At 42.4% G+C, this 144179-nt stretch overlaps 1 protein-coding gene and 1 long non-coding RNA gene across 2 annotated transcripts; one reads left to right on the top strand and one right to left on the bottom strand.

The window, feature by feature from the left end:
• Positions 1 to 23094: 23094 nt before the first annotated feature.
• Positions 23095 to 135502, bottom strand: LOC148535159 (hematopoietic prostaglandin D synthase-like). Its single transcript, XM_088464428.1, has 5 exons — positions 135361 to 135502; positions 93381 to 93473; positions 84983 to 85083; positions 34938 to 35030; positions 23095 to 23841 (listed from the first exon to the last, which is right to left on the bottom strand). The coding sequence occupies exons 1-5, from the start codon at positions 135491 to 135493 to the stop codon at positions 23677 to 23679; spliced, it is 585 nt and encodes a 194-aa protein (XP_088320554.1). The 5' UTR covers positions 135494 to 135502; the 3' UTR covers positions 23095 to 23676.
• LOC148535160 (uncharacterized) lies at positions 69070 to 71716 on the top strand. Its single transcript, XR_015876015.1, has 3 exons — positions 69070 to 69157; positions 69347 to 69406; positions 71656 to 71716. It is a non-coding gene; the product is annotated as an uncharacterized LOC148535160 (long non-coding RNA).
• Positions 135503 to 144179: the final 8677 nt, after the last annotated feature.

Below are 144179 nucleotides of genomic sequence, written 5' to 3'. Positions count from 1 at the left end.
GAGGATGAGGATGTACACAACACTGAAGAGGGTGAGGAATCGGTGGATGAGGAGGATGAGGACGACATCTTGCCTCCGTAGAGCCAGTATGTGCAGGGACAGATTAATTGCCAGCTTGTTTTGTGGGGGCCCAAACGAACCAATCATTTCAGCCACAGTTGTGTGGCAGACCCTGGCGCTGAAATGATTGGTTTGTTAAAGTGTGCATGTCCTGTTTATACAACATAAGGGTGGGTGGGAGGGCCCAAGGACAATTCCATTTTGCATCTCTTTTTCTTCTTTGCATTATGTACAGTTTGGGGCCTAGTTTTTCAAACTGCCATCCTGTCTGCCACTGCAGTATCACTCCTAGATGGGTCACGTGTTTGTGCCGCCCACTCGTGTCGCTTAGCATAGTCATCCAGCTACCTCGGTGCAACCTTTTGGACATAAAAACACTATTGTGAGGTGTGAGGTGTTCAGAATAGACTGGAAATTATTGGAAATTAAGGTTATTGAGGTTAATAATAGCATAGGAGCAGAAAAACCAATACATTCTATGATTTTAGCTGTTTTTATGCTTTTTAAAAAAAAAATACAGATCCAAAACACAAAACCCAGAACCCAAAACACGGAAGGGTGGTTTTGGCAAAACCAATCCAGATCCAAAACACGAAGAAAGATCCAGATCCAAAACCAAAACACAAAACACGAAAAGTGGCCGGTGCACACCCCTAATATATATATATATATATATATATATATATACTGTATATATATATATATATATATATATATATATATATTCCCTTTGTTATTTTTTATTTAATTATTTAAATTATCTATGACCCAGATGTCTCTTTGGTGTCCTTCTGTGCATGCCGTGGGGGGTGATGGGAGGGATCCCTTTCACATAACTCCCCGAATAGAAGCCCATAGGCTTCTATAGGGTAACATCATCTGCAGATGGCACTACCCACTGCATCCAAGCATTCCGGGGCTTGGGGCATATGAGAAATGCGGCATCCCACCCAAAGTATGTACCAAATCCATCCAGGAATGTATAAATGAGTGCAGGTGGTGTGTGACAGGTGGGAGCACACACCTGTGTCTGTACATACAGTGGTGGCAGTGAAGTATGTACGCTGGCTCTGGCTCTATACAGTGGAACTGCTGTATCTGTGGTCACTGGCCTCTGTAATGCTGTCTCTATTTGAGTATCGCTGAAGACAAGGTCACATTCCCGGCAAACAGAGGTCCTAGTGCCAGACAAAAGTACAGTGCAGGACGCTATCTCCTAGCATTATTCCTCCCCACAGCTGTCCTGTATTTTCCAGTTTGGCTATAATACACATATTACACAGCTATCTTCACTTGTCCCAATTATAATTAAACATGCAAAATTTTATTAATCCGGAATAGATAGGATTTTACCTTGCGCCTTTATTTCTTCTTAAACACCTAAATAATGCATTGCTGGACTATTGCCTCAGTGAATGGGTTAATTATGCCAGTACAAAAATGCATCTGTTCTATTTCTGTAATATTCACCTGTATATACAATGGTGTTTCCATGGCTTTACACTGCTTTCACATAATAAAGCAGATTTATATAAATATAAGTCTGTATTACAGAGATGTGTGGGTCCGGATTCCTGTAATCTGATCACACCTTGATCAGATCTCAAAACAAGGCAAAACATCTTCCTGGCGTTGGATCGTGCGTGTTTTGGATTGCATATTAAAGTCCCTCCCTCGTGATCGGGCACCATTTCACAATGGAGATCAGAGGGAGAGGGTGTGGGTAGTATCGGGGCACTTAGGGCCTGATTCAGACCCGCTCACAAGCACACAGCACTCGCAAGTCCGGTATGTGCATGCGCAAGCCTCTGCGAGCGGCTGAAGTTCAGTCGCTCCGAGGCTTGCTACAAGACGGGGCGGCTATCAATGTTGATTGACAGCTCGCCCCGTTTGTAGGTGGGTAGGGGGGGTGGTTGAGCAAACGCAGGCATTCCCAAAGGAACGCCTTGCATTTGTGGGCAGCCCTACTGACATCACTAGTGATGTCAGTAGTGGACTTCCTGCTCTATTAGAGCAGGAAGTCCACTCGGGCTTGCGGGAGGGTCTCGTCGCAAGCCCGATGGTCGCAATAATCGCAACCATCTCCAGGCTGCTCGCACAAGCTGTGGGTGGTCACCCACAGCTTTGCAAGTGGGCTGGAGGAAAAAAATAAATAATAATTCCCCGCCCTGATTCAGAGCGAGTGCTTGCCAGCAGCGAGCGGCTCTGAATCAGGCCCCTAGTTTGTACTAAGAAAAAAAAATGATTAGGAGCACTGAAAGCAGGGGCACTGTGTACAATGGGCTGGTTGTAGCACTCTGTAAGGCATAAAAAAAATTGAGAGGAGGTGACTGCAGCACTGTGTTGTTGTTTGTTACTAAATAACTACTGGGGCACTTTTTTTTTCCAAAAAAAAAAAAAAAAAGGTTAGGAGCACTGTGTGTAATAGACACTGTAGAGACAATGGGGTAGATGTATGAAGCAGTGAAAAGAGTGGAGAAGTGTGCCAGTGGAGAAGTTTTGAAGTAGCATTTATCAAGTACATTCTATAAAATGATAGGTAGAAGCTAATTGGTTGCCATGCGTAACTTCTACACTGGCACACTTCTCCACTCTTTTCACTGATTCATAAATCTACCCAAGTGTGTGCTACTGCAGCACTGTGAGACACAAAAAATGCCATAGGAGTGAACTGTAGCACTGTGTTACTTAAAAAGCCACTGGGACACTTTTTTATAAAACAAAATAAAAATGATCACATCATCATTACTATTAGAGTGCCACCCAGCTTATACTAGGGCCGCTGTGACACAGTTTGTTGTTTGTTCAGGCACAGTTAAAAAAAAATTAATATAAAGCTTGTACAGTATGTTAAAAAAATTTACCTCATTATTAGGGTGCAACCCGGCTTATAGTACGGGTGCTGTGAGGCAGTTTGTTGTGTGATCTGATAGTGATGATAGAACAGGTGTATTCTGTGTTCCCACAGCTTGAAAAGTCTGCTATGCCCTGGCTCTCTGTATGTTGTCTCCACTGGTGTAATATACCTTGGGGCTAGCCACGTAGTCCGGCCAGTACAACTGTGTCCTGGGAGATGTGTAGACCTCTGCCACAGTGTGCCAGCATTTTAGATGGAAGTTCCGCTATTGTAGCTACCTGAGATTTATGTCCACAGAACCCAGCTAATGAGGCACTGATATCAGATACTTCAGTTTAAATTATCTGCAGTGTTCAGGGTAATATTTATCTTTCATAATCTCCCACCTCTCTAGGGGGTATATTTACTAAAGTGAGAGTTTTTAGAAGTAGATTTATTGCCCATAGCAACCAATCAAATTCTAGCTATACTCTTCTAGAAGGTGCTGGTTAAATGTTAAGCAGAATCTGATTGGTTGCTAGGGGCAACATCTCCACTTCTAAAATCCCTCACTTTAGTAAATACTGTATACCCCTAAGGTTCATAAACAGCCCCTCTATCTACAGTATATTGGTTCATAATGCACAGTTCAATTTCTTATCAACATATTGGTATGGCAGCAAGAAAAAGTTTTCTGAAGGCCTTGAGAGTGATGAGGGATTATAAAAGAGAAATATTACCCTTCTACACTGTAGATCATTTATACTGAGGCATCTGATATCAGTGTTGCTGCAGCCACTGATTATCAGAATGAATGGAGTGGAGCAAATAGGAGTTAAATACCAAAGTGCATAACTTGTATAACCTACTCTCCATACTAAGCTATAATAAATGCCTACCTTTCCAGCAGACTTATTTTGCAGGAACACTTGAATATTGCAATGAGTTAATCATTGTGTTGCGAAATAATTACAGACTGTGAGATGTATGTTTCTCTCCAGTTGTTACATCCTGCAGGAACAACTGTAAACTAAACTAAACTAAAACAAACTAACCATTTTTAGTTACTATTATCTTGTGTGCCTCACAAATTGAAACACATGAAATATATGTAATACAACTAATAGTGACAAGTGCTTGGAATACTATCAAGTAGTCATTTATGTCCTCCGTACAGGTGAGGATCCTGTTTTAACATGATTTACCGGAATCAATATTAAATCTATTTACAATCTGAAAAGCACTACAGCCTTGCGGCTGTGGACTGAGCGCTAGACTAAAGCCACCAAAAAAAAAATGTTTTAAAAAAGTTTTTTAAAAAAAGTTATTTTTAAAAACAGGGGTGGGGGAAGAGAAATCAAGTAAAAAGAATTGAAGTAACAAAAGGTAGAAATAAGGATGAGGAAGGGTTAAGGCTGGGGATGAGAATAGAAAAAGTGAAAAGCCAGACAAGTAAAAACAATGGGTCATATGACCACAATGGTTATCGCCTCTTAGGGTGCCCACACACGTACCGATGTGCTCACGATCCGATTTCTTGTCCAATTTCCTCATGAACTTTCACGGGAGCTCCCTTGCTGTCGTGATCACGATTTTGGAAAAAAGACACCCAATCTACTTTACGATCTCACGATCTATTGGATCGTACGCATCGTGAGATTGGCCATAACAAATCGTGAGTTTAAAAAAAAAAAAAACAGGCTCTTGACTATTGGTGGGAAATTTAAATAGCCATAACAATGGGAGGGGCTATCTAGGGAGTATAAAAAGCAGGCACCCTTTAAACTCTGTGTACATTCTGCTCTGCTACTAGATGAGGCTAGGTGTATTCCTGCTGAATCCTGTACATTGCTACTGTGCTCTTTGTATTTGGCTTGCCTTTTACAAAGTTTATTCAACCTGCAAGTGTGTGCTACCTACCTGCATTCTATCCTGTTCCTGAATTCTGTACTGATGCATCCCTATCGGTATAGAGTGTTGGTCGCTGAAGCCGGGGTCTGGGAGATTAGGAAGAGGGCCCAGCGAAGAAGGACGAGCGCATGCTGGACCAAGGAGTGGCTTCTACAAAGGGATACCCGCTCTCACATGTCCCTGCTGATGGAGATCAAGGAGAACAACCCGGATGACTATCGGAACTACCTGCGCATGGATGACGGCACCTTCCAAGAATTGCTGCATCTGGTGACCCCCCACATCCAGAGACAGGACACAAGGTGGCGGAGGGCAATCCCTTCTGAAGACAGACTGGTGGCTACCCTGAGGTACCTGGCTACAGGAAGGTCATTTGAAGACCTGAAGTTTGGGACACTCATCTCACCTCAGTCCTTGGGCGTCATCATTCTGGAGACCCGCAAAGCCATCGTAAAAGTGCTACAGTACCATTATTGCAAGGTAAGTAAACAAAACACCACACATTGATTTCTTGTTTAAAGAATTTTTTTATTTTTTTTCACTCAAAATAAAGGAAAAAATAGCCTTCATTTAGTACAATGTGCACTGACCTGCAGGCAACTGAAAGTGTGCACTAAACTGTGTGCAATATACTTTTTTTGTAACAATTTCACAAAAGAACATTATCACCAAAAATCCCAATAGGTAGCCTGCTGTATGTGATAGGGTGGGTCAGACGCCAATTTGAACAGGCCAATACACACATGGCACAAGTACACATTGTAGCCCCAGATTCCAGCTATGTGTACTTGTGCCATGTGCATAGTGACCTTGTCCAAATGGCGTCATCACCACCCTATCCCATGCAGCAAGCATCTATTAGAATTCATAAAATTTGGTGACATTAAAAGCAAGACAAAAAAACAACCAAATTAAATATCACTAAATTTTAGTGATATTAAAAGCAAGACACAATTTACATCTCTGTATATTGGGGCGACTCTTCTGCTGCATCCAGCAGAGCATTATACAAGGTCATGCTGGTGCTTGGGGTGCTTGGTGGGGGAGTAATATCTAACCGGGCACGGGGGGACGGACATACCTATTTGGAGCAGGGGAAAATAGAATTGGATCTGCAATGTAGGTAGAATTTGAGATATTTTTGCTCATACAGAGACTCAACAGGTCGTAATTTAACCTTAGAAAATTTCTTTGGATATCTGTATCCATATTTCTCAATGTGCTGTTCACATGAGCTGTGAAATCATCTATTGCATCAGGGGGTTTCTGCAGCAGCCGTTCTGCATTTTGGAAAAAATTGTCCTCACGTTCAGTAAGATTCTCCTTTCTCCCTTGTTTTTTTTCTTTTTTTGGGGTTGTTGAGAAGAAGAAGGTCCAGGTGGAAGTGGAGTTTCCACTTGTGTGGTATTCTCCGGCTCACTGTCACCACCGAGCAGACTGAGGTCCAGTGTGGATGCTAAATCAGGGTCTTGGGTGGGAGATTATATAGGGAAAAAAGGATATTATAGTCATGCTTTAACCCCTTTTTTACTATTTTTATAGTTTCCTAACACCGTGGAGGAGTGGACCAGCATCGCGGAAGATTTTGAACAACGTTGGAATTTCCCTAACTGTTGAGGAGCCATCGATGGGAAACATTTTTCTTCAGCATCATTCTCATGGCAGTGGTGAATGCCAACTACGAATTTCTGTTTGTGGATGTCGGCAAGAATGGCCATGCTTCGGATGGTGGGTCCTTCAAAAAGACGGCTTTCTACCAGAGACTCGCCAACAAAACCCTCAACTTGCCCTCACTGGACCAGACAAAGCACGGCCTAAATTACGTTTTAGTTGCAGACGAGGCTTTTGATGTGATGAAGCCATTTGCACAGAGGGGCCTGACCAGAGAGAAAAGGATCTACAACTACCATCTATCCTGGGCACGGCGCATTGTGGAAAATGCATTTGGAATAATGAGCAACCGCTTCCGCATTTTCCACACCACCATCAATCTATGTGTGGAGAAGATAGATTAGGTCGTGATGGTGTGCTGTGTGCTGCACAACTTTCTGCAAAGAAAATCTACTCAACAAGGACCAGTCCCAGCTAGATCAGAAGATGTAGGACCCCTGGAGGACATTGAACAGTTGACATCTGTGTCTGCACCACCAACTACAACAACATACACCGCACGTGCCAAAGAAGTGAGGGAGGAGTACATGACCTATTTTAATGGATCAGGTGCTGTACCATGGCAGGAGGACTGTCTTTGAACTACTGACAAAATTGGACATTTGGGATTTAACAACAAAAACATTTAATGATTTTGGTTTAAACTGTGTCACTACTTACCAAGACTTCTGCAACCTCCTCTTCTCCCTCAAGCCATCAAGATGATAGATTCCATTTGAGGCTCTTGTTCACTGATGAATGACATCATATGGTAGTACCACAGCGCAGGACTATATATTTCATCTGTGCCCGCTCTTGATTTTTTGGAGTCATCCACCTTCTTTTTTTCTTTGAAGTACACTGTCCTGAGATTTTGAGTCTTTTGCCATACAGTTTTCAGGTCTGCATCAGATATGCATTTTTTCGTATACTCCAAAAGTTCCTCTAGTGCGGCCAACTTGTGAGACTTGTTGTGGTACTTCCGAGAACTGATCTTCCACAGACACTCTTTTGAATGAAGGATTTCAATGAATCCTGTAACGAATTCACGTTCAGAATCCATGGACATTATCTATGAAGAAGAAAAAAAAGGACATTTAAATATTTGTGTATATAGTTTTGTTAAATGTAATGTTGTTATAGTTCACATTTTTAATGTTTTAATATTTTCTTTTTTACAGGTTTTTAAAGGTTTGTTATGGTATTCTAATTGTGTTTTCTTTTACAGGAATGTCAAGTTGCTTGGTAATATAATGTTTTTCTTTGTTTGACAGTGTGGGTTTTCCACCTTTGGGCCTGTCGTTGTTGTAGAACTACAGATCCCAGGATGCCCTAAAAACAGTTTCAAAGGTGGGTGGCAGGTCATCCTGGGATCTGTAGTTCCACAATAGCTGGAAACCGAAAGGTAGAACACCCCCAGCTTTAAATAATGTTTGTTTTTAAATGTAATGTATGGTGATTATTTTGTAAATACGTGTTTATTTATTTTTTGTTATATTACTTAAAATGTATTTTTATTTTATCTGTATTGAATTGATTTTTAAACATGTTTATTATTAATATAATCTGTTATTTCAATATTAATAATCTTCCTGGAATGTATTTGTTTATCTTGATTAAATATTTTTGTCTATTAATTTACAAAAAAATTGATTGCTTTTCTAATTAACTATTAGGTGGCCCCATGATGTGGTTAGGTAAGGGGGCGCACATTGGTGGGTAGTGGGAGCTTAATGCATGACCCAGCCACCGCCCGCCTCATTATGGTGGGCGGTGGCTGGGCCATGCATTTATTACCTGGGGGCACACATTGGTGGGCAGTGGGAGCTTAATGCATGACCCAGGTACCACCTGCCTCAATACTGTGGGTGGTGGCTGGGTCATGCATTTATCAGCTGGGGCATACATTGGTGGGCAGTGGGAGCTTAATGCATGACCAAGCCACTGCCCGCCTCATTATGGTGGGTGGTGGCTGGGTCATGCATTTATTACCTGGGGGCACACATTGGTGGGCAGTGGGAGCTTAATGCATGACCCAGCCACCGCCAAGCCTCAATACGGCGGGCAGTGGCTGGGTCATGCATTTATTACCTGGGGGCATACATTGGTGGGCAGTGGGAGCTTAATGCATGACCCAGCCACCGCCTGCCTCATTCCAGCGGGCAGTGGCTGGGTCCTGCATTTATTACCTGGGGGCACACATTGGTGGGCAGTGGGAGCTTAATGCATGACCCAGCCACCGCCCGCCTCAATACGGTGGGCGGTGGCTGGGTCATGCATTTATTACCTGGGGGCACACATTGGAGGGCAGTGGGAGCTTAATGCATGAACCAGCCACTGCCCACCTCATTACGGCGGGCGGTGGCCGGGTCATGCATTTATTACCTGGGGGCACACATTGGTGGGCAGTGGGGAGCACATATTGGTGGTCAGTGTGGTTGTATTTAAACTGTACCAATACTCACCAAAAATTGTCCAAAACACAAATCCAGTGTGCAGGCGACTGTCTTGCTCCATACACGATGCTGCACAAGATGGCGATGGGGCATGTCCAGGCTCCTGTCAGTCAAATTCCACATTGTGCGATTAATCGTACAATTCATCGTGAGGGAAAAAACCCTCACGATCGGCTTCCATCGTGTTCATGGTTGGTTAATCTACACTACAGCACGGCAGATCAGGGGATGCGATGTAAGACGAGCGGGGACGCGCATTGGCATCGTGCTCGTGAGTATAAACTCACGGTTTGGACTTTTTTTTTACCCGATTCATTGTCACGATTCATCGAAATCGGCCTAATTGGATGAAAAGTCTGTATGTGTGTGGGCACATTTAGGGACAGGTTGAGGGGCCAATTGCCGGTATGGTCCAGAGTTGTGGAAGTGCTGTCTCTAACTTATCCTATACTGGGCCAGGTCAGCTTTTTTCTTCTGCAGGACGATGTCTTGCAAGGAAGCAGTAATGCTTTCGCCGTGGTGACATCAGATGCCGGGAGTGTTGTCATGTCTGGGTCCAGTTACCTTGCCTTCTGCCCTTGTGTTGCCCCTTCTTCTGCATCCAATGCATTGCAAATCAATAAATTTTTTTCTCAAGGAGACTTTGAGAAAGAATCTCTGCTCCACGGGAGGTTTCTGTCCTCCCTGAGCTCGCCTTACGACACCTGCATTACGGTTTGGCAGGTGTACCGCCCCAGTCAAACTCCCCACCTGCTACTGTCCCCGGAGCATTGGATGCAGAAGAAGGGGCCACACAAGAGCAGAAGGCATGTCAACTGGACCCAGACACCACAACACTCTCGGCATCTGATGTCATCAGTACCCGCCGCGGTGAAAGCAATCCCGACAGTGGAATGCCGGCTAGGGAGTTATGATAGGCGTTGAAATACCGATGCCTATCATAATCCCGGTGCAGGAACGCCGAGGATGACATCCTGAATGAAGGTAAGTCTGGGGCACCCTTACCGTTAACCATGGGGGGAGGCGGAGGGTTAGGATTAAGGAGTCTAGCAGGGTTAGGGTTAGGTTTGGTGGGGAGATTAGGGTTAGGCACTCCTAGGGGGAGGGTTAGGGTTAGGCATCCCCAGGGAGAGGTTAGGTTTAGGGAGCGGTAAGGGACGGGTTAGGCTACCCTGGGAGTAGGATAGGGTTAGGCACTAGGGGGGAAGGTTAGGCACCACTAATGGAGGGTTAGGTTTAGAGGGGGGGGAACATGGGAGGTTAGGGTACTTACCTGCCTCTGTAAGGATCTTGATCCTGTTGGGCAGCCACTGTCAGGATTTGAACCGGTGGCTAAACAGCCACTGGCATTTCAATCCCATTCCAATATTACCCAAGCATGTGTATTAATAATTCACACATTGCTATGAATATCATAAACTACTAAAAAAAAATCTATATACACACTGTGCGTGGGGTGCCACTAGCATTACTATTTATCTCTAGTTCTAAAGCCTCTTATTTGTTTGCAAATACTAGCAGCCATACAAATGATTCTGCAGAATACACTGCTAATAATGAATTGCTGATATCAGTTTCAGTATACATTGCTCAACATATCTAATATAGAAGGACTGGTGAGCCCACCACAGCAAGCCACAAGATTCCTATAAGGATATTTGAGTATAAATGAGTTATTGCAGTTGATACTGCTAATATTTAGATAATACACATAAATAATATTTTGGGCTGGTGTTGTGTAACCAATTTTGATTAGTATTACTAATACACATTGTATCCTAAAGTTTACATGTAATATATATAAAACACGACTAATATTATGGATTGCTAAAACTAAACTCAGTACACACTGTCTAGTATAATTAATAGGGGAGGAAGAGTGAATCTATCACAGCAAACCACAATGTTTTTATAAGGATATTCTAATTAAGATATTGTACTGTAGACATAAATTATACACATAAAGAATTTTTTGGGACAGTGGGCCTGATTCAGAGCCGGACGCTATTTGCGCTCGCTCGTCCAGAAAAAGGGGTGGCTATTTAAATTAACCATTCATTCTTTGCCGTCTGTTCACGCCTCTATGTCTGAACGAGCGAACAAAACATCCAAACGTAATTTTGAAAAAAAACGCCCCCCCTGGCCGCTCGCATCATACGTCATGTCCGCTATATATTAGATTAATCGAGTACATCGGACGGCGTATGAACTGCTCGCTATTCTTGTGGTTGGTTTTTCCTACCACAATCATGCGAGCAGTTCAGACTAAAAGACAACCAAGTGACGTGGTCGATGACGCTGCTTTGTTAATTATGCACACCCTTAAAACGCCCGTTTTGACCTTTAGGCATGCCTGCGTTCGGATCTCCACTCCCCGTTTTCAAGCACCTTCCCCTGTTACCACCCACAAACGCCTCAATCTGTCACTCAAAATAGCAGGCATTCGCTATTTAGCGAACACACGATTTTCGGCTGCACTGACTGGATCGCGCATGCGTATTAAAATCCGTATGCATGCTCAGTTGTGCGAACATCGGTCGGAACGAACGAGCGGCCGCTTACGAGCAGCTCTGAATCAGGCCCAGTGTTGTATAAGTAATTCTCACTGGGATGTAGTTAGAAGACCGGCGGACGTAATGCCACCAGTCTAAATCCTGACGCTGGAAGTCCGACACGGGACTTAAGATAGGTGTTGAAATACCCACACCTATATTAATCCCAACACCGGAACACAGGCAGATGCCAGCTCGAACCAGGTAAGTACAGGGTGCCCTTAGCTGTTAGGTTAATCGCGATGGGGGGTGGTTAGGTTTAGGTAGCATAACGGGGTTAGTGTTAGGTTTTGGGGGGGTGGTTAGGGTTAGACACCCCTAGGTAGAGGTTAGGGTTAGGCACCGCTGTGGGGAGGGGGGGTTAGGTTTAGGCACGAAGGGGGGAGATTTAGGTTTAGGCACTAATGGGAAGGGTTAGAGTGCGGGGTATACTTACCTGACCCCTGTTGGGATACCAACCATTGGGATGCTGCTGTGGGTATTTTGACAGGAGGCATACCGACAGCTGACATTACATACCGATTCCTTCTCACTAACGTTAAGAAAATACACTGTATCCTAATGTGTATATGTAATTTGTGAATAACATAGCTAATGGTATAAATGTACCAGAAGAAATTTGAGTAACATCTATATCTGAGGATATTTTGGTTCAGGATAACAGGATCTCTCAACAAAAATATGGGATATGTCAAAATATAATTGACATTATATAGATTGACTGACAAATCCAACCACATGGTCACATTTTTGTCATGATCCGGAGTGTGGAAACACACTATTTACCTATGCTGTGTCTATCCTGGTTGGCACAGAGGAGATCCTGGCTCGCACGCTGCATCTGGACGACTGCTGGGCATAGGCATGGTACTCCACGTCCCTGTACTCCAGGTCTCGTGTCAGCATGCAGACCACACGCCAGCCTTCCCTCCAGAGCCGGGTCATGGGCTCGGCCATCTTGGACTCTGTCACATGAGTTCAGTCATCCACTCAGAGCATGGTCTGCAGGTCAGCTGACTGCACCGACCTATCATCCAGAGTCATAAATTCCTTCCTCAGACTGAACTCTTCTGCCAGTACAACGTTGCTTCCACTGAAGTAACAGCTCCTGTGCTGTGCTCCCTCCATTGCTATTCTGAATGGTGCAGTCTGTCCTAATCGATTATCTTCATATTCAATCAACCCCACCATCGATTGTTGCAGTCCATATTTGCCATTGGTAATTATTCTAATTTCTTCAGCTGCAGTTTGGATTTGCCATTGAGAATTATCTGTCCGAGTTCGACCATTGGAGTTTGGTTATCATCATTGGGAATTATCTCTCAATTATCATCGATTCAAATCAACATCGGTTCCTACTGAGCATCTTTAATAAAGTCTTCATCAATTCCTATCAACATCAGTTCCAACTGATCATCTCTAATAAAGTTATCATTGATTGTTACCAACATCAGTTCCTACCAACCATCTCTAATAAACTTATAATCAATTCCTTTCAAGTTCCAACATAGGTTCGTACCGATCTTCATTTATAACATTATCTTCAATTCCTATCAAGCATTCACCTCGCTTCTCATCAACCATCAATATCAAGTTCTATCACTGGGCCTGATTCAGCAAGGAACACATGCTAGTAGATGCACGCACCCAGCCGCTGTGAGAATATGCTAATCAATGCATACGCAGCACAAGATGCAGATGCCCAGCCCCATATTAAACCGCCCATCTACCTTTACTCAAAGCCTGCTTAGTATGCAAAATAGCGTAAACATCAAGAACAATCAACCACATTTGCATAATAGTGGTTGACCAGACCTCGCGCAGGATCTTGGCAACTTCCTGTGTGCACGGAGTATCATCACTGCGTCCGTCGCCGCACTGGCTTAATTATGCATGCCCCTAAAATGGCATCCCAATGCACAGGCACGTCTGCATTCACCCGACCACCCCCCGTCACCACCCACAAATGGTACTTCCTGTCAGTCAATATTAGAAGGGGTCTGCATACACGCTGCCTGTAGTCTGCGTACGCCTACTAGATTGCAGCAGGTAGTTTGCGCACGCGCAGTGCGATGCATATGCATGCGCAGTATAGAAACATCGGCAAAGTGCGTGCATTCTCTCCTGTGTGTTCCTAGCAGAATCAGGCCCCCTATCCAGTGCCAACATCGGTTCTTACTGATTGTTGATGCTGATCCCCTATATTCTTCTATGGGTTTTACTATTAATATCAAGTCATCTACTCTTGTGGACTATTATTGTCTAGTGGTTCCTTCATCAGTTTCTCCTGACATCACTGTCATCACATCTACCTCCTGATCCTCTATGAGAAAGACCTGGGTCCAGCCACCCAGGTTTGTGCATTCCTCTTCAATTACCCACGCCTGCTCCCAGTCAGATCTAAGGGCCTGATTCAGACCCACTCGCGAGCGGCTGTCCGCTCGCAAGTGGGTCGATGTTATGGACTGAGCATGCGCACGATGGAGGGAGCTCCGTCGTGCGCATGCGCCAGACGCGACGAGCGAAGGAAAGTCCTTCGCTCGTTGTGTCCGATCAAAGGGGGCGTGCTGTCAATGTTGATTGACAGCACGCCCCCTTTGGTGGGCGTGCCTCTCTGACGGGGGCGTTCCCACGGGAACGCCTCCCGTCAAAAGCCGGCCCACTGACATCACTAGTGATGTCAGTGGGAGTGATTTTGGCTCTGTTAGAGCCAAAATCACTCCGGAGCTTGCGGTTGAAAACCTCAACCGCAGGCTCCGGCTCGCAATTTCGATGGTCGCGATGGTCACGACCATCGCGGCCATCACAATGCACGCTCGTATAGCCTGTGGGTGGTGACCCACAGCTATACGAGCGTCCAGGAGGACGCTCCATTCTCATGGAGCCCGGCCCTCATTCAGAGCGTGTGCTCTGCTCAGAGCGTACGGCTCTGAATGAGGGCCTAAATTTTGTTGTGTTGGTATTTTGGTAAAATTATGTGTAATTACTACTTGGGTAATCAAAGTAGTCTTAACAAGAGAGACAAGAGTGGTAAATGACCAAGTCACATTGTTATATGGAAAAAAAACTTTTTTTTATATCCCCCTCTACCTTGCAACAGCACACTCAATAATAGGGAATTACTTTATCCTATAATACATTAGAATATCTAATTTAATACACTATTAAAGCACATAAAGAATGGACAGTGAGACAAATAATTTTTAAACACTTTTTAAAATGTTATTTTTATTTTGTCACACATTTATTGTATATGGTGTTTCTATTATATCACTTGTGAGCAATATGTTTTTTTAAATTACTAAACAAAAGTTATATGTTATGACGCTTTCTATTGTGTGCCAGCCTAAAAGACAACTCTTTTTCTCCTCTTGTGCCAAAAGAAAGTTTAAGAAAGGGCAACTAAAATCGAAACAATATTTCGCAATGTCAAAGAAAACATCACCACTAATAAGAAAGAGAAAAATTACTGGCAAAAAATTTAAAATTGCCAACATGCCATACACCACACGCAGTGGCAAGGAAAGACTCAGGCCATGGCCTTCCTTTGCGAGTGGTGGTCCTGCTCAGAGCCGTAACTAGACTTTTTGGTGCCCTGTGCCAGAAAGAGCATTGGCGCCCCCCTCATTTTTCAAAGGGACATAATGCACTCAAAAAAGGGCCATGGCTTCATGGGGAAGGGCCAGGGAAAGTATAGGAGAGGCCAGGAGATGCTGGGGATGAAATAAGAGGAAGCTACAAACAAGAATGATAATAAATAGAAATTTGGTAGGCCCAACCAGCGCCCCCTGACCTGTGGTGCCCTGTGCAATGGCAACGGCCGCACTACCCTAGCTACGGCCCTGGTCCTGCTACTGATGTTTCATGCACTAGAATGCCTATTGTGGAAGCATGGGCCAAACATAGTCAGGCATCTTCTGAAACCTCACATGCAACACCTTCTCACTGTAAGGGGTAAACTTACTAAGAATCGAGATGGTCCCAATTTGCAAAGAGATTAATCTCGCTGTACCTCGTCTGCTCAGGTGATTTTTCCACTTTTAAATTTGCAAATTTACCAACAGGCGATTTGAGGAAAATCGAGTTGGCCGATGGTGAAGCAGAACGAGATATCTCCCCCGAGTAGCTCGTTTAGCAGGAGATTACTCAACCAAGATAACTCTCCTGAGCAAGCAGCCTGCACATATCAGTGAGATATGTGTAAGCTGCTTGTGTCTTATACCTGTAAAAAATGGATTAAATTATGTTAAAAAACGACGTAGGGTCCCCCCCAAAAGCCTAACCAGCCCCAGACTTGTCAGCCAGTCCTGGTTCCTAAAATTATGGGGAACAACATGAGTAGGGTTCCACCGTAATTTAGGAACCAGCACCAGGCTGCAGGGCCAGTCCTGGTTGTAAATATAGTGGAAAAAAAATTGCGTAGGGGTCCCCCTATATTTAAAACCAGCAACGGACCCAAAATGACCGGGGTGTAATGCCACAGCCAGGAGACCCTATTACTGGGTCTCCAGGGCCAAAGCATTCTCACCCCAAGTCATTCAGGCCAAGCCGGAGATCTCAGGGGAGGCGGGGACCCCCCAAGAAGGGGTCCCACCTCTCCTGAGCACCCAGACTTGGTCTGAGGTCCAGGGCTCTTCCCCGCACACGTGTAGCGGTGGGTACGGGGGTAATAAATTGTAAAATAGAACAAAACTATATGAACAAACTGTATGTTCACAAACTTCTCAAATCCCTGAGAAATTTTAGATTCACACATAGCACTTGTGGACACACTTAGGGGTAAATTTACTAAGATTCGTGTTGATTCGTGATTTGCTTATCGGGAATTTACTATAATTAAACTCGGCTGATTTTTTAATATTTTGGGGGTGAAATCGGGTGCATTAATGACGCAAATTTGCCATTTTTTTCACTAGAAATTAATTCCTCATCAGCTCAAAGTACTTTTCATTAATTTCAGCCTAAATTGGGAATTTCCCATTACTTGTTTTGCTATATTCAGACATTTTTACATCCAAATCGGGGAGTCAATGGAAGTTTCAAATGCATCCCCTCCTGAGCTTTGAGACTCCATCAAACATACACAAATCAGTGTGATTTGTGTATGTTTATTAATGAAAAGTGTGTTTTTAGAGTTATTTTTTTGGGAAAAATTGATGTGGGGCCAGTGCTGGTTTTCAATATAGGGGGAAAAAATTGCATAGGGGTCCCGCTGTGGCACTTGTGGAACTACAAGTGCCAGCAGGCGGCCGGCACCCGTACTCCCACTGTAAAATAAATAGTTAAAAAAAGACAGAACACACACACAGTATATAGTATAACTGTCATTCGCGAAGTATTGCTTTGTGTGACTTCACATAGCAATACTTGTATGTATGGAATAATTTTTTGGGGTTTGTAATTTTGCCAAGACCCCTGAATGCTAGGGAGAGCAGCACGAGGATGGAGGTGAGTATCACATCTTTATTCCAGGTATTCCCATTGGATTCTACATGGGACAAGGGGATGTGAACATTTGGCAGCAGGTAAGTATGTGTGAGTGAAGTAGGTGTGTAATAAAGTTATACTATATACGGTGTGTGTGTTCTGTCTTTTTTTAACTATTTGTTTTACAGTGGGGGTAAGGGTGCTGGCCATCTGCTGGCACTTGTAGTTCCACAAGTGCCAAAGGGCAGGCATGCTGGCACCTGTAGTTCCACTGCAAAATACAATAGTTTAATACTATTTAACACTTTATTACCCCATACCCACCGCTCCAGGGGTGTAGGGAAGAGCTCCGGGTTTCAGATCAAGCCTGGGGTTTTGGGACAGGGGGACCCCTTTTTTCCCTTCCCCTGAGATCCCCGGCTTGGTCTGACCTGCTTCGATTGAGAATGCCTTGGCCATGGAGACCCTGTAATAGAGTCTCCTGGCTGTGCCATCACTACCCAGTTGGTGATGGTTGGGTAGGACTGCGCTCTGCTGTGTGGGCAGATGTGATATGTTAGTGGGCTGAAAGGTGTGCTATATGAGTGAGTGGGGTGCTGCACTTCCTGATCGCAGGCATACGTAAAATTGGATAGAGATGGTGGGGTACGGAAGGTGCGCTCGTCCTGTGGGTGCAATGATGATGGGGGAGGCGGACACAAGGTGGGTGTAAATGGTTTTATTGGAGTTGTCACAGTGCTTCTACTATATAGTCCCGGGCAACAAGATGGGTGTGGTGGTGGGTGAGAGAAGTGGGGGGGAGAGACTGGGAAGTGGGTTGACCTTTTCAGGGGGCTCCTTTCCATGCGGTTCAATAGACTGGCACGTTACCCCTGCTGGACACTATGGTCGACAGTCTTGGGAGTCTCAGTGGGTGAGGGGGGAGAGCGAGAGGGGTATGGTGTGGTGGGTGGGTGTAGTACACCTGGCGGCGTCCCGCGTAAGAATGAAAAGTCTCGAAGTCTTGTACCTACTGATAGGTAAGGCCTGCGGTCGGTAGGCTGTAGGGGTGTTGCGTTGCTGCAGTTCCTTGTTGACTGATTGAAGCTGCTGCGGTGGTAAAGATGAGTAGCTGTTGTTCAAGAGGATCTTCTATTTTGCAGCAGTCAGCGACTGGGTGGTGCTGGTTGTTGTGAATGCAGCAGTGGGGCTGAGTTGCTTGTGGGAGCTGCCACTGGTGCCGGGTCACTGGGGTGGGTCCCCCTGTGAGAGCCGGGGGTGCGGTGTGGGTCACCCTTCTGGCAAGTAGATGGACTGCCCAGAACGGGCTTGATGTGTGATGGTCTGTATGGTTAGGGTGGAGGTGCTTGCAGCAGCAAGTGCGGGGGCAATGCAAATGGGACAGCTGCGGCCAACCGGAGGTCCCCGTGGGGATGAGGAGCTTCGGTGGGAGTAGGCTGTGGGTCTGGAATGTGGGCATATGGGGTCACCAACACGTTTCGGCAGGGGTTCTGCCTTCTTCAAGGAGGTAAGCTTCAATCAGTCAACAAGGAACTGCAGCAACGCAACACCCCCTACGGCCTACCGACCTCAGGCCTTAACTACCAGTAGGTACAAGACTTCGAGACTTTTCATACATATGCGGGACGCCGCCAGGTTACTACACCCACCCACCCACCACACCATACCCCTCTCACTTTCCCCCCCTCACCCACCAAGACTCCCAAGACTGTCGACCAAAGTGTCCAGCAGGGGTAACCTGCCGGTCTATTGAACCACACAGAAAGGAGCCCCCTGAAAGGGTCAACCCACCTCCCCAGTCTCCCCCCACCACACCCACCTTGTTGCCCGGGACTATATAAGAGAAGCACTGTGACTACTCCAATAAAACCATTTTCTCCCACCTTGTGTCCGCCTCTGTCATTCCATTGGTCCACCCCTCCCCACTCATTCACACCACACACACTAGCAACCACATACACAGTCCAACACTCCCCCATCATCATTGCACCCACAGGGCGAGCGCACCTTCCGTACCCCACCATCTCAGTACCCGGTTGGTGTGGCTCTGGTGCTGGTTTGAAATATAAGGGGACCCCTATGCATTTTTTCCACCTTTATTTAAAACCAGCACTGGCCCTGCAGCCATGCACTGGTTCCTAAATTATTAAGAATTATTGAGTGCTAGGCCTGCTGCTGCTACTGGGTGTGGATATTCATCCCAGATGGGGACCAAGAAGTCTACTAGTAGTTTAAAAAAATGATTGACTGTGAAACAATCCTTTGCAAGAAGAAGCAAGTATGCAGCTATCACCCAGTTGCACAGCAGATCACTGATGATGGCTATGTTAATGTTAGATCTGCATCTAATAATAGCCAATAATGCATCTGGTTTTAGACAGTTAATTGAGAACTTGTGTCCCTGCTACAATATTCCATTTTGATTCCATTTTACAAGAAAAGCAATTTCTCGCTGCAGCAGGAACAGTAGCAGCATCTAACACATTATGCCAGCTCATTCACAGGCAGGCTACTCTCTGTATCACTGGCTTCACGAAAAAGCATAGTGGTGTCAACTTGTTAGGAAAAGTAAGAGATGTCATAGCAAAATGGATTACTTCACTAGGTCTCTCTTCAGGATTAGTAATTTCTGATAACATAGCAAATATTGTGAGAGCTGGGTGAATTTGAGCACATCCTATGTTTTGCACAGACAATCAACTTGGTGGTACATATTTTTCTTTAAAATGACAGGGGCATGCAGGGGATGCGGTCTGTAGCCCAAAAAATTTCAGCACATTTTTGCCATTCAGTAACTGCATGTAGAAGATTGCAACACCTGCAAGAACAGTTCAATTTGCCATGACACCAACTGAAGCAATAGGTAATAACAAGGTGGAATTCAACCCTTTATATGTTTCAGCAAATGGAGGAACAGCAACAAGCCATCCAAACCTAGGCAACAAGCCATAAAATAGCGAGAGGAGGGGAATGTACCTTATTCCAACACAGTGGAGCATACTTTCCATGCTATGCAAGGTCCTGAATTCATTCAAAGTATAACCTATGAAGTGAGTTCAGACACTGACCTGATTAAGAGATGGATGAATTTACACAGCCGACACACAAGCGGCTGTGCAAATCCTTCCATCTTAGATACAAATGCAGAAGGATGTATGAGACACCGCCTTGCTGCATTTGCTATCCCAGCACTCTGACTGACGTCACAGGATGGGACATGCTACTTCGGTCAGGCTGCAGGAGCTAAAGCTTTCTGCAGCCTGGCTGGTGCCTGGTCATGCAAGAGGCCAGGAATCTGTGTCCACTAATGCAGACCCTGGCCTCGTCTCTCCCAGAAAGCAGAGGCAATGCACCTACATTTCCAGAATGGTGACCAGGTACGCCCCCCAAATGCTGCAGCATGTCAATCTGCAGCTTGGAGGGTTTGTGAATGAGATTGCAGGACTGGTTCTGCATATGCGCAGGCCCTAACCATCAGCTGAACGTACATCTCTGAATTCGGCACACTGCCAGTTTGAATCAGGTTATTCCCTTAATTAGACTACAGGAAAAGCAGCTCAAGAAACTGAAGGAGGTGATACAATGAAGCAATTCTAAAGTTCTTTATTTGCTTTGCCATGATCAAAGGGTTGTCAACATTTTGAAATTGGATCACTACATTTTGGTGACCATGCTTAATCCTAGGTTTAAGTCATATGCCATGTCTTTCTTTCCAACTGTTAAGAGCCATGGTGGCCACAACCTCTTCAGGTCTCTCTAGTGGTTATGATGTCTGAATGCCAGCAAAAGTACAGTTGCTGCTTTGCATGCTGGTTCCGGACATTTCTAGGAGACTGGGATACACATTAGTTGTTCTCCTTTGTGCACCATCTCACCTGTAACTTATTTCACTTGTAGGAAGTTGGTCCTAATTGATGTTTTCTTATTGCCCTGTATGGGCATTAAAAGGCAGCCAGACCTTCACCTCTTTGTCAGTTATAGCTTCATTCTTTGGTGTAAACCTGCTGATCTGTAGTGCCTGGTGAATACTCTGTACTGCTAGTATCCTGAATCCTGTGTACTAATCCAGTTTGATGTATGATCTCCTGCTCACTACATAACCTATTGTTAATTATCACCTTACTTAAATAACCATCTTCCAATATTATTTGCAGTTACCATTATCAAGCTACCTGTTGTTGTACAACTCCTGCTGTTATCAAAAACAATGAGTTTAATTATGCAGTATCTTTGTACTCACATATTGTATAATACTACTCCAGCAGTAACCCTATGATCACCTGATTATTATATAAACCACTGCTATCCTGAGTTTAAGACCTGGCAGCATCTCAGTACCGGTGAGAGCATCTCTCTTTCTATGGGAAAAGAACAACTGTTATAGGCCAGAGGCCCCCTAACACAGCCCCCAACAGTTCAGGTTTTAGAGATATCCATGGTTGGTGGAGGATTATTTTAATGACTGTGTACAAATAAGGATGTCGGATAGTCCCTTTGACTACTAGGAGAAAGAAAAGACAATTTGGAGGCCCATGTACAAACTTGTTTTGGTGTACTTAAGCTGCCCACTCTCTAGTGTATACTCGGAAAGAGTTTTTAGCACAGCCGGGAATCTTGTGAGCAATTGGCCTAGTAGGCTACTTCCTCAAAATGTGGAAAAGATGATGTTAATAAATATGAACTTCAAATTCCATGATGAAGACCTTTTCCACCAATTACGTCAAATATAGAGACTTCTGTAATGTGGATTCCAGTGGGGATTAGTTAATATTGTGTGATGTTAAAACTGATGAGGGTGAGGATTAGTATGATAATGATGTCATCTTGTCACTATAGTGATCATTAACAATACTGTTAGTTGCCTGAAGCCAATCATTAACAACAGTGTTAGCTGCCTTAAGCCCATTGGTAGCTTGTTTTGGGGGCCCAAACAAGCCAACCATTTCAGCCACAAAAGTGGCAGCCCTGTCACTGAAGTGACTGATTTGTTCAACTGTGCTTGTCCTTTTTTTAATATAGGACATAAGGGTGAATTGGAGCCCAAGGACAATTCCATGTTGCACCTCTTTCCTTTGCATTATGCGCTGTTTGGGGCATTGTGACTGTCTTTTTGCATAGATGACAAACATTTTTATTGGTTATTTTATTTTTGCCATATTACTAATTTGCAATACATTATTAACCAGAAATAATGTGGTGATAAATGTGGTGCACCTCATATATGTACTACAGGGGTTTGTAGGAGAATGGGTGAGGGTGGGGGGTTATGGCCAGCTTCTCTTGCAACATTTATCAGCAATCCTTGGCTATTAGAATTGTTTTATGGCCTTGTCTCAGTTGCTGCAAAACAGCTCTCAATAAAGACTACATCTCAATTTTTTTTAAATTAATGAATTAATCATGTCTTGTTTTGTGGCCTTTTCTCTTCTCAATTGTTGAAAAATGGAACGATTATTTTATCTATAGTCCATATCTCAATTTTTTTTTAATGAATCAATCTTGGTTTTTTTATGGTTTTTTTCTCAATTGCTGCAAAATTTTAATGTTGATTTTGATAAAGTTCATTTGTTTTTTAAATTTAATTAACCAATAAATATTTTATTGTTTATTCTTTATATTTATACTTTATATTGTTTATACTGTACAATGTATAATACTATTTTTTTGGGGTGCATTTGTGACTGTCTCTTGCAAGGTAATTTGAATATTTTGTATTGTCCTTACTCCTGAGGACTGTGATTTGCTGCATGGATCAATTTGCAATTCCATTAAACTCACATTTGGATGCTTGGTTTTTAAAAGTTTGCTCCACATCTCAAATTTTATTTTCTTAATCAAATCAGTCCTTTTCCTGCCTTCCACTACATATGCCACCTACATTTGTTTGTACTGTCCTCAGGCCTTTGATCTAGATTTTTATTAATGAAAACAGTCTTGGTTTCTATGGGGTCATATAGTTTATTAAACTGCCCTCCTGTCTGCTACTGCTGTGTGTGGAAATATTTCATAGATGTCCTATATTCTTTTAAACTGCTGTGCATTTGTGCCACTGCTCTGTTGCTTAGTTTAGCCAGCCAGCTTGCTGCAACCTTTGCCCAATATTGGTAAGAACAATAATTTGAGCTGTGAGGTGGTCAAAATTGACTGTAAATTAATGTTATTGAAGTTACTAATGCAGTAGAAACAAAACAGGCCCAAATGATATGATTTTAGCAGTTTTTATAAATTTTGAGGGTGGTTTTGGCAAAACCAAAACACCACAATGAATTAGAACCAAAACACTGGGTCATCGTACATCTCTACAATATAGAACACATTACAGATTAAACAAGTGGGTGGGAGAGCACAGTACAGATGGGGAGCACAATATGGAACATACAAATGAGGTGGAACAAAATGGTGTATTACAAATAGGGAGGTCTTTGGTGCCTTATATTGGGACCTGGGGAAACTATTTTTCCATTTTTGCTCACCCTTATGTCAAAAGATGACTACACCAATGGTAAAATGGTGTTACAGTTGACAGAAAAGCAAAATCAAAATTGGACAAATGTATTACCAAACCTTTTGCACTTCTGTAAAATGACCTGTTCTGGTACAATGCTCAATGTGTGGAAAATGTTGTCAGAACTTCTCTCCTCTTTACTCCACATACAAAAGTTTACAATATGGAGATAACTTACATAATTAATTTACAACAAAAAGTTTAAACTGTTTAGTTTTTATTAACAGCAGGAGAAATATAACTTTTTGCTGTTAGATACCACAAAGATGAAATGTTATGTTAGAAAAGTGTATGTGGTCTTCTCTTTATCCATGCTGCAATCTCTGGAATTTCCTGCACTCTCTTCTTTAGAGCCATCAGTTTCGGGTAACCTTTTGCAAAACCAGGGTGATAGTATTCAATCTCTTCACTGCAGGTATCCCAGTAAAAGTCAGCCCATGTGACCTGGAGAAAAAGATAAATGCTGGGATTTAACTTAAGAGCAAACATGAATAAATATGGATGTTATAGGTCAAATTTATTAATACGATCAAAGATGACAAACAAACGAGTTTTATAATAGAATGTAGGCACAACTCAAATATCCAAAATTATATGAACGTTTTAAAAATATTTTCAGGCACTTGTAACTTTCCATTAGCAGATTTCTAAACATAACTCCAGCTGTATAGTAGAGTGGAGCGACACATTATTTAGGAAAAGTGTGACATAGTAATGGAGCCTTATGCAATTGTGAGGTATCACTTTTTTTGTCTGGGAGCAACACAGATACAGACCCCACAATCCTCAGGGGTGCAAAAAACTGACAGTTGGACAGAGAGAGAAAACAAAAAGGTATAGGGAGAATAGCACAGGAAAAAGAGAAATGATATGTATGGAATAGTGATCTCTGGAAAAACTGGCATAATAGGAGGAGAACTCTGAATTAGTCACAGTACACCCAGGGGAGTAGCGAGGGTGGTTCCAGTGGAGCATGAGCTCCGGGTGCCAAAATGGACAGAGGGCACCATCCAGGGTTCTGGAATTCATGGGCGCTACTCAGTATGACGACCGGCTCCCTCAAGCTGCCAAGATTGCCTCCTATCCGGCCCTCCCTCCTCTGTAAACATCTTCTGTCACCTACCCTTTCCTGTCAGATTGATTACATTCACTTCTCACCTCTTTAATTCCCTCCCCTCTCTATCCTGTGTTTGGCTCTTTGCCCCTGTCCACTCCTTTCTTATTGGCTTCTGTCACCACCCCTCTCCTTTTCTTACTGGCTTATGTCCCCTTCCCACTCTGATTGGCACTGTCCTGTCCCCTCTCCTCTTTGATTCCCTCCCTCCTTCTCTCCACATTCATTCATTGTGCTTCAATGGACTTAAAAGTGACACTACTGATGTAAAATCCTAAACTTAAATTATAAGGTATGAGATTAAACAAAGTCACTGCTTTGCTATTTAAAGTAATGAAGTGTTCCCAGGCATGACCACATAGTGTTATTTGAAAGGTCTTTTAAAAAATATTAGGAGACCTGAAATAATAATAATGGTGGTAGACTGAACATGACCTGGTTAGTAGTACTCACATTAATATACTCTAGGTGCAATGTATATTTGTGAAGTAGGAGTATAGCTAAGAAGAGCTTTCCATAGGTGTTCCAACTCCAGTGAAAGCTGCTTGGGGCAGTAATCACAGTCATAAGCTGTGTACCCTGTGGCATTTCACTCTTGCAGATATATTTTGTCAATTTAAGTTAAATGATCAGAATATATAATACAATCTTCTCCATTGACTAAAAACAATGATTCAAAGGAGATAAAAGTCAGATCCTAGGTGCTATACATAAATAAAGCAGTGACAAAGGAGCTACCCCTTAGCATTCCATTCCCACAATGGTACCTCAATAACCCAGCATGATACTGCCACTGTTTGCGGTTTTTCTCTTCACTTCAATATTCCTCCTCAGGCTGGCCATACTCCACTGGCACAGTTCAGTAGAGGGCGGGGGGGGGGGCGGTATGACATGCTCTTTCTCTGGGCATCATGGTTCCATGCTACTCCTCTGAGTACACCAGTGAGATACCTCTCAATATGATGTGACCTAATGTGACTGTCAGTGGTGCTCCCCTGAGTCATTTTATATATGGTTATAAAAAGAGGGAAAGAAGATGAAAAAGAGACTCTGGTAGGGGCAGTCTAATTTGACAGAAATACAACTGTAAAATGCAACATGCTGTATAAAACATATTATATATTAGATATACACTAAAAACAAAGGGATCCCATATAGTACATAGTATGTTGTATATTAAAATCAAGTTAGTGCTGCAAAATTATTCACCAGATTTCTGAATTCCATAAGCATAAATTGCTATAATATAACAGAAGACAGATAAACCATATAGTAGGTCAGCAAAAATACTGGTTGAGTCTGATAATAACTATAATCTATACAGATTGGGGTACAGGTGTACATCCAGGGACGGCGCTTCCACTAGGCAAGCTTAAGCAGCTTCCTAGGGGCACCGGCCACTAGAGGGCCCTCGGCCCTCCGATCACCCCCCCATTTGCAGTGTTCCCACTGAGATTGTGTTACCAGCGGGCATTCAGCTCCTTCTCCCCCCATGGCGGCACCCGGCTCCTGAACCAACCCTTCCCCCTGGCGGCTGCGGAGGACGGACATCACTCCTGAGCTCCGTCTTCCGGGTCCCGCAGTGCACTATGGGAGTGACGTCATGACATCACTCCCATAGTTCCGAAGAGCGGGTGCCGGGGACGGAGCTCACTCCTGAACTCCATCTTCCGGGTCCCGCAGTGCACTATGGGAGTGACGTCATGACGGCACTCCCATAGTTCCGAGGAGCGGGCACCGGGGACGGATGGCAGCAGGCACAGGAGCGGGGTTTAAGGTAAGTGTTGTTTTTTTATGTGTGTGTATGTGTGTGTGTGCGAGGGGCGGGGCTTACTACTGGGGGCACTACAGGGGCAGCACCACTGGGGGCACTACAGGGGATGCAATACTGGGGGCACTACAGGGGCCTTACTATTGGGGCCATTACAGGGATAGCACTACTGGGGGCATTACAGGGGCCTTACTACTGGGGACACTATAGGGGCCTTACTACTGGGGGCACTACAGGGGTCTTACTACTGGGGTCACTATTGGGAGCACTACAACTGGGGGCACTTCAAGGGGCATTACTACTGGGGGCACTACAAGGGCATTACAACTATGGGCACTACAGGGGCCTTTACTACTGGGGCACTGCAGGGGGCATTACTTTTAGGGGCATTACCGCTGGGGGCACTGTGTAAGGGGCACCATTACAAGTGGGCATTTAGTGTTTTAAGGAACTACTACTGTGGGCATTGTGAAAGACCTAAGTTAGGGGGGGCCCCTTGAAAATGTTGCTATGGGGCCCTAAAAGTTCTAGTTACGCCCCTGATACTATGTGTGTATATATATATATATATATATATATATATATATATATTATATTATATTATATATATATATATATATATACACACACACACACACATCATACCTCTGCCTGCGCAGAACACAAAACGTATCCGCCACTCCACCTGTGCAAAGTAATTTTCACCTGAGGGGCTAAATGAGTATGGGGGTGGGGGGCGAGGGCACATGCAGAAGTTTTGCCTAGGGTGCTTAGAAGTCTAGCACCGGCGATGTGTACATCACATGTAGAAGCTGTAGTATTAAGCTTCTTGACCCTTTGTAGTCCTACTGTATATCAGGCTGTCTCACCTTAATTTCCTGTTTGAATAATAAAATTGACCCTCATCACTCCTACATGTGATCCACATATGCAGGATTTAAGTCATGGGTCATAAACCAGATGAACTGTTCATTGTTTATATTTCAACAAAACATATAATGAACATATAACACAACAAGTTCGGCTCTGCTTCAGGGTGTATCTTATCCTGAGAGTGTGGTGTAGCCGTGGTGCAGCCATGTGGAATCAGCTGCGTTGCTGACCGGAGCCAGCTCCGACTCAGTCAGTCATGTATGTGCACCAGGTGACTTGCATTTGGCTGTACTCCACCCTATTCTGCCCAGCACCTTCCCTGTCTACTGCTCTGTCCTGCTGAGCCCCTTTGCTCTGTTCCATCCCCTAACCTCTTTACATTAGAGACAGATATGAAGTACCAACCAAACAGCTCCTAACTGTCATTCTTCAAACACAGCATGTAAAGTGACAGTTAGAAGCTGAATGGTTGGTACTTTCTCTCTCATCACTTTCTCTCTTTTCAAGGCTTAGTACATAGACCCCCTAGTGTCTTTCCCATCATTCTATCAATGGGAGCCATTGGAGGGTGGCATGCACCAGCGTCATTCACTCTGGCACCCCAAGGCGCCTGCATGATGGAGACAGGACAGATTTTAGGAGATAATTATATAGATATCATTTATCTAGCACATTTTAGAAAATGATAGCAGAATCTGATTGGTTGCTATGGGCAACATCTACATATTTTCTTTTTAGAAAGTTTGATAAATCTACAACTAAATGTTGGCCTACTCTCCTGGATGGGTTTTTTAAAAGTCGTCATGTATACCCCAACTAACAGCCTTGCTTTCACTTGAACATGGAGTTGGCATTGATGCAAAACTAAAATTGTTGGTCTGTGACACTATGGAGATCATTAGTTCCTGGCAGTGCCTTGTCTAAGGCTGTGCGATTGATGTCGCCACACAGAGCATATGGTCCTTTGGGCGGGAACATTGCCAGCTCATGGCCCTTACTTCTGGCTAGCAGGGTATCTGGAACGACAACCTGCAGCCAGGATTTCTGCTGCTTCGCAGCCAGAGTGTCCATTAGACAATCCATACAGACACTTTACAGTGTGTGCAGCCAATCTGGAGCATCCTCAGGACTCTCTAAGTCATCTCTGCACTTACCGATGCTGACGGCCCCGCTACCTCCGTATGACGAAATTATGTCATAACTCTCTCTTCGTCATTACAGTGGGCGCTAAGGAGACAGGGCGCATTTAAACCCTGTTACAGCCGTGGTTCCTGGGACACTAATAAATTACCTTTACACTGTACAGTATATTCCAGTAGTAAAGAGGTCTTATCACAGCAGATCATTACCAGTTCTTGAAGCCCTGTCCCCTATTAGTTTGTGTGATACACAATGGTAAGGAAGTTCCATATATGAACTAAAGGCATTAGATAGTCGGGCACACTTTTCATACACATCTCCTGATTCACAGTGACCATACTGTATATATACACACACAAACCGATTTTCCAACAAAAGAAAAAAGTAAGTGCCACTCAGAGTCTTAATTATCACAGACAATGGGGTAGATATACGAAGCCTAGAAGCGGTATCAGCGCACGTTATGTGCGCTGATACCGCTTCTCCATGATGTATGATCGGGGGTCTGGGCAGTAAATCACTGGGGCGCATAGCAAGATAATATACAAGATAGCAGCGCCGAGCGGCAGGGCCATGTACGAACGGCCATACCGCATGACCGTTCGGCCGGCTGTAGCTGTCGTTATCGACAGCTACAGCCTGGCGCTAGCCTATCCCCACAGCAGGGACAGAGCTGTACCTGCTGGGGCTGCTGCCGGCTCCAGGGCTGCACACGGGGATCTTGCGATACTTGCGAGATCCCGTGCATGCTCAGTGGAGCCGGCCGGGACTGACACACAGCGCATCAGCACTAGGCTGATGCGCGGTGGTCTCTAGCGGGTAGCGCCGGAGGGGGAGTTTTACTACATTGTTTGTTATAATAAAGTCCTCGAGTGCACGTATTTATTTTCTATGCAAAAAAAAATTGCATTTGTTAATAAACAGTATACAGTACATTCAGGTTGTTTAGACACATGGATACACAAGTACCCACAATAAGTTCTGTACATCTGTTAACGGAATGCATTAAACTGTACTCCCTTATATTTATGTAGATAGATAATTGTTGTGTTTGGTTAGATGTTTTATTTATAATTGTATCTTATTCTGTACTGAATTGTTTCTCATCAAGGTTCTGGAGAACGTTTATTATTTATCTGTTGGAATGTTATGTGGGAGACTTCCACAAGTATAAAGGAATGACTTTCAATCAGTAAAGAATAGATCTTCTTTGTTAGACACAACTGAGAGCTATTTTGTTTGTTACAATTAAGTCTCTAAATTTACATCTTACATTCGGAGGTAAAAATAAACAAACCAAAAAAAAGTGCCCCATTACCATGATGATCAAATCTGATGTTGGAGCCTAGGTTTACCCCGATAGTTTTTACATTTTCAGTCCCAATTTTATTGATCTACCCTTGTTGGAAGCAATTTAAGAGGTAAATGTAATTACAGTAATTGCAACATGTATTTATATTTTTTTAAAGATAAAGGGCCAAATGTAATAGGATGAAAGTTTAGAAAATGTAAGAGTTTAGCAGTAAACTCACACTTTTTAAACTCGGCCAATGTAATAGAGTCCGAGAACATGAAAACGCATGTTTTTAGACTATCAGGGGTATTCAATTTGGAGCGAAAATTTTGGAATCGGCGATAGATTATCAGCAATGACCTCATTTTCACCGATTTCAATTATTCCCCGTATTCAATTTCAAAGACTTTTCGCAGGTTTGGAAAGTCTTTGAAAAAAAAACCGGGGATAACGTTTCACCACTGAATAGGTGGCGAAAAAAAGTGCAGAATTGGGGTTTAGGGGTGCAGGCTTAAAAGAAATAGCCTGCAACCCTAGGAATGTCATTTAAACATAAACTGTGTCAAAAAAAGTAAAAAAAAAAAAATTATTTAAATATTGGGGTGAAAATTAAAAAAAAAAAAAATTGTTTAAAAATAGGGAAATAGGTTCAGGGCTATTCTGCAAGTATGCGGCAGGTGTTTTCTAGAATAGATTATTAGCGGCAGGTGCATTTTTGCTGAATTTAAAAAAAATTACTTTAGGGACATAAAAATATGCTAGTACCCATTTGCATGTACCCCAAATTTGATGGGACCACTTAAAAAAAGAAAAAAATAACCAAAGTGCTCTTCTGCATCACTTCTTCAATGTTGGGAAAAAAAAACATCTGCCGCGGCTATTTAAAACCCCGACTTTCACTTGCAGGCTAAAACGGGGGTACCCATAGTGATCCCCCATGTTTTGACAGTTTTAGGGGGGTCCTACAATTTATTCCAGGTAAATCCCATTTTTTTTCGCCAATCCTAATTCGCCAGCTCCCGTTTTCATAGCTTTTTAATTGAATACGGGGATAAAGCGGGCGTGCGCCCGATACTTTATCCCAGGAAAATCAGCGTTGTGGAGCGAAAAGTCCAGCACGGACTTTTCGCTCCAAATTGAATACCCCTGTAAAAATCTCTCATGATTTTAACTCTCAATCAGATGTTTTCTTATTTTGAAGATAAAACTCGACCAATGTGAGAGTTTACTGCTAAACTCACATTTTCTAAACTCTCACCCTATATATTTTCTAATTCAAAACAATGTGTGTTTTGTCTTTTAAAATTCCTTGCTGTGAGAGAGTTCCCTGTGCTCCTAAGCCTTGTTCCTGCTCCGGTGCTACCTTTGCCTTCTGTCAGCTAAGTCGGATACCACAGATCTCCCAGCACCGCTCTGACCAGTGCCACAGTCTCCAGTCTGGTGGTGACTGCTCTGTCTCCCACAGGTTACCCACTCCTGTGTCCTGAACATGTTGTTTACCCCTCGTTCAGCCATTCAACAGGATATCAGGATATCTCATTCAAGTCATTCTACAGCATATCAGGATATCTCATTCAAGACATTCTACAGCATATCAGGATATCTCATTCAAGACATTCTACAGGAAATCAGGATATCTCATTTAGCCATATTTACATCATTTCTGGATTTCACTTCAAACATCTCTGCCACTTTTCTGGACATTGACTTTGCTCTCTCCCACTACAGTGACCTAGTATCCACATAGCCCGGTTCTAAGTTTATTTACATCGGGACTCTAGTTACTATCTGTATACTTTCATGTCTACTAATATCCATATAAAACAACCAACTTTCCAATTTAAATCTGTTCGTGCTTCCACTTCTGTTTCCACCCCGGGTCCACAAAAATCCCAGTCCGTAACACATGCGGTTTCTAACTGAAAGTTCAAAACCGAATAAATATACACCTGCCAAATCTAAAAACATTGAAATTGATTTCCAAATCGGATGCTAGGAAATGAACAATTTGGACAGTGAAATAGAAAGTTGATTTCAGATAGATTCAATCAATTTTAAACCACTTTGAAATTGAATACAGTGTCTGCTTCAGACCCGGACGCTAAGGAGCAATCGCTCGCTGCCAAAAGGGGCGGTTTGCAAATTCTGCGATCACACTGTGTGGCGTAAGGACGCCCTCTTTGTCTTAGAGAGTGACAGCAGTGAGCAAACGCAGGTGTATAAAGATGCCCACTTTCCTTTCTTAACACACGTCATCTCCAGGAAGTGTATGATTGATCAGTAACATTGAGAGCCAAGAATATCAGTAGTGACCGATGATGAATATCACTGGAGAATATCACAGAGACTGTTGAAGCGCACTGAGGATATAACAGTGTAGAGCCTGGAACAGTGATCCGAAGCTAGCAGCTACTGGAGAAGAGAAGTTGTTCAGATGACTTCCTGTTTCCTGGAGTCTTGCTTTATACCTTTAGGTAGCTGTCCATTGGAGGAAAGAGTCAGCTGAGAGGTGACCATGCTACCATTGGTGTAGGGTCCAGGCAGGTGAAACAGACAATATGGCAATATGGAGGATTGCGTGGAAGTCAGCAGGGCCCGGAGATAATACTCAGCGTGTCACACGCCACCGCACCTGGCATCTAACTGTGCAGCTAGTCAGGGGAAGCCGGTACTGCAGTGAGTAACAGCCGATCCCAGGCTGAATCCTGACATCAGCCAATCACAAGACCACTTTACACGTTTTCAGTGTTCACATTATCCCAATACAAAGCAAACACTGCAATTCTTCCACTGTGTATATGTTGACAAATCAGTTTCAAAACAGCATTGGCCATGTATCTGATATCACTACGAGCACCTCGCCACCTTGTGGGAGTGATTTGTTTAGTTTCAGGGATTAGACATTATCCAGCTGTTAGCATATCTCCCAACTTCTTTACCTCAGGAAGAGGGACCTTTGTGCATGGCGCAGGCTCGCACCCAAAATTAGGGGTTTGGCCTCATGGTTAGGGGTGTGGTCTTGCAGTTAGGGTGTGTGGCTTCATGGGGAAAGCCGCGCCCACAGGTCACAGCAGGTGGCCTCATTTCTGTGCAAAACCATGTATCAAGTTCACCCTGTACAGAGAAATCAACAAAGCTGTGGTGTATTGAAATTAATGAGCTGTAGTGTATAAGGTGCGGTGTATTGAAATTAATGAGCTGTAGTGTATAAGGGGAATTGGGGACATCTTATGGGCATATAAAAGGCATGTGGTGGACATCTGATTGCATATTAGTTTTTAATGGGCTTTATTATGAGGGTTGAGGGGTTAATACTTTTAATAGAGTTAATTAAATTGAAGAGGTTAATGGTTTTATTTAGTTTTATTAAGGGGAATGGTTCTATTGGTTATACTGAGGAGGTTAATGAGTGTTTAATGAATATGAATCAATTTAATTGATAATGCAGAGTTTTATTAATAAAGTGCATAAGGGATTTAATAATTAGAATGAGGTTAATTAATGATGAGGAAATGATACTATGTGGGAGTCACAAATATACTCTGTGTTGTATGGCGGTTTAAAAAAATTTCTTTGTGGATTATGGCATTTTACACTTGGACCAGGTAGTCATGAGAGTTGGCAGGATAGGGGAGAAGAATTAATACAGTTAGGTCCATACACTCAATCCACACCAAAACAACCCCATGACACTCATGTCAACAGATCCTGAAAAATAATAGATAATTCATGGAGCAGAAGAGGGGATTGGGGCTAGGCGATTTTATGTTGTTCAGACCCTTCCTAATCAGCAAGTCATGTTTGGAAGTTGTTTACAGTGCCCGAGAACAAGAGTTTTATTAGTGAGTGGACATGTCCAGTGGCAGATTCTACCTAGGGCCTGCATGGCTGCAGTGCCCCAGTAAAATCTGCCACTTCAGTGATCAGTTACAGTCCTTCACTGGAAGCACTACCTGCCAATCACAGACAGGACAGGCAGTCCCAGGCAGAGGTGTTTTCTCCCCCTGGGACTGCTAGTCTGAGCTGCGATTAACAGAGATTATAGCTTAGTGGAAAGCCGCTGCTCTGTCTTTTGGACAGCTGATGCAGTCCCTAGAAGGAGGTGTTTTGCTCATGTGCGGTTCCCCCGCCAAATTCATACAGCAGGTGCTGAGACCCAGCTGGCCCATGTCCATCTACACCTCTTATCCTCTAAAACTGGTAAAGCATGTTATGTTCTGGGTTGTTTGTGGACCCGGGGTGGTAGCAGGAGCAATCACAGAAGCGGGTTTGAATGTAAAACTATGTTTTTTAATACGTGCTTGAGTAGACATAAAATATGGCAGTAAATAAAAGTCCAGGTATATATAAACGTGCACTAGAGTTCTGTGGTGGGAGTAATGGGTTAATGTCCAAGTAGAAACAATTAGAACTGTCCAGGTGTGCATTTAGTGAGACTGGAATAATCAACCAGGTATAAAGGTAGTGATGCAGGAAATAATAAGCCAAGTATGCAGGTAGTGAACTAAAGCAACTGAGCAGGATGTCAGCAGGCTCAGGCACTCAGGTATGTGCAAGGGTGGTGGTGGAAGCGGGGTAGTCCAGCGGAAGCTAGGAGCTGACAGGCAGACTGGCAGACAGCGAATTTCACAGGAACAGGATAAGCACAGAGAACTCCCTCTCAGCTAGGCTGAGATACACGTTGCACTGGCAAAGAAGGAAGGAACCTTCCTAAATACCCCATGCCGTGCTGTTACTGGCCGGAGGGAACATGTGACTCACCAGGATTGGCCAGCCGCATCACATGGCCAGAAGGCAAAATGGCGGCACCCATGCCAAACGGAACAGAGACGCCACCAGGCCTTACCAGCGCAGAGTGACAACAGGCCCGCAAAACAACGCGCGCAGCCAAAGCCCCCCGCCAGACACAAGCTCTGCCACCAGACAGCCCGCGCCACAACGACCTCACAGGTAACACCTGCCTAGCGCCATGCTGAAATACCCTGGCCGTGACACAGCATGAGTAGTGGCAGTCTCACTCACCCAGGACAGTAGGAGCAAACGCTGGCCATGTCACTTCATACTGAAACCATATCCCTTGAATCCTATTTTTTAAATATTCATTTGTATCAGTGCCTCCCCTTATTTGCAAATGTTGTTATTTAAATATATAATGGGTAGAGCAAATAAGCTTTTTAACTTTTTAAAAGTTTTCTAAATATTGCAACTTTTGTGATATTTCCACCCAAAACACAAAATTTAAATACGCTAATAAAATTATTAAAAGATCTTATAACACAATGTAAAGAGCTAGAGAAAGAAATATATATTTTTTTATAGCCAACACATACAATTAACAGTAAACTTACATAGTCACCTGTAAACCACGTATTATCTCCCAATTCTCTCTCCATGCCAGACAGGACGGGTTGGCCAGTTTTATCCATGTACTCCTTTATTACCTAGTAAAAGAGAAGATATTATATATATCAGCAAAATAATAATTGTTTAAAAAAATCTATGCTTACAGTCCCCATATAGCTCACAATTTGCTATATATACAGTAAGAGCATTTCATGGTTTTTTAAAAGCAAAAAATAAAAGTGAGTTGAGTATTTATGTATTGCTCATATAGCCACTAAACCTATGAGTTTTAATAAAATTGAAAAGCCACTTAGTAGATAGTCTAATTGTTACAGCGGTCTACCTGCTCTGATAAGGACACTGCACTAACCCTCTGCACGGTATACAATCGCTTCCCGACTGCTTTATCCCACGGTGGGATAAATGACTGGCGTCTATATCTAGACGCAGCTCATTTCCCCGACGCCGGGAGAACGGCATCCCGATCGAAGGGATGCCGGGCGCCGTGAGCAGACAGCCGCGGGGTGGGGAGGGTTAGGGCACACGGGGGGACTTAGGGTTAGGCACGCCCCAGGAGCGTTAGGCACCCCCCAGGGGACTTAGGTTTAGGCAGCGGGGAAGGAGGGTTAGGCACTTAGAGGGGGGATTAGGGTTAGGCACAAGGGGGGAGGTTAGGGTTAGGCACCCCTAAGGAGGCTTAGGGGGATTAGGTTAGATTAGTTGATAATTACCACAATCGGGATTTCCAGCGCAGTCGGGCTTCCACTGCCGGGCTCTGCTGTTTTGTCAGACTGCCGCTGCCGGGATTCGAACTCCCGGCCATGCGGCAGCCGGAATATCATACCGATTCCCTCTGCACACACTATGACTATAACAACCAACATAACAAGGGGTTCTAACCCTTTCAAGACTCGAAGTGGAGAGCAGAAAAAATTATTCTGATGCATACTTTAATAGAGCACATTCATTTATTTTGAATGTGGGATTTGGTATGATGTTTGCATTTTAATATTGTGAAATAAAAGTTGCTTTGTCCGGGAATGATGATGTTTGTCCATGCAAGATGACGTTTTGCCTCGTTCTGAGTTCCGTTTTTTTGGAGGGAAAAATCCGAACTCGGCGTGCAAACTCGAACCTATCCGAGCCTGCACATCCCTAATTTTAATACGCATGCGCGAACCAGTCAGTGCGGCCGAAAATCGTGTGCTCGCTAAATAGCGAATGCCTGCTATTTTGAGTGACAGATTGAGGCGTTTGTGGATGGTAACAGGGGAAGGTGCTTGAAAACGGGGAGTGGAGATCTGAACGCAGGCATGCCAAACGGTCAAAATGGGCGTTTTAAGGGTGTGCATAATTACTAAAGCAGCGTCATCGACCACGTCACTTGATTGTTTTAAAGTCAGAACTGCTCGCATGATTGTGGTAGGAAAAACCAACCACAAGAATAGCGAGCAGTTCATACGCCGTCCGATGTACTCAATTAATCTAATAAATAGCGGACATGACGTTTGATGCGAGCGGCCAGGGGGCGTTTTTTTCAAAATTACGTTTGCATGTTTCGTTCGCTCATTCAGACATAGAGGCGTGGACAGACCGCAAAGAGCGAACGGTTAATTTAAATAGCCAGCACCTTTTTCTGGACAAGCGAGCGCAAATAGCGTCCGGCTCTGAATCAGGCCCAGTGTGCGCAGTAGCCGCATGTGCATCAACAAAGTAGTGCCAAGCGTGCGCCTGTGTCCCATAAATAAAGGGCCGGCTGGCTTGTCCGTTAAAGGGTGCTGTAACCCCCAAAGGGCACTCCAAACAAAATAAAAAAATATTTTCTGTGTTTGTGAATTGTGCGCACTGTGGCTGCACATGCATCAACAAAGGAGCAGCGCCAAGCGTGCGCCTGTCATAAGTAAAGGGCCGGCTGGCTTGACTGTTAAAAGGTGCTGTAACCCCCAAAGTACACTCCAAACAAAATAACGAAATATTTTCTGTGTTTGTGAATTGTGTGCACTGTGGCTGCACGTGCATCAACAAAGGAGCAGCGCCAAGTGTGCGCCTGTGTCCCATAAGTAAAGGTCCGGCTGGCTCATTTCTTAAAGGGTGGTGTAACCCACAAAGTGCACTAGTCTCCAACAAAAATAAAAAATTATTTTCTGTGTTTGTGTGCGCCTTAGCTGCACGTATATATCAATATATACCAAACTTTCTCCGATAAAAATAAAATAGGCAAAGATCAAGAACCACTTCCTCCTAGTGTTGTTGCTGCTGCTGGGAGTTGTTCATCATCCCAGAGAGGAAGTAAGAATAGCACTACTTTTACTAAACAATTGACCCTCCAACAGTCCTTAGCGAGGAGGATGAAGTACGACAGCAGTCATCCTGAAGCAAAACGTATAACTGAGGCCTTGACTGCTATGTTGGTGTTAGACGTGCGTCCGGTATCCGCCATTAGTGCAGTGGGATTTAGACAATTGATGGAGGTAGTGTGTCCCCGGTTCCAAATCCCGTCTAGATTCCACTTCACTAGGCAGGCGATACCGAGACTGTACAGAAACGTCAGAAAAAGTGTCCTCAGTGTCCTGAAAAATGCGGTTGTACCCAATGTCCACTTAACCACGGACATGTGGACAAGTGGAACAGGGCAGACTAAGGACTATATGACTGTGACAGCCCACTGGGTAAATGTATCACCTTACGTAGCAACAACAGCAGCGTCACCAGTAGCAGCATCTCAGAAACGCCAGCTCGTTCCAAGGCAAGCTACGCTGTGTATCACCGGTTTCAGTAAGAGGCACACCGCCGACAACCTCTTAGAGAAACTGAGGGAAATCATCGCCCAGTGGCTTACCCCACTTAGACTCTCCCGGGGATTTGTGATATCTGACAACGCCACCAATATTGTGCGGGCATTACATCTGGGCAAATTCCAGCACGTCCCATGTTTTGCTCACACAATAAACTTGGTGGTACAGAATTTTCTGTAAAGCGACAGGGGCGTGCAGGAGACGCTTTGGGTGGCCACTTTTGCCATTCAGCGACTGCGTGCGCCTGTGTCATAAGTAAAGGGCCAGCTGGCTTGTCCGTTAAAGGGTGCTGTAACCCCCAAAGTGCACTCCAAACAAAATAAAAAATTCTTCTTTTTTTTTCTGTCTTTGTGAAATGTGTAGGCTGTAGCCGCACCTGCATCCTCAAAGCAGCAGCGACAAGCATGCGTCTGTCTGTTAAAGGATTACATCGGTGACAGCATCCAAGTAGGCATGTCAGACAGTATGTACCTGTACTGGCAGGAAAAAGAGGCCATTTGGAGGCCCCTGTACAAACTGGCTCTATTTTACCTGAGTTGCCCCCCTCCAGTGTGTACTCCGAAAGAGTGTTTAGTGCAGCCGGGAACCTTGTCAGCGAAAGGCGTAGGAGGTTGCTTCCACAAAATGTGGAGAAGATGATGTTCATAAAAATGAATTATCAACTCTTCCAGGGAGACCAGCCTCCAGAACGTACAGAGGGACCTGTGGTGGTGGATTCCAGCGGGGACGAATTAATACTCTGTGAGGATGAGGATGTCAACAACACTGAAGAGGGTGAGGAATCGGTGGATGAGGAGGATGAGGACGACATCTTGCCTCCATAGAGCCAGTTTGTGCAGGGAGAGATTAATTGCCAGCTTGTTTTGTGGGGGCCCAAACGAACCAATCATTTCAGCCACAGTCGTGTGGCAGACCCTGGCGCTGAAATGATTGGTTTGTTAAAGTGTGCATGTCCTGTTTATACAACATAAGGGTGAGTGGGAGGGCCCAATTACAATTCCATTCTTGCACCTCTTTTTTTCTTTGCATTATGTACTGTTTGGGGCCTAGTTTTTCAAACTGCCATCCTGTCTGCCACTGCAGTGTCACTCCTAGATGGGCCACGTGTTTGTGCCGGCCACTCGTGTCGCTTAGCATAGTCATCCAGCTACCTCGGTGCAACCTTTTGGACATAAAAACACTATTGTGAGGTGTTCGGAATAGGCTGGAAATTAAGGTTATTGAGGTTAATAATAGCATAGGAGCAGAAAAACCCACAAATTGTGATTTTAGCTGTTTTTATGCTTTTTAAAAAAAAAAATACAGATCCAAAACACAAAACCCAGAACCTAAAACACCGAAGGGTGGTTTTGGCAAAACCAATCCAGATCCAAAACACGAAGAAAGATCCAGATCCAAAACCAAAACACGAAAAGTGGCCGGTGCACACCCCTACTTGTAACAGTTTTAGCATGTCCAAATAGCAAAACTGTGGCAGGGCATGACGGGATGTGTAGTTCTACAACAGCTAGGGGGCCGCTTATTGCCCAGTCCTAATCTAGATAGACTGGAGGAATGGTCAATAATGTGGCAACTACAGTTTAATGCCAAAAAAATGCTAAATCTTGCACTTGGTTTTCAAAAACGTAAAGACTAAATATAGTATCAACTGCACTATAGTAGACACTATTGGGGAAGAAAGGGATCTAGGAGTCACTATTTCAGGTGACTTAAAGGCAGGTAAGCATTGTAATAAAGTAATTGGAAAGGTGAGTCAGATGCCTGGTTGCATAGGGAGAGGAATCAGTAGCAGAAAGAAAGAAGTTATAATGCTGTATATTTCAGTGGTATGGCTTCATCTAGAATACTGTGCTCAGTTCTGGAGGCTATATATATCCTGTATGACATTCCTTGTCCATCCTCCATGTGGTATGGGTCACATTACACAGGGAGCATGAGAGCCACCAGCTGCCGTTCGACACGGCCGGCGACGGGCATCTTTTTGCCGGAAACATGTTTTATTTGATGCAATGCAAATAAGACGCACAAGCAGACTTTGATGATTAATATATGTGGCATGGGTATGTTTTGTCTGCGGCCAAGTCTAGATGATCGCAGCGGAACGTGGTGTGGAAAACAGCTGCTGACACTGTAAGGTAGCATTTTGTATACAGGTACAGCTGCAGTTGTACACAGAACATACATATGTCCCATATCATTTTAATTAGCGAAGTCTGCTTGTGCATCTTATCGACAAATACAGTAAGATGCACACTGAGGTGAAAAAGATGCATTAAAAGGTAAATAAACTTGCATGGAACTAGGCATGACTAGAAGGGCTGTTTAAAGTGACTGCAGCAACAACGACAGAGGACACATCTGTATCTCCTGAAGGATATGAATACATTAGAGACTGTACAAAAAAGGGAAACTAAAATGGTACATGGCCTACATCACAGAACTTACCCAGAAGGACTATGCTCTAAACTATACATATTAAGATCCTTTAGACTGTAAAGGGGGGACATGATAGAAACTTTCAAATATATCAAGGGTTTAAACAAGGTACAGGAGGGAAAAAAAGTATTTGAATACGAGGACATGCAATGGAACTGGAGAGAATTAGGTACAGTGGAAATGTAAGGAAAAATAACTTCACAGAAAAGGTAGTGGATAAGCGAAATGGCCTCCTATCAGAGGTGGTAGAGGCTAATACAGTAAAGAAATTAATATGCTTGGTATAGACATAAGGATATCTTTACAAAGAACTAAGGATCAAATTTGAGGTTCACATAATGTTAAAAAAGGGGTAGACTAAACGGTATGCAGTCGGGAAGCCGGCAGACCTAATCCCAACAGCCGGCTTCCCAACTGCTTTATCCCGGCGAGGGTTTAACGTCAGATGTCTAAATCTAGACGCCTATTATTTTACGAATGCCGGGAGACCGGAGACCGGCATCCCGATCAAAGTGATGCCAGGCGCCGAGCGCGGACATCACTTCGATGTCCGGGGGCGGGGGTTAGGTTTAGGGCTCCCGGGGGGGAACTTAGGGTTAGGCACCCCACCGAGAGGTTAGGGTTAGGCTAGGGGGAGGGAGGATTAGGGTAAGGCACCCCCGGGGGGTTTAGGTGTAGGCGGCGGGGAAGGGAGGATTAGGGTTAGGCACTGGGGGGGAAGGTTAGGGTTAGGCACCCCTAAGGAGGGTTAGGAATTAGGTTAGTGAATACTTACCTTAGGGACGATCAGGATTTTCACCCATGTTGGGCAGCCGCTGTCGGGATTCCAACCGCCGGACAGGCGTCCAGCAGTAAATCATACAGATTCCGACTAAACAGGCCAAGTGGTTCTTATCAGCTGTCAAATTCTAAAGTTTTGTATGTTTGTTCCCTCCCTTCACACCCCCTACTTCTCTTCCTACCATGTCCTCCTTCTAACCTCACCACTGCGAATGAAGTCCATGTCCTCCTATCATCATACTCCACTTTTCCCTGGACCCCATTTCATCCAATCTTCTTTGCTTCCTCTTTCCTGAAACCTGCTTATACCTTGCCCTTCTTTATAATGTTTCTTTCGGCTTTATCCTCTCATCCATTGAGCACATCCTTATCTCACTCAACCTTAAGAAACCCTCACTTAATCCCAACTCTCTGAAACTACTGCCTTATCCCTTTTTTCACCCCCTCAAAGCTTTTAGAGAGGATTGTATATCTCCAATGTATCACATTCCTCTACTTCCAACTCCTTTCATGAACCTCTACAATCTGATTTCAGAAACTGCCCTCACCAAGCTCACCAGAGTCCTTCTTACTGCCAAAGATAATTTCTCATCCTCTCTTTTCTCCTTTAAACTCTTTCTATTATTGTTCTCTGTGAGTCTGTCCTCTGATGGTTCAATTTTTTCCTCACTAACTGTTCCTTTTTTATCTCTAACTCTGAATTCTCTCCTTCCATCCTCTCTTATGTCTCTTGATGACTCTTTGCCATCTCCTCCAGGCTGTCCCAGCACTTCCTCAAACTAAATATTACCAAATACGAACTCATTGTTGACTCCTACCTCTCCTTAGCCCCCCAATTCAAAATATCTCTATATGATTAGGCCCTCTTTCACCTCTTATACCATCAAGATACTATCAAGACATTCACCCATGCATTCATCATCCCTAGCCTCGACCACTATAACCACCTCCTCTCTGTAATACCTTGTTCTAGCCTTTCATGAACACTGTCCCTCATCTAATTTTCCTCTCTTGTGGCTTGGAATAACCCTCCCCACTTCTGCAACTGCAAAGTTTGATGATAACAGTGAAAAGACGCATTGGGGCCAGCTAGTCCGCATACAGTACCCTGTAGTCAATGCATGCATTCTCCAGACCCTGGCTGAATGACTGAATACAACTGGAGATTCTCACAAATATTTGTGTGAAGGCCACCCCTTAAACTGGACCAACATATAGTGGAACATACATTTATAAACTGAACATTTCTTGGATTCATGAGAATGCTACTTATCAATTTACTAGACACAGTACCACATGATTTAAGTTAGACTTCATGAATATTAATTACAGATGTGTCCTCATACATTTTTTCTCCGAGCGCGACATTCAGGCATCCTAGTCATGGCATGTACTATAAATATTGCATGAGGTGTTCCCATATACTGTAGAGAGATGGCTTTGCCACTAATCACTACAGGCATTGTCATTAGCAGCTTGCTCAATATAACGCTAAACGGTGCACATACTATATGACACAGAACTGGCAGTAGTGTAAAGATGCACTTTAAGCTTTCAATAAAATGAGATTCTGACACTTGTAGTGATGTTTATCCCTGCCTATTAAACTGCTAATACAGGCAATGAAGAGCAAGTTATAGACAACAGGTGTGAAGCATCTTGTCAATAGCCTCTATGGGTTAGTGGTAAAAGTGTTAACGTAACAAAGCTGTCACTTATGGTTTGATTCCCATTAAGGCCAGGGGCATTGAGCAAGGTGATTTTGTAATCAAAGTTATTTTATCTACAGTAAATATTTTTTAAATGTCACCTTTGCATTTCTCTGCACTTCAAATATTTAGCAATCAAGACACACAACGTTTTTGTTCAGTTTGCTACCATACTGCATCTTGGCCAAGCCAGCCACACACAAGCCGCAAACACACAGCACAAGTCACATTGCACCTCGGCTATAAAAGGAAAGGAATTCATGTTGAAAATTGGCAAGGTACTACTGCTTAACTCACTGCAACATACTGTAGTTCCACACGTCCCCCATCCTTAATTTCTATGTAATGACACAGAGATGGCTTTCCCACTAACCACTGTAGACATTGTTGCTAGCAGCTTGCTCAACTTGATGCTAATTGGTACACATACTATATAACATGGAACTGGCAGTGGTGTAAAGATGCACTTTGAGATTCTGACACTTATAGTGATGTGTATCCCTGCAGGTTAAACTGCTACTAAAGGCACTGAAGAGCAATTCATAGACAACAGGTGTAAAGCATTTTATCAGTAGCCTCTGTGAGTCAGTGGTAAAGGTGAAAGCTTAATACAGCCGACACCTGGTGTTTCATTCCCATTAAGGCCAGGGGCATTGAGCAAGATGATTTTGTAATCAATGTTATTTTATCTACAGTATATTTTTAAATGTAACCTTTGCATTTCTCTGCACTTCAAACATTTGACAATCAAGACACTATTTTTTTCTTTATATGTAGACTGTACTTTACTGTAGTGTCTACATTCATTACACACTGCTTTTTTTTTCCAGTTAATATACACTTTCAATACACACTGGTGTACTGCTTGAAAGGTTACCCAAAACATCTATTCTTATGTTAATTAACTACTGTATGCAAGTAGCTTATGCTTACTTTTGGGGAGGGAGAATACACCGAGTGCAGTGTCTACTCTTTTTGCTACCTAGAATAGATAATTACAGCGCTATGAGAACTGATAATTAACCAGATGAAGTGCAATCAAGGTTAAAATACAATGATTTAATAGTAATAAAATTTGATAATCATGGAATATATGTATATGCCAATAATAAATGCTACCCCTGTACATGCGGTATACAAATGGAAGGATTTTTAAATATAATCTCTGGAACTCCTTAGGATGACAGTGGTAAGATATTCAATGTTCCAAATGGTTAAGTCTCTAACCAAACTCATGATAGTAGGGATCCGCAGTGGGCTAGAGCGACATCATGCTCTGATGGTGTCCCTTGGAGTGGTGAAACTAAACAATCCAAATGGTGTTTCAAATGTGATGATATATGTCCATCTGTCCCTTGGAAATTGCCCAAACAGGTTAGTATGGTCCACGGAGTCCGTTCCAGGTAGATTTTCAGCAGTAAAGAAAAAAGATCCAGATGTATCCTTTTTGGAATGGAGGGGTGCTTGAACACCTAACACGTTTCGCTGGGTAACCCCCAGCTTTATCAAAGGTGATTTTCTGTTAGGTTGATGGGGATATTTATACAGCATCAAAATGGCCCCTAATTACCCACACATGTTGATTGCACTTCATCATTATAAACATATTAAAAAACAACAAGTGTCCTAATAACATTAATAAAACCTGCTATTAAGGCAAACCTTCCAGTAGGAAAAGTGTGAAATGAAGTAGATTATAAGATTAATTACCTCAGGCTCATCCGTCCGTGTATTCCCATGTCGATCACGTGACATCGGCAGGAGATCATGTGATACTGGCAAATCACATGATCTCCTGTTGCCACGGATACGGATGACACAGAGAGCCGGAAGTTCCCACACATTGTGAGATGCGGAAGTAAAATGTGTGCTGGTCAAACGCAAGCACCATTCAACAAGCAAGCTGCACTTAGCAGCGTCATATTGCGGCGCCCTCAAGTTCCAGATCCAACATCGCGATCTGTGAGCGCATCATTTTACGTGATCACTTAGTTTCTTATGACCGTCTTATTAGTATGGTCAGTGCCCTTTACAAAAATGGCGGATTCAGTGATATTAGTCATATGTACAGAATTATATTATATAAAAGAGAGATATAGAGAGGTAAATAAATAGGAGATTTACTGATACCCTTTTAGAAACAATGTTTTGTATATTGAATATCTCCTATATATATTGTATCCAATTATCAATCCTATAATAACTTTATAATATAGGACCACTCCTCATGTTATATGATTTGCCCTTATTACAAATGGCGATTAGATGTAATTATTTACTCTGAGGTTCATATAACGGGACTGTGATTCATAATTGTAAATTAAATCTCAGCAATATAAAAAATTCAGCAATATAAAAAATTCAGCAAAATAAAAAATTCGATCTTAGGGGTAGTTAGATTCTTTCATTTGATCCTTTTGGTCATATATATCTCTCTCTCTTTTCTGTCCTTTTGGGTACATACCAAAGAGAGCTTATATAAAGGATCAAAACAGTAACACAATCAAAGTAAAGTACTGATTAACTCCAAATCCATCTGTCATATCACAAAGGCATAAACAGATACATCACATAGTTGTTTAATGGTACATAACTCCCAGTGAACATGATAATATATATTATGTTCTAATATATTCCATGTTCCACTTAAATCAAAGACAACGGTACTTTCCACTATTAAAGAGTGTTCTTATTTTCTTAGAGGACAAAGGAAGAAGTTATAGATCACATCTATTCTAATGGGATGGCATGTTAGGCTGAAGTTGCATAAAGAAAGTATCTATCAGTCAACCATGTGTCTTATATTTCAAACATAGAAGTATCTTATAGGATGACATATAATTCCACAGTTTCATTCAGACCATTTGGATGTAGTGTGTCTAATTTAAACATCCAGAAGATCTCTTGAATACAAAGGTGTTTGAATCTGTCACCCCCTCTTTTGGTGGCTGGTATATGTTCTAATCCTATCACACTCAAACAACTAGGATCTCCTTTGTGTTTATCAGCATAATGTTTAGATACACTGTGATTAAGATTTCTATTAAGAATATTTCTGCGATGTTCCATGAATCTAGTTTTAATTTTTCGAGTGGTTCTCCCCACATATCGTAGATTGCAACCACATGTAAGTAAGTACATACAAAATTTAGTATTGCAATTCAAAAAACTCTTAATATTAGTCACTTCTTCTTTCCCACATGTTGGAATCCTAGTTGTTTTCTTCACATGTCATGTGGTACATCTACATGTGGTACATCTACTTCCTCCACACTTGAAAAAACCACAAATAGGTTTCAGCCATACCTCACTTTTCTAATAGATGTTAAAGGTTTCAAATAACTAGGTGCCAAAATATTTTTTAAGGACTTATTTTTCTTAAAAATGAAAGTAGGTTTAGTTGGTATACAGCCTTGTAGAATTTTGTCCTGTCTCAGAATATTGTAATTGTTTAATATTATTCGTTTTATCTTAGCATGTTGGCTATTATATGTTGTAATAAATGCCAAGTGGTTTTCGTCAACTTCCTCATTATCTGCTTTCTTATTAGTTCTTTTATAAAAAAGACTTTCTCTAGATGTTTGTCGAGTTTCTTTGAGTGCATTTTGAATAATAGAATCAGGATATCCTCTAGACAAAAAGATTGTGCCATACTATTTGCTTGAATCTCAAAAGTGGCCATGTCTGAGCAGTTTCTCCGTAATCGGAGAAACTGGCCTTTAGGGATATTTTTCTTCCATGCAGCACTATGTTCACTCTTATAGTGGAGGTACGCATTAGTTCCAACTTCTTTCATATAATTAGATGTATATATAATGCCTTCTTTTATTTCCAGGGTTATATCAAGAAAGTTAATTAAGGTGGGGTGATAATTATAGGTGAACTGTAAATTATAATTATTAGAATTAAGTGAAGTGACAAAAGTGAGTGCTGAATCTAAATCACCATCCCAAACAAAAAATAAATCATCAATATAACGGCCATAGAGGACCAGGTTCCCGCCGAGCCCACCTCCCCACACATGTTGGTCTTCAAAGTGACCCATGTATAGGTTTGCATAGCTCGGCGCGAACCTGGTCCCCATGTACAGGGGTAGCATTTATTATTGGCATATACATATATTCCATGATTATCAAATTTTATTACTATTAAATCATTGTATTTTAACCTTGATTGCACTTCATCTGGTTAATCATCAGTTCTCACAGCGCTGTAATTATCTATTCTTTGTATATTTCTGAGTGTGGCTAAACTCATTTACTACAGCTGCTGTGGAAAAATTGCCCAGGTTAAGCGCCTGTTGTGAAGTTTATCTTCACTTATTTTCTAGTTTCTGCATTTACACAAAGTCCTAACGGGCAGCTAAATGGGCACTTTTTCTAATTTTGAGGACAGAATGTCTAGAAGGCAAACCTTCCTTACACGATGGGATTCATCCTCTGATTCATGCACTGATAATTTAGAGTGCAATCTTAAGGAGGAATTCCATAAATTAGAGGATCTATTAAAAATGGAGACTAAATACTGGCTAGATGAAATAAACCTATGTAAATATTGTGATAGAAAAATGATACCCAGAGGCTTAAGGCTCTTTAAACCGTCTATTTTCCCTGAGGATAGTGATTATCAGACAAAATGGGAGGAAACTCTAGACAATTGTTCATTAAAACTAATGGAAATTGTGATCATGTATAGAAATAACAAATCTAAGGAGATAGAGAAAGAAATAGATTGTCTTAAAAATAAATTAAAAATATTTGAAAATTCAAGGGAATTTAAAGAAAGAGATAAAATAGTGATGGATACAATGTTAAAATTTGAACAACATACGATTGATAATAAATGTAAAAAGTTCAAAAGAGATTTAGAGGATTACAAAAAGGGTCAAGTTAGAACCTTTAAGACTGCTAACAGAGAAAGAACTAAAAACACTAATACCCAATTTACTGCCAGATGGAGAGATCCTCCAGTCACTTCTAGTAGACCAAGACAATACTATAGGGACACAGAATGGAAGAACTCCTACAGGGGGAGACCAAGGGTCCACTTGGATCCCCTTGATCGGAAGCTCAATGGTCCCCCTTATACAGAAAGTGAACGAGGTTTTAATCATTGGAGAACAGGTGCAAGACCTAAGGATTCCAATACATTCAATAGAATGTCTAATACAGAAAATTGTGAAGTTTTTTTAGGGACCCACTCAAGAAGGAATCCAAAGGAACAAATATCCGACAATATTTGGTCAGACCTTACTCCAAAAAGACCCAGAGAGTCAAGTATCGAGGCAGAAAGGGGGGAAAGAAGGAGAAATCGAAGAGAATAAGACAGAGTAGACCCCCACAGAAAAATAATATCTACAATCTTTCTTCTACACAATTGACTGTAGGAGAGACCTCTTTACTCACTAAAGGTCTAAAGTTTTCACCAACAGCTATGCCAAATATCTTTACTTTATTTACGGAACTGAATCGCTTTGTTAGAACTCTTTGTAGAAAAAGATATTTCACTAACAGACATATTAAAACACAAAGAAGAAGCCATACCAATTGTACTTGACAAAGATGATGACCAAACTCTTTGTATCCTCAATGAGCTCCTTATAGAGAGTGGGGGAAATATAGATAATCACTGTACAGTGAAAGTCTTCGATGCCAATAAAAATAGTATAAAGAAAAAATCAGACTTTTACCCTATGAGATATAAAAGCACCAGCATCGAGAGCTTTTACAAAACAACATTAGATAATTTTAAACAATTATGTAATTATGATCACTCTCCTCGCACACACCGACTCAAATCAAATCTGAATAGATGGGAAAAAATAGCATACGTAAACTGACTGAGGATACCCAAATAGTAATAAAGGAAGCTGATAAGGGAGGAGGTCTAGTAATACAGAATAGAGAAGACTATATATCAGAGGTTATGCGTCAGCTAGATGACTCTAAATTTTACTGTAAATTGACATCGGACCCTACAAAATCACATTTGGGTACTTTGTCACATCTTTTGGATGCAGCTCTTGAGGATGGGGTTATATCAAGAGATGAATATAAATTTATTTTTACTGAGCACCCCATTATCCCTATATATTATCACCTCCCCAAAATTCACAAATCCCTCACAGCACCCCCTGGTCATCCCATCATTTCTGGTATAGGGTCCCATTCATCTAATTTATCTCATTACGTTGACACTTTTTTACAGCCATGGGTATCAAAGTTAAAATCTCACATTAAAGACACTACTCACTTCTTGGAATTAATAAATGATTTGAAATGGAAGGATTCATATGCATTCCTTACTCTGGATGTACAAAGCCTTTATTCAAATATACCTCATGAGATAGGTTTACAAACCATTGAAGCAAAATTAAAATCAGATAAAGATTTATCGGAGAAACATATCCAATTTTTAGTGGATTCGATTTCCTTTATATTACAACACAATCACTTTATGTTTCTGGATACACATTATTTACAGGTGATGGGAACGGCCATGGGGACCAGGTTCGCGCCGAGCTACGCAAACCTATACATGGGTCACTTTGAAGACCAACATGTGTGGGGAGGTGGGCTCGGCGGGAACCTGGTCCTCTATGGCCATTATATTGATGATTTATTTTTTGTTTGGGATGGTGATTTAGATTCAGCACTCACTTTTGTCACTTCACTTAATTCTAATAATTATAATTTACAGTTCACCTATAATTATCACCCCACCTTAATTAACTTTCTTGATATAACCCTGGAAATAAAAGAAGGCATTATATATACATCTAATTATATGAAAGAAGTTGGAACTAATGCGTACCTCCACTATAAGAGTGAACATAGTGCTGCATGGAAGAAAAATATCCCTAAAGGCCAGTTTCTCCGATTACGGAGAAACTGCTCAGACATGGCCACTTTGAGATTCAAGCAAATAGTATGGCACAATCTTTTTTGTCTAGAGGATATCCTGATTCTATTATTCAAAATGCACTCAAAGAAACTCGACAAACATCTAGAGAAAGTCTTTTTTATAAAAGAACTAATAAGAAAGCAGATAATGAGGAAGTTGACGAAAACCACTTGGCATTTATTACAACATATAATAGCCAACATGCTAAGATAAAACGAATAATATTAAACAATTACAATATTCTGAGACAGGACAAAATTCTACAAGGCTGTATACCAAATAAACCTACTTTCATTTTTAAGAAAAATAAGTCCTTAAAAAATATTTTGGCACCTAGTTATTTGAAACCTTTAACATCTATTAGAAAGAAAAGTGAGGTATGGCTGAAACCTATTTGTGGTTTTTTCAAGTGTGGAGGAAGTAGATGTACCACATGCCGACATGTGAAGAAAACAACTAGGATTCCAACATGTGGGAAAGAAGAAGTGACTAATATTAAGAGTTTTTTGAATTGCAATACTAAATTTTGTATGTACTTACTTACATGTGGTTGCAATCTACGATATGTGGGGAGAACCACTCGAAAAATTAAAACTAGATTCATGGAACATCGCAGAAATATTCTTAATAGAAATCTTAATCACAGTGTATCTAAACATTATGCTGATAAACACAAAGGAGATCCTAGTTGTTTGAGTGTGATAGGATTAGAACATATACCAGCCACCAAAAGAGGGGGTGACAGATTCAAACACCTTTGTATTCAAGAGATCTTCTGGATGTTTAAATTAGACACACTACATCCAAATGGTCTGAATGAAACTGTGGAATTATATGTCATCCTATAAGATACTTCTATGTTTGAAATATAAGACACATGGTTGACTGATAGATACTTTCTTTATGCAACTTCAGCCTAACATGCCATCCCATTAGAATAGATGTGATCTATAACTTCTTCCTTTGTCCTCTAAGAAAATAAGAACACTCTTTAATAGTGGAAAGTACCGTTGTCTTTGATTTAAGTGGAACATGGAATATATTAGAACATAATATATATTATCATGTTCACTGGGAGTTATGTACCATTAAACAACTATGTGATGTATCTGTTTATGCCTTTGTGATATGACAGATGGATTTGGAGTTAATCAGTACTTTACTTTGATTGTGTTACTGTTTTGATCCTTTATATAAGCTCTCTTTGGTATGTACCCAAAAGGACAGAAAAGAGAGAGAGATATATATGACCAAAAGGATCAAATGAAAGAATCTAACTACCCCTAAGATCGAATTTTTTATTTTGCTGAATTTTTTATATTGCTGAATTTTTTATATTGCTGAGATTTAATTTACAATTATGAATCACAGTCCCGTTATATGAACCTCAGAGTAAATAATTACATCTAATCGCCATTTGTAATAAGGGCAAATCATATAACATGAGGAGTGGTCCTATATTATAAAGTTATTATAGGATTGATAATTGGATACAATATATATAGGAGATATTCAATATACAAAACATTGTTTCTAAAAGGGTATCAGTAAATCTCCTATTTATTTACCTCTCTATATCTCTCTTTTATATAATATAATTCTGTACATATGACTAATATCACTGAATCCGCCATTTTTGTAAAGGGCACTGACCATACTAATAAGACGGTCATAAGAAACTAAGTGATCACGTAAAATGACGCGCTCACAGATCGCGATGTTGGATCTGGAACTTGAGGGCGCCGCAATATGACGCTGCTAAGTGCAGCTTGCTTGTTGAATGGTGCTTGCGTTTGACCAGCACACATTTTACTTCCGCATCTCACAATGTGTGGGAACTTCCGGCTCTCTGTGTCATCCGTATCCGTGGCAACAGGAGATCATGTGATTTGCCAGTATCACATGATCTCCTGCCGATGTCACGTGATCGACATGGGAATACACGGACGGATGAGCCTGAGGTAATTAATTTTATAATCTACTTCATTTCACACTTTTCCTACTGGAAGGTTTGCCTTAATAGCAGGTTTTATTAATGTTATTAGGACACTTGTTGTTTTTTAATATGTTTATAATGATGAAGTGCAATCAACATGTGTGGGTAATTAGGGGCCATTTTGATGCTGTATAAATATCCCCATCAACCTAACAGAAAATCACCTTTGATAAAGCTGGGGGTTACCCAGCGAAACGTGTTAGGTGTTCAAGCACCCCTCCATTCCAAAAAGGATCTTTTTTCTTTACTGCTGAAAATCTACCTGGCACAGACTCCGTGGACCATACTAACCTGTTTGGGCAATTTCCAAGGGACAGATGGACATATATCATCACATTTGAAACACCATTTAGATTGTTAAGTTTCACCACTCCAAGGGACACCATCAGAGCATGATGTCGCTCTAGCCCACTGCGGATCCCTACTATCGTGAGTTTGGTTAGAGACTTAACCATTTGGAACATTGAATATCTTACCACTGTCATCCTAAGGAGTTCCAGAGATTATATTTATAAATCCTTCCATTTGTATACCGCATGTACAGGGGTAGCGTTTATTATTGGCATATACATATATTCCATGATTATCAAATTTTATTACTATTAAATCATTGTATTTTAACCTTGATTGCACTTCATCTGGTTAATCATCAGTTCTCATAGCGCTGTAATTATCTATTCTTTGTATATTTCTGAGTGTGGCTAAACTCATTTACTACAGCTGGTGTGGAAAAATTGCCCAGGTTAAGCGCCTGTTGTGAAGTTTATCTTCACTTATTTTCTGGTTTCTTTTTGCTACCTCACTGTAAAGTATCTTACATTCAAATTAGAGATGTACGCCAACCCCCGTGTTTTGGTTTTGGATCTGGATTAACTTTCATGTTTTGATTTTGGTTCTGGCTTTTCAAAACCACCACCATGTTTTCGTTTTTTAATTATAAAAACAGCTAAAATCACATAATGTGGGCCTGTTTTTGTTCCTACAGTATTATTAACCATAATAACAATAATTTCCAGGCATTGGCAGTCAATTTTAATGACATCACAACTCACAATATTGTTTTCACTACATTTCACCACAATCGGATAAAGGCTGCAGTGAGCTGGCTGGCTAAAGTAAGTGACAGAGCAAGGGCACAAATGCACGGTAGTTTAAAAAATATAGGACATCTATGAAACATTACAACACAGCAGTGGCAGACAAGATGGCAGTTTGACATTTTTATAGTTTATTAGTCAGCAATGCCCCAAATAGTTGTAAATGCAAATAAAAGAGGTGCAAGATGGAATTGTCCTTGGGCCTTCCCACCCACTCTGATGTGGGATATTAAAAAGGACATGCACAGTTTAACAAACCAAGCACTTTAGCGACAAGGACTGACTTTTTTATGGTTGAAGTCCTTTGTATGCTTGGGCCCCCACAAATTTTTTTTTGGAAGGACTGCTTTTGAACACAGGCAGACGGTATTGCTTCGCTACTTCTACAATTTGAACTTATGTGGTGAGAGCATAGTTTAGCTACTAAAGGCATTCACAGTGCATGAAAAGACTTTCTTAACCGATATTATGCAGATGGATAAAATCGTATATAGACATATACCAACTAAAAGGAGAGATATCTCCCTCTTTTCCTCAGGACATTTGCTGATGCACTAAGCTTTATGTGGAATGATTATGTGCATGTCACAAGTGATTTAAATTTAACGGCTACCAGTGCTATTTTATACAATTACTGTGTGTTTTAGATACGTGTTTTTTGTTTTGTTATGTCAATTTTTTACTTCTATCTATTGTAGGTTGCGAATACATTTGTTTTCATATTTAGAGGAGCCTTGATCATTGATTTATTTCAAACAAGTGATATATGAGATATTATATTTTATAGCGAAGTCCTAATTTGTAGTTTTTTGTAGTTGCAGAACCACCACTCATAAATAATGGCCAAGGCCTTAGCCTTTTTTTGCCACTTCGTGTGGTGAATGGCATATTAGTAATTTTGTTTTTCTCCACTATACTTTCTCTTTACTAGATGTGTTTTTTTCTTTGTCACTGTAAAATATTGGTTCTTTGATTTTAGATGCCCTGACTTAACCTCTCTATCCCATTGGGAATCGGATTTAGTAGTTGATATAGAAGGACTAGTATCGTTATGACTGATGGCAGCAGCTGCAGCAAATGTATTTGGTTGCTGCTCCTGCTCTTCTCTAAACTGATCGTTATCCATTATTCAATTTGCAGCTCAACTTACACTGCAGGGATTCAAAGGGATTTTTAGTTTTGTTGAACAAACTCACTGGGTACAGTACAACAGTAACAAACAATATAGAATAAAATCTATATATTTTTTATATTTTTGTTTCAACAGTTTTTTTTTTTTACAACAAACTGACACTGCTCGGAGACACAATGCTTATTTGAAGTTGTTGAATGCAATGTGCTATGGCCTGTGGACTCACTGCAGCACCAGTGTGTGACAGGATAGGGAGTGGATGGACACAGCACAGCTGGATGGACACAACAGCACTGCTGGATGGACACAGCCCATAGATGGACACAGCACCTTCATGGAACAGTATAGTCCCTGGATGGAACAGTAGAGCCCTGGATGGACTTAGTAAATTACCTGGATGGACACAACACCTTGATGGAACAGTACAGTCCCTGGATCTATGCGGCCGTCCAGCTGCTGTTGAACTACAAATCTTAGCATGCCTTGCAACAGTTTTAGCATGGCCAAATAGCAAAACTGTGGCAAGGCATGCTGGGATGTGTAGTTTTACAACAGCTGGATGGCTGCTAATTGCCCACTTCTACTCTGGATGGACACAGCCTAGCCCCTGGATGGACAGAGTACAGCCCCTTTGGATGGACACAGCACTGCTGGATGGAACAGTACAACACCAAACCAGAAAATATAATTTATAATTGATATATATTTTTACCTGTTAAACTGTTTTTTTTAATTTTTTATTTAAACTGGTGTTTTTTACAACCAACTGACAATGCTTGGAGTCACAGTGCTGCTTAGTTGTTGAACGCAGTGGGCTATGGCTTGTGGACTCACTGCAGCACCAGCGTGTGACAGAGGACAGGGAATGGATGGACAACGCCCCAACTGGATGGAACTGTACGGCCCACTGGACAGAGTACAGCCATGGATGGACACAACACAGCTCCCATGGATGGACAGCAAAGCCCTTGGATGGACACAGCACCGCCACAGTAGGGTACCACAGCAGTGAAGCAAATGGCGCCGATCACCATGGGGAGCGACTTACAGTATATACAGTCCAAAACCTGCAGGAATTCAACGGGATATTGGTGACGTTTTGCATAATTTTTGGATCCGAGTCAGGCAGGAAGACCCGAGCCTGACTCAGATCCTGTTCTGATTTGCTATGTTCAGGTAATCTCTAATTCAGACACACAGAAAATCATGCAACCACACAGCACAAGTCGCAATGCACCTTGGAAACAAAGATGCACTTTCAGTTTTTGATAAAAGGAGAAGCATTCATGTTGACCATTGGTAGGGTGCTGCTACGTAACTCAATTTATACTGTAGTGTCGCTCCACAACTCCCTCACCCTTCATTTCTATGCAATTCCATATTAATCGGTACACAATAATACGGTGGTGTAAATATGAACTTTCAGCTTTCAATAAAATGAGAGGAATTCCTTTTGACCACTTCTGGGGCAATGCCACAAAGATGGCTTTGTCACTTATCACTATAGATATTGTAGCTGGCAGGTTGGATCTTGTCGCTATTAGCTTGCTCAATAGGAAGCAAATCTGTACACGTACTGCACAACATGGAACGGATCTAATACTACTGTAAATCATACTGTGAATATGGGTTGCGGGAGACATGGACTATAAGAAGGTTCTTATTTTTCTTTTGCTCTAAAATTGACAACCAGGTGGTGGAACTACAAGTCCCAGCATGAAAACCACATAATTTTATGCCACCCTGAAGGATTATAGAACCTGGTGCATAGCATCAATGATTAGTGTCTGTGCGGCTTGCTCTATTATATGGGTGCAAGGAGACATGTACTGTAAGTGGGTTTTTTTGTTTTTCTTTTGCTCCAAAATTGGCAACCAGGTGGAACTACAAGACCCAGCATGAAAACCCCATCATATTTATTGATAGCATCAATGATCTGCGTGTGTGTGCGGCTTGCACTATATTACAGGTTCTCAAACTCGGTCCTCAGGTCCCCTCACAGAATCACAAGTGATATACTTAGCACCAACTGTGGATTTTATAAAATGTGTCAGTGAGTAATGATTACACCTGTGCACCTGCTGGGTGACCTGGAAAACGTGAACTGTGTGGGGTCCTGAGGACCGAGTTTGAGAATCACTGTGCTATATCATACAAAATACTGCTGCTAGCAGTATTCATATCTTTTATAAGGCACATGTACCTAGACACACTTTCATGTGCTTAGTCACATAGAGGAGCAGACTATTTATGCAATGCATGCCGCTGATAGCTCTGTGGGCCTCGGCTGCCTCGTGGTGAGACTTGTACTCACCACGTAAATGCTGACATATTCTCTAACAGCTAGTAATTGTATACTGTAGGGCAGTGATTTTCAACCTTTTTTAACTCGCGGCACACTACACAAAATTTTTAAATTGCCAAGGCACACTATCCGGCGATGCGGTGTGCGCGGACTATGAAAAAACACACTACATTAGTTCCCACAGGAACAAAACACACTACATTGGCCCCCACAAGAATAAAAAACACACTACATTGGCCCCCACAAGAATAAAAAACACACTACATTGGCCCCCACAAGAATAAAACAATCCCATTGGCTGGCCTAACAGAAAAAAAAAACCACATTGCTCCCCACAAAAAAACCAACCATACCACATTGCGCCCCACAGAATTGCTTCCCACAGAAAAAGAAACCTATGGCTGGCCCCACAGAAACAAAAAACAAAACAAAACACATTGTTCCCCACTAAATAGGCAAATATATGGCTGGATAACATATGGCTGGTTCTCACTAAAAAAATGACATGACTGGTTCCCACGAAAAAATAAACTATGGCTGGTTATGGCTGGTACCCACGAAGAAGAAAAAAATGTCTGGTCCCCACAAAACCCACATTTCTTCCCCCCTTGTCACTCACACTGCAGCAGGATCGCGTGCGGGCTTCCAGGCAGGCTGCAGAGCCTGTCTGGACAGAGCGCGGGCTGGCTGATTGGCGCAGGGCGTTGGCTGGCAGAGCGGGCTGGAGGGCAGTGGACAACGCGGCGTGCGTGACCTGTGATGTCACGCCGCCGCATCTTTGCAGGTCACTACCCGGTCACGCCCGAGTCTCCCAGAGGAGCTCAGCGGCCCGGGATGCTGAAGTACAGTAAAATGTGCCCGGTGGCTCTGACAGCCCCGTGGCACACTTCACAACCAGCCACGGCACACTAGTGTGCCGCGGCACACCGGTTGAAAACCTCTGCTGTAGGGGATGGGTGCATTTCTCTGTTGTAGAATGTGTAACAGGTTTCTTGCCCCTTTGCCTTAGTGAACTGACTTGGATGTCCTAGCGGATGGGCTGAATGAAAACATACAGTACTGTACAGAACCCTCTACATTGTAAAAAAAAAGGGACTGTATCTTAGCCAATCAGTGGGCTGGCCATTGATTGGCAGAGAGAGTCACTCACAGCCAATCAGTGGCTTTCTCCCATGGTAGAGGCCGCTGATTGGCTGGCGGTGCTCGAAAGTGTAGGAACACAAGTGGGTCCTGTCACTTTTGTGGAGAAGTGCTGTATTGCCAGTATGTACATACAGTGCTGTTATGACCAGATTGGATCGGGATTCTCGGTTTATTTTCATACCCAAGAATGCTACTGGAGAAGAGGACCGATTGTCGCCTAGGATGCCTACTGGACAAGGGGACAGACTGGCGCAAGGTAAAGTGTGAGTGCGGGTGAGTGAATGTGTAATAAAATACTACAACATTCGCTGTGTGTGTAATGTCTTTGTTTTAATATTTTATTTCACAGTGTGGGTACAGGGGCCGCCCACCTGCTGGCCTTGTAGTTCTACAAGTGGCAAAGGACAGGCACACTGGTACCTGTAGTCCCACTGTGAAAAACAATATTAAAATATTATTACAACTATTACCTTTGCACCCACTGGCCAGGGGTGTAATGGTGCGTACACACTGGGCGATTAAAGTGGACAACTGAACGATAACGATATCGTTATCGTTCAGTCGTCCACTTTATCGTCCATTTTTAACACAAAAAAGATGAACGATGACGACGACGCGCGTTCCCGCGGGTCGTTCGTCATCCTCGTTCATCGGGCTGACATGCAGGCCAACCTGACGACCTCGTCAGGTTGCTGCATGTCAGGGAATGGGTGAGAGAGCCCGGCGCTGAACGATATCGCTAATGATATTGTTCAGCGGCTGTGCTCAATGTCATGAACGACATTGAGCACAGCCTGCCGGGGACACACTAGACGATATCGCTCAGGGAGCATATCGTCTAGTGTGTATGCACCTTAAGGGTTAGCCCCGGGCTTCAGCTCTGGCCTGAGGAGGGGGGATCTCCACTTACCCTGGAATCCTTGTGCTGACAAGTTGGGGGGGATTAATGTTAATGCTGTGCTAATTCGTGAAGCGCGTCCCCTGGCTGTGCATTATCCCCCTGCTAGTATGAACCCGGTGCTGGTTGATGGAAATATGAGTGAACCCTATGCATTTTTATATATGTATTGCCTAAACCAGGACCGGCTTAATAAGCTTTGTGCTGGTTATTCTTGGAAGAGGGGGCGTACCCCACATCATTTAAAAAAAAAATGATTATAGCCTTTTTTAACATTTAAGAAGCATGCACAGGTTATAGTGATCTGTACTATGCTACTCCCAAACACAACTAACTCAGGCAGGCATATGGTTTGAGTTATTGTTTGAGCTTCCCATACTAGTAAAACATAGAAGGTTGTGCAGTATCTGAATACTGTAGGTGACTACAATGTGTTAATGATATGTACTGTATGGGCAAAGCTAATAGGTGAAAAACAAACTGAGCATACGTACACTCCGCAGCAGTGGCATCTTGTAGGCGTCAATGTCATGGCGACATTGACACAGCATGTATGACATTATTGGCTGGTGTCATGGTGGACCGCCAGAGGCCTTATTCGCGCAGGGAGCTTAATATGCTACTTTAGGCACCAGGATAGGCCTCTAAAAAATAATGCAGAGAATCAGCAGGCATATGTAAATGCCCGCTGCAAGATTGAGGAGAATCTTGGTTGAGACCAGAGTATCCGGTCACTCCAAAAGCAATGGTACACTGGAAGTGTGTGTGTATGATTTTAATTTGTACTTTCAACAGTGTGTGAGTACTGTGTTTATTTTATTATTTCCTTTACAGGAGGGGTACCAGAATGTCCTTAATGTCCCGCATGCTGGTACTTGTGGTTCTACTAGTACCGGTATGCATGGAAGGCATGCTGGGACCTATAGTCCCTATGTAAAAGACAATATTAGTTTAATTATATTTCTTACACTTATTAACCCTGCATGGGATAGTGTCGGACATCAGCCCCGGACTGGACTGACTAGTTGGGGGGAGAAAGGTTTGGCCAGGTGACCCCATCAGGTGTGTCCCTTGGCTGTAGCATTACCCTCCACTAGTGGAGCCTGGTGCTGGTTATAAAAATATGGGAGACCCCTATGCAAATTTTTCCCCATATTTTTAGAACTAGGACCAGCTCAGAAAGCCTGGTGCTGGTTCATTAAATACAGGGGACCCCTGACACATTTTGTTCCTCATATTTTTTGAACCAGGGCCGACTCAAAGAGCACGGGGCTGGTTATACTCTTAGGGGGGAACCCCACATAATTTTTTTTATTTTACGATTTTTAGCTTTTATTATAGTCAGAAACATGCACTGATCACACTGCATAATCACTGCATGGTTCTGCTAAACACGTTGCTCAGCAGGAGGTCTATTTCAAATTTCTGTTTTGGCTCGAGTTTGCTTAATTTACACCTGTGTTTGCAATGACGATTCTTGGTAAATCCCCATATTGTACTCCTGTCTATGGAAAGTACTTGCAAGTTTGGCCGATGGTGTATTTATTTCTATTTGTGTTTCTTCACTCTTGTTTTGCTGAGAGAATCATGATTTTGGAGTCTGCTTATAGTACAGTATATTTTTGACTTTCACACTACTGTACACTACAGTACTTTACACTGTGTGGGTAGTGGATAATGTACATTTGTAAACCACACTGGCCTACACTTAATTAGCAAAGCCTACTGTATACTGTAGAATAGGTTTTAAGACCCCAACATTCTTGACTATGGTATTTTGTTACAAAAGACTCCTAGTACTGTACATCATGAGAAATGGGGAAATTATTATAAGTAATTATTTTCCAGTGGGAAAGATTTTCACTGTTGCCCAGTGTAATTCTTGTACAGTACTGTATGTTGCTGTATTGGTATTAACTTGTCGTACAGTACTGTATTCCTGTGTATTTGTTTGTCCTGTTATTGAGGGTTTGGCTAAAGAATTGTACTTTAGTAGAGTAGTTTTCATTTTTCTCAAATTTTGTTAAGGCAACTGACATTAGTGTTTTTTTTACCACAGTATCTGAGGAGCAGGAGGCACCAGAGGAGGAGGCGCCTTGACCAAGCTCCCCTACATGTAAGTACTGTACTAGTGTACATTGGACCTGATTCAGACCCACTTGCAAGCGGGGGCGCGCTCGCTGCCGATATTTCAAAACTGCGCATGCGTATGCATCCCAATGCGCATGCGGGAACCACTGCGAGTGGTCTGGTAGGGCTCGCTCGCCCAGCATAGACAGCCCATCTGAATGAGTGACAGGAGAGGGCGCTTGTGAGTGGTAACAGGGGCAGGGCACTACTAACGGAGGAGTGGAGGTGCGAACGCAGGCGTGCCTGAGTGTTGCAACACCATTTCAGAGGTGTGCATAATTAAAGGGTAGTTTCATAGTTCACGTCACTTGGTGAAATTTCCCACTGAAGTGCTCGCAGTGCTTGCGGCAGGGTATAGTCAACCTTAAGTGATGCGAGCACATTCGATGGTGCTCGATGTACCAATGTTTTTAGGCACTTCCAGGAGATGACGTACGCAAGTGGGCGTTTTATGAATGGATGGTGGGCGTCTACATACACAAAGTGATTGCACGCCAAGACATAGTGGGTGTGCTTATGTCTTGCCTTGTGATTGCTTGCCTTGCTGAGTGTTTGCCAGATTTGCATAAGCTGGAAGCGAGCGATCGCATGTTGTGAGTCGGTCTGAATCAGGTCCATTGTGTTCTACTAATGGACAAAGTTTCCTTCTATGAATGTCTCCCTCCTGTACTGTACTGTAGCTTATTAAAGCCATTAGTGTATTTGAAAGTTTCTATCTCTACACATACAGTACTGTATATACCACAAAACTGCAATGGTATAAAGAAAAACACAGCAATGTACTCATACTATAAGTTAATACTGTACATTGTGTTCTACAATTGTACTTTTCCTTTAAAAAAATGTCTCCTGTACTTTACTGTAGCTTACTGAAACCTTTAATGTATTTGAAAAATTCAATTGGTACACATACAGTACTGTATTCCACGGAACTGTAGTGGTGTAAAGCCACACTGTAATCCTACCCTTTCTGTCCAATAAATTATTTACCACACTGTACTTGCTGTAGCACCTAGCAATTATTTTTTTCCATTTATTAAAAGTCTTAATTATGGAAATACTATATTTTATTTCCCTACAGTACATCATCATTGCTGCACATCGTGACCAACCCCAGAGAAGGAAGCTGGCAGCCTCCAGCCCAAAGTAATACCCCTTTTACACCGACTGAAATATCCCGGGTTGATGCACGTGAACGCGCATAATCCCGGGAATTTCGTCGGTGTGAACGGATCAACCCGGGTCCAGTGACCCGGGGATCCGACCCTGCTCCATTGCAGGGTTGGGCGCGGGTTATTCCCGTGTCACCCTGCAATGTAAACGGCGCGGCCCGGCTCATGATGACCCGGGTCGCGCCGCATGCCGCCTGATTGGCCGGCTTCAGTGGCGCTTGGAGATGACATCATCTCCAAGTGGCCACTGCAAGCAGCGCCTGGCCGAGCGGCACGAAGCAGCGCACCCCACCCGCTCTCCCTGCCTCTGGACCACTGCAGGATAAAGGTAAGTAGGTCGCGGAGGGGGGAGGGAGGGGAAAAGTGCTGCTCACCGTCGCCGGGCAGCCGGGTCAGTTCTGACCTGGGCCAGGTGTGAACGGTGCCGACTCGGGCATAGCCCGGGTCGGCGCTGCAGTGTAAGGGGTTTGCCCCGGGTCTGATCCGGGTTGGAAACGTGTTCCAAATCCCGGGTCAGACCCGGGGATTTTGGTGTAAAAGGGGTATAAGTCTTGCACTATAGAGTTTATCATACTTCTCTTCCTTTTTAGAATTTCTACAGTATCTCCTACTGTGTACTGAACTGTAGCTTACAGTATTAACTTACAATATGAGAACATTACTGTGTTTTTCTTTTCTTTACACAGAATAACTCAATATGGTTATGGAGGTAGATGTGGGTGAGGAGGATGCAGAAGCAACCAGCCCTCCACAAGAGACTAAGTACTACTGTACTGTACTTCTCTTCATTTTAAGAATGACCCCCTCCTCTACTGTACCTTGTTATATATACCTTGTTATATCACTAAGTACTATATTTGAAATATTTTATAATGTCCCCACATGAACTGTACCATCTTTGGTCACAACTCTATTTTACTTTACTTTATTTGTAACCAAGCAGTGACTAAGATTAAACTACTATGCACACAAGCAAACAGGAACACTGCAATATTACTATGTGATCTATAGATCATCCATATATTTAACTTGCTGCTTAAACTCCCCAAGATATCTGCAGGTTTTATTGACATAAAAGGTTTCACTTTATCCACTTCATTACCCAATGATAAAGATAATTTTTATATGAATCTTGGCTGTTGTCAGAATGAACCAAGGTACAGTATCTAGATCAGTAGACACAGGGTATTGTGTCATTGGCAATTAAGTAACAACTATAAATGGTGAATTTGGAACAAAGATTAAGAAGTAATTTCACCCAATAATCGGGGCAATTTAGATAGTGACACCAAAATCAATGTACAAACGAACATAGATACAGACACACGCACTAAAGAGGTAATAAGTAACCCTTTATCTACCAAACTGTGAGATAGTATCTAACAAATCAATGAATGGTAGATTAATCTTTCTAAAGAACATTTGCTGGTAACGTGAGGGCGCAACTTTTCCTGTTGGAAAATTTTAATAACACTACGCACTATTTGTTCACTATATAATATTTTAATATTTTGCCATTACTTTTAATAGATACACAATAAATAATTTTTTATTTTTTTTACTACTACATGGAAGGATATACTTGTTTGCAAGTGGGGGATAAGTGCACCAAGTAATAACCCCCTTTCTTTGGCCTATTTGAAGTTATCATTTAGAGGGGTATTGGTAGCACTCCTATATATTGTGAGGATCCGTTGAAGGGTATAATAGACAATAATCTATATTATACAACGGTAACTATCCCCCACACACCTCTTACATACATTTGGTGATAAGAGAGTGACTGGTACGGAAAACTACTCTCTTTCTTTGAAGTAACACAATTACCCCTAGTAGTGTGTAGAGACAAATTATATATTTTTTTTATTTTCACAGTCCCTGACCCCCAACAGGAGCTTGAAGTGGAGGAGGAGGAGGAGAAGGAGACATGGCCTGCCAGCCCTGCCAGTACTGTACTGTACTCCTCTTCATTTTCATAATGGCCCCCCCTGTACTGGTTTTTTTTTTCATTGTTTTCACACTCTCTGGGCTAATGTGAGTGTTTTTTTTTTTTTCACCCTATGTAGGCCCATGTGAGTGTCGTACAGTATTTTAGTACAGTAGGGCTTAATTTTTTCCTAATTGTTTTGAATTTGATTCAAACTTACATAAGTGTTTTCTTTATAGAAGAAAAACTTTTTTACTCCGCACAGAGTAAAAATGTATGGTTTATTGATATAGTTAAACCAAAATTTTAAATAATTATGCAAGAGACTTTTAGATGTCTCTCACCTGATCTTATAGTTGGTGGTGCACCCAGGAGCCAAATATAGTATACTAGGCAAACGAGAGGGAAAAAGAAGGCTCTTTTTGTGGGGCACTCTTATCTAATAATCTATGTTTAAAATATAACTTTTATTATATACTTTTAAAATTGTGATATCATACGGTAAATAGGAGACTATGCCCAATAAGTGGGACTTTTACTAAATATACAGACCTGTGACACAGACATACATTGAACATATAATTCGTTTTTTACAAAAATGAAAAATAATGAAAATATTTGGCAGTATGATTTGAGAATAAAAATTTTCAAAAAGGTAGTCAAGGTATACGAATAAACAAAAAGCATATGGATACATACATAGAACATATAAGTGATTTTATCATCAAGCAATGGCGAGATATTTATCAATATAATTAAAAAGTGGAAATTCTCATGCAGGGTACATTCCTTATTAAATTAGGTAGGTTATGTATCAATGATACATTGCATCCATGTGTTCAAATATATTTGAAGGTAAATCCTGAATATAGCAATCAAATATTCTGTCAACCATATGAGACTCCCACACAAAATCTAGCAGGAAGGAGAGAGTTAACTAGATTTTCTCTAGATCATACACAATGTCAATTTTTATCAAAAAGATATTCTAGCAAAAGAGATATCTTTGTCACCTCAAAGCAGTTTGTCAGAGATCGTGCACAACATCAATACTTATCAGATAAATATTCTAGCAAGAAAGATGTTTTTATGTCACCTCAAAACAGTTTATCAGAGATATATAATAGCAATGAAGATAATATGTCCTCTTATATGCAATTCCAAGATACATGCATGAATAAATGAAAACAGAATCTACAAGGCATATATTGAATCTTCAGTCATAGATCATATATGTGTGCAGAGGTAAGTATGAAATTGACATAGAAAAAACATGTATGTGAGGATCAGAGTTACTAATCACATTCAGGTAATACAGCATAGGGGAAACATTTATAAGTGTCGGAGTAGTCCCATGTGGGGAAGATACATATTACCACATCAGTAGATCAATATAAGGAAGGAGGTGGAAGTCGGCGTGTGCACCCGCCGAGATGCTCCATCAGTCACCGCTGCATCATCTAAGGAGATCAGGACGCGCATTTCGCCTATTAGGCTTGGTCACCCGCACATAGTCAGAGAGTCTCAGCTCTCTGTTTAAATACTAGTCACCGGGAATGACTCCCGGCTAGTGAAAGTGAAAGAGGGTCTTCCATTGGTTGTCCGGGACACGTGATGTGTCACTGCTGTGCTCTAACTGTCTATTGGATAATCAGGTCACCTGATGTAAACATTACCAGGAAAAGGGGAATATCGAGAGAGATAATCATTCTCTTGAGTATATGTCAGCGCTATTGTATATGCGATTTATCCAGTTACCCATAGTTGGTCAAATTAGAGATCAAAAATAGAAATTATATAGTTATGTGGAGAAACAGAAAGGGGGTAAGTGGAAAAATAATAATACAGATAAATATAATAATAATAATAATAATGAAAATAAAGATAAAAATAAATATAAAATATAAAAATAATAAAAATAAAAAAAACGGACATTAGGAAGTTATAAGAAGAAAATAGAAATATAAGAAAAGTAGGACTCCATAGCGCTGTGCATAAGGGCAAATGTACCAGTAGAGAGTCCAATTATATATACTAATACATATATTTTGGTACCTATGGTACGATCATATTTCTATTTTCTTCTTATAACTTCCTAATGTCCGTTTTATTTATTTTTATTTTTATTATTTTTATATTTTATATTTATTTTTATCTTTATTTTCATTATTATTATTATTATTATTATTATTATTATATTTATCTGTATTATTATTTTTCCACTTACCCCCTTTCTGTTTCTCCACATAACTATATAATTTCTATTTTTGATCTCTAATTTGACCAACTATGGGTAACTGGATAAATCGCATATACAATAGCGCTGACATATACTCTAGAGAATGATTATCTCTCTCGATATTCCCCTTTTCCTGATAATGTTTACATCAGGTGACCTGATTATCCAATAGGCAGTTAGAGCACAGCAGTGACACATCAGGTGTCCCGGACAACCAATGGAAGACCCTCTTTCACTTTCACTAGCCGGGAGTCATTCCCGGTGACTAGTATTTAAACAGAGAGCTGAGACTCTCTGACTATGTGCGGGTGACCAAGCCTAATAGGCGAAATGCGCGTCCTGATCTCCTTAGATGATGCAGCGGTGACTGATGGAGCATCTCGGCGGGTGCACACGCCGACTTCCACCTCCTTCCTTATATTGATCTACTGATGTGGTAATATGTATCTTCCCCACATGGGACTACTCCGACACTTATAAATGTTTCCCCTATGCTGTATTACCTGAATGTGATTAGTAACTCTGATCCTCACATACATGTTTTTTCTATGTCAATTTCATACTTACCTCTGCACACATATATGATCTATGACTGAAGATTCAATATATGCCTTGTAGATTCTGTTCTCATTTATTCATGCATGTATCTTGGAATTGCATATAAGAGGACATATTATCTTCATTGCTATTATATATCTCTGATAAACTGTTTTGAGGTGACATAAAAACATCTTTCTTGCTAGAATATTTATCTGATAAGTATTGATGTTGTGCACGATCTCTGACAAACTGCTTTGAGGTGACAAAGATATCTCTTTTGCTAGAATATCTTTTTGATAAAAATTGACATTGTGTATGATCTAGAGAAAATCTAGTTAACTCTCTCCTTCCTGCTAGATTTTGTGTGGGAGTCTCATATGGTTGACAGAATATTTGATTGCTATATTCAGGATTTACCTTCAAATATATTTGAACACATGGATGCAATGTATCATTGATACATAACCTACCTAATTTAATAAGGAATGTACCCTGCATGAGAATTTCCACTTTTTAATTATATTGATAAATATCTCGCCATTGCTTGATGATAAAATCACTTATATGTTCTATGTATGTATCCATATGCTTTTTGTTTATTCGTATACCTTGACTACCTTTTTGAAAATTTTTATTCTCAAATCATACTGCCAAATATTTTCATTATTTTTCATTTTTGTAAAAAACGAATTATATGTTCAATGTATGTCTGTGTCACAGGTCTGTATATTTAGTAAAAGTCCCACTTATTGGGCATAGTCTCCTATTTACCGTATGATATCACAATTTTAAAAGTATATAATAAAAGTTATATTTTAAACATAGATTATTAGATAAAAGAGTGCCCCACAAAAAGAGCCTTCTTTTTCCCTCTCGTTTGCCTATAAGTGTTTTCTTTCACAGTACCTGAAGTGCCCTACTGCCATCTGGTGGAGATAAGGAGAAGAAAGACAGCACTGTTTCTGGTAAGGCTTAGATCTTTTATGGACACACTAGTAGAGTGGTTCCCAAACTTTTTTGAATCACGGCGCCCTAGAGTATCAGCATTTTTTCCGTGGCACCCCTGAGCCAAAAGTTTCTTATTGAGAAATTCAGAAAAAAATTTAATTAAGTAAATTGTGCATCTATGTCACCCTTAGGTTCAGTTATTTGGTGGTTGACAGGGCTGTTCTTTTTGTCCACATATTCTTTGATTGGCAGCCATTATCATTGGTTTTGACTATCACACTGAATAAAATTAATTTTATTTGGTACAGGATCACCTATCCAAGGCACTCCTGCAAGTGTCCTGAGGCAGCCCAGGGTGCCACGCAACACAGTTTGGGAACCACTGCAGTAGGGCAGCACAGACGGTGTAATGGTTAGCATTACTACCTCACAGCACTGAGGACTTGGGTTCGTTTCCCACTATGATCCCAACTGTGCGGAATTTGTATATTCTCCCTGTGTTTGCGTGGGTTTCCTCCGGGTACTCCGGTTTCCTCCCACACTCCAAAAATATACTGGTAGGTTAATTGGGTCCCAACAAAAATTAACCCTAGTGTGTATGTATGTGGTAGGGAACTTAGATTGTAAGCTCCACTGGGGCAGGGAATGATGTGAATGGACCAATATTCTCTGTATAGCGCTGCGGAATATGTGTGCGCTATATAAATAAGTGGTAATAACAATAATAATAGTGTATAGTTACTCAGTTTTACTTTGATTTTACAATAAAGTATTTTTCTTTTACACACACCTAATCATAGACAAGTTGGCTATGGAGACCAACTGTTCCATAGCCAAGGAGATGGAATGGTTTCTTTAAGTAATGCAGTGGTGCGAGAGAGTTAGGGTATATTTATCAAAGTTCAATTTTAAATTCGATTTGATATTCAATTTAGCTCACCTCAAATCGAATAGCCAAATCCCTCATCAAATCTATAATTTACTATTATTCGATTTGTTGTTCGATTTACAAATCGAATTCGATTTAGGTTGATTTTGAAAAGTGATTTCTTGTTCGGTTTTGACTTTAAAATGACAAATTGAATATCAAATCGAACTCCATTTTGAATTTTCCAAATCAGAACTGATTACTATTGCTCACAATAGCCCACAAGCCCTATAAATGGTAATTAGCAATTACTAAAGACCCTGGCACATCCTTTAAAAGAGCAACAGCTATAGAGTTTTGTTGCTCATTCTCCAGATCAGTGTTTCCCAACCTTGGTCCTCAAGGCACACTAACAGTCCAGGTTTTAGTGATAACCATTTGTGCCCAAACAAGGCTAAGTCAAAATAACGGAGGTTCAAATTAAGACACCTGTACTCAAGTATGGCTATCCTTAAAACCTGGACTGTTAGTGTGCCTTGAGGACCGTGGTTGGGAACCTCTGCTCCAGATACACAGCAGAGAGAGGGCTTTGCAAGGAATAGTGACATCACTTTGTGAGTATTACAGAATTTCACTATCCTTTGTCTAAGTACATTATGGAGGCTGGAAGAAGAAGGCAAAGAGAGAGGGTAGTGGAGGAGAGAGTGGAGGTTCAGAGAGATCCTTCTGGAGCAGGAAATGAAGCAGCATTTGCAGAAAGAGTTACAGAGGATGCTGGTGGCCAGGAGTCTGATGCTATGTTTGAACCTCAACCTGGAAAAAAAACTAAATCTGGCAGGAATATTTGTTTTAGTTTTGCCGAAAATTGTGCATCAGTTGATGCTTTGCTGCCGAATTATGATGAATTATTAGGGAGGAGTGCAAAAAAAACATCTGCTACATGGAAGTCTACCATGTGGCAAGTGGCTGTAGATGCGGTAAATTCTGTTGGCATTTTAAAGCGTACAAAACTACATTGTTTAAAAAACTCTTTTCTGCCAGACGTCCATTGGTGAAGCAAAAAATGGGTGATGAAAGGTCTTCTGGTAGTGGCTCACCACAAGATGTGCAATATAACGAGTATGAGAAAGTTAAATCGATTATACCAAACTTGTTGCCAGGCTCAATGTGAATGACACTGATGCACCACAACGTCGGCGTGTGCCTGGTGAGTACTTTAAAATTTCTCTGCATATACCAATACTAACATATGTCACACATTTTTGTGTTAGAATCTAACTTTTTTTTTTGTTTATTTTTGTAGCCATGTTTTTTTTGCCAATCATATAAGGACACATACATCTGTAATTGTATGTTATGTGCCTGTAATTAGTTTAATGTTACTGTTTGTTTGCAGCACAAAGGAAAAGTGCAGCTGTTCCTTCACCAGACCCACAACTTGATGAGGAATTGGCTGGTAATTGTTTGTTTAAGTAGTTGTATACTGAAATCAATTAAACTAACACTCCTTTTTTCAACACCTACAAACCGAAAAATCTATAATTAATTAGCTAATTGCTAATTAATTATAGATAGGTTGCTCCAGCTGACATTGTTAGTCTAAATGCCTGGCTCTTTTTCTGTGACTATTGCAAAGGTAAATTTGTTAATTGATTGTTAAACCAAACCCAACAAAATGTGAAATATACTTACACCTAAAATAGTTGGTAATAAGTGAAGCCCTAATCTGCCTTCCACTTTCTGAACTCACAGAGTCATTTGATTGTAACAACACCTGCTCGTCTATTGCATAATCTGGGGGTAGTGGTTGATTTAATGCCAAATTATGCAATAGGCAGCAGCAGAGCACAATATCTCACACTTTAGCAGGATGATATAATAATATGCCTCCTGATTTGTCAAGACACCTGAACCTAGTTTTTAATAGCCCAAAAGTGCGTTCTATCACAGATTGAGTGGATATATGTGCCTCTTTATACTTATGCTCAGCAGGAGTATGCGGTTACAACAGTGGAGTCAGAAGCTATGAAGTACAGGCATAGCCTAAATCACCTACACGATAAAATAAAAAAACAGTTAACACCAGAACAATGACCTATGATTAAAAAACAAAAGAAAACATCACTTACTCAGCAACCATCCCTCTGGCATTTGGGCCGACTCAAATTTGGCAGAGAGGGATGAATTTCTCAGGATGTAGGCATCATGACAGGAACCAGGATAGCCAGTTACAACACTCATGATTTTTAGTTTTGCATCAGAGACCACCTGCACATTCATAGAATATGCATGATGTCAATTTATGTAGAGGTGTGCAGTATTCCTGGGTGGTCTCAGCCAATGTGTGTGCAAAATATAGCTCCGAGGACATTAGGCATGCCTGCAAGACTATAGGAGGCTACCCTAAGTTCATGCCACTGTGATTCATGGCTGGGAAAGCAGATGTAGGTGGTGCAGAGGGGGGGTCAGTGTAGCCATGACTTGTCTAAGGTGCCTAGTAAATGTAGGCTGAGATATAGCTAGCACTCTCCCAGACACTGACTGAAAGGAGTCAGTTGCAAAAAATGCAGAGCACACAGCAGTTTGTGCAGGCCTGATAAGGCACAAGATCGTGCAGTGTCTGGCTCAAGCTGAGTCTTGACGAGGTCATACAGCATCATAAGGTTGGAACGTGTGAGGCAGAACATCTGTACAACCTCGCCAGCAGATAATGCATTGAGATTTAACTGCCCACAGAAGAAGCTAGGCCTGCGAAAGCTCTGCGGTACATCAATAAGCTGCTGTTGTTAGTCTACTTCAGGCTCCCGGGTCCTCTGAGTCTCAGGATGTAGGCAAGCTCCCAACATTGCATAGCCTGGATTAGCCATTTTTCCTACAGACACAGTGCAGCAGATGCTTCTGTCCACTTTTATAATGATGCCAATGAATTTTCTACCAATACAATGAGGTTTCCAAGCTTAAATCGACTGTATGGAGTGAGCCTATTATTTGGGTGGTTTGAAATTCGATTTGGTGATCGATTTGAAGTTCGATTTGAAATCAAATAATAGTAAATAAGGTATTTGTGTGTTGCTCAATGTAAAAGTAAAAATGTTTTACCGATGTTCGATTTAGAGTGGGATTTGAGAAAAATTTGGTTTACTGTTTGAGTTTACATTAGATTTAGCCTTTAGTAAATACCCAAAAGGTAAAATCAATGAAATTTGAATGTAAAATCACTCAAAAATCAAAATCAACCTTTAGTAAATTTACCCCTTATAGGGCCCATACACCTAAATGATTCACATAAGATCAGATTCATCATATGATTTCCCTTCAATCAACACAAGTCAAGTCGTTCCGTTTTGATGGTATTTTTACACACGTTTTTCATGCGATCAATCGTAAGATCATTGCGTCACTATACGACGGATCGTGTAATCGTGTGCACCTCAAAAACCATGCGATCATGCAATCGATTGGGTATAAATTTAAATAGAGGGCTGTGATTAACTGGGGTATAGAAACAGCCTGACTCTTCAGCTGTGCGCACTCCTGTTTGCTCTGTGATTAGTGAGGCTTGGTTTTTACCCTGCCGAGCGCTCCACATTGCTAGCTACTGTGCATTGCTTTGTATTGCCTGGCTTTACAAAGTGCTTCTTGCTCTATTTACTGTGGTCGGTCTGTTTTCTGCATTTTTGTGGTGATGGATCCCTGCCGTTATAGAGCACTGCTGTCCTTTGCTGTGGTCAAGTTGAGTGAGGAGAGGGCCCAGCATAGGAGGAGGATGAGGTCCTGCTGGACCAAGGATTGGCTGCTGGAGAGGGAGAGTCGATCCGACATGCCCATTCTGATGGAGATGAGGGAGAACAATCCGGACGACTACCGCAACTTCCTGAGGATGGATGACCCCACCTTTCAGGAATTGATGCATCTGGTGACCCTCTATATCCGGAAGCAGGACACCAAATTTCGGATGGCCATCACGGCCGAGGAGAGGCTCGTGGCTACGCTGAGGTACCTGGCTACGGGACGCTCCTTTGAGGACCTAAAGTTTAGGACCCGCATCTCGGCTCAAGCTTTGGGACGCATTATCCCGGACACATGCAAGGCTATTGTCAAGGTGCTGCAGTTCCGTTACTGTAAGGTAAATTAAAACACACACACCGCCTTTTTTTTTTTTTTTAAATCTCTGAAATTTTTTATTAATACTCTCTGTATTTTTTCAATGGTGACTTAAATTAGCATAATCTCTTATGTGAAATGTATAAATATAATTATCTATATATGTTGATATAAACATGGGTAAAATCTTAAAACTATCAGCAATTTACCCAAACCCTGGTAAGTATGTTGCAGACTGAGGTTTGGTGTTTGTTCCCCAGAATCCAGGGGCGCAAACACATGCTGATTGCAAAATCAGTGGTCCCAGCCCCACTGTCATGCACTTCCAACATGTGTTCCAAGCCACCTGAGAGTCTGGGGCCCAAATACCATGCTGCATTCCGCACCATACTTACAAGGGAGTGTGCAACGTTAAAAATTACAAAAAACGGTTTGGTCAAAGACCTATCAATTATTATAAAATATAATTTTCCTCATTATCTTCACGTAATAGTGCAAATAAATTTGGTGGAGAGGGTGGGCTAGAAGTCGTTTGGTATGATGTTGCCGTTGGATTTATATTTTCGTATGAGAAGTTTGGCGGTGTAGGATGGTAGGTGGAGGTGCTTGGGGGGGGGCTGATTTGTTTGGCTGGAGGAGGTGTTTGCTGGGCCAGGATGGTTGGTGGAGGAATAGGTTGGTAGGAGGAGGTACTTGGGGGGGGGTGAGTTTTTTGGCTGCAGGAGGTGTTTGCTGGGCCAGGATGGTAGGTGGGGGGGGGTGGAGGAAGGTAGGAAGAGGATGGTTGGTTTGGATTTTGGTAGAAAGAGGTAGGTTGATGCAGAGTTTGGTAGGTGGGGTTTCTGGCTGGTAGGGTGGGTAGTTTACCGTTGGTGGATGGTATGTTTGTCTGGAATAGTAGGTACAGGTGTTTGGAATGACTGGTGGAGTCATGATGTAACTTTCTGATGTCAGTAGACATTGCCTTGCTTTAAAAATAAGGGGGGTCATTCAGACCCACTCACGAGTGGCAGTACGCTCGCAAGTGGGTCGATGTTCCCCACTGCGCATGCGCACGACGGAGGGAGCTCCGTCGTGCGCATGCGTGAGACCCGGCGAGCAACGGGCTTTCCATCGCTCCGGGTCTCGCACCAAAGGGGGCGTACTGTCGATGTTGATTGACAGCACGCCCCCTTTGGTGGGCGTGCCGGGGGCGTGCCTGCCAGACGGAGGCGTTCCCATGGGAACGCCTACCGTCTGAAGCCGGCCCCACTGACATCACTAGTGATGTCAGTGGGAGTGATTTTGGCTCTGATAGAGTTAAAAATCACTCCTGGCCTTGCGGCTGGGAAACCCGACCGCAGGGTTTCCCTCGCAAGTCCGATGGTCGCGATGGTCAAGACCATCGCGACCATCTTTTTGCACGCTCGTATATGCTGCGGGTGGTGACCCACAGCTGTACGAGCGTCCTGGAGGACGCTCCATTTTAATGGAGGAGGGCCCTGATTCAGAGCGAGCGCTCTGGTCAGAGCGTCCGGCTCTGAATCAGGGCCAAGGTCTGATGTCAGTCTTTCAAATTGAATCCATTGCTCATGGACCATTTCTCGGACTGCTGCACTGACATAAGCCGCAAAGTTGTCAAATTGATCGGGTGGCTTCAATAAGACCTGTCTGGCCTGTAGAAGTAGTGGGTCTTCTTCCCTTGCTGCATTTTTGTTTTTCCTCTTGATTTTTGGAAATCGGTGTTGTGGTGGTTGGAATGTCAACTGGATGAACTTCTCTTTGTAGGTCCGGTGTACTTATCATATCTGTGCTTGAGTTCTCAGATGTCTGTTTAAAAATAGAAAACAATAAAAATATAAGCGTTTAATGTAATTTCAAATTTATTTCACAGTTCACAACAACAACAGAAGAGTGGCTTGCCATTGGGGAGGAGTTTGAGAGCCGTTGGCACCTCCCTAACTGCGGCAGAGCAATCGATAGCAAGCATATAAGGATTAACCAACCTGCCAACAGTGGATCCTACTACTATAATTATAAGGGCTACTTTAGTATAGTTCTGATGGCTGTGGAGAACGCAAATGACGAGTTTGTGTTTATCGTTGTGGGTAAGAATGGGTGTTCTTCTGATGGAGGCTCCTTTCAGAAGACGTCATTGTACGAGAGGCTCACCACTAACACTCTACATTTGCCGTCCAGAGAGGCAACAAAACATGGCCTCAATTTTGTCTTTGTGGCTGACGAGGCTTTCGCCCTTCATGAACATTTAATGAAGCCATTTCCACAGAGGGCCTTGGACCATGATAAGCGGGTGTTCAATTACCGCCTATCACGTGCAAAGCGAATTGTGGAGAACGCCTTTGGGATCTTGAGCAACCGATTCCGGATTTTGCATACCCCCATAAATTTAAAAGTGGAGAAGATTGACTGGGTGGTCCTGGCTTGCTGTATCCTGCACAACTTCATGCACAAGAAAGCCACTCAGCAAAGGTCATTGGACACACCTTCAGTTGAAGACCATGATCATCTGGAAGAGGTTGCACCATTCTCCTCTGTGGCGGTCCCAGCGGTTATGGAAACTGGTTCTACTCTGGCTAAAAAGGTCAGAGAAGAATATATGGCCTATTTTAATGGAGAGGGTGCAGTGTCGTGGCAAGAACAGTCAATTTAATAAATTAAATAAACTTACCATAGATGACTCCAAGGAACCACCAACATCCTCTTCCAGCAGGCTGCAGTCCTCTGTCTCAGCCAACACCTCTAGAGAAGGTCTCACGGCATCCTGCTGCACCAGGAACATCATCATCTCATAATACCATAGCGTTGGGGTGTATATGCTGTCGGCACCAGCTCCTGAACATTTGGAGTCCTGCACCTTCTTGTGCGGTTTAACAAAGGCAGTACACGTAGATTCTGTATCTTTTGACGCACCCACACTAGGGAAGATGCATCATGATATGGCTTATTATACTCCAACAACTTCATTAAGGCCTGGGTACGCTTTGGCCGGTTGTTGTAGATTTTTGACTTTGTACGCCAAAGTTGCCGGTATACCACGATAAATCCAGTGATGAATTCTGGTTCACGATCCAGAGACATTTCTATGGAGAAAATTAGAGAAAATAATGTAAAGGACATATTCATTGTGTAGTTTCATTAAGCCCACCCCCAACAGTGGGGGTGGCCCAAAGAACTATGGGGGCCCCCCTGTGGACTTGTAATGTGGCCACCCCCAACAGAGGGGGAGGCCCAAAGAACTATGTGGGCCCCCCTGTGGACTTGTAATGTGGCCGCCCCCAACAGTGGGGGTGGCCCAAAGAACTATGGGGCCCCCCTGTAGACTTGTAATGTGGCCACCCCCAACAGTGGGGGTGGGCCAAAAACTATGGGGCCCCCCGGTGGACTTTTATTGACAGATTCTTTTAAGGTTAATAAAAAAATGTAAATATGTTATTAATTGTGCATAATTTTTTATGGCCGGGGTCTTTAAAACAATGCCCTTCTAGCTCCTGTGGAACTACAGAATCCAGGATGCCCTGCCACAGTTTTTTAACATGCTGTAATTTCAAAATGGGGGCAGGGCATGCTGGGATGTGTAGTTCCACAAGAGGTGGAGGATCAAATTTTTAAATCACTTTATGTATGTGGGTAAACATCTATCCAAATTACAAAAAAAAATATGAACGTAACATTATTACATTTGGTAAACATGGCTGGTGAAGGCTTGACTGAGCGATGGTCATCAAAAAACAAAGGTCTTTGCTAGGCACATAGGTGGGCATGGAGCAGGGATGGGCACTATGCATAAACATTGGTGGTTGCCAGTGGCCATTGTGCGGGGCACAATAGGTAGATGGTGGGCATGGAGCAGGGATGGGCAAACAGGGTGTGGCCACTGCTGGCTAAACACACAAGTCTGTGCAGGGATACATCCGCTATGCTTCAATAAAAACATTGGTGGCCAGTGGCTATAATATATATACACACACATACATATACACACATATACACATACACACATACTTGCACAATCTTCTCACCAGATTCAATGCTGCTCCTGTCCGTTCGGGCTCTCTGTCTGCAGTGGGCGTACACAGGAACTTGTCAGTCAAGTCCTGGAATTCGGACGTTCGGACGCAAGGATTCGTTGGATGCTGTAAAACAACACACAATCCGCATACGGATACGGCGGGCAAGATGTGCTGCACATATGATCAGAAGAGGCGATTGTACGAACAGCGGGAGCGCGCATCGTATCATTTCATAGTAAAAAAAACACATTTCTTACAAGTTCAATCTTACGGCGAGTCGAAAATCGTGTAGAAATCATGTAGGTGTATGGGGGCTATTAAGAGTATACAGTACATGCACATAATGGTAAGTACTGTAGAGCACCATATTAAAATCTGACTAATGTAATTTAAAAAAAAAAAAAAACAGACCTAACACCTCAATGCCAGGGTCAACAGGGGGATACACCCGAGTACAGCAATGCTTATCACTACAGTATACAGTAGTGTACTACTTATAGTAGTTACAGTACATTGTGGATGTCAAGCTTTTACAATATACTGTACAGTACTGTATATTAGTGTTGCAATACTGTACCTTTTTTTTCTACACAAATTCTTTGGGTGATAGCCCTCTTCAGAATGATTGTCCACATGTTAGTGGGTTTATTTATTTATTACATTTATTTAGTTTAATTATTTGTTTTCATGTTATTGTTATGTAGTTAATAAAAATGTTTTATTGTTGTACACCCTGTTTTGTCTTTTTATTTTTCCTGCATGGGACAGTACTTACTGTACTATATCATAGAATCTCAGGTTAATCTTAGACACATGTACTATACATTACTGTATGATTTCACAGGGAGAGACAGACATTGTAGACTTACAAACGAAGTTCATTCTGTTAGATATTTTAAAATTTTTAGAACCACAATTGATTGTATCAAATATGTTTTATAGTATTGAAGAAAGATCATGAACAATATTTTAACCAACAGTACTGTACATACAGTACTGTTTAAAAAGCACTATATTGTGTTCTATTTCAGTAAGAAGCTGTTTACAGTACAGTATCATAACCAGTTACTGGGCAACCCCTAGTAGCGGCAATCTCTGTCAGTATAAATGGATAAGGATAATAGAAAGAATGACACCACTCCAAGTTGATTTTCGGATATAGTTTATATTGCTACCTGATGACATTTATGTTAAATCAGAAATAAATATACAGTATAAACATACTGTATATTACATTGAATTTACAGTATTTGTACAGTACAGTATGTTTCCACATTTTTTTTTCAAACTCTTAATTCTTAATATACTTTTTAGCCTACAGTACTATGATATTACTGTACAGGGTTCTGTTAGTGGGCAGCACCTAGCTTTCCAATTATACTGTATTTAATGTACAACCAAGGTTGTTTACAATATTCATCTACTGAACTCACAATTGACTGTATAAAGTAGAAAGACATTGTACAGTAAACTGTAATTTACAAATTGTGGGGAGGGAAACCTTCACAAACACTGCTGGAGGTTTCCAAAATGTGCACTCTTTAGGGAGCTTGACAATGCTGGGTCTTCATAGGATGGTGCTGTAAGAGGGTATGCTGTATATACTGTAATCTTTATTGTCCAGACTGCCATACTGTGTGGAAACTGGGATACTGTTATAAAAGGTCAGTGCGTGATAGTGACTGGAAAAATAAAATAAAAATGATTACTGTAGGTCAGACAACATACAGATGTGTCCTCATACATCTACCCTCCTTGCATGCTAAACAGCCCTTCTAGTTGCGCGATGCCATGGCATGACTCGACAGCACAGAGTATCTTTTCGTAAGACTTTTTACCTTCAAATGTGTCTTATTCGCACAGCGATGCAAATAGTTTGCACAAGCAGCTTAGCTGTGCGAATAAGACACATTTGAAGGTAAAAAGTCACATGAAAAGATGCTCGGCGATACCGAATCACACGGAGCTCATGCATTATGTGTAGCATGACTTGTAGCGCATGGAGGATAGATGTATGTGGATATAGATGTGTCTACATACATCTAGCTTCCTGGCGCTTTAAATAGCCCTTCTAGTTGTGCCATGCCGTGGCATGACTTTGTTAGTGCTGAGCTTCTTTTTACCTTAAAATCTATCATGTTATTTGCACAACGATGTAAATAGACAGCACAAGCAGCTTCTGATGATTAAAATGATATGCAGCATGCCTGTGTTCTCTGAGCGAGTGCAGGTGTATCTGCATGTGAAATGCTACGTTACAGTATCAGCGGCTGTAACGTAGTGTTTAGCATGCAGACACCTGCAGTCGCTCACAGAACAAAGGCATGCTGCATAGCACAAGCAGCTTCTGCTGATTCAAATATGTATTCGCATCACTGTGCAAAAATGTATTTGAAGGTAAAATGATGCACGAAAAGACGATCAGCGCTACTAAGTTACACTGAGCTCCCGCATTATGTGTGTGAGGACAGATGCAGTGACAGGCTGGGCCGGGGGGCAGGGTGCCATGTGCCCCCCCGGGCCGCAGCGTCATGCGGGCCGCGGGCACAGTGACACAGACTGCACCGCGTGTTTAGTGCTGACCGGACGGAGTTCGGTCAGCGCTACACAAGTGACAAACACACAAGCGCCGGCTCCGGCAGCTGTGTGTTTGTTGTAAGCAGCAGCCAATAAGAGTCTGACAGACTCTCATTAGCTGCTGCTGCGCCCACTGCGGGAGCCGCTCCATCTTCGGGCTCACGCAGTGGGCAATGGGAGAGACGTCATGACGTCTCTCTCATAATGCAGAGCAGCCCGGGAGGACAGACGGAAGAGCAGATGGCGGCGGCGGGAGCGGGGATTCAGGTAAGTGTTTTTTTTTTATTTTGTTTTTTATATTACATGTATCTACTGGGGGGGGGTCTGGCACTACTGGGGGCACTACAGGGGGGGTGGGGGACTACTACTACTGGGGGCACTACTACTACTGATGTCACTACAAGGGGGGGACTACTACTACTGGGGACACTACTACTACTGGGTGCACTACAAGGGGGGTGGGGGACTACTACTACTGGGGACACTACAAGGGGGGGACTACTACTACTGGGGTCACTACAAGGGGGGGGGACTACTACTGGGGGCACTACAAGGGGGGACTACTACTACTGGGGGCACTACAAGGGGGGGCTACTACTACTAGGGGCACTACAAAGGGAGGGGACAACTACTAGGGGCACTGCATAGGGGGGAGGGGACTACTACTAGGGGCACTACATAGGGGGAGGGGACTACCACTGGGGGCACTGCATCGAGGGACCACTGCTGGGGGCTCTATATAAAAGGCAATACTGGGGGTACTGCATAGGGGGGAGACTACAACTGGGGCCACTATTTAAGGGGCATTGCATAAGGATTACCGCTATTGGGGGCACTGCATGGGGGGTGGACTGCTACTGGGGGCACTATATAAGGGGCACTGCATAGGGGGTACCACTATTAGGGGCACTGTATAAGGGGCTTACTACTGGGGGCACAAGGGGCACTGCACAGGGGGGACCACTACTGGGGGCACTATATAAGGGGCTTACTACTGGGGGCACAAGGGGCACTGCATAGGGGGGATCACTACTGGGGGCACTACTAGAGGCCTGCATAAGGGTGTTCTCTCCTGTGGCACACGGGGGTACTGCATATGGGCACTACGACAGGGGGCTGCCCCTAATCTTTATTTTTACCTTACATTAATCCCATATGGACCCGTCTCCTCCCTGGAACACTTGAAGGGGTTGGGGGGTGGGGCGCCGTAGCACGCACATTCTTCGGGCACCCTGGCTACACGCTACTCCTCTGCCAGGGCTGCCTGCATGCATTTGCCCCCCAGGCTAAAAGTTGCCAGCCAGCCCCTGGACAGATGTATGTGTTTTGACATCTGTACATCTGTACTGTACAGTAAAATTACAAATTATAGTTTTCTATAAATCTTTATGTACACTACTGTATTTTCAGTAAGTCTTTATTAAACTACTGTATTTTATTATTACAGTACATTAGCATGCAGTAAGATTGTAATACTGTATAAATGTAAATTCATTTTTATAATCCCCTACAGTACTGTACAGTCTTGTTACTGAGTACCAAACAGTACAGTATCACAAACTTATGTTTTTCAATGCAGCTACTGTATAACTGTTATAACAGTTCCTCTTAATTCTCCATCCCTATAAACTGCATTTTAAAAGATACTCAGTGTGGTTGTTCAAAAGTTAAGTGCATGTTGGAAAATAATAAAATACATTTTGTTACAGGTACAGTACACTACTGTTCACAACATTTCCTATGCCACTACAACAAAATACAATGAATACTTTTCAATGCACACTGTCATGCCAGATCTGTATGTCAGTCTTTCATACTCTGTCCTCAGGACCTCTAACCTGTGTGACTAATAACAAATACTGTACACCAGAGCAACAGCTTAGAGATCTGGATTATGAGAACTGTTAGGGTTCATGAGGAATGAGTTTGAGTTTAAGTCCGGTTATTCAATCTGTAGCACTTACAATACAGTCATCAATTAATGTTTATGCCATAGGTTCCAAAACTCTGTCCCCAAGCCACCCTAACAGTTCAGGTTTTATGTTATCCATACTTGAACACAGGTGACTTACTTAGTATTCCAGTATTTAACTATCTGTGCCCAATCATGGGAATCTCTATAACCTGGACTGTTAGGGTGCCTTGAGGACGGAGATTAGGAACCACTGGTTTACGTAGTAATCACATTACAGTACCCACCACAGTACAATACTGTACCTTTTTTTTATTGATGAGTGAATACAGATCATGAGCTCTTCATCATTCTTCACTTCTCAGCAGTTTCAGGTCATGTGGATGCCACTTTTTAATGTTTCACTGTGCAAAGCTTGCAGTGCTGTCACCACTGGCCATCTGATTACCATCCTCCATGACTGTTTTCTGAGCATCCGTAGCAACCCATTTAATGTGTCCTTTATCTTTTTTTAATTCATCCTTTCCAATCCTGAATCTCACCAGCATATCTTCTTTCAAATTGTTGGAGATTGATATTTTATGTTGGCTACCATTAAAATGGACATGCTTGGCCCAATTCTGGTACAGGTCATAGAGCACATGTTTTTGGAAGATGGCTTTGCAAATCTATGCATTTCACCATGGGATACACTGTACACAGTTGTCTGCCTCAGTGGTGATGGCACTTAAGGGGATATATCAGTCAATGGTGTTCCAAATATGGCCAGTGGTGAAGGAGTGCTAAACATGGCAGGTCTTCAAGGTGAAAGATCTTTCATTGTTGTTGTATGTGTTCATAGCTTCAGCTGACAACTGGGATGATGCAACTGGTGCAGTGTGTGTACAATTTGGTCAAGTGATGTGATCCAACTAGTTTTGTTTCCAAGTCAGGCAAGTGGTATGATGCAACTGGTGAAGTGTCCAAGTAGTGATGCTCTTGAACATCAATTACCTTAGGAGTGACCATTTCAACATTATATTGTGTTGCCTAGTCATGTGTTATTCTATTAGGCTGGCCAACAGCAAATTGCCATTCTTAGTGTGATGGATGGCTTCCTTCTTGGCTCCTGCAAGGGTGTACTTCAGGCCTTCTTTGAAACCATGCATTTGTGCCTGCAGATGACACACTTTTCTCACCATCCCAGCAGAGCTGCATGTACATTTATTCTGCTCTTCAAATTCAAGTTTCCTATGTGTCGATGAATATTATGCTTCTTGCACTGGTGTATTGTCCAGAAGCTCCAAGGTGTATAAGTCTTCATTCCTGGTAATTGTTACATCCATTAGTGTGTATTTTCCCTCATGGACAATTGTGTTCTCTTTGCTCATTGCTGATTCCACATCTGTTCCACCAAGGCTTGCAGGGTTTCATTCCTTAAAGTGCCAATAAACTTAACCAAAGACAGGTTCTTAGCCTTTGCAGTTTTTCTTGGCTTGACTACAGGTAGATTTTCCTCTCCTGCTTAGAATATGTTGTTTTAGAAATCTGTGTCACTGATGCAGCAATCATCTTGGCAAGTGGGAGTAGAGTATACAAGTGCGGCACTGCACTCTGGACCTCATTCAGAGCCGCTCACAAAAAGCGAGCGCTCTCTCTGAATGAGGGCGGACGCTTTTTTTTTTTTTTTTTTTTAAAGCCGGCCTCCTGGCCGCTCTCTGAGCTGTGGGTGACCACCCACAGCTTTGCGAGCTGCCAGGTGATGGTCGCGACCATCAGGCTTGCGATGAGACCCTTGTGGTAGGGTCACATCTGCCGCAAGCCCCAGTGAGCTTCCTGCTTTAATAGAGCCGGAAGCTACTACTGACATCACTGGTGATGTCAGTAGGGCCGCCCACAAATGGCAGGCGTTCCTTCAGGAACGCCTCTGTTTGTCCAGCCACCCCCCCACCCCGCCTACAAAACTGGGTGAGCTATCAACATCGACAGCCGCCCCTTTTGTAGCGAGCCCCGGAGCGAGTGAATTTCTCACTCTATGGGGCTTTCGCACACCGCGCAATGCACACCCATTGACCGGCTTGCGAGTGGGTCTGAATGAGACCCTCAGTGTGCTGCCAGCCACCGGAGAGAGAAGAGGGGGCCCCAGACAATGACTGCACACGGACCCCTTTCTCTCTTGAAATGCCCCTGCTAATGGCTAATAGCATTGTTCTTATATTTTACAGCGGTCATGTCACTAGTTGCTGAAATAGAGCAGCGGCACATATCTTACATGCATGCTGCTGCTAGCTCCGTGTTGGTCGGCTACCTTGTAAAATCGTCCCTAGACGCACACTCATGTATTCAGTCATATAGAACATTTAAACTAATGGCTAATAGCATTGTTCCTATATTTTACAGTGGTCATGAACCTAGTTGCACAGATAAATCAGTGGCACTTATCTTACATGCACGCTGCCGCTAACTCTGTTGTGGTCGGCTGCCTCATAGCTAGTCTCACCACTCAGCGGTCATTTTGTCAAATTCAAATTATGCTAGTTTTTACCAGATTCTGTAACCTTTGTACTGAAAAAAATAGTTTTAATAAAATAAAACTTTTTAGAAAATGTGCTACTTTTAATCCTTTATTACGCGCTCACGCACACTTGCACTACTATATTTTACATGCGCACCTAGTCCTTGCCGGTGCTTGGCCACCGTCCCTTGTAAAGTAGATTCCGGTCTTCAGAAAATAATAAACTGCAGCTCTTAATCTATGACGGACACGCTGTACAGCCAATCTGTGGGTGGTGCCACAGAAAATGCATTGGCTATTTGATGCATGCGCAGTGCATTTCAGGAAAATTGACATCTGGAAAGTTGTATTACGCTTTCAGGCTTTTCCTGCATCTCAGTCTGTTAATACTCAATATGCCATGATGTGACTTAATACACCAAGCTGCGTCTCGGCAGGGTGTGAGTAGCAGGCACGTTACATGTCGTATGGATGCTAGATGTAAGAGGACACATCTGTAGGTGGTGCCTTCTCTGTAGGTAGATGAAAGACCCACTTTAATTGCTACATATTTTTTCTATGTATAATTGTGGTAACCTTTGAATTCAGTTTACTTTTGTAGTACTGTACCTACTGCAGTACTGCAAGAAAAATAGGATTTTTTTACTGTAAAATCAATTCCCCTGAGTCCAATCTGGAGAACACTGATACTGGGATATGAGGGAGAGGGCAAGGAGTATGGGCTGGAACTCCCCCCTCCCTTATATACCCTCCCCTTCCCCAAACTTCTCAGTTATCTGATTTGCAACGCCAAAGCAGAAAAGAAGAAAACATGAAAAAAACAACATAAATAACAACACACACCAGGGAGGGAGCTCAGAGCTTGATTCAGGTTGGTTCGCAATGCTACGTTTGAACGCAACCGGACGCTGCAAAAATATGCTAATGAATGCATTCTCACTGCCATCGCAGCACAAGATGCAGGCACCCAGCACTACATAGTGCCGCCCCATTACCCTCTTCTCACATCCGTACTATTGTGCAAGTATGCAAAATCATCGGTAACATCGAGTAACATCGGAACTGCATGCACATTTGTGGTTGACATGACCCTGCCGCAGAAGTTGCTAAACTTCCTGGACGCAGTGAGTACTCGGGCTGCGTGTGGGTTCGCTGTGAATAATTTACGCATGCCCCTGCAACAGCGTTTGACTGCACTAACACACCTGCATTAGCACGGCCACCCCCCATCACCACCCACAAATGGCACTTCCTGTCAATCACTGAATGATGGGACTGCATACTGACTGTGATAGCATTCTCGAACGCACCGCCTGGTTTGTGCATGCGCACTGCATCTTGTACGGATTTGCAGAATGCAAACAGTGGCCGGCTGCATGCAAACGTAGCATTACGATCCAACCTGAATCAGGCCCTGAGTGTTCCCCAAACTGGACTTGATTTTCCTTCCTTCTTATATGGGGAACACTGATGCTGGGACTTCCCAAAGCAAGCCTCAGGAGGGAGTGGAATCACACACAGGCAATGCTATACATTGGTTGGTGCTATTTATCTCCAATTTTATCTCTCTCTAAGCATTATTAAATATCCCCCTTATTCACATACAATACAAATTAAATGAAATATTTGTCATTCACATTAAATTGAGTTGAGATCTCTAGAACATGGGAGGAAAATCTTTACGTTAGTTTAATTGTTAATGCATCAAAGCAGTTGTATTTATGTCTTGCATTGCTTTGTATCCAGTAATGCTATAAAAGAAAAAAATTAAACTATACATACTGTACTAAAAATTATGATTTTCGTATCCCTGCACTTTGAACATGCACTACAAATAAATTAGTCATGTTTATAGAACAGACTATAACCTGAAAATGGCAATTTGAAATAGATCCATGTAACTGCATTACTGTAATCTTGGTAGAAATATTATACTTTTTCATCACCAGTCCAGGGAAAAAGTGACAAAAAGTCATCTAGGGTGTCCATTATGGCATCAATGCGAAGATCATCCAAATCAGACTTTCCTGTCAGACCTAGGGAATATAAATAATAAATTTTTCATAGGATTTACAACCGGCCAGACTCATCTACTGTATGTAGACCAGACCTACTACCACGTCATCACTAAACAAGCATGGCATTGTGATTTACATGCTTTCCAAGAACAACATTGTTGCGAATCTTACAATTTGGCACTAAATCTATTTCCTAAAACAAATCTGTAGTGTAAACAATAGTCCAGAGCTTCAATTAGGAAATCAAGGCCCTCATTCAGAGCCACTCGCTAGCGGCAGTACACATCTGCGCATGCGTACGGTTTTTAGTACGCATGCGCGAACCAGTCAGTGCGGCTGAAAATCGTTGGTACGCAATATAGCGAGGGCCTGCTATTTTGAGTGACAGAATGAGGCGTATGTGGGTGGTAACAGGGGAAGGTGCTTGAAAACGGGGAGTGGAGATCAGAACGCAGGCGTGCTTAAAGGTCAAAACGGGCGTTTTAAGGGAGTGCATAATTAATCCAGTAGCGTCATTGACCACGTCACTTGTTTTTTTTTAACTCAGAACTGCTCGCAAAATAGCGGTTGAAAACACCAACCACAAGAATAGCGAGCAGTTCATACGCTGTACGATGTACTCGATTAATCTAATAAATAGCGGACATGACGTATGGTGCGTGCGGCCAGGGGGCGTTTTTATCAAATAAACGAGCGTATGTTTTGCTCGCTCGTTCAGACTTAGAGGTGTGAACAGACTGCAATTTGCGAACGGATCATTTGAATAGCCACCCCTTGTCTTTGAACGAACGACCGCAAATAGCGAACGGCTCTGAATGAGGGCCCAAGTCCTCTTCCCCTCTTCCAAAGTGGAGTCAAAACTGCAAAGTTTCCAAATGAGAACAAAGGGGTCGATTCAGACCCAGATGCTAAGCTGCGCTCTCTCACTGCTGTCAGGGGCCAGGTATGCAAATTCCGCAATCGCACTGTCTGACTTAAGGACGCTCTCTATGTTTTAGAGAGCGACGGCAGAGTGAGCGTATGCCGGTATAAAGATGCCCACTTTTCATTCTTAGCACACGTCATCTCCAGGAAGTGTATGATTAATCAGAATCATCGAGAACCATCGGAGCTGCAGGCAGCGCTTGAGGTAGACCCTACCCCACCGTAAGCACTGCGATCACTGCAGGCTGAAATACAAGCAAGTGACGTGTACAATGACGCTTCCATGCTAATTATGCACACCCATAAAACTCAGTTTTGACTCCCAGACACGCCTGTGTTCGCAGCACCACTCCCCCGTTCACAAGCACCTTCCCCAGTTACCACCCACAAATGGCACTGTCACTCAAAGTAGTGCTCAGTCTGTGTACAACGAGCGCACGAATCCAGATCACAGTGACTGGTTCACGTACGTGCAATGCGATGCATACGCATGTGCAGACAGGTGACAATTGCCCATAACATGCGTCCACAACTTTGGGCCCGGTTCAGACCTGGACACTAAGACTCCACTGTACAGGGGATATATCACCCCCTGATGAAGTCCACATAGACAAAATGCATTGGGGTGCTGTAAATGACCTTCCCACACAGGTTCTTTAAAGACATTCTACTGTCTTTTCAGATAAGCCAATTTTTATCTTATTTGATATACATGTTTAATCCCTTGTGTGTACTTGCTAATAAAAACTGTTTATACATATTACACTATGTTGTGGTAATTTACTCATTTCATATGCATATGGAAATACAGTCTAGCTCGCAATATCACCACTACAATTGTTTATACAGTTTCCATGTCTACCAAAACATTAATTTACATGACAACATGCAAATTATTTGAAGCTTTAGACTCATAAAACTCAGTTTGATTAATGAAGTACATATGTAGCTGTTACTAGGAACAAAAAAAAATTACAGGACAATACATTATAAGGTACATAAACAGAAAAAGTATGAACAAAACAAGAACAATAGTGGCATACAGTACAGAACATTGCATGACATGGACATTGTATAAACTGCTACATCAGTAGTCAAAAAAAACAAATAAGCTGCAGAGTGGCAGTGCCAGGGTGTTTGGTTCCATTGTAGGCAGTGGGGAGGAGATGATTGTATAAATACAGATTATAATAAATTACAATAAATACAGTGTAGTAGCTGTTTGCTAGATAACATGGAAGTTCTTGAACCTGGAATTTTAATTGTTTAAGCAGTGCGATAAATGTATTCAATTGCCTAACACAGTTCTGACAACCCAATAAAGTGGCAAACTACAACAATCACTGTGTCAAACATTTTCCTTAGAGATATATATAGATATATATATTTCTGCCGAGCCGGGATCCAGTTGCCCCACCCTGTTCTGCCCGCCGCACGAGTCCAACATGTTCCACGTGCCATACACACTACTTAAGGTAAGCCACTTGTTTGTGTACCTTGTTCAGCACACGTCCTGATGAAAAAGCCCCACGAGGCTTTGAAACATTGACTAATGTGAAATGTCATCTTAATACACATTTCTAAATGGAGTGCCATCTCATCTTTTCCTGAAGGATAGCTACATTGGCTTCATGAGGGAAGTACTATTTGTTGTATCTATTTGGGAAGGCACCCACAACAGTGATTTCTATTATCCAGAATGCCAATCCACAACCAATTACTTCAGCAACTGGGACTGCCAATTGTGGCTGAAGGGATTGATTTGTTTGGGCCCCCACAAAACATGCCTATATGAACGCTATTATTAAAATAGTCCTTAACCAATCTTTGAATGGTGACTATATCAGATGGAGTCAAGGTAGAGATCTCATTAATTGTAGGTAATTCTTTTAGACCCGTCAAACCTTGGTTGTATTGACTCATCTGCATCACAAGTGGGTCTTTTTTGGGAAAGTTTAGTTTTCTCCTGGCAGCTGCACTTGCTGGAAAAGCTGAAGGAGGAACCATAGCTGCATCATGTGCCGCTTGAGCTGACAATTTCCGTACCAACAGGTGTTTGCATCTCTTCAGATCGGTGTTCGCTGGGAAGAAAGACAAAACTTATGACTTAAACCTAGGATCCAGCACAGTCACTCCAATGTATTGATCCAATTGTAAGATCCTGACAACCCTTGGAAGCTGGTGAAGCAAATAAAGGACTTGATCGACAAGTCTGGCATACTAATCGCTTTATTTCAGCTCCTCCTTCAGTTTCTCAAGCTGCTTTTTCCAACAGTTTCCTCCTCTTCCAATGTCATAGTTTGTTGTGTAGCTTTGGATGGCTTTTTGCTGTTCCTCCATCCACTGAAACATATAAAGGGTGGAGTTCCATCTTGCAACAACCTCTTGCTTCAGCTGGTGACATGGAAAATTAAAAATTTCTTGCTGGTGCTGCAATCTTCAACATGCACCAACTGAATGGCAAAATGTCCAGAAAGTTTGTGGGCCACAGAGAGCATCTCCAGCATGGCACTGTCATTTTTAAAATAATTTTGCACCACCAAATTGATTGTGTGAGCAAAACATGGAATGTGTTGGAATTCACCCTGCTGCAATGCTCTCACAATATTGTGGCATTGTCAGACATCACAATACCAGGGAGAGTCCAAAGGGGTAAGCAATTTTCCAATGACTTCCTTGAGGTTTTCTAAGTTATTGTCACCAGTATGCTTCTTAGTGAAAGCGATACACAGAGTAGCCTGCTTCTGAATGAACTGCTTTTATTTAGATCCTGCTGCTGTTGGTGCCGCTGAACTCAATACACCCACCCAGTGGCCTGTTACAGTCATGTAATCTTGCATTTGCCCTGTTCCCCTTGTCCTCATATCTGTGATTAAGTGGAAAGTGGGTATAATGGTATTTTGGAGGACACTAATTAAGTTGTTTTAAATGTTCCTGTACAGGCTGGGAACTTCTTTTCTAAAACCCACTGCACTAATGGTATATATTGGATGCACATCTAATACTAGCATAGATGTTAAGGCGTCAGTAATCCACTGTGCAAGTGGGTGACTGCTGTCATACTTACTCCCCCTTGCAAAGGATTGTTTAACGGTCAATTGTTTTTTTTAACTACTACTAGTAGTATTCCTGGTCCCCTTCTGAGATAAAAATCCACTCCAAGCAGCAGCAGCAGGCGTAGTGCTCCAAGGAATCCAGGATAGGGGAGGACTGAGTTAGCATTATCAAATTGGATGCAGGTCTAGTTCTGATCATTGAGGATATGGTTGATGAAGGTGTTGGTGGTGAAGATGCCAGGTGTCTGAATCTAGCAGAGAGAAGTGAGCTAGCGGATGTTGGACTGCTTGTTGTTACTTTTTAAGCCAAAGTTTCTGAATTGTGAAAACACTTTTGATGGATGCTCTGTAGATGACGGAACAGGGATGAGGTTCCTAGATAGTTAGGGTTCCTACCTCTACTTATTCTATAGTGAAAATGGGTACAGATGGCTTGACAATGTCTGGATTTGGGTAGAAATGATTACAAACATAAGTAGATTTTTTTGTTTTATGCTCAGGCATGACAATGGGCTTTGTCACAATATTTTTTCTGAATAACACTGCGCTAACATTTAGTGTCACAATATTTTTTTATGAATAAAACACTGCACTACCACTTATAGTGTCACAATAGTTTTTATGAATACACTGCAGTGTCACAATATGTGTTGAATATTACACTGCATTTCCACTTACAGTGTCACAGTATTTTTTTATTAATACACTGCGCTACCACTTACAGTGTCACAATACGTGTTGAACATTACATTCCACTGTAAAGGGTCACAATATTATTTATGAATAAAACACTGTGCTACCACTTACAGTGTCACAATATTGTTTCTGAATACACTGCGTTACCACACAGTGTCACAATGTGTGTTGAATATTACACACCATTTCCACACAGTGTCACAATAATTTTTATGAATATTTTATACTGCGGTATTACTGACCATCAGTGTCACAATACTTCTATGAATAATAATACACTGCGGTATTACTGACCAGTGTCACTCAATACTTTACGAATTATACACTTATGAACCTACAGCGTCACAAACAATATGGCCAGCAACATCACAGTGTTTTAGATACACCTGGGGGGGTTATGGCATACAGCATCATAGTGTGGTGTACAGCACAAATTATTTTTTTTTTTACTTTTTTTAAAAATTTTAAAAAACTTTTACTTTTCTTATTTTACAGCCCGTGGACAAACAGTACACTTGATGGACAACACACTAGATGGACAGCACAGCACACATCTGGATTAACAAAGCAATGATAAATAACACAGCCCCCTGGACAGAATACAGCACACTGCATAGCATATCCCTGTATTGGACAACACAGCCCAACAAAACACACCCCTGTATTGGACAACACAGTCCAGCACAGCAGACCCCTTGCACACCCCTGTATTGTACAACACATTCCTCTTCCTGTTAGAGGTGGTGATCCCAACCTGTTACTGTTAAGATGTGAGTCCCGATGGATCCATCGTATGGATGTCATAAGTCTCCGTGGACTTAATAACTGTTTACCATTAGCTTGCCTTGTTTAAATAGAAAGATAAATATTTTCTATATATTTTTTAAATGCATGTTCTATGACTGGAAATTTATACAGTGAATAAGTGTGAATATATTTTGTGATCTCTATTATTAGGTTACCATGCTTAGCTGTAGTGTATATGATAAGATATTTGTATGGATGTTTGTATAACAGTTATTTAAGACAGTCTGTTATATTCCTAATGTATTGTACTGCTACCACAGCTATTATGTTTCCATTGTGATGGATTGTCACAGACGTCAAGCACCAGGTGCGCGATGACGTCATCTGTCCGCGACACTGATCGGGAACTGCATCCCACCTTCAGCAATGTGGTTTCATTTGGGTGGTTTGCTTATATAAAGTAAGGTGTTTTTATCTTTTTGTATCTTGAAGATGATGTCATTACACTGAAACATTGACAATATTGCCAGTGTCTTGTTTGTTACAGCAGACACTGTCAATATTAGATTGCCAGCTAGCTCACTTCTCTCTGCTAGATCCAGGCACCTGGCATCTTCACCACCAACACAGTCATCAACAGTATCATCAATCATGATCGGAACTAGTCCTGCATGCAATTTGATAAGGCTAACTCAGTCCTCCCCTATCCTGAATTCCTCAAAAGAATCTTTGAGCGCTATGCCTGCTGCTGCTGCTGGGAGTGGATTTTCATCCCAGAAGGGGACTAGGAAGACTACTATTTATGAATGCAAAATTTATTTGAAGGGCTTTTGTGCATCTGGACCCTCCAGAATGGAAACAGCAGCCATTTGAAGAGGGCACCAGTTACTGCAACTTCCACTTTGGCGGTACTTACCAATTTGTGTGGCTGGTTCTCCGGTTCCTAGGGGCCCAAATTCAAGTGGATAGCTAAGGGCCAGCCCTACCTGCACACTGAATTTGGTGAATCTAGCCCCTCAGGGCCAGAAGCCATGACCGGTGAAAGGCGGCTTAAGAAGGCACTTTCTAAATACGTATTGATGGCTCAAGATATGCAACTTATTAATGAAGATCTATACAAAGTATTATTACAAGAATTCCCATTGATACTTTTAATCTATACATTGCCAAAAGGTCCATAAGGGCATTAACCCACCTCCTGGCGGAACCATAATTTCGGCCCATGGGTCATTATCACAGCCCTCCTCTATCTTGCTTGATACAGTGTTGCAATTGCTGGTCCAATGTCATAAGAATGTGTTTTGTGATCGCTATTATTAGTTTACCAAGCTTAGCTGTGGTGTATGTGATAAGATGTTTGTATGAATGCGGGTGCGCAATGTCATTATCTGTCTACAACGCCGACCGGGAACTGTGTCCCGCCTTCGGCAATGTGGTTTCACTTGGGTGGTGTACTTATATAAAGGTAAGGTGTTTCTATCTTTTTGTATCCTGAAAGCGGTGTCATTACACTGAAACGTTGATAATATTGCCAGTGTCTATTGTTTGTTATAGACAGAAGTGCTGTACCTTTTACTGTGTGTATGTATATGTATATATATATATATATATATATATATATATATATATAATGTGTGTATATATATATTGTGACACAGTCAGATTAGGGGTTCCTCTCCTGGGTAGAGGACTCCTTCCTCACACACACAGCAGCTGGGAAACAGTACGTCAGACTGGATTCAAGTACAAGCTGGTCGGCGCCAGTCTTTATTGTACAATGTCAGAAATAACATAAAGAAAACAAACATAAATCCTAGCCCTGTCGGGGCACTAACTTCACAAGTGACTTCCCTCACTACAAGAACCTGGCAGGGCCTAATGCCCTCGCCAGCAACAAAGGCACAGCACTTACAAATCAGTTTTCAAGTGTCTCTGAGCAAACTCCCTGCCTGCTCTCCCAGGTGAAACACTCAGCCCTAAACACACTAGGCTTATATTGGCCACTCTCAGGTGGAAACCCTAACAAGCCTGTTACCAGGCTGCGAGAACCAAAACCTGGAGTGGCCGTGGGTGGAGCCCTCCCTCTCCTCTCACCCACAACCCCCAGGTCCCAAACCGGCTTTTCAAAAAGCCGAGACTCAAGCCTGCTACACTGCAGACTTTCTCCTGGGGGTTTAAAACACATAAGACAGGAATCTGGGACAAATGTACCTGGCACAGACCACTTTACCAGTGATCCGATCACAATATATACACACACACACACACACACACACACACACACATACACATACACATACACATACACACACATCCATACATACACAAAGTCACTGAACCAGCACTCACCCTTCACGGGGACTTGGCCTAGGTGCACATCCAAATGATGGTATAGAATATAAATTTGTGCTAGTAAACACACCAAAACAACAAAAGTTGTATCTTTGTGACCACTCCTCTATCTAAATAATGAATCACTTTCCTTAGTGACAAGTATATGAACGCTTCCAGGTCCTTTGCTCTCCATTAGTAGGATATTTTCCATCAGTTTATTGTAATGCATAAGTAAAGATGTTAAAGTACAGAAATCTCTGTGGTACTCTTGTCACCTTTCCACTTCCTTACACTATGCTACTTGTGACTTAATAACTGGTTCTGTCCTTTATTCTTCCAAGGTTACATTTCAAGCAATAACTGGTTCTAGCCTTCATCCTTCCAAGGTTACATTTCAAGCAACAACTGAATGCAAATGGAATAAAATGTAGACATTTTAGAAAGTGGAATGCTCATGAAAAGATGTACAACTATAGATAAAGCAATAATCACAATATTAGAAGCCAACTTGATTTTTTTTTTAACTATTTGTATATATCAATATTTATTGTACAATACCTGCTTTTTTGGCCAGGTATCTGCCTATAGCAAGGCTTTGATAATAAACAGTCCCATCAATTTCTAAAACTGGGAGTTTTCCAAATGGGTACGCTGTGGAGGAAAATAAAACACTTAGACTTGATGTAGGATTCCTTTCACATCATTTATCTGTAGATAGTGACTGGTAGGCTGAATATATGAAAAAGACATGTAGGGGTAAATTTACTAAAAGTCGAGTTTGTGCGAGTTTGCACTCACGTGAGTTTAGGCATTTTTTTTATCTCACAAATTTACTAAAGACAAGTTGAAGTGAGTTTGCAAACTCAAAAAACCTCACCATTGGCCAAAATAGGAAGTACTTTAGATGAAAAAGATGTAACTTGCAAATTTACTAAGATTCGAGTTTCCAATCTCGTGTGAGATTGTAGCAAACTCACTGTGAAATAGAAGTTTTAAACACTCACAGCTCTCCTGAGCTGCAAGTTTGGCAGAAACTTACACAGATCAGTGTGATTTGTGTATGTTTCTGCCTATATACCCAATTTTTTTTTTTTTTAAATAAAAACACTTTAAAAGACATAGGATCCCCCCCCTAAAGCATAACCAGCCCCAGTCTTGCAAGCCAGTCCTGGTTCCTAAAATTATGGGGAACAAAATTAATAGGGTTCTACCATAATTTAAGAACCAGCACCAGGGACAGACCTGGTTTTAAATATAGGGTTAAAAAAAATTGCGTGAGGTTCACCCTATATTTAAAACCAGCTCCAGACCCTATCTAGAGGAGGACTGATGGCACAGCCAGGGGAGCCCTTTCACCGAGCCCCCGGCCACAGTATCAGCCCTGACCACTAGTCAGTCCAGGCCAGGTATCCCTGGGGAGTTGGGGACCCCTCCAATAAAGAGGTCCCCCTCTCTAGGGCACTCTTGTCCAAAGTTGATAGCCTGGGGCTATCCCCGCCACCCCTGGGTGGTGGGTTGATAGTGTAGGTGTAGTGTGTAAAAATTCAAATTTTTCACATTGTCATTACAGTGGAACTACAGGTCCCAGCAAGCCTCCCCTGCATGCTATTTGGAGAACCACAAGTACCAGCATGCGGGGCATTAAGGGCTCAATGGTACATGTAGTTCATCTGTAAAGAAATGTGTAAAAATGCACAACACACACCGTGAAAATAAAGTTTTATTATATACATACATACATACATACATACTCACCTGCTCCCAGATGTTCACGTCCCCTTCTCAATGTAAAGTATCCAATAGTTGTACCTGAAAAAAAGATCTAATACTCACCTTTTGTCCCACGATGTTTTCCGCAGTATTCCAAAGAGGGCCCCAGAGACACTGTAACAAGATGCTACAGCATATTGTTACAGTATCGCTAATGACAGCTCCCGGCTTGAGCTATCATTAGTGCTGGGGCACCAGCCAATCAGCGGCGGCTTCCATTAGCAGATGCTCATTAGCTGGGACCCACGTGGGCTTTGCCAATGAGCGGTTCCTGAGAAGGGGACATGAACATCTGGGAACAGGTGAGTATGTATGTACGTAATAAAACTTTATTTTCACGGTGTGTGTTTTTTTTTTTTTTACACATTTCGTTACAGCTGAACTACAGGTACCAGTGGCCCCTTAATGCCCCGCTTGCTGGTAATTGTGGTTCTCCAAGTACCAGAATGCGGGGGAGGCTTGCTGGGACCTGCAGTTCTACTGTAAAAACAATGTTGTAAATTCAATTTTTAACACTACACCTACACTATCAACCCACCACCCACCGCCCAGTGGTGGTGGGGATAGCCCCGGGCTATCAGCCTAGGCCAGGGGTGCCCTGGAGAGGGGGTCCCCTTTTATGGAGGGGTCCCCAACTCCCCAGGCATCCCTGTCCTGGGCTGACTAGCAGTCAGGGCTGATGCTGCGGCTGGGAGGCCTGGTGAAAGGGCACCCCTTGCTGTTGGATCAGCCCCCCACTAGAAAGGGTCCAGTGCTGGTTTTACTTTTAGGGGTACCCCTACGCAAATATTTTACCTCTATAATTAAAACCAGAACTGGCCTGCAGCCTGGTGCTGGTACCTAATTTACGGTGGAACCCTACTCGTTTTGTTCTCCATAATTTTAGGTACCAGGACAGGCTGGCAAGTCCGGGGCGGGTTGGGGACCTCATGCCTTTTTTTTTTTTAAATGTAACCCTTTTTTACAGGGCTTAACACACAAGCTGCTTACACAAATCTCACCGATATGTGCAGGCTGCTTGCACGGGTAAGTATGGAAGAGAGAAAATACTGCAATCTCGGGTGAGTAATCTCACCTAAACTCACCTCTAAACTTGCAATTTGGAAGAAAAAACTCGATCTGCTTGACCATCGAAAAACTCACTTTCAGCTAAACTCACTTCCTAGTAAATTTGCGACTTTGAGAAGGGAAAACTCACCCAAGTTTTGGTGAAGCAAAGTGAGTTTAAAAGTGAGTGTAAAAACGAAAAAACTCGAATCTTAGTAAAATTTACATCGTAATCTCAAACAATGTTGTATTATCCTAGACTGTCATTTGATACTCTGAATCTGTTGGTAAGATTATTGTATTGAAACTGAAAATTTTGTGAATCTGTCTATTATTATTATCATTTATTTATATGGTGCCACATGTGTTCCGCAGCGCCATACAAAGTACATAAACAAATAGGTGATCAGCGACTTACAATACAATGCAGGACTTAGATAATATACATTGTTACATTAGCTACCATAACACCCAAATAAGCAACAGTGCATAAGCAACCAAGTGTTAAGTGCCCTAGTGCGGAGTAAGAAGTAGATAAAAGTTAAGTAAAGAAAAGCACAAGAGGATAGAGGTCCCTGCTCATAAGAGCTTACATTCAAAAGGGGAGGGGCAGAAACAGGTGTGACACAGATGGGGTAGTTAGGGAGGAAGAAGCATGTAGCAGCAAGTTAGGATGAGAGTTGGAAAGTTTTGATGAAGTAGTGGGTCTTGAGAGCCCATTTGAAGTATTGTAGAGAGGTGGAGAGAGTCTTTAGGGAAGAGGGAGAGAGTTCCAAAGGTGGGGAGCAGCAAGGGCAAAATCATGGACACGGGAGTGGGAGGAAGTAATCAGTTGGCAGGAGAAGTGGTTTGAACGAATAAAATGGGCAGGAGTGTGAAGTGAGAGGAGATCAGAGATGTAAATGGGAGAGTATTGGGTGAAGGGTTTGTTAGCAAAGTGTGAGCACTTTGATTTGGGTCCTGAAAAAGAACAGGAGCCAGTGGATGGCTTGTAGGAGAGGGGAGGCAGATGTAGAGCATTTGGGGAGGAAGATGAGCATTGAGGACATACTGGAGAAGATAAAGATGGGAGTTGGGGAGGCCAGATAGGAGGAGGTTAGAATAGTCCAATCTGGATATGACCAGTGAGTGGATAAGAGTTGTAGTAGCATCTTGGATGAGAAATGGTCTGATCTTGGAAATATTTTTGAGATTGAAATGACAGGTTCTGGATATGTGGTTTGAAGGAGAGGGAGGAGATAGTTGTGATCTCAATTGATAAAGAAAGTGGGAAGTGAAGTTATGTTGGAGGGTTGAAAGATGATCAGCTCAGTTTTGGACATAGTAAGTTTAAGAAAATGCTGGGACACCCAGGAAGAGATAGCAAAAAGACACTTGGAGATACAAGTGAGGAGAGAGGGGGAGAGGTCAGGAGAGGAAAGGTAGATCTGAGTATCATCAGCATAGAAATGATAATGGAGGTCAAAAGAGCTGATGAGTTCACCTAGAGAGGACATATAGAGGGAGAATAGGAGAGGTCCAAGTATAGAACCTTGGGGAACACACCTGCTGTAAGAGGCTGGGGGGGGAAAGAGGAGTCATAAAAGGAAACAGAGAAGGATCAGTCAGAGAGGTAGGAGGACAGCCAGGAGAGGGCAGTGTCACATAGAACAAGGGAGTAAAAGATTTGCAGCAGGAGAGAGTGGTCCGCAGTGTTGAAATTAGCAGAGAGTAGTGGCCCTTGGATTTGGCAGCATGGAGGTCATTGCTGACTTCACGAGGGTAGTTGCAGTGGAGTGAATGGAAGCAAGACTGAAAAGGGTCAAGGAGGGAATGGTATGAAAGAAAGGTGGTAAGGCAGTTGTGAACAATAAGCTCAAGGACTTTAGAGGCAAAAGGGAGGAGAGAGATGGGTCAGTAGTTGGAGAGATTATTAGGATCAAGGGTAGGTTTTTTAAGAATGGGGGAGACAAGGGCATGTTTGAATACAAAAGGGACCATGCCAGATGAGAGGGAGAGGTTGAGGAGGTGGGCAAGATGGGAACAGGCACAAGGAGAGAGGTAGCAGAGGAGACATGAAGGAATAGAGACAAGGGGGAGGTAGAAGGGGGGGGTGGGACCAGATGAGGGCCATAACTTCCTCTCTATATAATGGAGAAGGATGTCAGAGTCAGTAAAATGGATGGGGAGAGGTGATCCGGTAAAGGTGGAGGTGGAGAGCTGGGAGACTGATTCCATATGTCAGTACATCATATCCCACAATGTAAAGTAGGTGGCAAAGTCAAGGGCAGATAGTACGGAGGTGAAGCAAGGAGGGGGTGGGCAGAGGAGGGAGCTGAAGGTGGAGAAGAGATGCTGGGGATTTGAGGATTGGGAGGAGATGAGGTTTTTGAAATATGACTGTTTAGCGAGGGAAAGGGCAGAACTGTAGGATGAGAGCATAAATTTGAAATGGAGAAAATCTGCCTTAGAGTGTGATCTTCTCCACTATTGCTCAGCGGTTCATGAACACTTTTGCAGGTATCTGGTGCATTTGGAATGCCAGGGTTGAGGGGTGGATCTGCAAAGGTGTGTAGTGATCATCATAGCAACAGTCAAGAGAGGAAGTAAGGGAGGCATTGTATAGGGAAGCAGCTTGTTCCGGGCAGGAGAGAGAGAAGATAGGGGATATAAGTGAGAAAAAGAAACGGTGTTGATAGCCTTTAGACTGTATGATATGTTGAATCATTGACACATATGTTATGCACTCTACCATATACAATAACTTAACTTGGCCTTGAGGTAGTGTCTCTGTATATCTATAGCGAGGGCACCTTGGTAATGTCACAAACTATCCAAATTATGGATGGTAGATGTGCGCCAGTCTATACACAGATGTAACAGTTGCTTTCTGTTCCCAATATTTCTCCTGATTTTTATTGAAACATTTATATGTGGCACTAAGCCAGTGCACATGGTTCACTGTTATTTTTCATATATATGGGTGTACTACATAAAAAGGTTCATACAAGTGGCTAACAAGTCTTGGTTCTTTGATTTTCTAAGCCTCCTGGTAATGTGCTACCTTGGCCATTGTCTACTTCGTCTTCTGCTTATCCCAGTAGGGAGTTCATATCTCCACTTCCGTTGTAATCTATAACACAGCAGCATTGTAATATAGAGCATGGTCCCAACTGAGGGACTTTAGTTTTACCCTGCAAGTTGGAAGTGGAGTCATGACAGTTGAACTTGGTAACTTCCTTCTGTTTCACTTACAGCTAGAGCTTAATCTCCTGAGCATTTTCAGATAGACAAAACACTTCACAAACAACTGGCTGGTTTAAACAATTATTGTTCAGTGTATGGACCTGAACATTTATAGTTCAGATCCTGAAAATGGCAGAAAATACAGTCTGGATATTTTTGGTAACCAAATAATTCAATCTACCTGACTGTTGGTGATTGCCTCCATATGTCTTACAGTGTATGGAGGTGCTTAAAATCTCGTAAAGTTTCTCCTCCCATCCATAGTGCCAACTGGTCAGTGGCATTATCATGCAGTCTATGGCCAGCTTAAGAGTTATAGATTTTAGTTTTCTCCCAGCTGTGGATGATAACTTTTGCCCATTTTGCAACATTTAAGAAATACACTAATTCAATATACAATTTACATACAAACTGTGTATTATCACAAAATTACAGATACTGTGCAGATGGTTTAACACTAAAATATTTCCCCAGTGACTAAGGTGGGAGAGAGTGTCCAATGGATTTATAACTTTTAGTTAATGGGCTACACACCCTGCCCTCAACACAGCCATTTGCCCTACAGGACTGATTATATGTATCATCTGTTTGACTCACAAACATTTTGTGTCCTACAGTATATGCTATGTGGCTACTTTATTCAAAGTTGTTTAAATCACTTGATAGGGGGTAATCTGGATTTTAAAAGTAAAAATGTGAGACAGATCCTTCAATAGAATAACATGGCAATAATGTAAAATCTACATAAATCCAAACTCCACTCATAAATGACAGCTTCTAAAAGGCACCCATACATGCTGTAAGTTCAATTGACAATTATGCAAGTTTAGGGCTAATATTGGGTACATACTTGGCAATATATCGCCTGTTGTATCGATGAGCAATATATTGCTAGTGCCCCTGGGTTGCCCTGGCAATATTCCAGGTCAGAGGCTCAGTGTGAATGGGGTATGAGTAAATATTAGTAACATCTCCATTACTTACTGTAATGTAACACTTTTTATCATTATATGGAAACACAAGTTACTGAAGCACTTGATGATAATGTTTGGATTTGCACCAGTGACTAAACAATGGCACCAGTCTCTATCAAAATGTTATATCATCTCTTCCATGCATGCTGGAACATGTTAACATAGAAGAGATCATTAATCAGCCGTTTTCATATCATGCATTATAGGATGTGGAGAAATATGCTTTCATTTCAGAAAAACATTTTCTCCATTAAAGAGGTCACACTCCATCAGGCCAGGCATATCAGTTAATGCAATCAGATAGAAGAGAATGAAGCAGTAGGCATCCCTGACCAAAGCCATCAGCACATCATTTATGTTGGTGCCACACACCATGACTTGTAACATGTTTAGTCACAAACAGTAACATAGGTGCAAGGGGTGCAGCTGCTATGAGGCCCAGAGCTGAGGGGGTCCCAACTTCTTTGTCAAAGTTACATGTGTTATTGTCACGGCTGCCGACACTTGAGACTCCTGGGAGGAGACAGGCCTATTAGGCACAATAAACTAGGGTGGCTTTAGGAATGACCTTTTCATGAAATCTTGATAGCATGGAATAGAAGTAAATAGAATTTATTCACAGGAGAAATATAATAGCAATGTCTCACATAAAGTCTCAACAACACGGAGGTTCACATGAGCAATAATGAGTATAGGAGAAAACCCCCCATATAGTCTTTAATACAGAAAAGTTAATATGGTAGGAAACCCAGAGTCCAGTATGAGGTCAACACCTCAGGATGGTATTTAGGCGCTTCATCTGGGTGGAACCCTGTAGTGAGGGAGATCCGGAGCAGAGTGAACCCTGTGATGCATTGAAAGACGGAGAAGGGTTGAGCCCTGTGATGCTGTGAGGTCGAAGCAGGGTTGAGCCCTGTGATGCGGTGAGGTCAGAGCAGGGTTGAGCCCTGTGATGCGGTGAGGTCAGAGCAGGGTTGAGCCCTGTGATGGGGTGAGGTCAGAGCAGGGTTGAGCCCTGTGATGCAGTGAGATCGGAGCAGGTTGAGTCCTGTGATGCAGTTAGATAGGAGCAGGGTTGAACCCTGTGAAGCGATGTGGTTCCGGAACAGGGTTGAACCTTGCGGTGTAACTAGAATCTGGAACAGGGTTGAGGCCCGCGATGCGGTGATGATATCTGTAATGGTGCAGTTGACAACTGTAACGAAGATGGGTTCGATGTCCTCAGGAGTGAGAGGCAACAGGCAAAGTAAATAGTGCAGCAGAAGGTGAAACCACAGCAGTGGAACAAAAAGAAATACTTAGGCAATGGCTATACTGAGCTCTGTAGTGCGACTGGCAACTGGCATCAGAAGTTTAGCTGGAACATGAGCGGAGATATAGCAAAGTCCACAGCAACCCACAGGTACAGCAGAGATCTGGCAGGAGTCCAAGACAGACCTGAAAGTAACGTTACATAGACACTGAGACACAGTTAGTTATAGGCTTTATGTTAGAGGTCTATGATCCATAGGAGGTAACATGTGACCCAAATGGAATCAGGTTTGAAATAATGAGCAATCTAGGAATCCCACAACCTGACAACACCTTAGAAACAGATGATCACTTTAACTCTCTATTCCCTGTATGTGAAGAACGCCAGCAAGCAGGATAAGCTCCTCCAACGACCACAAGGAACTTTGGAAAAAGTAATCTATCTTTATGTACTGAAACAGTCGCAGTCCTGACAGTTATATACATTTTTCACCATAGTGTGAATGGGGCCTTCAAATACATAGTTACTCCCCTGGCCGCAAACAAACATTTATGCAAGGATATTGTTTTCTATTAAAAGCCAAAGGCCAGTAAATTCCTGCTAAACTGGAAAGTGACACAATGTTGTACAGTCAGAGCCGTAACTAGACTTTTTGGTGCCCTATGCCATAAAGAGTATTTGCGCCCCCCCTATTTTTTAAATAGGGAGATAACACCCAAAAAAGGGGCCATGGCCTCATAGGGAAGGGCCAGAGAAGAGATAGGGAAGGCCATGAGATGCTGGGGATAAAATAAGAGGAAGCTACAAGTGAGAATGATAATAAACACAAAATTGACAGTCCCAAACAGCGCCCCCTGCCCTGTGCCATGGCACAGGTCACACTACCCTAGTTACTGCCCTGTGTACAGTATTACTGGAAGTGTTTTGAAATTAGGCTGAAGCAACTTGCTTTTTGCTAGATGCAATGGTCAAGGATATGTACAATGAAACATATGAGGATTAAATCATTAACCACCCCTCCAAAATGAAAAATATGTGCAGATGTGTGATAATTTTAAGAAAATTACTTTATAAAACTTAAAAAAGTTTGTAGCTTGGTGATCATTTCAATATCTGACTGTTCACACAGTTCTTTTCTATTCTGATTTACAAAAATATCTGTATACAATGATGACTGGCAACTGGGTAAGAGTTCATGCATGTATATTGTAAAAAAAAAATACTTTACAGGTATACACAATTCCATATAAAGTGGATAGGGAACATCTGAAAAAGGAGGGGCATTAATGGAAGAGCAGGGGTGGCCAATCTGCAGCTCTCGAGCTGCATGTGGCTCTTTCTTTGTTGTGATGCGGTTAGGATTCCTAGGTTGTAGTCTAAAATATAACTGCAGCTTTCCCTAAAGTTTAGGAAATCCTTATGGCTCCCAGAGAACCGGTTCTGAGAATTTAGTTTAGGTTCCAGAGGACCGGCTGGAGTAGAAGCAGTTGGAGCCGCTCATGTCTCCTCGACCCGGAGGGAAAGTTCCTGGACCTTCTGGGTCAGAACCTGGATTTGCGACGCAAGAATCTGGGCTGGGTTCTGGCCAGGTTCCATGTTACAGTCCAACACAGGGAAATCACTCTATTCCAATTTTAATGGCCGGTGAGAATGTTATGATTCTTAGGTGGAATCAAGGCTGAATATTCAATAGAGTGGAGGTCTGGGCAAGGATGATGGTTGAGGTATCCTTTGAGGATAGAAGAATAGATAGGGTCACTCACTGAAGAGTGAACTGAAAATTGATAGTCGATAGTTGATAATTGTTGATTGATAATTGGTAATGGACAGTTGATAGTTGATAATACCTCTGGGCTAAGTATTGGTGAAATTCAGAGGTCTGATTTGGAATTAGTCCTGCTACAGCCTTAAGGGCTGGAAAGCTTGGCAAGTAGTGGCCGTTCAGCCTTGAGGGCTGGGAAACTTTGGCAACTTGAGGCCTTTGGGCCATGATGCAGAATGTGGCCTTTGGGCCATGTAGCAGCCTTAAAGACTGAGAACCTTGGTGAGTAATCGCTGTAGTACGACTTGTGCCACTGAGTCGACACAAGCAGCGGTTCAGATGATTGTGCACTCTTGACGCTGATGTGCGGCTTGTGCCACAAGGTTGACAGAGGCAGCAGGTCACTGGCTTGCATATACTTGACGCTGATGTGCAACTTGTGCCGTCGGGTTGACACAAGCGGAAATACACAAGCTTTTTTATCCTTGATGCTGATGTGCGGCCTGTACCGCCGGGTTGACAGAAGCGGTAGTACGCTGGCAATGTACACTTGCCACTGCAGTGTGGTTTGTGCCGCTGGGTTAACACAAGCGGTGACACACAGAATACTAAACACTAGGTGCCAAGTTGTGGCTTGTGCCGCCTTGATGACACAAACGGCCAGAGCAACACAACACAGAATGGAGGAACTGGATACTCGACTGGAACAGGAGGCTCACGGCAGAACCGGAAACACGTGAAATGCTATCACTGGGACCTGAGCAAGGCACCAGCAGGGTAGAAAAAGGAGGATGCACCAATCCTGTCCCAGCAACGATGATTTCAGCCGGATGGGAGGACTTTACATGCTTACAGCGTGACGTCTCCAACTCCCAGCAACCGGCCTGTGTTAATCGCTATCCAACAGAAGGTGACTGCAGCTTGTGACAGATGCGGCTCGGCAGTGGAGTAACAATGGCCCCCACAGACCCCGCTGTTGTTTGGGGATGCTTGGGGGTGTGGGTGCCATTGCTACACCACTGCAACAGAGAATGCTGGCCTCTGAAGCAATAAAATGCTAAAGAAGGCTCTGATCACTTCAGAGGCCAGCGCTCCCAGTGATGCAATGTATGGGGATGTCGCGATGTGAGGAGCCTGCGTGCCTGCTGGATCCAGTTAGATCCAGTCAGCAGCATTGGCAGCGGGAGCCCTGATGGCATGGAGCCAGCGATGCCCAGCGTGGTCAGAAAAGTAATGGGGGCACTGCATAAGGGGCACTACCATAGGAAGCACTGCATAAGGGATAAAACTACAGGGGGCACTGCATATGAGGCACAACTACAGGGGACACTGCATAAGGGGCACAACTACAGGGGACACTGCATAAGGGGCACAACTACAGGGGACACTGCATAAGGGGCACAACTACAGGGGACACTGCATAGGGGGCACTGCATAATGGGCACTACTACAGGGGGCACTGCAAAATGGGCAGTACTACATGAAGCACTGCATATTGGGAACTACTACAGGGGGCATTACTACAGGAAGCATTGCATAAGGGGCACAACTACAAAGGGCACTGCATAAGAGGCACTACTACAGGGGGCACTGTGTAATGGACACTAACCTGATACATGCAGAGTTTTCAGGTTATAAGATATGTTCCCAATAATCTGGTTCTACATGGACATAGAAACTGTGCAACCTGTCTTGAGCTGAGGTGGCAGACTGGCAGGAACGGAGAGGAGGGTTGGTGAGGTAGATCTTTCAGGGTGGGATGTAATGGACATTACTGTGTGGTATAATGTGTAAGGGGCAGTACTGTGTGGCACAATGTGCTATAAGGGGTATTACTCAGTGTAGCATAATGTGTTATAAAGGGGCAATATTGTGTGGCATAATGTGTAAGGGGCATTACTATGCGGCATAATGTGTTGTAAGGGCATTACTGTGTGCCATAAAGTGTTATAGGGGTATTATGGTACGGCAGAATGTGTTATAAGGGGCATTACTTAGTGTGAAATAATTTGTATCGGGCATTACTGTATGACAAAACCACACCTTTTTCAGGAGTGTGCTTGCCGATAAACGTCTTCTTTGGGGGGGGGGGGGTGTTTCGGGTGGATGCCACGCCCCATTTTTACATGCGTGCCACAGGATATCGGCTCTTTAACTTGACTACAGGTATTTTGTGGCTCTTTACCTCTTCCAATAAACTGGAAGAATGGATATTTTTCTGTAACAGTAGTAAATATTAATCTGTACTGTGGTACTTTAATCTTTGTACCTCTCAAATTAGATGGCTGCTATTAGCCGCGAAGATCACACCGGCGTGAGTCATCGCGGCAGTGGCTGCACATAACGGCACCCCGAATTCACCTGAAATTGCTCGCAGTCTCTTAGAGCTCAGAGCAAAATTATGCGAATCCAGGCTCTGGTTGTGTAGCGACGGGTGCGAGATGTGATGCCGTTGCCGGCGTTTAAACGACGTTGCAACGGCACATCTCTCACTTCACACCTAATAGGATTGACCCACAAAAGGTGGCCATAGCACAAGACATCACCAATTACCGCTGTGCAGAATGGGGATTACCTTCCAACATTCTGACTGTTAGTTCTCCTTACACTGCTCATCTCATTACATGACAGTCTACAGGACTCATTAGCTAAGCATTTCTAGTTCTCCTGTTCTATTCTATTACTCATAACATTTTATGCTACATTCCAGATTAAGTCCATACAAGTATAGGGCAACACTTCTTAAAAATTGGTACACAGGAAAAGGTAGCATGACCTATAGAAACTTGATCCTTTTATTTGAATTGACTTTATGGGCCTCATTCAGAGTTAGCAGCAAATAAACATGCAGCAAAATAGGAGCAATTTGCTCCTGGAAAAAACCCTTTTACAATGTAAGGGCATACATGCCTACCCTCCCGGTTTTTGCGGGAGTCTCCCGATTTTTCGGGTAAACCCCCGCACCCCCGGAAGGGTAGGCATTTCTCCCGCTTTCTGCCCACTTCCTAGTGAAGTGGGCAGAATGGGGAGAACTTCCGCGGCAATCGCGGGTCTCTGTGTAGGGGGCGGGGATCAATTACGCGATTCCGCAGGAATCACGTCATTTAGCCCTGCCCCTTATGCAAATCTACGCCAATCGCGGCAATTTGCCGTGAAGGGGGCGGGGCCTAATGATGCAAGATGTCAGGCCCCGCCCCCATCACGACCCGATCTTTCTCCTCTCCCCAAGTCTCCCGCAAAAGAGAACTACAATGTAGGCAAGTATGTGTAAGGGGTGTAATTGGATTTTTTTCTGCATGCAGTGAAAATACTGACTGCTTACAGTATGCACGTAGTTGTGTGTGTTAAATAGGGGATTTGCAATCCCACATTTTTAGCCTGTTAATAATTTGTTTTCTCAATAGTTATCCAGAATCATGTACTAAACTTTCCTTTCCTTTTTCAAACTGTGATGTTTGCTGTAAATTCCTGGCTTGTTGCAAGTACAATTGATTGCTAAATACACCGGGAATGGAACAGCATTTCATATATTATTTGTGTATGTTTTCTCTTGGTATTAAAAAGTACACCTATTGTATTAAAGTAGGGTTGTCGCCTTTTGTACAAATGAAAATATAAAAAAAGTAACTGAAATTGAAAATGTAAAAATTGATAGTAAAACTAAATTTTTATTTTATCGCATATTTTAAGTCTTCCATTATGAAAATAGATTTGTTAGGGCTTGCAAAGCATGGGGAAGTCTATGTATTATAGATCCTACAGATTGTAAGCTTGCGAACAGGGCTCTCTTACCTGTATGTATGTATGTATGTATGTATGTATGTATGTATGTATGTCTTTTACAACCCAGTATAATGTTAATTCAAATTGTAAAGCGCGACGGAATTTGTTGCACTATATAAGAAACTGTAAATAAATAAATAATAATAATAATGTATTAACGATTGCAGTGGCACATGTAACACAGCAATACTACATCTGTTAGTGCCAGCTTGGCCATGCATGTGCAGATGTCCTCAAGGGATGTAGTCAGGAAGCAGACGGTCTAAATACCGACCGCCGGCTTCCCAACTGTCATATCCTGGCAAGGTACTAAAGACAGGCATCGACAACTCGACGCCTTTCATTAGACCTACGGCGGAAGACCGACGCCCGGCATACCGAACGAATGTAAGCCTGGCGCGGACAGATGCGGGGGTGGGGGGGGTGGGGGGGAGGGTTAGGTTTTAGGGCTCCCGGGGGGGAATTAGGGTTAGGCCCCCCCCCGCAGACTTACGTTTAGGCTGCAGGAAAGGGGGGTTAGATTTAGGCACTTAGAGGGGGGTTCGGGTTAGGAACTTGGGGGGTATGTTAGGGTTAGGCATCCCTATGTGAGGATTAGGGTAGGGAGTTAGGTTAGCAATACTTGCCTTATTTAGTGTTCGGGATCTTCACCTCTGCCGGGCCTCCGCTGCGGCCGCCGGTAATACCTACTGCACCAGTCCTCAAACTGGCCCAGTGAAGCAATATATTAACTCTAACCCCTCCCAGCCAATATCATAGAGGCAGCTGAGTAGCGCTGAGATGCCGCAGTCCTAGTAATATTAGCTTCCCCATGCTTTGCATGGGGACACTTTTGCCGATGAGGCAAATCATCTGTGCACCAAGGACTACCATCAGCAATTATACTGCTATTGCCAGTTCTGTCTCTATGAAAGATGGGTCTTTTCACGATCTGATAAATAGTGTCCTTAATGTTAAATCATGGTAATAATTGGTTTTATATTGCTTCAATAAGTGGCAATAGAAAGCCAGCCCTAATGCTATTTCTTAGTACACAGAACCTAAACTTTGCTTTATGGTTGCATAGAAAGAAGGCTCCCAGTATACTGTAAATTAAGTGGGGATGGATGCCATTGACTATAACAGATTTATGCGCAACCTCTGTATACTGCACAAGGAAACCCTACTGAGAAATGGATTTACATTGTTGTTTTGTTTTTATTCCTTTTGGACTACAGATAAACTCCCATCTTTAGTTCTGTGTTTTAGTTTCTTAGTTTGGTAATATGGTTTGCGCAATGCTTTTGAAAGAGATTGAATCGGATAGGATGGATAACACATTTAGTTGTCTTTCACTTTCTAACTTGAAATTATACCATTGGGTGTGGTTCTTAAGAAAAAGTTGGGTAGGTTCCAGTTAATCATTTATTATGGGATTACAACAACCATTGCATTATTATGGAAGTTACTTCAGTTTCATGTCTCTTATTTTAAGCATTAGTACAGGAAGCTGGTGTAGGCACTATTTAAGTTAAATCAAATATTGCTTAATAGACTGACAAAGTTGTTCTAGTTTTTCTGTTGCCCCCTGATAAGCGGAGTAATTTACTTATTGGTTGCCAGGAAGTTGAGGCTGCAACAATTGCAGTACTGACCTTTTGTTATTTTCACAAGTAGGTTTATTGGGGATGTAGTTAAAATGCAGATGGATGGGATAGCATCCGCCGATATACCGACGCCGGAATCCCGTCCACCGGCAAAATGCAGATGCCGCTATCCCAAATGGCGTCAGGATACCGGTGTCGGCATCCCAAATGATGGAATGGCGAAAGTTCGGACGGAGCTAAGTAGTGCACTACTGTCCCACACTGTCCCCAGGGATAGGGGGGGCTTAGGTCTAGGCACCCCTGGGGAAAGATAAGGGTTAGGCACCCCCTGGGCAGGTTAGGGTTAGGCTGCGGGGAGCGGGGAGGTTAGGGTTAAGCACCCCCCTGGGAGGGTTAAGTTTAAGGGAGGTTAGGGTTAGGCAACACCGAGGGAGGTTAGGGTTAGGTACTGGAGGGGGAGGTTAGGGTTAGGCACCACTAAGGGAGGGTTAGGGTGGGAAAGGCTTAGGGATAGCATACTTACCATCCATGTCAGGATCTTTACTGTGCGTGCTTCCGGTGTTGGGATTTAAGCCGCCAGTATTTTATACCCATCCCGATTATTCCTATGGTCAAAGGTTTACTCTGACAAACAGGGGTGTGAGCAGAAACCTCACACTCCTCTTACAGAAGACCTAGATGTGTGGCCGGTGTGTTTAACTATCTATAATGCTCACCCTTGATGTGTATGTTCTAGGGTGTCAAATAGAGAGCTGAAGTTATTCACTAATGCTTTAGTTTTAGCATATTTGGCACAACATTATGTACACTGGTGTATTCTCTGTTCCTAGTTGCTCAGGGTAAGATGGTGTTGTCTGTGTATATTCGAATAATAGAAAATGCCTGTATTAGTAGTAGTACTATCCTTAACAATCAGGTTAGAGTAACAACCTCTGATTTAAATACCAGAAACAATAGTGGCTCTCTGAGGACTTTCTATGGAGTGCAGGGTTGTTTATTCATCCCAGTCTAGTACTGCTGCACTGTGAGTCACATAGCCAGATGAAAAGCTGTCCTCTGTTATTTGCCAAAATTTGTAGGTTCAAAACATACGTCAATGCTCTGCAATACATTTCCAACGTGTTCCATCTGCACAGTGAACAGACTTCCTCAGGGAAAAGTGGATTGTTTTTTGCCTAGACGTCTTTAGTGCATTCAAGTGAATGAGTTGGTATCCTCTAAAGTAGTGCTTTAGAAACATGTTCCTCAAAGCACATGAATAATTTTAAAGATATCCATGCTTAAGCACAGGTGGTTAAATCAAAATGACTTAGTTGCGAATTGTCACATTTGCTCAAGCATGGTTATCCTTTGTATGTAGACTTTCCCATTCTTGCATACTGGAACAAAAAACAAAACAAAACAAAAACTGTGTGTGTGTATACAGTCAGGTACATAAATATTGGGACATTGACAGAATTTTAATATTTTGGCCTCTATTCACCACCACAGTGGCTTTGAAATGAAACAAACAAGATGTGCTTTAACTGCAGACTTTCAGATTTAATTTGAGGGTAATTACATCCAAATCAGGTGAACTGTGTAGGAATTACAGCGGTTTCTATATATGTGCCCCTCACTTTTTAAGGGGCCAAAAGTAATGGGACAAACTAAACAATCCTAAATCTAACTTTCACTTTTTAATACTTTGTTGCAAATCCTTTGCAGGCAATTACAGCCTGAAGTCTGGAACTCATAGACATCACTAGACGCTGGGTTTCATCCCTGGTGATGCTCTGCCAGGCCTCTACTGCAAATGTTTTCAGTTCCTGCTTGTTCTTGGGGCATTTTCCCTTCAGTTTTGTCTTCATCAAGTGAAATGCATGCTCAATCGGATTCAGGTCAGGGGATTGACTTGGCCATTGCATAACATTCCACTTTTTAGCCTTAAAAAACTCTTTGGTTGCTCTTGCAGTATGCTTCAGGTCATTGTCCATCCACTGCACTGTGAAGCGCCGTCCAATGAGTTCTGAAGCATTTGACTGAATATGAGCATATAATATTGCAGGAAACACTTCAGAATTCATTGTGCTGCTTTTTTCAGCAGTCACATCATCAATAAATACAAGGAAACCAGTTCCATTGGCAGCCATACATGCCCACGCCATGACACTACCACCACCATGCTTCACTGATGAGGTAGTATGTTTTGGATCATGAGCAGTTTCTTTCCTTCTCCATACTCTTCTCTTCCCGTCACTCTGGTACAAGTTGATCTTTGTCTCATCTATCCATAGGATGTTGTTCCAGAACTATAATGGCTTTTTTAGATGTTGTTTGGCAAACTCTAATCTGGTCTTCCTGTTTTTGTGGCTCACCAATGGTTTACATCTTGTGATGAACCCTCTATATTCACTCTTGTGAAGTCTTCTCTTGATTGTTGACTTTGACACATATACACCTACATCCTGGAGAGTGTTCTTGATTTGGCCAACTGTTGTGAAGGGGATTTTCTACACCAGGGAAATAATTCTTCTGTCATCCACCACAGTTGTTTTCTGTGGTCTTCCGGGTCTTTCGGTGTTGCTGAGCTCTCCGGTGCGTTCTTTCTTTTCAAGAATGTTCCAAACAGTTGATTTGGCCACACCTAATGTTTTTGCCATCTCTCTGATGGGTTTGTTTTTCATTTTTCAGCCTAATGATGGTTTGCTGCACTGATAGTGACAGCTCTTTGGATCTCATATTGAGAGTCGACAGCAACTGATTCATGAAATAGCTTTTGAGTTGATAGTCCCATTACTTTTGGCCCCTTAAAAAGTGGGAGGCACATATAGAAACCGTTGTAATTCCTACACCGTTCACCTGATTTGGTTGTAATTACCCTCAAATTAAATCTGAAAGTCTGCAGTTAAAGCACATTTTGTTTGTTTCATTTCAAAACCATTGCGGTGGTGAATAGAGGCCAAAATATGAAAATTCTGTCAATGTCCCAATATTTATCCACCTGACTGTGGCCCTCATTCAGAGCCGTACGCTCTGAGCAGAGCGCACGCTCTGAATGAGGGCCGGCCTCCATGAAAATGGAGCGTCCTTCTGGACGCTCGTATAGCTGTGGGTCACCACCCACAGGCTATACGAGCGTGCATTTTGATGGCCGCGATGGTCGAGACCATCGCGACCATCGAAATTGCGAGCCGGAGCCTACGGTTGAGGTTTTCAACCGCAAGCTCCGGAGTGATTTTGGCTCTATCAGAGCCAAAATCACTCCCACTGACATCACTAGTGATGTCAGTGGGCCGGCTTTTGACGGGAGGCGTTCCCATGGGAACGCCCCCGTCAGGGAGGCACGCCCCCAGCTCGCCTACCAAAGGGGGCGTGCTGTCAATCAACATTGACAGCACGCCCCCTTTGATCGGACACAACGAGCGAAGGACTTTCCTTCGCTCGTCGCGTCTGGCGCATGCGCACGACGGAGCTCCCTCCGTCGTGCGCATGCTCAGTCCAGAACATCGACCTACTTGCGAGCGGACAGCCGCTCGCGAGTGGGTCTGAATCAGGCCCCGTGTGTGTGTTTGTGTGTGTATATATATGTATATTATATATATCTGAGATATTATAAAAAAAACCCAGAGTGGCTATTAAGGAATACAGCAAATGAGTACAGCAATGTTTCCAGCAGCTTGACAAAAGGCACGTACAGTAGCTAAATGACCAATTGAACATAAATGTAAACACAATATATGTTATAGTAGGGATCGCGCTCTCTTTAGTGAATGTTGTAGATGTTGTAGATTGGACCCCACTTGCAGAAACACTGAGTGAAATAATGCAGACTGGATATATACCAAGGGGGATGTACAGCCCGCGAGATTGCGGGTCCGGACGGGATTCAGCACCTGACATACTGTGGAGACCAAACCAGCAGCCGCAATGAAGACGCACGCTGGAACACGGTCTGACCAACGGCTATAGCGGGAGTGGATGAAGACTGCCAAAAGAAGATACCAGGACCCGGTCCAAGAAAGAAGATAAAGTGAGGCCTCACTAAGACTGTCATCTAGACTTGTTATACTTTGTGATACTAACAGCTCATAACTATCAGCTGCTCAGTGCAGTGGGGTGCAGGACGCCCTCCCCCTGCACACTTAGTCACGTCACTGGACTGTCTCCTGCACGATCCATCTGTCCAGTGCCTGTCCATTCCCCCTCCCCGCCATCTCTCCCCACCACCTGCACATGTTCACCTGCATAAACCACGCAGATTATTAGCTGCCACATGCATGTATTTTAAACAGTTAGCCCTCACTATACTGCAAGTGACATCAATAAATTACTCTGTACATCCCCCTTGGTATATATCCAGTCTGCATTATTTCACTCACAGTGTTTCTGCAAGTGGGGTCCAATCTACAACATCTACAACATTCACTAAAGAGAGCGCGATCCCTACTATAACATAAATTGTGTTTACATTTATATTCAATTGGTCATTTATCACATTGGGGCATCTAAACATAGGGATCTTCAGAACTCACATCACTTGCTTCTAGTACCTACAGTGAGCGCCGAGAAACGGATCTACGTGATCTCCCTCTACGTACAGTAGCTACCCGAAACATGCTGTACTAACTTGAGAGGTCTGCTAGCTCATAGTCAAAAAGAAAATGAATGGTTTGCTATCTGCTATTCAACAGGAGGCTTGGTGATGTAATAAATAAAATAATTTAATGCAATACATCAATATACACAATAAAAATAATAAAAAACAAAGCATATGATTGTGCAAAAATTAAATGAATAAATGTAAAATCACAAGCAACCAATGTCAGGTGTGTTGTGATAGGGGAGAACTGGAATAAAATGGTTACTAATCGTAACAATGCAGGGCCGAGGTCCACACCATAAGCTGTTGAATAGTGTCGTTGGTAATGCAACTATGTTGCTGAGGCAGTAATCACAATCCCACGGACAAGTGAAATAAGCAGCAACTCTGCTGATAAAATCAATGTTACACTACTGGCATCCCAGTGTGAAGCTCAAAGTCATACTTGAATAAATATGGTATGTGGGAGGATGATAGATTGACACAACCTTATAGGCGGTTTCCGTGTGAGCGTCCGTCCTGGATCATGCAGCCGCACCCGGAGAATTGCCGGCTCCTGTGTGGAGGAGTGCAGGACTGTAAGCGGCTGCTGTATGCCAAGTGGCAGCGGATTCCGGAGTGCAAAGATCACTGGATAGTTCACCCAGAAGAAGTGGCTCACAGCGTGCAGGTAAATGGATACCTCGTTTGCCTGGATAAGTGTCGTCAACGCGTTTTGTCCCGTAAGCCACTGGAACTTTCTCAAGACTAAGTGCTATGACTCTGGATGACTCCTTAAATCTCTCCAGGTATCACAGTAATTTAATTGGTTTAAAACACCTGAATGACTTTATATCGTTAAATTAGTATCTCCATCTGTGTAGCTGTTCTTATAAATATATATCTACATGTATATTAGTAAAATAGCAAATAAATATATCAATAGCAGCAACATTTATGTTCTTATCTGCATGATATTAATTATTCGTGCAAGAAACATTACACATAAAAATAATATAAAACATTAATCCAGAATACAACAGAGACAATCAAATTATAAAATAAGCCTCCTGTTTGTAACTATCGGAATATATAAAAGTACTAATAAAATAAGGTAAATATCTTCAACGAGATAATATGGGTATATGATCTTAAATGGTTTCTATCTTAAAGAACCTCCATATGTAAATGCTCCTGTCAGATTATTCTATCAGTTTTGAATATAGGTGTGCAATAAATTAGATTAAACCTGAAGAAACGAAGAAAGAAAAGAAGATAAAAATATCTTTCTGACTCCACAATTTATCTATATATAGGGCATATCTGAAATAATAGATTGAGATACATTTGATTGAAATAATCCCTATACTTTTAAAATAGATGAGTGATACACATAACTCACTCATGCTAACTCATACCTATGTACGTAAAATGCTTGTCTGCACATATAGGTTGGATTCCATAGCAATGGTATCCAACAACAAACCATATATACAGTTGAGTGTACAATGCATGATGCCATAAATCACTCGCAGGGAACTAAAAAAAAAATCGAGAATATAGCTATGTCACAAATGCGGGTGACACAAAGCTCCTATTGCCCAAAAACTAATAAAAATAATAAAATTAAATTATCCACACATAGTGTCTCACGACATTTTCTGCATGTTCACAAGAGTGATCCATCCAGCTTGACTGTTGTTGGAGTGGAACAAATTAAAGCCACTACTAGAGGAGGCAATAGATTCCATCAGCTTTATATGAAGGAGTCAGCCTGGATTTTCAAACTTGATACTCTGCATCCCCTTGGACTCAATGAGGCCTTAGATCATATCTCACTTAACTATTAAGTCTGGTCATTACTCTTATTATTTATTGTATTTCTCCCCACCGCGATGTCTGTGTGACTTTGGAGTGGTGACTGACTCATGGCGAGGGACGTCTGTTGCCGCCGTGGGCCATGCACCCTCTTGGGATGCACATTCAATGTGGTGTCTGGTAGAGGGATCATTTGAGCTACCCTCACTTTATATTTAATTTTATTAATTTTTATTAGTTTTTGGGCAATATCCACATATTATCTGGTTGAAGATATTTACCTTATTTTATTAGTACTTTTATATATTCCGATAGTTACAAACAGGAGGCTTATTTTATAATTTGATTGTCTATGTTGTATTCTGGATTAATGTTTTATATTATTATTTTTATGTGTAATGTTTCTTGCACGAATAATTAATATCATGCAGATAAGAACATAAATGTTGCTGCTATTGATATATTTGCTATTTTACTAATATACATGTAGATATATATTTATAAGAACAACTACACAGAGGGAGATACTAATTTAACGATATAAAGTCATTCAAGTATTTTAAACCAATTAAATAATTACTGTGATACCTGGAGGGATTTAAGGAGTCATCCAGAGTCATAGCACTTAGTCTTGAGAAAGTTCCAGTGGCTTACGGGACGAAACGCGTTGACGTCATTTATCCAGGCAAACGAGGTATCCACTTCCCTGCACGCTGTGAGCCGCTATCTTCTGGGTGAACCATCCAGTGATTGTTGCACTCCAGAATCTGCTGCCACTTGGCATACAGCAGCCGCTTACAGTCCTGCACTCCTCCACACGGGAGCCGGCAATTCTCCGGGTGCGACTGCATGATCCAGGACGGACGCTCACAGGGAAACCGCCTATAAGGTTGTGTCAATCTATCATCCTCCCACATACCATATTTATTCAAGTATGACTTTGTGTTTCACACTGGGATGCCAGTAGTGTAACATTGATTTTATCAGCAGAGTTGCTGCTTAATTCACTTGTCCATGGGATTGTGATTACTGCCCCAGCAACATAGTTGCATTACCAACAACTCTATTCAACAGCTTATGGTGTGGAACCTCGGCCCTGCATTGTTACAATTAGTAACCATTTTATTCCAGTTCTCCCCTATCACAACACACCTGACATTGGTTGCTTGTGATTTTACATTTATTCATTTAATTTTTGCACAATCATATGCTTTGTTTTTTATTATTTTTATTGTGTATATTGATGTATTGCATTAAATTATTTTATTTATTACATCACCAAGCCTCCTGTTGAATAACCGATAGCAAACCATTCTACATATTTTCTATCCATTGCATTCTCAGTGTATGGTGCAGCTTACTTTTGTTATTTGTTGTTTTAGAGACTGAGGTCTCTGAGGTTCCAACTAAACCTCTATTGCTTGCAGCCATCACTGAGGTTTACTGTTTTGTTATTATTACAAGCGCCGGGTGTTGCAGTCTTTTCTGCCCAATCCTAAAAGAAGCAGAACCTTCCTCTAGCATATAAATTAATGAGTACCTGGGAAATTAGCTGCCGAGAATAGGCTTATATATGGGAAAATGGGGTGCAAGAGAAAATGTGTCCACAAAATTTTATTAGAAACAATAGTTTTTAATTTTTATTCAAATGGTGTAGTCACATACCTCAGACACCGCAGATAGTTGAGTGCCATGGATTAAAGCCTAGTATACAGATGTGTACTCGTACACCTAGCCTCAAAAAGCCAAGTGGTGCGAGTAAGTCGCTCTTAGTGGTGTCGTTATTTTGCATCTTTTTTCCCAAAAAATGCGTCTTAGGGCCGGATTCAATTAGGGCCGAAAAGTCAGAAAAGTTTTGCCTGTCCGGCTTCTGTATCGCAAAATAAGATGCACTGACACTGGAAATCAGTACAGATGTGTACCATTAGCCCTAATTAAAGGTACTTTGTGTCATTAATTTGTTTTCAAAGCTTTATATCTGCTTATTTGTGAAAGTGCTGAAAAATTGTAGAAAACAGTATTTTTAGGTGAAAATAAATAGTCCTGTCAAATTTGGGGTACTTGAAAATAGGTACTACTGTAGCATATTTTTGTGTCTCTAAAGTGAACTTTTTAAAATGTGAAAAAACACCCTCATACATGTACCTGCAATCTCAAAAACACTTGGCCCCTCCTTACAGCACCCCAAGAAGTCTATTTCGTTAGTTTTTATAGTTGTCCCCCCACCTTATTGTTTTTTTACATGTCTTTTTTGGGGTGTTCTGAGGTTATGTTTTTGTTGATTTCTCCTTTGGGGGGCTGTCCCAAGGGTTGAGTCGTTTTCCCACCTTTGCACCCCAAAATAACGATTTTGTACTTTTTTTCACCTGCTATTCATTGGAGATACTTTTCCGCCTACTACAATGCTTTGAGTTTCCGCTTAGGTGAAATCATCCTGGAATTGAATATGGAGATACTTTGAAAACAGGCGGAAAGTTCAAGTCGGCGAAAACTTTTCTCCAAACGGCACTTTTCGCCTCTAAATGAATCCGCCCCTTAGTTGCAAAAAAAAGTTACAAGACCACTTCACAACAATGCACTGATTATAATATGCAACACTCGTATATCTGTGTGCGACTGAGTCTGAATCTGTAAGCGAAGCATAACAGAATTTGACGTGGAAAAAATCTGCGGCCGTTGTACCGCAGCACTTTGTATACAAATTCAAACGCACACAGATATACAGTGTTGTATATCAAAATACAGTAATCAATTCAGTCTCATAAAGCGTATAAACAGTAATTATACTGTATATCAGAAAAACCCTATGAGTGTTTTTGCTGACAGCAAAGTGATTTGCTCTTTGAAAAATGTGCCCCTTAATAATTTAGTATAACTTATCTAGTACTTGTGGGTAAAAATTACTTTTTTTTCAACTGTTTCAACTGTCAGTTAAAGAGTATTACCCATAACCATGTAAACAAAACCTGTGAAAATAAATATATATATATATATATATATATATATACATACATACATACATACATACATTGATATACACACACACACTGCATGCAAGAACATGTTAGGAGTATTAGGAACAAACTAGATAATCATGCGGTGCCTAGACATTTTTGAATAATCATAATGCGGATCCCAGTAGCCTGAGGTTCTGTGCAATTGAACAAATGTGGAATACTAGTGGAGATCTGGATAATAAGTTATCCAGAAGGGAGATGTTTTGGATCTATAACTTAAACACTTTAATCCCAAATGGTTTAAACGTACAATATGAAATCGCTCCATTTTTATAGCATCTGTATAATTGTGTATAGAGGTAGTTAGAAAGTGTGATAGATATATATATATATATATATATATATCTATCTATCTCTTTCTATCTTTTAGGTTGACTATATGTATGTTTTTAGGTATAGTTTAGTTGTATTGTTGTAATTTTGTTTTAACTTGATGTCACTTTGGCCCACTATATATATTTATACAAGAGGAGTGTAACCTTCTTTCTCATCTGACTAATTGGGTCTTAAGGAAAGGACAATTTAGCCATCTATCTACAGTTATAGCGCCGGTCACCACTATTTATTTGTTTTCATTTTTGTTGCTTTACGGGGTGATCTTGGCTGCTGTTGCAAATCAATTGGTTTGTTCTGATTATTCAGAATGAGTATTTTTAGAATGCTTGGGGGAGGGAATGTAAAGAGATCTGATGTCCTACAAAGAATTTTTAATAAGGATCAGAGTCATATCCCTGAAAACCCTAACAAAAATCTGGATGATAGCTTCTGGGAGTTAGAAAAATTACTAGCCAAAGAAGTGAGACTATGGTGGGACATTGGCCCTCATTCAGAGCCACTCGCTAGCGGCAGTACGCTCGTTCCAAGCGATGTTCGCACATCTGCGCATGCGTACGGTTTTTAGTATGCATGCGCGAACCAGTCAGTGCGGCCAAAAATCGTTGGTACGCAATATAGCGAGGGCCTGCTATTTTGAGTGACAGAATGAGGTGTATGTGGGTGGTAACAGGGGAAGGTGCTTGAAAACGGGGAGTGGAGATCCGAACGCAGGCGTGCTTAAAGGTCAAAACGGCGTTTTAAGGGAGTGCATAATTAACAAACCAAGTGACCACGTCACTTGGTTTTTTTTAACTCAGAACTGCTCGCAAAATAGCGGTTGAAAACACCAACCACAAGAATAGCGAGCAGTTCATACGCTGTACGATGTACTCGATTAATCTAATAAATAGCGGACATGACGTATGGTGCGTGCGGCCAGGGGGCGTTTTTATCAAATAAACGAGCGTATGTTTTGCTCGCTCGTTCAGACTTAGAGGTGGGAACAGACTGCAATTTGCGAACGGATCATTTGAATAGCCACCCCTTGTTTTTGAACGAACGACCGCAAATAGCGAACGGCTCTGAATCAGGCCCCTTGTTAGTTTGGAACAATATATTAAAGATAAAAGAGTTCATAGGTGTTTGAGAATCCAAAAAACAGCCACGTTTCAAACTGACAATGCCCAATTCCTAAAAGACTGGGATCTAGCTATCCATGATTGCTCTATAAAATTGATGCAACTAATTACACAAGAAAGAAAGAGAGCTGGAAAAGTTGGAAAAAGAAATTAAAAATAAAGAAATGATTTTAGAAACTTCTAAGAACAGTGAGGATTTTAAAGCAAATGAGGTGGTACTAATAAGGAAAATTGAGAGAATTGAGGATGAGATCACACTCAAAGAAAAAAAGTTTTTTCGTGATAAACTAGACTATAACACTGACAGAATAAACCAGTGTAACAAAAATCCCATTAAGAAGGAATTCAATAAAATCAGAGATATAGTGAATGGACAACGGTCCCGTTCAGACCTAAAAGATATTTTAATCAGAATGTAATAACCCCCAGAATCAAAAAGTCCAATAGATATAAGGCCCTAAACAGATTGGGGTCTGATAGAGACAGTGAGTATTTTTTTCCGGGAACTCCTTACGTAAGAGAGAAACATACTCTGTTCAGAGACAATCAAGTACAGGATGTCCCCCTTAAAAAGAGGCTTCATAGAAGACTAGGTAGGAGGGGTGGAAAACAGAGAATACAACATAAGAAAAAGGAGAAACACGAGATACCAGAAGATAAGTTGTATTTGAATAAACAAGGTATCTTTAATTTGTCCAAACAAACTGTCCGATTCCGATATTTCCCTATTAAAAAAGGGCTTATCTTTTGCACCACAGCTCAACCAAATAGTTTTCAGTTATTCACAGATCTAAATAAGTTTTTAAAAAAGGACTCTGGTGTAATAAAAAATTATGAAAGTAACTCAAAATCTTGCTTAAAACCAATATCAAAGTTTTACCCACAAGAATCCAGGAGTAGTCATATTGACACATTCTATGAGTCAGTTAAAAAGACTTATGTGGAGAAAATTTTAAGAAATCAAATAAAAGTAATCTAAGTAATTTTGAGAAACATTCTCTTAAAACATTAAAATCCAATGAAAATTTGGTATTCAAACAGGCGGACAAAGGAGGTGGCCTAGTAATTATGGACCGCGAGAATTATGAAAAAGAAGTCTGGAGATTGTTAGGAGACACAATCTTACAAGCCATTACCTAAAGATCCAACAAATAATTTTCTAGAGGAATTGGAACCCTTAGTAAGGAAAGGTTTTAGAGAAAAGATTTTAAATAAAGATTAGTATGATTTTTTTTAAATAAAACAAATCTGGTTATTCCAATTTTTTACCAAAAATTCATAAACTATTAATTGATCCACCAGGGAGACCGATAATATCGGGAATTGATCCCCTAACTGCAAATACCTCTGAATATGTTGAAGTGTTTTTACATAAATATGTTGGAGAGTTAAGCTCTTATATCAAAGACACTATTGCAATTTTACAAATTTTAAAAGAGGTAACCTGGATGGACTATTTTAATTGGGCTACCATCAATGTACAATCTTTGTACATGTCCATTATTCATGAAAAAGGGATAGCATCATGTAGAGAATTTTGGGATAATGATCCATCACTAAGTATGGCACATAAGGATTTTATTTGTGATTTGATTACTTGTATTTGAAAACATAATTTTAAATTTCTGGAAAACTACTTTTTACAAATCTGCGGCACAGCGATGGGTACCGTCTTCGCTCCCAGCTTCGCCAATCTTCATATGGGGAGCTGGGATCAGAAGTACATTTATGGAGATAATGCCTTCAAAAAGAACATCATCCTTTTTAAAAGATATATTGACGATATATTAATAATTTTAATGATTTTATGATATATTTAAGTCAGAACAAATATAACCTTTTACTTCTAATTTTAATAAGGACTCTATTATTCGAGGATAATGTTAAATCTAAAAAATCAATAATGTAATTAATACTATGAATTTTAGTAAAACTGTAGATTCTAACAGTTATGTACATTATAAAAGTGGTCATGTGAAACATAGGAAAGATAATATACCATTTTCTCAATTTTGCAGAGTGAAACGTAACTGTAACAATGAGGATATTGATATGAGTCAGCTAGATATTTATAAAAATAGATTTGTGGATAGAGGTTATCGTGATGAAATTACTAAGCAAGCTGTGAAAAAAAACACGGAACCTAGAAAGAAAGATCCTACTAGAATATAAAAGAGTAGAAATGAGTCTAACAAAGACCAGGTTCTCTTCATTACAGAATTTAATGACCAGGAGAAAAAAATGTAAAAAGTTATTCACAAACATTGGGGTCTGTTGAAGGATGATCTCATTCTTTCAGGGGTTCTACTGGACAAACCTCAGGTGGTTTTCAGAAGGGCGCAACTCAAAAGATATATTAGCACCTAGCTCCTTACCACTTATAAAGAAACAGAATAAAGGCATTTTTGGTACAAAAATACGAGGTTTCCACAAATGTGGACACTGTATTATTTGTAAATTTGCACATCCATCATCATGTACTTTTTCTAATATAGACAACACGAAAGGTTTTTAAAATTCAAGAATTTATGAATTGTAACACCACTTATGTTGTTTATCTTTTAGAGTGCAGATGCGGACGAAGGTACGTGGACAAAACTAAGCGCCCACTGAAAATCTGCATGCAAAAACATGTTAGGAGTATTAGGAACAAACTAGATAATTATGTGGTGACTAGACATTTTTTGAATAATCATAATGCCGATCCCAGTAGCCTGAGGTTCTGTGCAATTGAACAAATGTGGAATACTAGTGGAGATCTGGATAATAAGTTATCCAGAAGGGAGATGTTTTGGATCTATAATTTAAACACTTTAAAGCCAAATGGTTTAAACAAACAATATGAAATCACTCCATTTTTATTGTGTATAGAGGTAGTTAGAAAGTATATTTTATATGTGTATATATATATATCTTTTACGTTGATTATATGTATGTTTTTAGGTATAGTTTAGTTGTATTCTTGTCATTTTATTGTAACTGGATGTCACTTTGGCCAACTATATATATTTATACATGCCAATTATTGGATTAAAAATAATATGGGAATTACAGCCATTAAACGTGTAGTATTATCACACGCAAAATGGCCGTCTCCATATTGTATATAGGACTCCTAGTAAATGGTGGAGATCCTTGTTTTTTTTATAATTTGGAATGATAGTTCCACATGATAATTGACCTTCTACCCATGATTGTCAACTCAGTGGAGATGATGCTGGACTCTCCCTAATTAAGGTAATTGGTACAATTTGCTCAGGTATATAAGGGGGCTATAGTTGGCATCTAGACATCCTCCTGAAGTAGTCTGGCCATTTGGCGTCTTGATGAAACGTGTTGAGGTATCTCTGGTGTTAGTGGTCCATATCCTCTTGCTGTTGGTCCTAACCAGATACCATATATACTCAAGTATAAGTCGACCCAAATATAAGCCGAGGTACCTCATTTTACCACAAAACACTGGGAAAACTTATTGACTCAAGTATAAGCCTAGGGTGGGAAATGCAGCAGCTACTGGTAGTAATGCCCCCCTGGTACTGCCCCCAGGAGTAATCCCCCCTGGAAGTGCCCCCAGTAGTAATATCCCCCCCTGGTATTGCCTCCAGTAGTAATCCCCCTGGTAGTGCCCCCAGTAGTAACCCCCCCCTGGTAGTGCCCCCAGTAGTAGCCCCCCCCAGTAGAGAGAGACGTAGCGGTAATACAAAAAAAAACACTTACCTGAAACCCCGCTCCTGGTCCCGACGCTGCTACCGGCTCCTCCGGCCGCTTTGCATTACCCGCTTCCGGCTCCCATTACCCACTGCGGGAGCCGGAAGATGGCTCCCGTGTGGGAGCAGCAGCAGCCAATTAGAGTCTGACAGACTCTCATCGGCTGCTAATTACAACAAACACACAGCTGCTGGCGCCGGCAGCTGTGTGTTTGGCACTTTGTAGTGCTGACTGAACTCAGTCAGGTCAGCGCTACACACGCGGTGCAGCTGTGTCACAGAGACACAGTCTGCACCACGACCCGCAGCTGAGTGAGGCGCCCTCCAATATGTGCCACCCTACTCAGCTGCGTAACAGGAGAACCGGCCCTCGTCTTGGAGCATCACTCGAGTATAAGCCGAGGGGGAGCTTTTTCAACACAAAAAATGTGCTGAAAAACTCAGCTTATACTCGAGTATACGGTAAGCTGATCATTCTGTTCTTAGATGTATGTTACGATTATTTTTTATTAAATGTGGTTTTAAATGTTCTACTCATTGGTACCTTATTTCTATTCTTACATTATGAATTATTCTGCACCTAAAATTGTGTGAGATGTACAGCTTCATTTAGCATTAGAGGGTATATTTACAAAGCAGCAACTTTTGCAAACCATTGCTTTTAGGCATTCTTGACCTTAAAATTTAAGGCAGCACTGATATTAAGTGCAAAGCCTGGCCTGCTTTGCACTGAATATCAGTGCTGCTTTAAATTCTGAGGTCAAACCCACAGAGAAGTGCCAGCTTGCAAAAATCACGCTACATAAATGCAGCCTCAGTTGTGTTAAGTATATGTCAACATTCAGCATGTCGACATGATGATGTTCTTAACGTTACTGACATTATGTTGACATTTTCAGAATGTCGACAGTAGTAATTTAGCTTACAACACTTACAGCCTAACCCTTGTCGAAGCTGGATTAGTGGCTGAGACGGAATCAGCATAGAAATTGGCGTGCGTGACGCCATCTTGCGAATGGAAGCTAGACTCCATTTTAGAAACAAAAATCTGCAAGACGCCATTTTGCGACCAGCGCCATTTTAAGTTACAACTCACGAGCTAAGTACAGATAGCAATGTTTTTGCTAATCTACCAAAAACAACTAGAAATGCAGCCCCTGAGAAAAGTAAATAGAATAGACAATGCACCAGGATACTGTGAGAGTGTTTTACATACAAATTGAGAATTCCTGTATGTAGGCAAGTATAGTTATGGCAATTGTAATATAACCCAGGCATTGCTCTACACAATTGAATTTGTCTGAATCCTAAACAGGTTTTAGTCCCACACCCAGACAGAATGGCCCCCGGCTTCACAGCTGGGGGTAACACATTTGCATTACAGTTTGAAACTGTAAATAAGGAATGAGATCTGTGTGTGTATGTGTGTGTATATATATATATATATATATATATATATATATATAGAAAGTGATAGCAGCGGCACTCCTTAGTAATAAATCAATAAACAGATGAAGTTCTAAACTTCTTTACTTCAACGTTTCAATCTTTTGGATTTTCGTTATCTTCCTGACGAAAATCCAAAAGATTGAAACGTTGAAGTAAAGAAGTTTAGAACTTCATCTGTTTATTGATTTATTACTAAGGAGTGCCGCTGCTATCACTTTCTACATTATAGTTTTTTGTTACTTGCGGAGGGCACCCGAAAATCACTGACTGAGGAGGAGTGCCAAGCTTTATGCCATTTATATATATATATATATATAAATATACAGTCAGGTGCATAAATATTGGGACATTGACAGAATTTTCATATTTTGGGCTCTATTCACCACCACAATGGCTTTGAAATAAAACAAGCAAGATGTGCTTTAACTGCAGACTTTCAGATTTAATTTGAGGGTAATTACACCCAAATCAGGTGAACGGTGTAGGAATTACAACGGTTTCTATATGTGCCTCCCACTTTTTAAGGGGCCAAAAGGGGACTATCAACTCAAAAGCTATTTCATGGACAGGTGTGGGCTATGCCCTCATTATTTCATTATCAATTAAGCAGGTAAAAGGTCTGGAGTTGATTCTTGGTGTGACATTTGCATTTGGAATCAGTTGCTGTTGACTCTCAATATGAGATCCAAAGAGCTGTCACTATCAGTGAAGCAAGCCATTATTAGGCTGAAAAAATCAAAACAAACCCATCAGAGAGATAGCTAAAACATTAGGTGTGTCCAAATCAACTATTGGGACCATTCTTAAAAATAAAGAACGCACCGGAGAGCTCAGCAACACCAAACGACCCGGAAGACCATGTAAAACAACTGTGGTGGATGATAGAAGAATTATTTCCCTGGTGTAGAAAAACCCCTTCAGTTGGCCAAATCAAGAACACTCTCCAGGAGGTAGGTGTATATGTGTCAAAGTCAACAATCAAGAGAAGACTTCACAAGAGTGAATATAGAGGGTTCACCACAAGATGTAAACCATTGGTGAGCCACAAAAACAGGAAGACCAGATTAGAGTTTGCCAAACAACATCTAAAAAAGCCATTACAGTTCTGGAACAACATCCTATGGACAGATGACACAAAGATCAACTTGTACCAGAGTGATGGGAAGAGAAGAGTATGGAGAAGGAAAGGAATTGCTCATGATCCAAAACATACCACCTCATCAGTGAAGCATGGTGGTGGTAGTGTCATGGTGTGGGCATGTATGACTGCCAATGGAACTGGTTCCCTTGTATTTATTGATGATGTGATTGCTGACAAAAGCAGCAGAATGAATTCTGAAGTGTTTCGGGCAATATTTTATGGTCATATTCAGTCAAATGCTTCAGAACTCATTGGACGGTGCTTCACAGTGAAGATGGACAATGACCCGAAGCATGCTGCAAAAGCAACCAAAGAGTTTTTGAAGGCAAAAAAATGGAATGTTATGCAATGGCCAAGTCAATCCCCTGACCTGAATCCAATTGAGCATGCATTTCACTTGATGAAGACAAAACTGAAGGGAAAATGCCCCAAGAACAAGCTGGAACTGACATTTGCAGTAGAGGCCTGGCAGAGCATCACCAGGAATGAAACCCAGCATCTGGTGATGTCTATGCATTCCAGACTTCAGGCTGTAATTGCCTGCAAAGGATTTGCAACAAAGTATTAAAAAGTGAAAGTTAGATTTAGGATTGTTTAGTTTGTCCCATTACTTTTGGCCCCTTAAAAAGTGGGAGGCACATATAGAAACCATTGTAATTCCTACACTGTTCACCTGATTTGGATGTAATTGCCCTCAAATTAAATCTGAAAGTCTGCAGTTAAAGCACATCTTGTTTGCTTAATTTCAAAGCCATTGTGGTGATGAATAGAGGCCAAAATATGAAAATTCTGTCAATGTCCCAATATTTATGCACCTGACTGTATGTATATGTGTATGGAATCTCATGCATGAACACCGCACATTACGCACAGTTAAGCTGCTAACATGACACTCAATAGCGAATGCACAATACCCAGCATGCGAACGCCATTTATTAGCTGCATGCGTGCACATCTGCCCCAAATCAGATAAACCTAACTAGATAAACATCAAACCCCACATACTCACACATTACATATTCACATACAAGGTTCCATAAGCTTTAAGGTATAAGATTCAAGTATGCACATTTACTATAATTGCTATGAAATAAAGATTATTTTGTAACTAAGGTTTTATACGTGATAAGTAAGTCATGTTTGGTATTATACTGATGTGTACTCTCTCAACAGTATTCCAGTAACATCGATGTAGAGGCAGGCATTCTCAACTTATGGACCGCAGAGACTTCAAGCAACAAGTAACAAAATGTACATTATATGACCAACTGTTAGGATTTGCATGGGGCGGGAAACCAGAGACCACCAGTTGTTAGAGGCTGGACTGTGTCTATTTGAACCAACCTGTTAGATGCCTTCTAACATATGCCCTCTCCTTTAGGACCAATGGTATTAGCAACAAACTTCTCTATTGTGTTGTCTATTTCTGGGGGGTATAAATATGTGTGCTCTGACCCTGGGTTTCGAGTCTTCATGCTGAATGCTGATTGACGAGGGGTTTCTTGCTGATGCCTACATCTGGTCCAGAGCGCTGCGTATGTATAACTGTACTTGGGTCTGTATAATTCCTTTGCACTAAATTGTTCTTATAACTAGCATGTAACTGACTGTATACTTTGTGCTTTGGAACCACAGGTTCTAGGTCTGGAGTCTTTATTTACTGTATAACTGCGTACGCAAAATAGCGTCATCCTTAGAGGTTTATTTATAGGCAGGATATCAGAAGGTATAGGCAGGGGTGTATAGAGGTTCAAAGGCAGAATCCTTACCCTAAACCTAATTTGTAGCATAACCTTAACTCCATATGTTGACATTGTTATAGACGACATTCACAAGGTCAAAATTTTGACACCCTGAATGTTGACAAACAGAACAAGTCGTCATTTTGGTTTGGACATTTTGATTGAATGTTGACATGTTCACTGGAGCCCCCCAGTTAGGAGATGTGATGTTGCTCCTTGATAAAATTATCTCACACTCCAGGGAATAGAGATAGGGAGGTGGGGTCCAATTATAGATTTACAAATTTAGAGTGAGAAGGACACTTATTAGTTATTCTTTTGTCATTTATTTTTTGAGTCTGTGCAGAAAACATGAGTCTAAAGGTTCTGCTACACCAGTTACCATGCTAGGTGATGGGATGTCAAGCTGCTTTCGGTTTCCAGTACATAATGTACATGGCTCCATGTCCAGTCATATAAAATACAGGCTGTTGTCCAGCAAATAAAATGTAATGTAAATATAAAAGATATATTTAGTAATTCTCTTTTTTTTATATAAAGGGTATATAAAGCATATACATAAAAAAGGTTTAAAATACATGCCATTTGAGTGGTCATTAGCTATAAGCTTGTGTACCTCTTTGTCTATCTATAATCACCCAGTCTTGTTTTATTACGGTTTTGTTCCCAATTGTAAAGCACAATGGAATTTACTGGTGCTACATAAGTAGATGTTAATACATGTTTATATATATATTTATCAGCATAACAGTACATGTCACCTACAGTGCTGCACGTATAGGTGATTCACCTACTCCCTGAAATGCTTCTTCAAATGTAGGCAAGAATACAAAAAATATGATATATGGTAAGAACTTACCTTTGTTATCTCTATTTCTATGAAGTCCATAGGGTTCCACAGGATACCTTGGGGTACAGGTGATGATGTCAGGCATCAGGCACCATAGAGTTAAGTTTTCAGCCTCCCAGGATGCACTAGGGTTCCCCAACTATACCACGCCCCTAAGCCAAGGCATCTCAGTTACGTACCAAGCCATAGGCCAGAGGAGGAGAAGGAAGAGAGAGAAAAAAGATCTGGACACACACAATAATCACATTCTCACCAGAGGGAGACAGAAAAACCGGTGACCAGAGTAAAGCCCATCTGCAGCACAGGTGCGACAGGGCGGGAGTCCTGTGGAACCCTATGGACTTCGTAGAAATAGAGATAACAAAGGTAAGTTCTTACCATATCTCATTTTCTACATCAGGGTCCATAGGATATCCACAGGATACCTTGGGGATGTCCCAAAGCAGTATCCTTCAAGGGTGGGGACGCTCCTGTGCTGAAAGGAGAATCCGCCGCCCGAAGGAAGCATCCTGAGAGGCAAAGGTGTCAAACGCATAATACCTCACAAAGGTATGGACAGAGGACCATGTGGCAGCCTTGCAGATCTGGACTGCAGAGGCACCACGTCGAGCTGCCCACGAAGGACCCACAGACCTAGTGGAATGAGCCCTCACAGGGGAAGGAACCGGAAGGCCTTCATGAAGATAAGTTTCTGAAATGGCCATACGAATCCAACCTGCCAAAGTTCGCTTTAAAGCAGCCCAACCCTTTTTACGGAAGCCATAGAGGACAAACAGAGCATCCGACTTCCTAAACGAAGAAGTGCGGTCAACATAAATCCTTAAGGCCCGCACAACGTCCAAAGTGGACTCACCCACTGAAAGGTCAGGTGAGTTAAAAGCCGGCACAATGATTTCCTCGTTGATATGAAAATGAGAAACAACTTTGGGAAGAAATTCAGGACGAGTGCGCAGCACTGCCCTGTTCCCATGAAAAATCAGGAAAGGGGGTCTACAGGATAGAGCCCCTAAGTCAGAAACACGTCTGGCCAAAGCGATAGCCAGAAGGAAAATTGTCAGCCATTTAAGGTCCACTGAGCCCAGTGGTTCAAACGGCGGTCTCTGGAGAGCCCTCAGGACCACAGCTAAATCCCAAGGCGCCACCGGTGGAACAAATGGCAGCTGAATTCGAAGAACACCTTGCATAAAGGTGCGCACATCAGGGATTGTAGCAATCCTACGATGGAACCAGACAGACAGGGCAGACACCTGCACCTTCAAAGAAGCAAGGCGAAGCCCATGGTCTAGTCCCGCCTGTAGGAAAGCCAACACTCTAGACAGACGGAACTCCCGAGGTGCATAACCTCTCAGCCGACACCACTGGAAGAACATATGCCACACACGATGGTATATTCTTGCAGAAGATGGCTTCCGAGCTCTGAGCATAGTTCGTACTACAGAGCTGGAAAAACCCCTGGACCTTAACATGGCCGTCTCAACAGCCACGCCATCAAAGATAGCCGAGTCAGGTCCGGGTGAAGACAAGGACCCTGTGACAGTAGGTCCGGTCGTAGCGGCAACCGCAGAGGAATGTCCATGGACAGACCCTGAAGGTCTGAGAACCAGTGCCGCCTGGGCCACGCAGGAGCTATCAACAGGAGCGTCCCTCCTTCCTGTTTGAATTTCTGGATTACCCGTGAAGAAGGGAAAATGGAGGAAAGAGATAAACAAACTGGAACGTACACTGGATGGACAGAGCATCCACCAGAGACGCCTTTTCATCTCTTGTGCGAGACCCATACACCGGCAACTTGTTGTTGTGCCGTGATGCCGTGAGGTCGATCTCTGGAAGAACCCACCTGTCTACCAGAAGTTGAAAGACGTCCTGGTGCAGAGACCACTCCCCCGGATGAACGTCCTGGTGACTGAGAAAGTCCGCCTCCCAGTTGAGGACTCCCGGGATGAATACTGCTGATATGGCCGGGAGATTGCACTCTGCCCAGACCAGAATGCAGGACACCTCTACGAGTGCTGCCCGACTTCGGGTTCCTCCTTGCCGATTTATGTAGGCCACGGTGGTGGCGTTGTCCGACTGGACCTGCACGGGGTGACCTTGGAGAAACCAACGTGCCTGCTGGAGAGCCTTGAAAATCGTGCGGAGTTCCAAGATGTTTATTGGAAGCTCCTGTTCTGCCTAAGTCCACCTGCCCTGGAACAAGTATGGACCCATGACCGCTCCCCAGCCCCAAAGGCTGGCGTCCGTTGTCAATAGGACCCAGTTCGCCACCCAAAATGGACGACCCTTGTTGAGATGGGTCATCTGCAACCACCAGGCAAGGGACAGGCGAACTTCCGGAGTGAGCACCATCATCTGGGATTTTAGACTCTGAGGCAGTCCATTCCATTTGGACAGGATCAATTGCTGCAGAGGTCTGGAGTGAAACTGGGCATATTCCACCATGTCGAATACTGACACCATGGAACCCAGTAACCTCATCGCCGAGTGTAGAGACACACGGCCACTCTGCACACAACTGCGCACCCTGAACTGCAAGGCAGAGATCTTTTCCCCATCACAAAGATCCTCTGCTGACTGGAATCCAATAAGGCTCTGAGGTGCAGAATTCTCTGAGATGGCATCAGGGTGTACTTTTGCCAGTTTATCAACCAGCCGTGCCGTTGCAGTACTGCAATTGTCAGATCCAAGTGGCGTAGAAGGAGCTCTGGAGACCCTGCTACCAACAAAAGTTTGTCTAGGTACGGCAACATGTGGACTCCCTGCAGCCGCAGGAACGCCGCCATGACCGCCATAACCTTGGTGAACACACGTGGTGCTGTCGCCAGGCCAATAGGTAACGCCCGGAACTGAAAGTGATCATTGCGGATTGCAAACCTGAGGAACTGTTGGTGATGCAAAAGAATAGGGACATGCAGGTAAGCGTCCTGTATGTCCAACGACACCATGTAATCCCCAGGTTCCAGCACCAGAATGATGGACCATAGGGTCTCCATCCGAAACCGCGGCACCCGCAAGGACTTGTTGAGGGCCTTGAGGTTGAGAATCGGACGGTATGACCCATTGGGTTTCTGCACCAAAAAGAGATTGGAATAGAAACCCTTGCCCCTCTGGGAGAATGGAACAGGCACTATAACTCCAGCCTGGAGCATGGGTCATACAACTGTGGATGACGCACCCGAACTGGAAGGGACCACAGCAGACGGGAGACATGCAGACTTGGCTGCCGCCAGCGTGGCCACAATTTTGTCCAGATCCGGACCAAAGAGGACTTCTCCATTAAAGGGCAAAGCTTCCAATCCCTTTTTGGAATCAGTGTCCGCCTTCCAGGATCGCAACCATAAGGTGCGACGAGCAGCAACCGCTGCCGAAGAAATCCGAGATGTGAGGGTACTAATATCCAAGGCCGCTACATTGATGTAAGTGGCCAAATCCCGGAGATTGCCTACCAACTCGGCCGGTTCAGCCGAACAGTCAGAATCCAAAGATGCCTCCAAACTATCAGCCCAGCGTTCCATAGCTCTGGCTACCCAACATACGGCCATAGCCATTCTGGATGCCCCCCTGCGAGGGAATAAATGGACTTTAGGCAGATCTCCACCTTATGGTCCGTAGCATCCTTCAAGGAGGACATGGAGGGCATGGGCAATGTGGCTCTTCGGACTAGGCGTGTCACATGAGAATCCACCTGAGGAGGGGATTCCCACTTAGAAAAATAATTGTCCACAAATGGGTAAGCCACCGCTAAGCGTCTTTGAGGCTGATAGAGTTTACCAGGGTGTTTCCATGCCTCCTCTAAATGGTCTACTAACTGACCCGAAAGAGGAAACACTGTGGCGTCACCCTTAATATCCTTGAAAAAGGCATATTTGGACTTGGACACCGGAGGATCATCATCCTCAATAACTAAAGCTGTGCGGACTGCACGAATAAGGCCAGGAATATAAACCTTAGACTTAGCGTCCGACTCTTTAGTACGGAGAGGTTCTTGGTCAGAAAGATCCAGAATCTCCCCATCATCGGTCGTCACGTCATCATCCTCATAAGGAGCAGACAGAGACGCCACCGGCCGCTTGTGAGGCCGCAACACAGACTCCCCTTGTAACACGTCCGACAAATGCTGTACAGAACTTGTCAGTGAATTAACCCACGCAGGCTGAGAGACCTGAGGAGGGGAAATAGGGAGATTGTGGGGTACCATCAGTTGTCTCGGGAACCCCTGCATGGGTGACGACACCACTGACTGCTGGGACAATCCCATCGGTGAGAATGCAGGTTGCGGAGCTAACTATCCCACTAGGGTTGTAAGCGCTTTGGCGAAACAAGCCCAGGGCGGTTCCTGTACCGGAGCCATGACAGAAATTGGTCGCGCCAATAAAAAACACTGCCGACACAGCCCCTCCGCGTTACCCTCCCCCTCTGCTATTGGTACCTTACACGTAGTACACAGAAGCTGGAGAGGAAATTTACTCTCAGACATGATGGTAAGTATGTGGCCCCTCTCACTGATACTCATTAGTATAGTGGGAGAACCACCCTGCAATCACCGCACCGCAAGGGCTTTAGCAGAAGTAGAGCAGGGACAGTGAAATGGCTGACAGTAGAAAGTGAAAGTACAGGCAGCAGACGCTAGCAGAAGTCACATACAATGCAAAGGAATTAATCCCTGTACTATCAGCGCTGATCCTCAACTACGTAGACACAGAGCCTGGTAGGACACAGAGCTGCATACACAGACCTGTTCCAATGGAGGAGAGGTATGCCGGGGGACCCAGACCATGATGCCACCGATCAGCAGCGTTCACCATGCTTCTGCAACGATGGCCACCGAAGAGCAGAGAGGAGGCCGGCCTGGGGGAGGAGCGCTGCCACAGGGCCAATCGGCAGGTGCAGAGAGGGCTGTGTGCAGCCGGCTGTGTACAGGGAAGGCGCGCTCCCCTGGCATGCAATTAACCCCTGGGGCACCGCAGCGCTACCGCTCAGCTGCGGTCCGCTGTCCCAGGGGGGTAGTGGAAGCACAGGTTGGTTACCTGGCTCCACGCTGAAGCTAGTCTCCAGGGAGCCCCCTGCCTGTGGACTCTGGACCATTTGATCAGCAGGGACCCACCGTGGGACCCTGCTGCTTACCTGCTGCCCCCTTGAATCCGTCCATGGTCCAAAACATCTGGGGTCACCGCTAGCTGTGATCCCAGATGCTTACCAGCATCCCTGGATCAGTACCGGCGTTCTCGTACCGGCGGGAGAGTAGGGAAGACAGCATGGATGTCAGTAGTGACTGTCCATGCTGTACTTCCTGATGGGCAGCCACAGCTGCCTTGAAGAAAACTTCAGGGGCTATCCTTAGTCCCCCTCTAAACAGGTGCTCCGACTCTGAGCCGGGCACCAACGAAACTGAGATGCCTTGGCTTGGGGGTGGGGTATAGGAGGGGGACCCTAGTGCATTCTGGGAGGCTGAAAACTTAACTCTATGGTGCCCGATGCCTGATGTCATCACCTATACCCCTAGGTATCCTGTGGATAACCTAAGGACCCTGATGTAGAAATTTACTGTATTGTAGCATGATTATGCTTTGGTAACATGATGGTGCTCCTGGTATTAAATAGTAGGGTATATGAGAAAATTCAGAGATCACATTATATTGTATTACTAGCTGAAGGACCCAGCGTTGCCCGGGTTTAAATCTTAAAAGTTATTAAGTTTTATTATGTGATGTCATTCAAATCCACCCAGTGGAAGGCCCAGAACATGCTCCCAGACTCAAAGTTTTTCCCGGTGCACTCCGCCATGAGGTCTGACAGGGACCCCAACCACTCCATTTGACATCCCAGACCAATTGCCACCCTCTCTGTAAAGTTCTGGCCAGCATCCTTAGGTCAACGTTCCGCCCCCGGCGGAACAGGAAGTCCAACTGGGAGCTCAACCCCCTAGTGTGTTTTTTGGATCCAATGTTACCACTCTGAAGTTTTCATCCAAATCCATCCAGTGGAAGGCTCAGAACAGGCTTCCTGGGTCAAAATGTTGCCTGTCTCACTCTGCAATGAGGTCTGACCAGGACGCCGACCACTCCATTAGACATCCCAGACCAATTGCCACCCCTCTCTGAAGTTTTCATCCAAATCCAGCCAGTGGAAGGCTCAGAACAGACTCCCCGGGTCAAAGTTCTGACCAGCGTACATCGATGGGAGGTCCGACCAGGACACTAATCCCCCTAAAATCTGGCCAAGATCCAACTGAACCAGCTCACGCTTGTTTCATCCCAGTCGCTGCAGTGGTGTATATTAAAGTTATTATGTTTTATTATGTCATATCAAATCCATCCAGTGGAAGGCCTAGAACAGGCTTCCTGGGTCAAAATGTTGCCCGTCTCACTCTGCAATGAGGTCTGACCAGGACGCCGACCACTCCATTAGACATCCCAGATCAATTGCCACCCCTCTCTGAAGTTGTCATCAAAATCCATACAGTGGAAGGTCCAGAGCAGGCTGCCCTGTCAAAGTTCTGCCCATCGTCCCCAGGTCAAAGTTCTCCCAACTGGAGCCCTAACCCCCCTAAAACCTGTCCAGGATCCAGGGTCCCCGGGTCAAAGTTCTCTGGACCGGCATCCTAGCCCCCCCTAAAACCTGTCCAGGATCCAACTGGACTACTGTGCGTTAGTTTCATCTAGTTTCATCCCATGCAGGGGTGTCCGAATACGTAACAAACAAACAAACTAATTCATTTTATATATAAGATAGCAGTGAAATTAAGAGAATACAGTTAGTGGCCTTAAATGGGTTATATACATGCTTAGGGCTAAAGGCCAACTGTTGTTTTCCACAATGATCTACCTTGAAAGTTTTAAGGATGAGAATATTCAGTGTGGTAGAATGTTTCATGTAATTGGTTGTTTTCAACTAATAACTACTCAAATGGAGTATTATGTAGCCATGCGCTATCTAGTTTATATTTACATGGTGGCATGATGAGGTGTGATATGGCTGTCTGTATTTTTATTTGATAGATAACAGCCTCTATTTTATCTGAATGGACATGGTGATGTATACATTATGGCCCGAATTCAATTAGCTGCGGTAAGATCTTAGTTTAATGCACCTTGACATAACACTCTTACCACACAGTAAATTATGTGTGCGTCCTCCTGCTTAACATGCAATTCAATTGCAAAGGCTTATCTCTTCTAGCTGGAAAACATGGCTAATTGAATTCGGCCCTATGCTTGAAAATGTACAGAGCACAATGTTTTGATGTGTATAGCATATATTTTTCATCGCGTAATGTACCTTTCATCAACACATTTAAATTTGTTCAAATTAGTGATGAGTATATCAAGCATATTCATGCCTTATAATTTAAAAAAAACAACAACACAGTACTGTATGTCATACAGCAATAGGTTAACACTTACAATCTTTATGTGTAGCCCAGTCCTTAACTTCAATTCTGTGATCCTCAAATTCCGTATTTGTATATGCAAACAGGTAACGGATAAGTTCTCCTTTTCCTCTAAAATTGAAATAGGTGAGCTTGTAGTTTGGCATGTTTTATTCCTGTAATAAAATAAATAAATAAATATATGAATTAAGAGTAGGCATCACTTTACATTACATATGATAACCTGATAGATGAGCCCTTTTTTTTTTTTTTTTATAAGTGCACTTAGCAAAGTTAGCGGTGAGCAAGGACTAGCCAGATTTTATGGGGCTTATTGTGACTTCCACAAAATACTGATTAAAGAGTCTTCAATGACAATTCAAATGCCATAAAAGTTAATAGAATTTTACAGGTAGAAAAGATATAATCTCACTAATAGAACCTATATGTAGTAAATGCTAATCCTTACTGTGGCAAACCTGTATATATCTAGCTAAACAAAAATAGGAGGAATTAGCGGATATTTTGATGAAAACATTAAAATTTGCAACCACATTAGCATTTTGCTAGATATATTGACTTGCAATTGTAATCACTTTAATAGAAATGTCTATGTTAAAGAGGATAAAGGGGCATGGTTTAGATCAGTGGTTCATAACTCGCCCTCAAGTAACCAATAATCATGTCATTTTTTGCATTTATTTAATTATGCACATGTGAATTAACTTATGTATTCCCTTTTCACACAGAAAAGCAAATTGCAGAGTCAAGCATTTGAACCTGGTAATTTGCGGATCAACATGGGTCCTTTTTCTGTGTGGTTTTCACCAGGGATGAAGTCCCGGGATAGCGACCCAGGTTGACCCTTTCACACAGAAAAAATACCCAGGTTAATCGCAAAGTAATCGGTATGACATACCGCCAGACCTAAGTCCCGGCTGATGAAATACCGATGCCGGAAGGTGAAAATCCCAATGGCGTCTGGTAAGTACCCTAACCCTCCCTTCTCCCCACCCTAACCCTCCCTTAGGAGTGCCTAACCCTAAGTTCCCCCCTTAGTGCCTAACCCTTACCTTCCCCCAGGGGTGCCTAAACCTACCCCCCCCCCCCCTCCCTGCTCCCTTAACCTCCCATGGGGGTTTTTAAACCTGTGTATGAAATGCCGGGTAAAAGCCAGGTTTTTCAAGTTTTGAAAGTGAAAGTGGTATAAGTTGGGTCAGTAATTACCCCGCCTGTTACCACAGACAGAAATCCTCAAAACATGACCTGTTGGGAAATCTTGAGGAATGAGGTTGAGTACCACTGGTTTTGGTTTAAATGAATTAATTATTTTTTTTTGGTAGACCTCCTTTCAATGTCCCTTTTTTAAAGTCCTCTTACATGCATCGGTCATTCCCGGGAACTCACTCTCCCTGCCCTATGAGAAGGTCTATCATTCTGCAGGAATTCCAATTTGCCCTGGAAGCATACTTCTTGTTCATTAAACCCTACCAGCTCTCCCTCTAATTCTTAACACAGTCCTCTGCCCTCCCTCCTCATCACTTTCCAGTTCACCTAGCAGCCATGCCCTCAACCCTCTTGGCAATCACCCTGGCACTATTGTTGTCTCCAATGCATTTCCACTCAGTCAGTAACTCTGATCCTTTCTGTCTTCTCTTCCCAGGGGGAATGGTAGACAGTGCTGGTGTTAACAACTGTATGCCATTTTGTTCTATCTCATGGTTTTATTTATACCCCTTTACTTTCTGTTTAAACCTTTTTAGATTTTATTGTTTATAAAGTGTAATCCTCCCTTATGTATGTAGTGTATTTAGTGCCTCCACCCAAGCTTAACTAGATTAATATATTTATACTAGGCTTGCCTGAGTAATCCCAAGATAAAAACTGAAAACAAGACAGAGCCCTGTGGCTTTAAAATCGATTACAAAATTAAAAACAAAAAATGGAATCCAAATGCAGCTCTCTAGAAGGGGTGGCTAACCCCTAATTTGGGAAGAACCAGAGATGCAACAGAAAAAGGGAACGCAATAGGATTCAAAAAACGTTTAATATATGTTGTAAAGTTAATAAATACTAACTGAAATATAAACCTAATCAGATTGAATAGCAAAAAGTATCACAATGAATCTACGTTAAACACATCAAATTATAATGTACTGTACATGTCTAAAAACAACTCAGTAAATATTAGTATCAACATGTATCAGAATTGTTGCAAATGTCTATTGATCTCATATGAATCAGTCAGAGTTCAACAAGTTCCTTTATGAATCCAGGCAATTTGTTTTATCAGAAAAAAAACTGAAGAATATGTATAAATTAATAAAAACCCAGAAAAACAATTCCTTGAATGTTCTAATCGATTGTATCCATGCACCGATGTGCATATACTCGTGCAGAGATTTAAAAAAAGTCACTTTGATAAAAAGTTATTGTAAATGGGGTCGATCTTGCCCAAAATTCCAATAATGGAAATAACACTCTGTACTCGGCTATCCGTGATGATGTGCAAAATAAGCTGACCTGTTAGATGTGTCTCCCAGCTCACGTCCAACTCAGTGGCAAGCCTCCCCACGGTGGTACCAGGTGCAGGGAGAGCCGAAGTGCACGCGGCCAAGCCGTGGATTGACAAAAAAGGACCGTGGTCTTGTGGGCCAAACCCCCTGTTCTTATAACTCGAGGATGGTGAGGGATGCCATAGGTACGGACTGCCGTGTGCAGTGCCAGCTCCCTCACTGTCAGGAGCCAGGTGCTGCAATTAATGCTACAGTACAGCACCCGCCTCCTGTCACTCCTGTGTGCCATCAGCAGCCAGTATGTGTGGATTTGGTGCTGAGCAACCAGCTAATTACAGTTGGCGCACCATAAGGCAGTGGCAAAGAGAGCAGGCGCAATTTGAATCTAGCATTGGTCGCGAGCCAATTGGAGCTCACTGACTGGCAGCTAATCAGGAGCTGCCACTGCTGATTGGCTTCCGGTCGGCCAGCTCCGATTGTCTCATGACCTGCGGTGCTGCCTGTCAGTGCACAAGCTAGCAGGCACCAAACCACACAGCTGACACCCGTGCCTCCAACGGCAGCCCTGACTGGGCTGGCCCACCTTGTGTGCATTACTGGGTGCAGGGCAGCAGTGGGCCACAGAGGCAGCTCGGGCACCATGGCAGCACACCTCTTGCACCCACGGTAGTTATGCCACAGTTTGCATGAATGTTAGCAAGCAATGGAATGGGGTTATAGGTGAGGACAATATAAACAAATAAAGGCTGCAGGTATACTTAAGTGTCCAGTCTTCAACCTGGACAACGGCGAGTATCCCAGCTGGTATATATAAAGAATAAACCTGTTCCACGTTCTTCATAGATTCTGGTGTTATAAAAAAATAGAAAGAATGTCCTCCAGCACACTGCAATACCAGCAACAAGATTTGAATACTCCAGAGATCTTTGTTGCATATATTTGCAAAGATATGTTTAAGCATAGATAGAGATATGTGTTTAAATATACATTTTCAAATATTTGCAATAGAGATATCTGGATCTGTTAACATGTATTCCTTGGTCGTCCTCGTGCGGATCTCAGCTGTATTATGCAGTGTGGATATATTTTACTCACTGCTAGCAGGCTCACACTGCTAATGATGCACAGAGGGCGGGGAGCGGGTACCCCCTCCCTTCTACATCACAGCAGTCCAGCACACGTTGCTGTGGGCTGCAGTGGGTGACTGCTCGCAGCTGCTAAGCAGCAGCTGTAGCAGTCTCCTATGCCTATGGGGGTAGCAATCACGCTGATCACATGCGGTGCTGTGAAAATGTTTTTTTTTTTTTTTTCATTTTTCCATATGGGGGCGTGGCCACGCCTCCCACGATTAGGCCATGCTCCCTGTCACCCCGCCTGGCTCTTGGCGGCCTGATTGCATAACTACCATAGGTCAAGGGTACAGCTGCTATGGGGTCCGTAGCTGAGGGGGGCTCATCATCCTTCCCATAGTTACATGTGTTATATAAATTATTCCCCATTTTGTGGTATATATGGCCCTTACAAACTTTTGTTATGGGTTTTTTCGCCGTAGTGCCGTACATGGCGAATTACAATAGACTTAGGTAGCCCATATCAGGAATATGGTCAATAGGGGTCAGGGGCGTGAGAGATGATGTAATCTCTGGGATGCTGAAGATTCTTAACCAGTTAAACCCTGAGCCATACTCACTGTGAATGGTTTATTACTGCATTTGTATTTAATTATATGGTTTTACTTATTTCCATATAATTATATTTGCATTGAGCATCTTAAAATTATTCTCTCCAATGCTATGGGGCCATTTACCCATAAAAGGGTTAATTAAATAATGTCATTAATTTAGTGGTCGATTGCTGTATAATGAGTAGAAGTATGTTTGCCAATGATAAAGACCTGGTGGGATGTAATAGGGTGCGAGTTTGGAAAATGTGTGCTAAACTTACACATTTTTAGAACTCTCACAATGTGAAACTAGCATGTTTCCTGCAATTCTGCAACTCGCAATGACCAAACTTGCTATCAGATGTTTTTTCATTTTGTACATACAACTTGCGCAACGTAATAGGGTGCACGTTATAAACTTGCACCTCAAACCTTAAAAAAAAAAAAAAAAATGGAGCTGGTTCAGATTAGAGATGAGCGGGTTCAGTTCCCTGAGAACCGAACCCACCCAAACTTAGCAGATACAAGGCTGATCAGAGTCGGCTCAGGTTTTCCAGTCTCACTCAGATCTCAAAACGAGGCAAAACATAATCATCCCGCTGTCGGATTCTCGCAGGTTTTGGATTCTAGAAAGGTTCCGTGATCGCTGGGAGCTGTGCTGCGCTGCTGTTGTGCATAATTGTGATTTGTGAGGCTGTGCTGGGAGCTGTGCTGTGCTGCTGTTGTGCATAATAGGTTGTCCTGTCCATAGGGGTTGGCTGGCTGTTGTCCATAGGGGCTGGCTGGCTGTTGTCCATTGTCGAAGTCGAATAATTGCATGCGACCGCAATTCAACTGTTATCGGACGATTTGGTAGTCTGCTGTCCAATTTATGTTGGTACAATGCATGATGCACCCAGTGTGCGCACGTATCCACACATTCGCACAACACTAAATAGCAAATAATATACAACACTCTCACACTGACAAACAATATTCATGCAGGGTTTAGTTAGTAATCAGAAACAGCTTCTGTATGCATGTCTGAGAAAATTAATTAAAAAATATACACACCAGGATACTGTGAGTGTTTTACATATAAATTGAGAAGCCCCGGATACAGAAAAGTATGGCTGTGACAATTGAAATATAACCCAGACACTGATATGCACAATTGAATTTGTCTGAATGAGAAGTTAGGAACAATGGTCGGAGGTTTGCTTAAGAAGTTCTGACAAGTGTATTCTAAATAGGCAGAGGAAAACCAATTAGCTACCAGATGAAGTGGCAACAGCAGGCAGCTGGGGGTCTCCACCCCGCTTGAAAGTGAACCTCACTGCTTGTAACACCTTGCACTGTAGTTTTAAAATATGTTAGAAAGGGATCTTATATATATATATATTTATTAAACCCATCATAAGTACACTGAATTGCATAACACACACGCACAGACTTACATGCATAGACACCGCACATTATGCACAGTTGCACTGTTTATCATAAGCACAAAACAAACGCACCACATATTAGCGAGACTACGTAATATTCTTACACTTACATAAAAAGGTACCCTAGCATTAAGGTTAATATTCAAGGTTTATTCATTATTAATTATGTAATGATGCGACTGTATTTAAGATCTCAGGTTTAGTACATGATAAGCAGACCGTGTTTGGTGCTATTCTAAACCACTATTTATTTGCAGACTTCCGGTTCCATCGGCAAGGAAATCGCAGCAGGCATTCGCAAGATATGAATTATAGGTTAGAATGTATCTCTGTATGTAGTGTCTAGGGTGATCTGTCCATCAGGGGTGCTCTTCTTCACCCCCAGTGTAAAAATAATAAAAAAAAAAAAAATTGTGTGTGCGTGTTAGCCATACCACCAGTGAAGGAAATGTTCAATGTGGAAGCTTTGCAAAGGATTATTTTACAGTCAATTGTTTTGGAAAGCAGTCTTCCTGGTCACCTTCTGGGATGAAAATCCATTCCTAGCAGCAGAAGTTGGTACAAAATTCTCAAGAAAGACACAACGTAAGACTTTAAGGGGTAATTTTAATTTATTAAAGTGAGAGTTTTTAGAAGTGAGTTTTGGAAGTGATGTTGCTTGCCCATAGAAAATAATCAGATTCTAGCTATTATCTTCTAGAAAGTGATGTTAAGAAGAATCTGATTGCTTATTATGGGCAACATCACTTCTAAAATGCACTTCTAAAAACGCTCACTTTAGTAAATTAAATTTATCCCTTAATATCTTTGTGCAGTTTGGAAGCCACTAACTAACTATGTTTTTTTAAAGTCCCTGTACAGGTTGGGAAATGCTTTTACATGTGGAATGCACTACTAGAAGTCTTCCTGGTCCCCTCCTGGGATGAGAAAATCCACTCCCAGCAGCAAGCATGGCGCTCAAGGATTCTTCTGGGACAAACACTGATGTGAATGAGTAAAATTTTTTTTGTAAATGACTCCTCCCCTCCCCTTCTCCCTCATTAATTTACTTCAGAATAGAAAAATTAAATTACATTTACTACCAAACCCTTCCTGTCGCTGCCTTCAACTACATACATACACTCCCTCAGGCCTCTCTTGAATAATAAAAACCATATGTTCCCTGATGTGACATCACACTACCCTTGAGACCTCTCATATCCCCGTGCAGGAATCAGCTTCTACTATTTCAAGTGGATTACCTGCATGCAAGTTCACACGAGGAGCAGCACGAACCACATAAGAAGCCATACGCTGCATCAAAGGTTGAGTAGGGTAAGCCTCAAGGACAGAGATTACAGAGGGCTATTTTTTTGCATCCATGCATATAATTTTCTCCCCCTTACATATAGTTCTGTAACAGATTGCTTTTTATGTTACACAGTAACTCTCTGGCAGATGTTTAATTGGTTTGTCACTATGTTTATCTTTGGATAGAATGTGCTGCTAGCAAATTCATTGCAAATGTACCAGGTTTGGTACTTTGGAAATTGTACAATTACATCAGCAAAAGATTTATCAATGACTCACGGATGATTTGAATTATACAGTGGAACCATAGGCTTGAATTACTCACTTAATGATCAATTAAGGACTTTGGACCTGATTCAGAGCCGAACACTCTGGCCAGAGCGCTCGCTCTGAATCAGGGCCCTCCTACCTGATTTTGGAGCGGCCTCATGGGCGCTCGCATAGCTGTGGGTTACCACCCACAGCTATAGTGAGCGTCCATGATGATGGTCACGATGGTCAAGACCATCGCGACCATCGGGCTTGCGACGTGACCCTGCGGTAGGGTCTCGCTGCCGCAAGCCCAGGAGTGATTTTGGCTCTATCAAAGCCAAAATCACTCCCACTGACATCATTACTGATGTCAGTGGGGCCGGACTCAGATGGTAGGCGTTCCCATGGGAACGCCTCCGTCTGGCAGCCACGCCCCCGGCACGCCCACCAAAGGGGGCGTGCTGTCAGTCACCATCGGCAGCACGCCCCCTTTGGTGCGAGACCCATAACGACGGCTTTGCCGTCGTTATTCGGGTCTCGCGCATGCGCACGACGGAGCTCCCTCCGTCGTGCGCATGCGGCCAACATCGACCCGCTTGCGAGCGTCCTTCGCTCGCGAGCGGGTCTGAATCAGGCCCTTTATACCAACTAACATGGTGTGAAAACATCAGAGGCATAAAATCTTTTATATTGTCTAAAACAGAATTATATAAAATCTGTCTGTATGCTATTCTCAGTCCACATACATTGGTATATTACCTTTTTTATATTATATGTTGGTGCATTATATGTTGTAATTGTGATTCATTATTTGATTGTTATTTGCAAGTATTTGCACTCGCCATTCTGACCAAATTATATTGTAATTCTATACAATTTTTAATATAACATCTTAATTAAAAAAAACCCAAAACAACTGACTAGCGCCCCATTTTCTATGTGTATATTTTTGAAATTGTTATTGGGGTGTCCAGTTCTCCTCATTTTTGTGGTGGCAGCTGTCAGTTAACTAGTGTGCTAAAATTCAATTGCCCAAAAGGTTAGCGCCTGTTTTCTTTTGTGTTCTTTTGGATGAAAACAATATAGTGAGCTGTGAGGTAGTCAAAATTGACTGGAAACGTGTGGAAATAAATGTTATTGAGGTTAATAATACTGTAGGTACAAAAACAGTATGTGTTTATGTGATTTTAGCTGTTTTTATGATTTTTTTAAAAGAAAATCCAGATCCAAAACACATGGGATCAGCGCACATCTCTAGTTCAGATAGACGAGTTATATGTGACTTAGCAGAAAAAAAATGGGCATACTCAAACACAGCTGCTGGTTTAAAATCTATTTTTTACTTAACTGAAATCATTAATAAAATCACATTAGCAACACAGGTCCACAGGTGGAATAGAATCAATCAACAGCTGTTAACTATAGCAATACTGCACATATCAATCTCCAATTAAGATCAACACAAGTGTGGAGTGATGGGTCAACAAGCAATCAATAATTTAGCAGCAAAGTACATGTTAATAGTCCAGAGAGACAGTTGGTTAGGGGCCCATTTATTAAGGATCGCATTTTGCAATGCGATCAGGGCATGCAGTATCGCCCATGATCGCATTGCAAAATGTGATCATACCGGCCGAATGTATGACCCGGCACATGCAGGGAGACGGGCTCCGAAAAGAGCCAGTCCCTGCGATGTGGCCGGAGC

Source organism: Taudactylus pleione, unplaced genomic scaffold (genome assembly GCF_031769625.1).
Source record: "Taudactylus pleione unplaced genomic scaffold, aTauple2 ptg000055l, whole genome shotgun sequence".
Lineage (NCBI taxonomy): Eukaryota > Metazoa > Chordata > Amphibia > Anura > Myobatrachidae > Taudactylus > Taudactylus pleione.
This window is presented reverse-complemented; position numbering and strand designations above follow the sequence as displayed.

Coding starts and splice junctions, on each gene's coding strand:
- LOC148535159 (XM_088464428.1), bottom strand. CDS start 135,493: ATGCCAAACTACAAGCTCACCTATTTCAATTTTAGAGGAAAAGGAGAA. Junction 85,084..93,380: donor ATACCTGGCCAAAAAAGCAG/GTATTGTACAAT, acceptor TATATTCCCTAG/GTCTGACAGGAAAGTCTGAT. Junction 23,842..34,937: donor CGTGGTTTACAGGTGACTAT/GTAAGTTTACTG, acceptor CTTTTTCTCCAG/GTCACATGGGCTGACTTTTA.